At 47.0% G+C, this 120,036-nt stretch overlaps 1 protein-coding gene across 2 annotated transcripts; it reads right to left on the minus strand.

The window, feature by feature from the left end:
* Positions 1 to 29,353: 29,353 nt before the first annotated feature.
* On the minus strand, positions 29,354 to 86,091 carry LOC146205354 (nucleolar protein 9). Of its 2 annotated transcripts, XM_084590011.1 has the most exons (12): positions 85,621 to 86,091; positions 85,455 to 85,564; positions 83,976 to 84,217; positions 81,566 to 81,748; positions 78,010 to 78,181; positions 77,098 to 77,196; positions 76,428 to 76,563; positions 69,349 to 69,541; positions 63,530 to 63,658; positions 38,583 to 38,759; positions 32,965 to 33,108; positions 29,354 to 29,636 (listed from the first exon to the last, which is right to left on the minus strand). In XM_084590011.1, exons 1-12 carry the CDS (start codon positions 85,653 to 85,655, stop codon positions 29,370 to 29,372), a joined length of 1,887 nt encoding a protein of 628 aa, XP_084446137.1. In that variant the 5' UTR covers positions 85,656 to 86,091; the 3' UTR covers positions 29,354 to 29,369. The 2 variants fall into 2 exon arrangements, with proteins under 2 accessions (XP_084446137.1, XP_084446136.1); XM_084590010.1 differs by having other exon boundaries at positions 85,455 to 86,091.
* Between the last annotated feature and the right edge of the window lie 33,945 nt (positions 86,092 to 120,036).

Consider the following 120,036-nt stretch of genomic DNA (forward strand, 5'->3'; position numbering starts at 1 on the left):
GGTACCGTTTGCGTAGCTCCAAAATGAAAGGGAGTGAAATTCCAATTATGCTACTTGAAAATAGTGTTACCTCAGCATCTCAGATAAAAAAAAAAAAATTACCCGTCTCTTATATTCCGCTTTTAGTGTCGCGGCTTCTCGCAGCAGTTCAGAGTTGGAATGCCTTTTTATGTCAGCCTCAGTACAAACACCGCACGTACTACGGAACAACAAATAGGTACCGATATATATCAAGCCAGTATCCAAGCTCAGCATGAATGCGCACATCTATATTATTACTCATGGCAGTCAGCGAAATCGAAGAAATCTATAGGAATATATATAATAACTCTGTCATCAATAAAGGAATGAGTCGCCAGAACTTGCAAAATTTCTTTTGATACACCCATTCAAACATACAACTGAAATATCGTTAAGTTTTGCAGGAGGTCATGTTTAGCTGCGACACCCGGTGCATTAAAAAAAAAAAAAAAAAAGAAACGGCAGCTGTTGTCTTCTTGTCAGCGCGCGCTTCGCGGGGCGCCAAACAGGAGGGCAACCCCCGCTTTTTTTTTTCTCTCTGTGCTCGCGCACCGCCGTCTGCATGCGAGCCCGCGATGGCCGCGCGGCCGCTCCGCCGGCGCTCGCTCGGTCGCGACACGCAAGCCATGACGTTGAGTCACGTGAGAAAAGCGAGCGCGCTCACTGGTCCGTCTTTCGTGGGGCGGAGTCCGCCGCTCGCCGGACCGGCGGCGCCTTGGAGCGAAACCCCACGGCGCCGGCCACCCGATTTCGGGGAGTACTGGCACCATTCACTCCTCTTCTCGGGCGAGCGCCGAGGCGACGGAGGCGACGGAGGAGAGAAAAACCGGCTGTGAGAATGAGGCCTAACACTGCTATCAGATGCAGGGGAATGGTCGCGGAGATTCTCGTTATGGATGTTGCGGTAATACCCACGCGGAGTATTTGGTTGCTGAAAAACGGGGCTGTATTGGCGATTGTTGGGTACTGTTGGAGGCGCCGGGCGGGTATAGCGCGGCGGAAACCTACTGTGGCAGTACCTGGCAATGTGACCTTCGACGCCGCGGCGGTAGTATATCGGTGGGGAAGGTAGAAAATGCTGGTGTGGATAAGAGCCAGGAACAACAGGGCGCGTTGTAGGTCTGGCTGAATGCTCATACTGCTCAGGAATCCTGGTAGATCGAATTGAAGATCTAGGTGCACTTGAGGTGACGTCATACCTTGGGGCGTCAAGCATCGACGTATTCCGGTTGGCGAAATGCATAGGCGGGTAGTCAATAGAAGCTGCGACTTAAGGAGCTTGGGCGAAAAAGGCTGCACTGCAATCGCGTGTGGTGGTGAAGCCGGACGTCTAGATACCCTCTGGACAGAGACCTCAGCAGATTCGTGCAGGGGATGTGGGTTGAGCCGCAAAAGTTCTTTCCGCACGATTTGCCGGATAGTCAACGGAAGACCTAGTTGGGCAGGGTCATCAAGGCTGGCCACGGTAGGCACGTTGGCCAGCCGCCCAAATTTCGGCGCAATACGACGCGTTTTGAGAGCTTGAAAAGCGCGGATGTGTTTATAATAACATCGGAGATGGTGTCAAGAGTGTCTTTGGCGATTAAAAAGTAGTACATATCAGCCGCGATGCCCTTCAAAATGTGGCCGACTCTGTCTTCTTCGGGCATGTTGGAATTGACACATTTGCACAGTATGAGGATCTCTTTTCTGTATACGTGGTACAAGTTTCATCGGGCAATTGAGCTCTTTGAGCAAGGGTCTGCTCAGCCCGCTTTTTGCTCGGAACAGTCACCAAAACGCTGTTTTATCTCCGTGGCAAACCGCGGCTAGCAGGCTTCACCTTGTCCTGCTGCCATATGACTGTAAATAAACACCTCCTTTTTTACTTCACCGTAACAATATACCGGGTGTCCCAGCTAACTTGAACCAAGGGTTACAAAATAATATATTTGAGGTAGGTCAGTGAAACCAATTGCATACAACTGCCAGCCTCCTTGCGCACAACAGGCAATTTTTTGTTTTGCAATTACTTAATTAGCTAATTATGTCAATTTTTCTAATTTATTAAATATCGACTTTAAACCAAAAATGTGAATTGGAAAGTTCTAGAGAACCTTTAGAAACCCCCATTCCATTAATTGCGATAAAGAAAGTCTCACGTGTATCTTTTTTTTTTTCGGGCTCAAAAGAAAGCCCACGAAATACAAATAATACCACGTGACTAGCGCATTTGAGCGCAGCGATTAATTGTGGTGCTCTCAGTCGTGGTTTGAGCGAACGAAATCAGCTGCGGCCGTGACCCGATGGTCCCGTTGCAGCGGCAGGCAGAAATGTTGGCGATGGTTGGAGCGAGCTCGAGCTCGCCCGTCGTCACCGCGATCTTGGCCAGGCCTATGCACTGCAGCAGCTTACATCAGGACAGGCGGATGACGATAAAGAACCGGCAAATGAAGGTGCAGCGCTAATTTTAGTGGAGTCACATGATGTCATCTCGCCCCTTTACGCCTGTATGCGCAGATTCAGTGGCTGATACCTTATCGCTCATCCGTTTGCCGTAAAGTTCGCTGATGGGAGAGAAGGAGGGTTTGTTAGAATCCCGGTGGTGTCGGCTCGCCGCTCTCGCTGCTACTTGCACTGTCACGTGGGCCGGCTGTCTGTCGCGGGCGAAGAAGCCATCGCAGGCATATCGGCCTGCCGCTTTAACGGGGCCAAGGAGACACGGCCGCAGCTAATTTCGTTCGCTCAAAACACGACTGAGAGCACCACAATCGCGGCGCACAAATGCACTAGTCACGTGGTATTATTTGTATTTTGCGAGCTTTCTTTTGAGGCCAGAAAAAAAGATACACGTGTGACTTTCTTTATCGCAATTGATTGAATGGGGGTTTCTGAAGGTGCTCTACAAGTTTCCAATTCACATTATTGGTCTAAAGTCGATATTTAATAAATTAGAAAAATTAACATAATTAGCTAATTAAGTAATTGCAAAACAAAAAATTGCCTGTAGTGCGCAAGGAGGCTGGCAGTTGTATGCAATTGGTTTCACTGACCTACCTCAAATATATTATTTTGTATCCCTTGGTTCAAGTTAGCTGGGACAGCCGGTATATATAAATAAGAGTGAAAATTTCAACTTTTAATAAAAAGTATTGGCCGCTCAATCTTTCTAATTGATTTTATCGTGTCCTCCGCTAGTGCGGGCATAATGAAATAAGGTTAACTCTGGATAATGGAGAAGTGTGACTGCGCCAGCAGGATTGTCCAACGAATGGAGTATAAAGTATCTGCAAAGTGTCCTACATTGAGTCAGTGTTAGTTCCGTGTGTGATGCATGCTTGTCTCTCATTTCTGTAAAAACGTCATTTCAATCCACCTTTATAAAAGTTGGCACTCCCGCATCTCCAAAAAAGGTCGAAATTGAATTTGCGACCTTTTTTTTAAGCTACATGAATTCAAACCATTTGGGCTGATTGGTATGCCATTTGAGTTCAATTGATGAACCATTTGATCTTGATGGGGGATCAATTATTTCCACATGAAAGCATCAATTCATATATCAAATGGGCGGTAAGACACAATTGATTGACCAATTCATTTCAATTGTAAAATTTGCAATTGGACTCATTGTTTGTTTTTTTACTGAGAAGAGGTGGGCCCTGGTTGGCTGCCATTTACGCTCGTTAATAACTGGCTAAAGACGTTCAGCCAACTATCGGCAAATGGTCGGGAACTAGTTTGCACCCAGTTCTCGGTAGTCAAACATGGTCCAAAGTAGGGCCGCGGTTAGTTGCCCACCAGGTTAGCCAAGTACATGTATCAAGGAGACAGAGCGTTCTTAAATAAAAATTATCAACAACATGAGCACGCCCTTTTTTATTTTCTATCTGCCGTCGTGAACTTAAAAATGATTGAAATAGTTTCTCTCGTCTTGTGGGTCACTGGCTTTGAAATGAGTGCTAGCGCCTAATTTGGGGTATACATAAGCTTGATAAAAGTTGCTGTTAGGTGCGTGCTTGTGTGCAGTGCGGTGGTGTTTTGTTTCGTAGTGCTTCTTTGGTGCAGTGTTTTCGTACGATTGACATGATTGACCTGGTCGCCATGGAAATGCTTGTGTTATGTTAAGTGGCAAACATCTGCTCCTTGCAACCTGTTTTGGCCTCCGGCCTTGCCCCAACATTGCTATTCATACATGGTCCTAAGTCCGATAGGCTGCTTGTCTACGTCGGGCCTACATCCGGCCAATGTGGGGACTACCGCGTCTACTGGTGTAACGTCAATAACCAAAAAACTTTGATAGCACTGAAGGGATCTTCATAGGATAAATATGTGAAAGCATGTGCGTTAGCTGCTCTTTAGTAGCTCCTAGTCGTCTTTGGTGCCACTTTAGTGCTTCTATAGCAGCTACTAGTCGTTTTGGGATGTTAAACCCTACAAACCAAAGCAAAGCGCGTGCCAGCATCGCATGCGCAGGGCATGCAAGTCGGTTTTACATAGAACGCCGGTAAAATTTGATGTGTTCAACAGAACACTGGTTCTGTTCAATGCAACGCTAGGTTGCCCACAGCCAAAGCTTTCGCTCCACACTCAGCACTCTGTCATGAATTACCACTTTTGAGTGTACATGGCAGTTTGACTAGTATGACTAAGCACTTTCTAGTGCCATGACTTAGCACTTTTGGGAGTCATCACTAGACTCTAGTCATATACTACACAAGTAATGGGATACATAGTCCTACATATGGAATCTCCGACCTGACTGACTCATGACAAGTTGCTATGACTCATGACTAAACTATAATGACTCACATGACATGACTAGACATGACACATTTATTCATTACATAAAATTGATGACTGCTGATATTATCTTAATGCAACGTCATATTACACGTTACCTTTCCAGGTTTTGCGGACACGTTTTCACAAACATAGCTAAGTAAGGCTTTCACCTTATAACGAGCTTGGTTTGACCTTATTGACCGAGCTTGGGCCCCAAGGTCGGTCGTGTTGCATGTCGGCGCTGGGCTGGGATGATCACGACTGCTATGAAATAAACAAATGTAAGCTATCATAGACCTTCTGCCGCTCGTAAACGTGCTATTACCTTCCCAACTTTATGTGGCACATGCTAACCTTTTTTGAACTTCAGCACAAAATTCGTGAGCGAGTAAAAAAAAGCAACAATAAGGCACTAAAACTTATTTAAAAGATTCGTAACATCGTTTCGCGCGCATTCGCACTCATTATTTACACGAACGCATGCACTGGTCTGGCAGCACTGGCACTGGACATCGCGTTTACACATCCAGTTGTGTGTCTATAAAGCCCATATTTTAACAACACTCAAGTCCAGACATATCGCGTGAGAACCCAATACGTACTATTTCTTCCGAACTAACTTCTCAACCTTGCTTCTAACCTAGCCTATAGCTTCTCAGAGCGTGTTGCAGAGTTGTATTAGGTAACTCTGGATTGCAGGCCCCAACCACTCCAAAGTGGACGAGGAGGAGTCGTACTCTGCAAGATGCCTTCCTCAGTGTTGTGGGCGCCACTGACGACAGCGCCCCAAGCGGCAAGCTAACCAGGCGGACCGCCGGGAGACCTCGGCATGGGCGACCGCGTCAAGCAGAGCGAAAACGGGCGCCATTACCTGATGTATAAATAAATTGCTTTGCTTGTTATACCGGCTACGTCTACCACATAGTGGCAGCAGCGGGATAACCAACGCAGCATGACACCCAGAAGGACAGCGAGCCCAACGTAAGCGGCCGCAGCGTCATGCCAGACACTCGCGGCGCGAACGAAGAGCACGCGAGCGGCACTCCGAGAATGACGTTCAACCCGCTCGCCGTGGAACTGCCGACAAAGCTCGATTTCCGCAAGTCCAAAGATTGGACACGATGACACCGCAGGTGGGAACGCTACCGACTCATCTCCGTCTGACAGGACAGGACGAGACAACGCCAACTCTACGCCATGGGCGAATAAGCGGAGGACGTGCTCGCTGCTTTGAAACTGACAGACGAACAGATGGCATCATACTCCGCCGTGGTGAGTGCTTTTGAAAAGCATTTCCTACCTCGAAAGAATGTCATCTATGAGAGAGCGCGATTTAACTCTCGGAAACAAGAGCAGCATGAAAACGTCGACACATTTGCGACTGAACTGTTCAAGATGGCCGAAAGATGCGATTACGGAACCCTCAAAGACGAACTGATTCGGGACAGGCTCGTGGTCGGCTTGCGAGACGTAAAACTCAGCGAGAGCCTGCAGCTTGACGCAGAACTCACTCTCGAAAAAGCAATCACAGCTGCCCGCAATTCAGAGAGCGTGAAACTTCAACACGGGGAAATTCGCTCCATCGAACAGCCAGCTCTCGACATGGGAGAAGTTCGCGCCCAGACAAACGTCAAAACTCGCCGGAACGAAGCGAAGGTGCCTTTCATTCAAGTCGCGCCCTCAACGTACACACAAGACGGGAGACGAAAGCTGCAAGTGGTGTGGTGGTGTGCGTGACCACACGAAGACACAGTGTCCCGCGATAGTCAAGACGTGCAACCAGTGTGGGAAAAAAGGCCACTACGCCCGCGTCTGCATGTCTAAGCCGAAGGACGAGACCTCGAGTATCCGACAACGACCAAAAGATCGCAGAGACACGGCCGGTCTCGAGGGAGAGAGCGCGCGCTAAGAAGCGCTCTCTCCCTCGAGACCGGCCGTGGCAGTGAGCTATATCTAGGCGAAATCAAAGTGGGAGTGAACACGCCGTGGAGGATTACTGCTACCGTGAACAACTTGCCTTTTACCTTCAAGGTCGGCACCGGCGCGGATGTGACTGCAATCGCACACGACCAGTACGACAGAACCGTCGCATGGGACCCATCAAGTTAACGCAACAGCTGTTGATAGGCCCAGGCCAGACAGCGATAGCCACTGCTGGCTACATCGATGCAACAGTTACCTGGCGCAATGCTGAAGTCCAAGAAGCAGTCTTCATCATCAAAGGATTAAAAGAACTGCTGTTCAGTCGACCAGCTATAGAATCACTTGGGATTCCACAGCGCCTTCTTGAGCTAGACGAAACCCTCGCACAATCAACCGATGTCCCCAACTTCTTGGCGTCATACCCAAAGCTAGCGTCTGAGCTTGGAGTCATGAGGACTGAGTACCGCATCATAGTCAAAAAGGATGCTGAGCCATAAGCAGTCAGTTATCCTAGGCGCGTGCCTCTTCTACTGCTTCCACTTGTGAAGAAATAACTAGAAAGGGTGGAAGACTTGGGAGTCATCCAGAAGTTCGATCGAGCAACCGAGTGGTGTTTTCCAATGGTTGTCGCACGAAAAAAGAACTATGAGCTGCACATCTGGGTGGACTATGGTCAACTCAACCAACAAATAATACGCGAACGTATGCTCATGCCTACGGTGGACGAGTGTCTTGCAAAATTAGCAGGTGCAACAGTTTTCAGCCGCCTAGATGCACGAGCAGGGTACTGGCAGGTGCCACTGTCCAAGGACTCTCGCGAATACACAACCTTCATCACACCAGTTGGCAGGTTCCAGTTCCTGAGGCTTCCCTTCGGAATCTCCACTGCGCCAGAGTTCTGCCAACGAGAAATTCTCCGTGTGCTCGAAGGACTAGATGGTGTGAGTTGTCTACAAGATGACATCATTGTCTCAGGGAAGACAAGTGAGGAATACGACACCAACCTACTGCTGGTGCTAAGGACGCTGGAAGATGCAGGTGTTACCCTCAACATCGACAAGTGCTCCTTTCGACAAACAGAAGTAACATTCTTAGGACTCGTCGTAAACTCAACAGGAGTCAGCGCCGACCCGGAAAAGGTCAGGACCATAGTCCAGCTCGACCCACCATGTGATGTGTCAGAAGTCAGGTCTTTGCTGTGCTCTGCAAACCACCTAGCGAAATTTCTTCCAGGGCTAGCAGACTTCACGGAGCCTCTCAGAGACTTGCTCCACCAAGACGCCAACTGGCACTGGGGCCCAGCTCAGCAGCAGAGTTTTGACAAACTCAAGCAAGCTTTAATAAGGATGCCGATTCTCACTCACTACGATGCTCAGTCGCCTCACACAGTGTCTGTAGATGCTTCCTCATACTGTCTTGGGGCTGTACTTCTACAGCAGTCACACAAAAAGCTCCTACCTCTGGCATATGCATCACGCTCCCTTACGGACACAGAACAAAGATATGCCCAAATCGAAAAGGAGGCACTGGCAATCACATGGGCTTGCGAACATTTCCGCAAATACCTGCTGGGATCAACCTTTCACGTGGAAACGGACCACAAGCCGTTAATACTGTTGCTGACGACTAAACGACTTGACGAGCTGAGTCCTCGCCTTCAACGTTTCAGGATGCGCCTTTTGGAGTACGACTACACCATGTCCCACACTTCCGGCAAAAAGCTGTACACAGCTGACCTGTCCCGGAAGCCACCTGGGAAACCGCAGACAAAGAAAGAACTCTCGAGAGTGCAGTGCGCGAGTTTGAAGAATTAGCACGGGGATCACTCCGAGAGTAGGCCTACCGAGAAACAGGCGGGCAGCGACGGGCGCCAGACGCACGGAGCAGCCCAAGTCAAGCGGGGGAAAGCGCCGGTGTGGAAGAAACGGGGACCGTTTCTGAAGATGCCAGCCAAGGATTTCAAGGTTGTGTGCCGGCCCAAGAATTGGGACTTGAGTATAGTGACGCCGAGGGAGCTCGGATGTGCCTTGAGAGCTGCAGCAGAGCTGACGAACGCGACTGCGGTGGAAGAAGACCTGGTGCGGGTCAATGAGACAAACAACACGATGACGGTGAGCACGCCGTGTATGAATCGTAGTGGGGCATATGCGAATGTAAAGACGCTCAAGCTGGGCGGTCGTGACCTTGAGGTTTCGGCGTACGTGGCGGCGCCGGATAACTCTGTGCGCGGAGTAATTTACAATGCGTACAACGGATGCCCATTGGCAGAAGTTCGCGCAGGATTCTTGAAGAAGAACGAAGACATGGACATTTTGGATGCCAGACCTTTGGGCAAGTCAAAGGCGATTCAGATCACTTTCGGCGGGAAGCGCGTTCCCCGGCAAGTTATTTATTGGAACTGTCTGTACGCTGTGATCCCGTACAGAGAGTTAGTCGAGACCTGCTATAACTGCAGACGAGTGGGACATCGGGCGGACGTTTGCTATCGTCCGAAGACTAATTTGTGTCGCCGTTGCGGGAAGGAACATCCTGCACCACCGGAAGGAGAGTCGCTGACCTGCACGCCGGACTGCATCGTGTGCCATGGGGCGCACAGCACGGGAAGCCGCAACTGCAAGTTTCGTCTAGCCCGTCAGCAGCCGACGGGTCTGCAGCACAGCAACGAGGACAAGAGCCAAACTGGCAAGGAAGAGCGGCGTTCGCAGCACAGCAACGAGATATTTTAATGGCAACAGGAGATGTCTGCCTGGTGGTAAGCCTAGCATGCTACTCCTGATGAGGGTTGAGGGATGAGGGTGACAGAGTGTGGGAGGGGAAGGGGAAATAAATGAGAAAAAAAAAAGAGAATCGTTGTCGCACACTTTCACACGCACATAAGCACACACAGATGAGTTTTAAAGGGTATTGATCAACCCTGTGTCCTTAAGAAAAGTTAACTTTCACACGCACATAATCACACACAGATGAGTTTTAAAGGGTATTAATCAACCCTGTGTCCTTCAGAAAAGTTAGTAAGGCCTTGGTAGCTCGCGCAGCAGACGATCCGTCGCACCAAGGACCCAGGACATGCTCAAGGCGCAAGGTTGTTTCTTTAGGTAAGCTTAAATTATTGCGCAGTGTCCTGCGATGTGCAGTAAATCGTTGACAGGAGGTTACCAAATGTTCAAAATTTTCACACACATCACATGTAGAGCACAGAGACCTGCTCGCTATGCCTATTTTATGTAGGAAGTAGTTTGTGTATGATACATTTAAGCGGATTCTGTGGAGACAGTTTTGATGCCACCTGTTCAAATTGTGAGGAATTCGAAAGACGCAAGTGGGGTCTATTCGGTGTAGAGGTCGATATTGATGGTTCTGGTCACACCACAGAGAGCGTTGCAATCGCCATGATTCAGTTGCTACAAGTCTTGCTGCATCTCTTCGTGAGAATGGTATTGAAATTGTCCTTGTGGAATCTTTTAATTCTTTTGCAGCGGCGTCTGCGAGGTCGTTACCCGCGATGCCGCAGTGAGCAGGTAACCACTGTAGCACAATGCTGTGACTCAGGTCATAGGCCTCTGTGTGTAGCTTATTTATGTCAATGACGAGCTCTTCCTGAATTCTTGATGATTTAAGCAATTGTAGTGCAGCGCGACAATCGCTGAAGATAACCCATGCTGCAGGGCGTTGTTGTAGAATATATATAATTGCTTCTCTCAGAGCTGTTAACTCAGTAGCCACAGCTGAAGTGCGATGACTGAGTGTTGCCGAGATTGTGGTGTGCATTGATGGTATCCACACACCGATGGATGAAGAAATAGCTGTGACAGAGCCATCAGTATAGATGTGGCAATGATGACTGTAGCGTGCACAGATGTGCTCAAGGGCGAAGTATTTAAGTGCGGGTCCTGGAGTGTGGGCTTTTCTTTTGATGCCAGGTATAGTTGTTGAAATTTGCCATGAAGCAAACCTCCATGGTGGGAAAGATGACGGTACTGCGCGTTGATATTGCGCAGGCAGTAGATTGGAGAGTGATGTCATGCTTTGCTCTGAAAACGGGTGGGTAGGTTCACGTGCAAAGCGCAGCTGGGCGCGAAGCAGCTCCTGCGGTATCAGCACGGTTACAGATAGACGTCTGCTCTCCGCCAGAGTGCCCACTGTGGAAGTGTTTTTTGGAAGACCAAGGCACACTCTCAAAGCTTTGGCCTGCATGGCTTCAAGTAGTTTAATGCTTGACTGCGAGAGGCCTTGAAGAACAGGGAGGCTATAACGCAGAAGACCTTCACAAAGTGCTCCATAAAGCCGCAATAAGGAATCGGTAGAGCAGCCTCTTCTGGTCGTTGACAGCATACGGAATATAGATACGTATGAAGAGAGTTTGGTCTTAAGTTGTTGAACGTGTGGTGACCATGAAAGAGACCTATCAAAGGTCACGCCTAGAAATGTTTGATGGTTGACATACGGTACAGGAGTGCCAGCAACTTTCAGTACATAACGGGAGAGATCACGTCGTGAAAATGAAATTGCTGCGCACTTTTCTGGAGATATAACAAGACCTCGCTTGTTTAAAAATAATGCAATGCCAACTATTGCTTTTTGTAGCCGAGCATGCACAATGCGCCTGTTTCTTCCGGAGCACCATATGCAGATGTCATCTGCGTAGAGGGAGATTTGAACAGTAGGTGGCAAGGATCTGTCCAAACCAAGAAGAGATATATTGAAGAGGGTTGGACTTAAAATCCCTCCCTGAGGAACGCCACGAGACACATGATGTAAGGACGTGTCACCTTGATCCGTTGACATGTAAATGGTCCTATCACGTAGATAATCAGAAAGCCAGTTATACATTCGTCCAGCAATGCCAATTGAACGCAAGGCTGAATGAATCGCCTCGTGCGTGACATTATCAAATGCTCCTTTAACGTCAAGAAAAACGGCAATAATTAGAGACCGCTCAGCTTTGCTGCGCCTGACACAGTTGGCAAGAGCAATAACATTATCAATACTGCTTCGGCCTTTTCGGAAGCCAGACATTGATGGAGGGTAAATTCCCCTATTCGTCAAGTCCCAGGTAAGGCGTGAATGAACCATTTTTTCCATCAATTTCCCAACACAGCTTAGCAATGCAATAGGACGATAAGCGTTTAGATCAATTGATGGCTTACCAGGTTTAAGAACGGGTATTACGCGCGCAGTCTTCCAGCTCTCTACAAGGCTGCCAGCTATCCAAGAGTTGTTATAGATGGTAAGCAGCTGAGTTTTGGCTTTTCTTCCAAGACGCGACAACGAAGTGTAGCTAACATGGTCAGGCCCTGGGCAAGATCTTTTGTTGGTAACTGCTAGCGCAGCTTGAAGTTCTTCCATAGTGAACAATTCGTCTAGGAAAGAAGTGTTGAGCGACGGGACAAAGGTGGGGAGCACATTTTGCAGTGAAGGAGCTGCTAATGGAGCAATCATCTTTGAACAGAAAGTCTCTGCTACATGAAGACAAGTAGTATTGGCATTTAGAGCCACGCACTCGAAAGGATGTAGTTGTGAAGGCTGACTTCTTAAGCTTCGTACAATACTCCATACTTTAGATAGTGGCTTTCTAGGATCTAATTTTGCACAAAAAGATGTCCATTTCCTTCTTTCTAGCTTGTCCAAATGGCGTTGAACGTGTTTTTGTGCTCGCCTAGAAGTCCGGATATCGTCTCTAGAAAGTGTCTTGCGCGCTCGTCTTTCTGCTCTGCGACGTATTGCTCGAAGTTTTTCATATTCGGCGTCAACAGCTGAGTACACCTTTGGCAGGTGGAGGACTCTCGTGTGCAATGTTTGAGCATGTGCTACTGCAGCAATGAAGGAGTCATAATTTAAGTTTGACAGATCCTGCTTTTCTACGGCATCAGCGAAAGCTTCCCAGTTCGTGTAGCGAACTTTATGCCGCTGAGAGGCGAGAGAAAAGCCACAAACCTCAATATATGTAGGTAGGTGATCGCTGCCATGAGTCTCAATGTCCACAGACCAGGTTGTTGAAGCTGACAGATCAGCAGAGATCATGGAGATATCAAGAGCACTGGACCGTGCTCCTTGATAGTAAGTTGCTTGGCCGTCGTTGAGAAACAATAAATTGTTGGAAAGTGCGAAGTCGAATAGCTGCCGGCCTCTGGCTGTCGATCTGACGCCTCCCCAAGCAGGATGATGTGCGTTGAAATCTCCCGTTATAATGTGTGGCACAGGGGTACTTCGCATGATATCTTGTAGGCGTTCAATATTGAAATTAGCACGAGGTGGTATGTAGGCAGCAATTACTGTAAACTGCATGTTCATGCACTTTAAAGTGGCTGCAACGTACTCATTATGTGGATCAGTTGGTATGGGATGCTGGATGAAGTTGATGTCTTTCCGGATAGCCAGAAGAACTTTACTGAGGTCTGTACCAGTTGTTGATTGCAGTACTGTGTAGCCTGAGAGACGGATTGTAGTATTAAGCCGAGATTCTGATATAGCAATTATAGGGAAACGATGCTTGAAGACGAAGTGTTGAAAGTCAGAGAGACGGGGGCGGAGGCTGCAGGCATTCCATTGAAAGATGGTGGCCTTATTTCGGATGGCTTGCACGCTGGATGGAGCAGACGACTGATTGTCTGCTACCGCCATTGCGCGAGGAGAGGAGATATGAAATCAAGAATTGTAAGGATGGCTTTCGCCACCGGCGAGGAGAGTGGTATAAGAAAAGCACGAACAGCCTCAACAAGTGAGCACAGTTGGGAACTAGAAATTTCAGAGTTTCTGCGAATAGAGGTTTCGCATGAGCGGTTCCGGGATGCACACCTCGAATGAGGCTGCTGTACAGTAATTTTTTGTGGGCTTGGTACAGATGGTTGTTGAACCTCTGATTGTTGTGGAAGGGGAGGAAATTCAACCACGTCATCAATTCTTGGATGACCAGCATCATCTTTCGGTGACTGTCCTTGTGATTTCTTTCCCGTCAATGGTTTTTTTCTGTGACGACTACTCCTGATTTGATTTTGGTCAATTAAAGCAGCTTTTGCTGACTTGTAGTCGGTATTGTTGGATATCTTGTACTTATAGATTAGTTTCTCCTTTTGGTAGGCAGTGCAGCTGGAAAACGTTGCCTCATGCTGCTTTCCGCAGTTGGGACAAATGGGGATGTCACTTGGGCACGTGGTACGGTCATGATTTCCCCCACAGCGCGGGCAGCGCAAGGCTAGTCGGCAAGCAGTAGTCACATGGCCGAAGCGCTGACATCTACCACATTGTCGTGGTTTTTGGATGTATTCATGCACACGGTATCTTGTATATCCAAGAATAACGTATTCTGGCGCAGATTCTGTCAGAAACACAATGCGGATATTTTCGGAATTTCCCAGACGGCGCACCGATTTTATTGGAACTCTCTGCAGTAGTGCCAAGTAGATATCTTCTTGAGAAAGATCCAGGGGTACACCCTTGATTACTCCTACGCCACAGTTGTTTGGTCGGGGCTCGTATGCTTGCACTGCAATTCCTGCTATTGATCGTATTTGTAAAAGGCGTTCAGTGGCGACCGCGGTTCGGGTGTCAACTGCCAGAAGATTAAGCCGCTCGTTGGGGCGAACTTGAAGGACGGCATCTGGACCCAGAGATTCAAATGCTTGCCTCATTGCCAGCGGATTAAAGCGAGTAATACGATATCCGGTATCTACTGGTTTTATGATTACTGTGAGGTTGCACTTGGGCGCTTTGGAAGCGTTAGTTGCGTCGACGCTGAAATTCGACCGCCTCGAGCTGCGGCGACGCTTCGATGGCACTTGAATAAATTTGTCTGGCTCTTGAGCAGACTTCGCCGCAGCATCTATACAGGTAATGACAGACGAAGTATCTGAGCTATCAGGAAAATCATCCTGACCTGTAGGCATCAGCCGATCCCAGCTTGCGGTAGAAGGACCAGATGCGTGTTGTAGATGAACATCAGAGGGTGAGAGTCCTGAAGTACCTGGTGATGACAGGTGACCGCATGATATACAGGTTGGGATGACGGGTGATGATTGCAGAGCTGGCACAGTCTGCAGAGGTAGGCCTGACGCGATGCCAGAAGAACACTCAGGTGACGATTCAGGGTGCGGCATCGGTGGAGCCGCACCCGCCGCTGATAACATGTCAGGATCTTTCAATATAGGCTATCTGGGACATATATATCGAGTATTAAATGGAAAATCAAACAGATTTCGCAGAGACGAGCAGGCAGCCTGACAGCTCCCTGACTTCTTCGTCTTCCTTTCAGTGATCGCACAGCAACGAGGACGAGAGCCAAACTGGCAAGGAAGAGCGGCGTTCGAGGCCCAGGAAGCGGTCATCTAGCGGTGCGAGAGGCGATAGCAAGAGAAGGGACCGGTCAGCTTCCTTCCCGTCACTGCCCGGACCCGAGCCTGGCAAAGGAGGAGGGCAAGGTTCCGGTCATGGAAGAAGTCCCAGTGCCACAAGGAAAAAGGTGAGCTGGCCAAACGCGGGCTCCCAAAATGAGACTGCTCGAGAGAAGGAGCTACAAAGGCAGGTGTTGCAGCAAGCCGAAACTATCAAAAAGATGGAAGCTAGGATAGCAGAGATGGAACGCGCGCTTAAAACCGGCAGAGTAGAAAGGGTACAGACGCCGCTGGCCCAGGCCCCACAGAAAGCGGCGCAGGCGAACGCTTCTAGCGTGGACGCCCCACAGAAAGCGGCGCAGGCGAACGCTTCTAGCGTGGACGATAACTGTACAGCTATGGAAGTGGAGAATCGGGGGACGGTCAAAAGGCCGCCGCCGGCAGATGAGGGAGCTCATGCAAAGAGAATAGCAGAAACTTCGGCGGCGGACACGCCGCAGCCAGTAGTTAAAGTCACTAGTCTTAGGAGGGACATGCTTACCCTTGCAGAGAGAGTAGGAAAACTGGAAGAAAGACAGGATAGGTTGGAAGGTCGGGTCGACAAGATCGAAGCCAGACTAGGCAAGATTGAGGAGCGTCTTGACGCCTTCACCAATGATTTAAGGGGTTTCCAGACCCAAGTAATGGGTATGTTTAAACACCTAAACGCTATGCTAGAGGCTAGATTGCCTCCCGTAGTCGGCCAGGAGCCAATGTTAGTGAACCTAGTGCCTCACCATGGCCCCTCGCCAGCAAATTGAGGTTTGGCAGTGGAACTGCAGGGGCTTCCGTCGCAAGCGGGGGAACCTGCAGTTGCACATACAAAATCTAGATAGTAAGCCGGACATTATAGCTTTGCAGGAGGCTAGCGGCTCGGTTAAATTACCGGAATTTAAAACATTTACACCACCAGAGATTGATCGAGGGGGCGTATCGAGCGTCTTTACGGCCATGCTAGTCCATCGTAACACCACAGTGATTCAGCATACCATAGATAGCAGCAGGGAGGACTACGTCCTGCTGGAGATTTTACCCAAAAGAAAAGGCGATAAGAGTCTCTTTGCTCTTAATGTATACTCTTCTCCAAAAGATAAGGGGGTGGGCTTGCCAGACCTCCTGATAAAAACGCAACGGCTAGCGGCTAGGTCTCAACTCATCGTGGTGGGGGATTTCAATGCGCCTCATCCGGAGTGGGGCTACATCCGAGTCAGCCCGAAGGGAAATAAACTTTGGCAGGTTGCCCAGGACCTGCGATGGACGATCTTGAACAACCCGCTAGATCATACAAGGATAGGCAACAGCGTGAACATAGACACCTCTCCAGACCTCACATTTGTGAATGGTATCAGGGATGCAAAGTGGGTAAACACGGGACAGCCACTGGGAAGTGATCACTATATCCTTTCCACGATATTTAGTGCTGCTAAGCACAAAGACAAGGTGAAAGGAACTCGAGTGACGGACTGGGACCGATTTCGGGAAGTCAGGAATGATACAGTGACCGGGGAAATCGAGGACTTAGGAGCCTGGGTTGAGGCACTCAAGCAGGCCGTGAAGAGTACCACAAAAGAGGTTCCAGCGGAGGAGGAGGGCTCTACGGCTGATTCCAGATTGTTACACATGTGGGAAGCACATGCGAGTCTCCTTCGGAGGTGGAAGAAACAAAGGCATAATGGTGTGCTCCGTAGAAAGATGGCCAAGTTAGAACGAGAAATCGAAACGTACACATTGGAGTTGCAGTGCAAACAGTGGGGGCAGATTTGTGACCGGATGAATGGGCAATTCGGATGCAAAAAAACATGGCAGTTGTTGAGGCACCTTTTAGACCCGACGGCAACCAAATCTGCGCAGAAGGGGCAAATGGCTAGGTTAGTGCATCGGTATCAAGGCACGACTGGGGAGTTTATACATGAACTCCGAAGACGTTACATAAACGCAGAGGCGGGCAGTTGCTTGCCGGATTACTTGGGAGAGGAAAACCTTGAATTAGATGCAGACTTTACGGTGGCGGAGGTGGAGTTTGCAATGGGTCAGCTTCGTACCACGTCAGCAGCGGGTCCGGACGGGGTTACTAATAAGATGCTGAGGAACCTGGATTTCAAGTCAGTAGGGGCACTCACGAATTTGATGAATAAATTTTGGGTGGCCGGGGAGATTCCGCCAGAGTGGAAGCATGCTAGGATTACATTTATTCCTAAAGCTGGGAAGAAGCTCTGCATTGAGAATCTGCGTCCCATCTCGCTAACGTCGTGTTTAGCCAAATTGATGGAGCATGTGGTCCTGAACAGGCTTCAGGGTTATGTAGAGGACAAGGAGTTGATACCTGAAACAATGATTGGTTTCAGGGCTAATTTATCAACGCAGGACGTCATGATACAGCTAAAAAAAGACGTTGTTGATCCTGGGTACGGCACGGGCACCAAGGCTATCTTGGGGCTCGACCTAACTAAGGCCTTTGACAATGTTACCCATGAGGCAATATTGAGGAACCTATCGGACATAAGACCGGGGGGTAGAACCTTCCGGTACATCAGATCGTTTCTGGAGGGTAGGACTGCGGAGATTTTAGTCGGAGAAATGAAATCGGATCCCTTCCCATTGGGGGGCAGAGGGACACCGCAAGGGTCGGTATTATCGCCGTTCCTATTTAATCTCGCATTGATCAAGATACCACCCAGGCTGCAAGGGATATCGGGACTTAAACATACATTTTATGCGGATGACATTACTCTTTGGGTAACAAGAGGCAGTGACGCACATTTGCAAGAAACTCTACAGCACGCGGTGGATATTGTTGAGGAGCTAGCAGGGGAAGCAGGACTCTCGTGCTCTCAGCCCAAGTCCGAGCTTTTTGTGCTGAGGGACAAGCCAAGAGGGATACATGCGAGGCACTATGTGCCGCCACCGCCTTTAGAGGTCAAAGTGGGGGGCGTACCGGTCGCTGAGGTTCAAACGATCAGGATCCTGGGTATGTATCTGCAGACTAACAGGAAAAAAAGCGAGTCCTTGAAAAGGCTTAAAAATACGGTCAATGCTACCGTGAGGTTAATCAGGAGAATCGCTAATCGTAAGAGAGGTGTTAAGGAAAAGGACTTGTGTAAGCTGGTGCAGGCGTTTGTGCTCAGTAGAATAGTGTATGCGACGCCTTATTTGAAGTTGGACGCGACGGAAAAAGGCAAGGTGGAGGCTATGATTAGGCAGGCATATAAAGCGGCCCTTGGGTTGCCTCACAATGCGTCTACCGAAAGGCTGCTGGGATTAGGGGTGCACAACACCCTAGAAGAACTACGGGAGGCGCACTTGGTGATGCAGCTCGGTAGGCTTTCAAAAACAAAAGCAGGAAGGTACATATTGGAAAGGATCGGCATTGGAGTTGATGCTCCAGCTGGTGACACTAAAATTCAGATTAGGCGGGAAATGCACAAGGGCTTGTACATAAAACCTTTGCCCAAGAACATGCATCCAATACATCACGAGGACCACAGGAAGGCAAGAGCCAAAGCTTTACATGTTAAGTACGGGAAGTACAACGGGGCAGTCTATGTAGATGTCGCCGAGTATAGGGACAAGGACGCATTTGCAATTGCGGTGGTGGACGGGCGGGGACGCTTGATCGCCTCCGGATCAGTCAAAACCCGCTCCCCAGAAACTGCAGAGGAAGCAGCGATAGCACTAGCTATTACTAGTAGTAATGCTGACTTGATCTTCAGCGATTCCAAAACAGCCATCCGAAATTTGGCGAGGGGCAGAATATCTGTCACAGCGGCGCGATTGCTGAATCGGGCCACGGGGCGAGGGACTACGGAGGCGGAAATTGTCTGGGTACCAGCACACTCTGGGAATCCTGGGAACGAGACGGCTCACATGAATGCTCGAGGTTTCGTCAGCCGAGTAGGTGAGCCGGACGTTCCGGGAAGGTCCACGAGAGATGGGCTGGTATTCTTTCATGACATTACTAATCATTTCAAACTTGAGCGGAGGATTTACCCACCCCCGGACAAGCAATTGGTGAAGGCGCATGAATGCGTCTGGCGACGATTGCAGACTAGATGTTTCTTCAACCCATACGTGTTGAGCAAAATCTACCCGGACATTCAGCCGGAGTGCAAATGGTGTCAGGAATTGGCAACCTATGACCACATATTATGGAGCTGTAGCATAGCACCGCCACCGGCGGATATTATGCGTGATCCTTCCCTCGAGCAGTGGGAGGCCGTGTTGGCCAGCTCAGACCCGGTCGTCCAGACCAGGGCCGTGGAGTGGGCCACCCAGGTCGCCGTCAGCCATGGGTTGATGGCCATCTAACACGGAACCATCCATACATGCTCTCTGACGAAAATAAAGTTTTTCCATCCATCCATAGCACTTGCACAGCTCCCTGATTCAAACCAAATGCTGGACAGAATTGGGGCAAGCATCCAGTCAGACGAAACACTTTCCAGGGTGGCTACCTTCTGCACTACATCATGGCCAACAGTGCACAGGCTGTCACCTGACCTGAAAAGGTACGTCGAGGTGGCTAGTACTTTTGGAGTACGACTACACCATGTCCCACACTTCCGGCAAAAAGCTGTATACAGCTGACCTGTCCCGGAAGCCACCTGGGAAACCGCAGACAAAGAAAGAACTCTGGAGAGTGCAGTGCGCGAGTTTGAAGTATGAGCACTTGCACAGCTCCCTGATTCAAACCAAATGCTGGACAGAATTGGGGCAAGCATCCAGTCAGACGAAACACTTTCCAGGTTGGCTACCTTCTGCACTACATCATGGCCAACAGTGCACAGGTTGTCACCTGACCTGAAAAGGTACGTCGAGGTGGCTAGTGAGATTTCGCTCTTTGATGGTCTGCTATTCAAAGGCGGCAAAATAATCATCCCGCCAGACATCAGAGTAAAGGTTCTGGAAAAACTCCATGCAGGCCACTTGGGCACAGCGAGGTGCCGAGCGAGGGCAAGAGAATGCATATGGTGGCCAGGCATAGACAAGCACATTGAAGACTACGTGGAAAAGTGTCCAACTTGCAGAGAGCACAGAAAGCCAGAAACAGAACCCTTGCTTCCAACCACATTGCCAGCACACCCTTGGCACACAGTCGGCATGGATCTGTTCACGCTGGAGGGGAAAGAGTATGTTGTAGTAGTAGACTACTACTCCCGATTTTTCGAGCTAAAACAGCTGCCGAGGACAGCTACAAAAAACATAGCCTTAGTCTTGGAGCCAATGTTTGCACGGTACGGTGTTCCACGGACAGTACGCACAGACAACGGGCCGCAGTTCACTTCCACAGAGTTCAAAGAACTAGTGCATCACTGGGGAGCCACACACACAACCTCAAACCCTTACTACCCGGAGAGCAACGGTATGGCTGAGAGGGCTGTGCAGACAGCAAAGCAGCTTTTGAGGAAGTCTTCCAACATACACGAAGCGCTGCTTGCCTACAGGGCCACACCCAGCGTGGAAGGGTTTTCACCAGGAGAATTCTTAATGGGTCGTCGTCTGAACACCACAGTACCAACCACTTCGAAGCTGCTAGCCCCGAAGTGGGACGACAGCGAAATCAGACAAAATAATGAAGCCTACGGAGCTCGTGCAAAACGATCATACGACACCCGGCACAAGGTACGGAGCCGAGAGTGCTTACCACCAGGCACAGCGGTGCGCATCGTCGCTGGAGCTGCATCACACGGCATGGTAACACAGCCAACATCAGAACCAAGGTCCTACATTGTACCAACCGACAGAGGACAAACAAGACGTACAGTAAGACACCTACAACCGTTGCAGGACACGAGCACCACAATAAGTGGACGTGTTTGTAAGCGACCAGAACGCCTGGACCTGTGAGATCAAACCTTTCAAGAAAGGGGGATGTTGTGGGCGCCACTGACGACAGCGCCCCAAGCGGCAAGCTAACCAGGCGGGCCGCCAGGAGACACCGGCATGGGCGACCGCGCCAAGCAGAGCGAAAACGGGCGTCATTACCTGATGTATAAATAAACAGTTTTGCTTGTTATACCGGCTACGTCTACCACACTCCGGATAAGAAAATAAGCCATAAATACCATTCCCAAACACTGGGAAAACTTCCTCCTGACACCGTATAGGACAGCCAGCATAAGAGTTGGAGATCTGGAAGCCTGCGGTGCTCACGTCCAACAAGCGCACGCCGAATGGCGCTGTATGTATATATAGTCTCCCTAATGTTGTTCAACATCGCAATGCTAAACTTAGCCCAAAAGCACTTTACCCGCAGATGACGACTTCGCCTACGCGGATGTCGTAACCATGTAGGATATGCAAGGATCTTTGACGCAGAAAGAAGAAACTGTAAGCAGCTATTAACCTATAATCCATGAATTCACCGTCTTCAATGCTTCTCGGAGAAATCCGAACTTATCAGAATTCTCAGGAATAATTACAATTAAGAATCCTGGAAAATTTGAATTTTTCCTTGGAGACCACAAAATTCAAGAAAAAGGCAAGATCAGGGGCTGTGGCTTGAAAACAGTTTGAGAGTGGATTATACGATAAAGGCTCTCAAATTCACGCAAGAATGATTAGAAATTTGGCTAACCTGGCATCGGAAAGGTATGAGAGAGGAAAACATCCTCCGCCAAATCGATCGAAGCCCTTGTCGTAAGCGTGATTTCCTACGGGCTCCTATACCAAAAGATTAGAATCTTTAGAAGGGTCATTGAGACCATATCATAAGGGGAGCCCTAAAATGGCTCTAGAACTCCAACACACCAACGGAACTTCTTTTGGCATTCGGAGTACACCTTTGAAGAGCTGAGAGAGGCACTGGAGTGTCCGAAACAACGCCTAACAGCCATGCAGGCACGAATAAGGAAATACTGACCAGACTGGGGTTATGGCAGACAATAGGAACACAAAAAGTCCCAAATACCGACACCTACAACAGAGAAGACCAACGTAAATCCGATACGATGACACATGCATCACGAGCGACAAAAGGGCATGACGCAAAGCCAGATTCCAAGCCCTCGCAAAACTATCCAGACACAAAAGTGGCCTACGTGGATATTGGGGCGCATGCCGATCGAGCCAGCTAGGTAGGTCCAGGCAGCTGCCAGTGACCCTGTGGCAGCACTATCCCTATCCATAGCCATCACCATTAAGATCAACGGGGGAAACCATCGAATGTAGTGTCGGACTCACAACACGCTTGCAGAGACTACCTCGAGGAAAACATCACAGAAGGTCGAACACTCTCTCCCACTTACACAGCACATAATGAACAGTTGGACATGAAGACCTTGAGGAAACGAGATGGTATTTCACATACCGGGAGGTCCCCATACCCATCGCCTCATTGGACCGTATGGCGGTGCAAGGCTGAACATGTTAAAGGAACAGAACACCAGAATTTAGATCTCACATTTTTTTTCGGCGCAATGGGATGTCTAAAGTGTTCGATTCCATAACGGTTTTGGTAGAAATGCTGTAGAAACGTTTTACCGAGAATTTTCCGATCAGTGCATGCGCACGTTTTTATGTAGTCCGATGCTGGAAACCGTGACCATGCGACTGCAATGACAACTGATGGTCAACAAAAAAGACATACCAAAAACAAATATAAATTTCGCTCGCCAGGCAGTGATTCGACATTTTCTAGCTTAGAGTAACGTTCTTTTCAGTTTCACACTGAAGGCTGCTACGGCAGAGTAATGTACGCCTTGGCAACAAGTTTTACTGGGTACTATCATCGCTTCAGTCACGAAATTTAATATCCCAGTCACAAGGTCATTTTCAAAGGCGATTGAGTTGATAGCCTTCGAGATTTTCAATCGCGATCGAACTCGAAGGAGTTGTGCCGCTGCTACACGGCAAAACTCGAAGGCTATTGAAATAGTTCTGGTGTTTGGCGCCAAACTTTTATGGCGCCACTATCGTTGCTTTAGGTTTTTCTTAAAGAACTAAAATATATTTATAAATACAAAATAAAATGTAACTGTTATCTTTTTTTAGTAACTGCAGGTGTTTAGTTGTTATTCAATGACAACTTTTTTTTTAACGCGTGCTTTTCATTGTGTTTGTTTTTCTCGGCGGCGTATGCTACAATAGTCGAGATTACATAAATAATACGCCTAAAAAAAGAGCGATGCTATTTTAAAATTATTACGGGTATTAATATTTTACCGCGTAAATTAAAGATATAAAATAATAACGTTTGGTAACGTTTTTGTACCGTAAAAGGCGCTGTGCAAGTGTGTGCGTGACGCGCCTCGGGTCAACGCTAGCAACCTTGCGCGATGTTTCGAAGGCCTTCGAGATCTCGATAGAGTTCTGAGCTGTTCCGTTGACTCGATAGACTATCGACTCAATGGCCATTGAAAACGCCCGTGTGGCAGCTTTCGAAGGCCTTCGAGTCGATAGGAAGTCAGTTCGAGGGCCTTCGAAATGCCCGTGTGACAGCGGTATAAAACACTCTGGAGCCATCCATTGGATGGATGGATGGATGGATGGATGGATGGATGGATGGATGGATGGATGGATGGATGGATGGATGGATGGATGGATGGATGGATGGATGGATGAAATATAGGAGCGTCCCCTTTGAAACGAGGTGTTAGCATTTGCTATCATGCTCATTTTTTCCTCTATATCTTAATTATTAGTGGCAAAGCCTGAAAGCATGCCTCTCGCGGTGCACACTTCAGCGGTGTGAAAGGAGGGGTGGTTTTTATTTAAGGATGCAGAGAAGAGAACGCAATATATAATGTATTATGACGAGCACTCCTAGAAGAAAAGAGAACAGTGCGCACATGCGAAAATCAGGGCTATTTTGCTGACATGTAGTCACGTGGGGTACCACGCCGAAAATAATAGGCTTTCTCCGCTAGATAGCACCTCAGTTGTTTTTATGTGATTTTCAATGGCAAATTAAAATTGTAAAGCCTCTTTTCTTTGATATTGTAGTGCTTGATCTGTACTATATGAGGCAAGGTCTTTTCATCTTCACCATATTCTCATGACATATTTTGGCTAGTGTTCTGTCCCTCTAAGCTGGAAAGAATAAATTTTTCACGACTCCACAAACAGCTATCCGCCTCGGACACTACGGACTAGGGACTAAATCAGCCCAATGCCATACCCAATTAAACCGATGTTCTTGGCGCAGAGCGAGTGCACACATACCTCTTGGAAATGCCAGGACAAAGATGACAAAACGTTAGTAATGTCACACCCAACACACGAACACTGAAAGGAAGAGGTGGCCTTGACCAACAACAACCTGGAACAAGAAGTCGGGCGGAGCCCTGGAGTCCAGGGGCACCGACCATCTAGCTCCTGCTATACCTTCAATAAAATTTCCCCTCTCTAGAGATGAAATTATTAGTAGCACAAAATTTCTATATCCAAAGGGTAAAATGTTCTTTATATGTAACTTTAAGATTGGTTAGACAGGCCAAACAACAAAACAAAATGCGAAAAACTTTGTTTTGATGCAAATATTGAATTTGGCGGGCTTTTAGACCTCTTGTTGCGGGTTTTCTATATTTGATCTGGCAACACTGGAGCCGGAGCATGAAGCGCGCGCACCCTGCGAGCCCCGAGGGCTGCGCGCATAGAGTTAATACAAAGACTCTAGAGGGAAAGCTGGTCAAGGAAACGAGCTTCCCACTGGTTGGTCGCCATCATCAAATTCGTCATTGTGGCCAGCACAGTTTTTGCCTATGTGATGTTACAGTAGGTACGCGACGCAACATACCACCAGAAATGCTCCAGACGCGACGATTCTGCCGTTGTTTACAGCACCTACTCTACAGTAGCACAGTAGCCGCCAGTTAACTGCACGCCGCCACCTTCCCACGATCTACGTTGCCAGCTTCAACCCATCTTCATGTGCCCGATTTAGCAAGTAAAAATCATCTGGAAACCATTAAACAGTGTGATGGCGGCAATCACGCGGTCACCGCTCGAATGCATTGGCTGAACGGGCAGCTTTCTCTCTAGAGTCTTTGTAATAACTCTATGGCTGCGCGTGTCCGCATTCCATATACGTGTCACTACGTGACGTCATAAAGGCGATAATGGAAGCGGTAGATGGCATAATTGACTTGCCTGAATTCCAAACTATCCGGTGCAGTGGAGGATCGAGTGGCCGGTCATTATGCGGTTCAAGCTATAGTTCAAGCATCCTACAAGTACCAGCAGGTGGACCAATCGAAGAATAAAAATGAGAGAGAACTGCAGAATATGCATTAGGGTAACGTGAAAGCATGGATACTGCTGTTGGTTGCTTACGCTTAATTCACTTCTTATTTGCCCGTTTGTCTTTGGCACTTTCAAATTGCGCGCTAATCCCTTCCTATACCCTTTTTAGGCTCTACTTCCGGTTGCGTGACGCCACATATCTTCTACATCGCATTAATTCACTTGTTTACCCATTTTAGTCTTCGGTACTTTCAAATTGCGTGTCAATCCCTTCCTGTGCCCTTTTTCGGCTCTACTTCCAGTTACGTGATGTCACATTCTTGATGTCACCTTAACTGACTGATTTAATTGACTATTTCAGTATTTGATACATTCAAATGTGGCACCAAGCCATTCACTAAGACCATTCACCTTTACTTTTTAATTTTATGCCTCTAATTAATTACCGAATTAACCTATTGGCCGAATTAGATTTTCGCGCACATTACATCACCCTCTATCAATTGACACCTCTATGACTTCTCACTACTGCTGCGGACACGAGTTTGCAAATTGCGCGCCAATCCCTATTCCCTTTTTCGGCTCTACTTCCGGTTGCGTGACATCACATCCTTGACGTCACCTTAATTGACTGAATTAACTATTTTAGTATTTGACACATTCAAATGTGGCGCCAAGCCATTCGCTAATGAGACCATTTTCGCCTTTTTCATTTTTTGCCTCTAATTAATTACCTCATTAACTTATTGGCCTAATTTATTTTGCGCACATTACGTCACCCTCTATCGATTAACACCATTCATTAATCTCTGCGACTTTTCAATTACTCAACTACTGCAGACACGGTTTTGCGTGTTTTGCCTCTAATTACCTACATAACTTACTTCGGACACATTACGTCACCCTCTATCGATTGACACCACTCATTAACCTCTACTTCTCAATTACTCACAACTGCTGCGGACAACTTTTACATTTTTTGCCTGTAATTACCTATTTAACATATTGGCCTAATTATTCTTCCTGCAGCAACATTAGTCAGCCTCTATCGATTGACACCACTCATTCACCTCTACCACCTCTCCATTGCACGCTACTGCTGCGGACACGATTTTGGGGACGCGGCCGGCGGACAGAAATCTGTGAACATACCGAAGTAACGCTTTCGCGTTAATAAGTGTGATGGGAAATGGCTTTTCCAGTGGTTGCCCGGCAATGCGGCTGCGTCCGCCACACCCTGCTGGGAGCACTACATCCTCCTTGGATGCCCATGGATTGGCGGCTGCGAGCATAGTGCCTCTGTGGCGGCCGGCTGATCCTCCGGGACCACTCTGGCGTGGCGCGTGGTAGAACGGCTCTCCCAGCGGCTCTCCCAGAAAGGCACCCTGTTCAGCTACGTTGCGGTTTCAACCTTCCACACCAGCCAAACTACTGTCTGCTGTACACTCAACATTCGCGAGCTATGCGAGGGACCATTCTCGTGTGCCTATGCCTTGTCCCCATCACCTTCGACGTCCTGGGCCAGATGGTGCTCTTGTCTGAGGTGGCGTTCAACATATAATGCAGAAGGTTGAGCAGCACTCGAAGAAGGAACTATCGACAGCGGAGTGGGCGCTCAACCACATTATGTTCAGCATCGGAGCAGGGAATGTCGTGCTGTTCAGGCGGGCATTAACTTCTTATTGATATACGTTGTGAATAAAATATGCAGTGTAACCTCGCTCTAGCCCCCACTTTGCGTTTCTTAAAGTGATAAGGACATCTTCTTTCGCCCGGCTTCCAGGGCCTATTCCAGGCCCTTTTTCGGGCCGGGCTCTAGGGTCCGACCTACCAAACGCAGGTAAGCGTTACTCCTGCGGACTCCTGGGCTGGTTCCTGCTGCCGGTTTTTCGCCATATTGGGAGCTCCGGAATCTTGGAGTCGCGGCAGCCTTGCTTAGGCCTATCGAGCCATGATGAGGGTTTGAGCTGAAAAGTTTTGGGGTGCGACCTGATACCGGTGAACACCTCCGGCAATGCACTCCCTCACCAGAGCAGGAATTTGCTACCCTGGTGAAGTAATTGGCCACAACCTCCCATGATTAGTCCTGCAAAACCCCGGCCTTCAGTCACCAACGGCAGTCAGACCTGTGACGCAGCGGAGGGTGCTAAGAATCTCTGGCTCCGCTGGACAGGCTGCCATTGAAAACAGACCCTGGCAACTTTTAAAGCTAGAACACTAGCTAGTGAAGCTAGTTTAGCAGTGCTGTTAGAGGAACTAGAGGGTTTGAAATGGGATGTCATAGGGCTTAGTGAGGTTAGGAGGCCAAATGAAGCATTACTATACTGAAGGACGGGCATGTACTGTGTTATCGAGGCTTACCGGAGAAGTGAGAACTAGGGGTAGGTTTCCTGGTCAAGTATACATTCTAATGAAAATCAAGAAGAAATGGGCATGGGCAGGACATGTAGCGCGAGGAAAGGATAACCGATGGTCGCTTAGGGCAACAAACTGGATTACAAGGGAAGGAAAGTGTAGCAGGGGCGGCAGAAAATTAGTTGGGTGGATGAGGTTAAGAAGTTCGCAGGGGTCAAGTGGATGCAGCTCGCACAGGACCGGGTTAATTGGAGGAATATGGGAGAGGCCTTCGCCCTGAAGTGGGTATAGTCAGGCTGAGGATGATGATGACGAACTGCATCACACCATGCAGCGTTAGTACCCATGGCCACTATAGTTTGTTTTGAATGTATATACAGTGCGTTAGCACAGCGCTGACGTCATGAATAAACAGACTTTTTGTCCTCTCGCAGACTTCCTCACCGTAACTCTCGAGCAGCCCAGCGAGTAACCACGTGAAAAAAGAATAGGGAGGACACGGAGGGCACGCACCCTCCTAAATTCAGGGAGGTAGGGGCGCCAAAACCACACAAGAGATGGTGGCACATCATAACATTTGGAAGAGCTGAAGCAGACATACAGGATAGAAGCTGGCGGGTCAAACGCTACTTGCACCTGTACAAGTAGATACTTGCAACTGTGCAAGCAGAGTTTGTCCCGTCCACTTCTCTCGTGTATGTCTGCCTTAGCACTTCAAAAAGTTATGATGCGATACCAACCAGCCCAGCAAACAACCTTGTGAAAAAAGTTGGTGGCGCACTCTCAAAGCCTCGTAATCGAGGAGGCTTTACCTCGCTCTGCCCCACCCCTCCCCTCCCCTGTAGCAGCGGCAGTCGGCTGCCAGAAAGGGGTGCAGACAAAATAAATACGCAACGTACACGTCTCTTCTTGCACCCCTCCTCTTCCACTTGCGGAGCTACGGCAAAAAAAAAAAAAGGACGGCGCACGCGCTCAGCCATTTTTTCGTTGCTAGGCGTGAGGTCACGGCATCCTCACGTCGAAGGAACCAGCACTTTAATGAAGGCGATAGCGATAGTAGCGCATCGCAAATTTCGTGCCACATCGCATTTCTTTCGGTGCTTGGCAAAGGAGGATGAAAGTCGACTTGCACCTCTTAATACAGCCTTGCCTAGTGGCGCTTTCCTAGCACATTACCCTGCTTACATGAATGCGATGCGCTAGTTGTCGTATTGCTGTAAACCGGGCTACATTCACACCAAATGGGTCTAGGTCGGGCACCTGTTGAGCATAAAAAAATGTGTAGAATACTATCGAAGGGCATACAGAGTGAAAAGTATGAATGAGTGCAAAAATGAAGATAGCACTAAAGCACACCATGTGAAACAGGCTACACATCCCCACAGTTGTTTGAATAAGCACAGAATAGCCTTGGAAAGTACACGCGTGCCTGACAACTAGCAATGTATTATGTGAGACCAATGGAAAACAGTGCATCTGTTATAAATAGCTACGCAGTTGGAAGAGCACCAGCATTGACAAGCGGCACAGGTTCAGCAGCAGGCAATAAAGACGACCTGTCTTTACTGCCTTTAAGGAAATTATCCCAGCGGCAGCTCTCCACTGGGACGATCCTTTGCTTAAAGGGCAAGGATGCCTGCCAATTTTTTCAACATGCCATGGTATGTTGCCTTGATGCATGGTAACGGACTGTAAAGGTTCTAATTCATTGCTCTGCAGCTCATAGTTCTTTCAAGCAGACTGTAAAAAACAATGATCAATCCTTTATTTTTCCTTGATTATGTCTTGGAAAAGAAGAGACGTCTTCTTCTTGTTCTTCTGAAGTTCAGCCCAATCATTACGGCGATGAATGAAGTGATGAAGGGCAACCTTCTTGGAAACTAATCTGCCATGTACTGACGTAGCCAGGGCACTTTCCTTATCTGAAAGCTCTTCAGCAATATCCACTTTCTGTGCCATGCTTGCAACATCCCACAAGTTCATGACAAAACAACTGCCATACTTGTCCATTGCAAGAGTTCCATACAGCCCCTGAAATAACACAACCTAGGGTTAAGTACAGCTCAACTCCATTGCTTTTGCACAGTGAAAGTACAAACTTTGCTAATAGCACATGTGGTACATGGCCCAATTGGCTGGCACTGAAGTGGGAGCTACAGCTGGGGCCAGCAAATCAGGGCCACCGTTCACATGTGTTAGAATCGTATGTGATTGGCTGTAATGCTTGCAGTCGTACACCATGCTATTACTACTAGTGAAGAGGGGTGCAAACAAGCCACCAACTGTCCTTGCACGCAAGGTGCTTTGCTAGTTATATCTTCAATTTGCCACTACCAGCAAATTTTGAAGCAAAGCATAGATACTGAGATTAGGCAGTCGCAAGTGCAGTGTGCGCCTTCCTGGCACTTAATGCACACCACTGCCAAATAAATGATGTGCTGTCTATAGTGTTAAATGTTAACATTAAAGGATGATTTAGTCAATTCAGTCATATAGCACTATGGAAGAATATAACTCAATAAATTCACCAGTAATGTGCATGGCCATGACATAGGCGGCCGATTTTTGGAACTCCAATAACTCGGACTTGTGCGGTATTTTGACTTTACTGAAGAACTGTCAAACACCTTACCAGAACATGAAGATGCAGACAAAGTCAAACAAAGATAAATGCAACATGTGACTTGTAATATTTTACACATGCTGCAAAGTTTAAATTACCAGCTATGGTACAGCTGCCCAAATATTTAACTGGTGTACAGGATAGTTGCCTTTTCTGCACGCCTGCACCAAAAGCAGTTAAAACTAACAGGAAGGTCAAGATTAAACAAGGGCTTGGTAAGCACTTCCTTATTAGGACTTTTGGCAGCATTTCCTTATTTGGACTTTTGGAAGCTTGGCTCCTCTGCAGAATAAGAAAATGCAGCCGTCACGCATGCTAGTTAAAGATTGTGTAGAACAGTGCGAAAAAAACAACAGGAACGAAGGAAGACAACAAGACGAACGCTGTCTTGTTGTCTTCGTCCTTGTCGTTTTTTTTTTCGCGCTGTTCTACACAATGAATTACCAACGTGCCCAAGTTTTTGTTTTAACCTAGTTGAAGATTTGGGCGGCTGTACATGCCTGCGGGTAGTGGAACGCTACTGTGCTTTCTTAAGAACTAATAACGTTTTTTTTAATTTCCCAAAAGGAAAGGCGTGATTGCACTTGGAACAGAATATCATGCACCATATAAACCACAATAAAAGTAGAGATTTTTGCATGAAAAAGCAAGCTAAAGTCGCCCCTCGTCTTATATAGAGGTCTTTAGCAGAATGAGAAGCACAGTCTGGCAACATGTGGCATGCCTGCTCATGAACGGACATCCAAAGCTGTATCAACACCCTGCAGTTGTTTGCTTTTTTTTTTTTTTCAGTCCCTGGCGTATTTGCCTTTGACTGTGTTCTTTCGTTTCATTCAACCTATAATAGTGTATAATTCCTGGTTAGCAAATAACCAATCAATAGTGCCATGTGGAGACCGTTTACGACAGCCAAGTTGGCATTCGCTGAAGCAAACGGCAACAAGGCCGCTTGCTCAGTAACAGTTTGGTGTGTTCTCATGCAGCCTTTCATGAATTGTTGCCTAAGCAACATGCTTGATGGAACACTATGACGCACTGGGGGAGGCGGTGAGCGACAGAATCGTCTTCCGATAATGCTGTTAAAAGTTCAAAGTGGGATCGTCGTTCCAGTTATGCAGCAACAAGGCCGACATTGTAAATATATATGCTTTGGCAATTATCTTTTTTTCAGTACAAGGTAAGGGGGTCGACCTGTTTATACGGTACATATAGTAGACTTATGAACTTGAAGGGACCAGAAAAGATTTTCGTCTCGTCGAATGTTCATCTTAAGAGGAGCTCCCCAAAAAAATGAAGCAAGCATGCTGGGTGTGCCCAAATATATGTTAAATGAGAACAATGAATAACAATAGCCTTTCAGGGTAATGGTAATTGCAAATTGCCCATTCATTCTGTTACACATGAAGTGTGCTGAAGACTGAGAACATGAAACACACTCATGTACCCCCGCGGACAAAAGCGGTATATTCCAAGCGCTACGAGAAAACTGCCCACCAGATTTTTGCGACAGAGAAGCAGTTATTTCTGAGATATGCATAACGTACCCTCCTTGACATACTGTCCATCTAGTCCAAGCAATTTTGTGTGGCACATTTTTTATATGAAAAAAATGCAATCATTGCAATTCGCGTGGAGTATACCACTTTTGTCCGCAACTGTACCTCACTTAAAACATAACGCGTCTACATTTCTCCTTTTTCAGTCTATCCTTCTCATTGTATCCTAGTGCCTTCTCAGCACAGCTATTCATAGTAGAGCTTCAGCATAGCTTTTCTGTGCACTGCAGGCAATGCAACCAGCGCCGTTCTGACCATCTCTTCACCGTGAAAATGTGTACATGTTGCAATGCCATGTCTGTTGAAAATGCAGCCCCTGAGCTCAAACTCTACAAGCGGGTCCCCTCTGCACACGCACCTTTTAGCCTGTGGGAGGCAAGACGCGGCAATGTCAAGTCTCTGTGCCAGCACTGGTGCCCTGCCCCAAGAAAAGTACACTCCAGGAAGATAGCTTCCCTGCAGTTCTGCCCGAGAGTGCGCAGAAGCCATCTTGTGGGGGCACACTTTCTTGCATAACAGCATTTTACATATATCAAGTGCCCAGCTAACTCCAGCCAAGGGATAAAAAATAAAATATTTGAGGTAGGTGAAGCAAACCACTTGCATCAGCCGCCAGCCATCTTGTAGACCACAAGTAATTTGCTTTACAATTAATTAGTAATTAAGAATTCATGAATTATTAAACATTTACTCTAGACAATAAATGTATTTTGCAAGCTTTGAAAAGTCCTTCAGAAGTACCATTCTGTTATTTACCTCAATTTTCTATGTGCATCTCTGTTTCTGAGCTTGAAAGTCCACGAAATACAAAAAATCACATGATTAGCACATTCACAGGCCATGATTGTGCTGCTCTTAATCGTGGTTTGAGTGAGCAATATCAGCAAAGCTCTCCTCACATCCACCTGAAGGGATTATGATATTATACTATAACATCACTCCTGTTTCAACAAGCTGGCAAAATCAAATCACTCACGCACCTACCACCATTCTTCTTTGCAAAATACCTGCCTTAGTTGTGCAATGTGCCAGGCTTTATCCTCAGGCTATGAAAAGCTTTTCTTTTATGAATAAGAATTCAAAAAGTTCTGCTCAATTTCCCTCTGTAACCATATGATTGCAGTATGGTAAGTTTTAGTGGTAGTTATTTTTGTTTCCTTTCTTCGTCAGACGTACATACCTTAAGAATCCTGATAAGTTGTTCCTTATTTGCTTTCTTCACTTGGTCACTTTGCACAAATGCATCTAAAACATGGGAACCGCAGGGACAACAAGCAATCGCTTTTAATGTCTCTGTGTTCATATTCAAAAGGCTTTGTGCAACCTAGAAAAAAAAAATATACATATGGTATAAAATCTGTTTTCATGACACAGCAGATATTTTCACCAAAAACGATAACTTCACACTGAAATGCAACACATACTTCAGACATTACTCTTAATTTTACGCAGAGTATTTTGCATACCGTTTGGTTTTCAGCACCTAGCTGAAAAACAGACCATATCTAAATAAAATACACTCTCCTTCCTGAGCTAGGTACTATTTAGCTGTAGCTATTTTGGCTATTTTAGCCCTAAACTGAATGAAAAAGAATATAAGTTATTTGAGCCAATATCAGAATGAAATTTAAAGTGCCATATTTTTAAACTTCACTCCAATTTTAGATACTTGAGCAAAAATTTTCCGAAGTTTTGTCAGTGTGCTGACAATAGCATATTTTATGCAAAGAATTACTGTGCTCCCAGCAGTCAAACCGTTGCTAGGCTAATTGGTTCATTCTTATGGACACAGGGTAGGCTAACAAAGAAAACCTAATTTTTGCTTTTCGCTACATAAAATTTCCTTATGGATGAATATTTAGGGGAAACCCTCAAGGTAAAGTAAATATGTAATAAGGGAGTAATTATCAATGAGTAATTACTCTCTTAAAGTTCCTTGTTTATCTAACAATAATTATCATTTTCCCAGCATTTCTTTCCTGATTACCATAAAGGCCAAATGCAATGAAAATTTAAACTGTTAAGAATACAATTTTACTGTAGTACATCAAGAGAGAGGGCTAAAAACAAAATATGAGCAGCACATTTGAAATGAGTAGGTAAGAATTTGGTTTCTAAAACGGCCATTCTCAAAACTGGAATTGGAAAAAGTCGCCACTACAGGTCACCGGAAGTGATGTAGAACTGGGCGTACTTGTCATTTTTTCCCCCATGCTGTCAATGTAGCAATCAAGAGGCCGCTGTGGTATATAGCATAGAGATTCTTTTGAGTCCTTTCTGCATTTTGCAGTGTGTAACGTGAGCTACACATTCGCTTATATAATGAAACTGCCTGAAGAACAGTGATGAGACGGAGCGTGTTGAACGGGTTCGGCATTGAGAATTCACATGGCGAGATTCTGTCCGACTGATGCGTGGAATTATTCGAAACAAAGAGAGCTATGTGTCTTGATGAAAGCACCGAAAACTGGATTTGCATCAACAATACTGGTACGTCTCAGTTCACTGAACTGTACAAAGAAATGCGACTTTCGAGCGAAAGTATTTTTCGTGAAGTGAAGGCAGCAGGATCATATCATACGGAATCGTAGCAGGAGCACACAGGCCATAAGCGTAGTGCTGGCAAAGATGATGCATTTTATGACTAACATGTCGGTAGAGAGTGGTGTGCAAGACTCTTCGTCCCGTTCAGCACTCGCCATACTTACTCATCTAGTTTTGCTCATCGAAATGTATGTACCTACAGGTAGAAATCAAAAGCTGTAGCCACAGGCAGTGGGGCGGCCTTGCATCAACAATGAAAAGCCTCTCAAAAGGTGCAAAAGGCAGACTTTCGGACAAATTATAATCATGTACGAAGTCTGCGCCTTTGACATGAGCTGAAAAAAGTGTGCTGTGCTTCGCTGAATTCTATTTATCGCGTTTCATTGCCAACATTCACTGCTTTGGCAGCGTGATGTTCTGTGAAAAATGATGAAGCCTTACTCCGGGTATAGCGCTTGTGTTCACACCCAAAGGCTGCAGAATGGCTCGGCATGGTTCGTGCACTTAGGATAATCAGTATCGGTGCGAACAGACGAGGCGCCGACAACAGCAGAGTCCAAAGTCCCCTTCTTTTATTTGCCGCCTTCTCTCATCGAATGTGATCGGCACACAATCGTCGTCTGCTAGTCAGCCCTCCACAAATTGTTCTACACCATAGTAGACAAGCTACCTAATTGTGCGACACGCCGCCAAGTGCACGCGCCGTCTGCTACAGAGCTCTTAAAACTCTTACATAAATCTCTGCTGCATCTTTTCACATAAGCTTACAACTTGGTCACTAAGCTTTCATGACGTAGCAAAAAAGATTTACAGCCACTCTGAGTGAGGTCACATTTTGTTTCAGTTGGCCTTTAATGAGAACTTAGAGAGTCTGGTGGCATTGATGTCATCAGTAGCTAAGAGGGTTATCACACAACTCCCGCCCTCCCCTGTTAGATCTTATCTTGCATGGCACTCGCAATATCACAAGGTATTCCACGTTCGCCGGTATGGCGGAGGGTGGTGCGACGAACACTATCAAGGATAGGTTACAGGTAACATAGAAGATGAAGCAACCATCACCGTAGCACACTGGTAAGCACCGGATGCAACATACGAAGGTTGTAGGCTTGGATCCCACCGGCAGAATGTGGTTGTTTTTCTTCGAATTTCTACTCAGTTATCTCCACAATTAATTATTACTTCACATACATCAACACGTACAAAAAAGAATCCCCATGCATTCCCTTGTGTCAATGGCGGATGGCTCCTTTCTTATGCATCTCATAATGAAGAACCTCATTTTCCCTTCATTCATTTACTGAACAATTCAATGCTACACTTGTGCGCAAACAATTTTTATAACACATATAACACACACACACTCACAAAAAGAAGGAGCTTTTTTCATAACCTTGTGATTACCATCCATGCCGAACTTTACAATTACACGCGATGTGTAGTACCTTGTATTAGAAACAAAAAAAAAAAAAAAGGGTACACCAGAGCTCCACAGGTGCATTCCCGGGTGCTACATTTCCGTGGCTGCTACGTCGTTGGGGTTCAAGTTCCACATAGCTCCCATACGATTCCATGAATTATAATCCCACATGCTAAAGCCATGAATGGGCACCTGAAGGCGGCACGAGCGACAAGTACCGGCGGCCATGCTTACTTTTAAGGCGGCTTATCTTGGCCCAGTCTGGAATGTCTAAAGCTCTACCCATAATCTGCTGTGGGGATGTTGAGCGCTTAATTGGGCTAGACTAACCAGATAAATTTACCCGGTGACTCCATGTTAGGCAGAGGGCATTTGGGCACATAGTGGCATTATAGACAGTAGTGGTTCTTTTTCTTTTTTCTTTTTGCTGCTTTGTTTATCTTTCTTCGTCTGTGTTGCTCACTTCGTCGTCCACTTTGTGCCACATCATGCTTTACTTTGCAATTGGCGCAAGTGAGACTGCGTGCAGTGTAGCACACGATCCATCCTGTTCGTGCAAATCGTGAATGCAATCATGTTTCTTTCCATCGTTTTTACTGTTGACGAGGTTGTGGCCAAGGGTGTCGATGCAAACAACAGGGTCAACGAAAAGGACAGTGAGCTGCTGCCAGAACCAACTTTTATGTCAGCTGCAGCGGCATTAGACTTGCTCAGTAGATATGTTTGTTCAAGTGATAATTGCAGAAACCACACGGCACTGCACATTCTGGAGAAGCGCATTGTGCTCACTGGGCACAAGAAAATGGAGCCGAATATGCTCAATGATTTTCGAAGTGCAGCCCAGCAATCAACAGTATTCAGTTTGCCACTGCTGTCAAGTTTCAATTTGTTGTATTTCCCAGCACTTACATTTTCCTTTTTTTCTGTGCCATGAAAAACATACAAGTGGGGTTCTACAGTACACAGCTGGAAACAAAGAAAGGTTCCCTAGCACTTTGATTTTAGAAAAATGTAGATCTAAACAGTATGCAATTTGCCTGAAGAGCATTGTTTACCATTGTGCTATTTCAGCACAATTTAAATGGAAAGCTTTTTGTTTTTCTTCTGCTCTAGGGACTTGTGTGAGACAGTTACTGGAATGACAAAGAAGTGGTCCTGGAAGCAGTGATTTAGTGCTAGTCAGCCTTAAATCTACCTCATAAAGTGCACTGCTTCTATATAAGGCAGCCATTACCTTCATGAGTTATCATCTTTCAAAACTCCCACTGTCAGAAGACCATACAGACGATCTAACGAAGACCTGACCATGGCTACACATTGGTTAAGAAAAGGAAATGCCTCCATGAGAAGACACGAAATTTTGCAGAGTGCAGATAATACAATAAGCAAAAAATAACAAATTTCTTTCAAACAATAATTCTAGTTTAGACAACAGGGCATAGAAAGCTGATTAAAATGATACTAGAGTAGCAGCTTAACTACAAGCGGATTCTGAGAAAATAATCACAAATATCTGCTAAAAAAGAAAAAAAAATGGTAGTGTTTTAACGTAGTTAAACCAAGTAGGACATGCGAAAGCTTTTACACACAGATACAAGTTGATAACATACAATGCACAGCATTAAACTGCAGTACAGTCGACGTGCCAGGCTGCAGCGATGGCTACGACACTCAGAACTCACCACCACTGAGAAATAAATCCACTCTGTTCTGACATTTCTCTTTTTTTTTTTTTTTTGCCCAAGCATGGCATATGGAAGCAACAACATTCTTGGTTGGGTTTGAGTGTATAAAGTAATGCTTTCGCATTAAAACTATCCAGGGTTTAACTTGATCAGACCGATATGCCATACAAGAACTCGGTTTGTATTATCTGCGCCGAGACACGTGGACTGTGACATTGCAACCTGACGGGCCAAACAAGAGCAAGGCACATTAGATCCAGCATTGTTGCTCGGCTCTGGCGTCCATATGAGCGCCTTTGCACTAATGCATGAGAGTAGGCCTACCCTACACCCTTAAGTGGCTGTCTGGTCCATTGTCTATGAGCGTGTTCACCTTTCTTTAGTGCTGCAGAACTTCACCTTTATTATGAGTGTGACTAGCTTATTTCAATAAACCTCAATATGCTCCACATACTGCCCTCTATGCAAGTGCTTTAGAAATAAAATAAATATGTCTGAAAATGACAGTGCCATGCACTATACCAGGCGGGACGTGCTCAATGCACTTGACACCATCCGATCAATCCTTGGCGCTCAAGACGAAGGTGTTGCCATGGAATGTTTGCTCAGCTGTGACAGCAGAATTTTGTAGCTACTACTACATAAAGGTTGACAACAATGATCAACTTTTTCAAACAAAGTACTTCAGTGGAGTAAGGTTCATGCTTATTCGTCTACACAGTTTTGTTTTCATGATAATGAAATTCTTGTGAAACCGAAAACCGAATAAAACTAACTTGTTCCAGGCGATTTTGTTATTGCGGGATTTAAGTGTATACATAATGGTCGCATTGCCAAAATATACATGAAGACAAAATGCAATATGCCCATATACTATGTAATGCAAGTGCAAGTCGAAGAACCTCAGATGGTTAAAATCAATTCGGAGTCCTCCATTATGGTACACTTCATGGCCCATGTCACTCTGGTATGTCAAACCCCTTGTACCATAGCATACCATATATAAAGCAGAAGTCAAGATGTTACCTCCATATGAAGTACTATAAACATATACTACAAACAAAGGAACAATATGAGAGAAAATAATTATGCAGGCTATGGCAGATAAGCTGGAAAATGTGGAACATGAATTTACAAGCAAAAAAGCACCTTTTGTGTCTTTCCAAAAGTGAATAAATGCTGCAGCAACATGCTCCCCTGGTAGACAACTGCCGTTCCTTGATGTGTCTGGTCATACTCTTCGTATCTCTTCATATAAAGAATAAGCGGTGTCAGAAAGACATGACGCTCTTCAGGTTCAGCACAGTGAAGAGTTCTCATTAAAGCCTGGAAGTAGCATAAAAGATAGAGCAAGCATAACAGACTGTAAGTTGGTACACTTCGTCATGCAGAACAATCAACACAAAGAGCTAACAGCATCTACACGCTACATATTACTAAGGAAGGCAAAAAAAACCAAAGACATGCATCCTACACATAAAGTAGGGGTTCTCGAAATAGGTTCCACAGGCTACTTTTGTAAGTTCTGCAAGCGCACCTGTACTGGACTACCCTTTTCCCCTCACTTTTTCCCCTATCCCACTTCTTGGGATGTGTAAAATGCTGGCGAGAACACAAGTGTTGGGGCATGCATGCGGTGACTGAAAGTGTAGACACAACTGCCAAGTTCGATGAGCCAAGCCAAAACAAAAATATTAGCACATCTCATGATTGGTCGTTTTTCCAGATGTTTCCATGATGTCAGTTGTGCCGAGGTGAGGTTTTGCTGCCCATGAGCCAATTTGCATCAGTACTTACTGGGGTAAAAATAGAAAGACACGGCTATACTGCTTTACCGCAGAAGCAAGATGTAGCAGATAAGCTAATGAAATCCAGGAAAACTGTCACGAGGATCTGAGCACAGCCCAGCCGGCAGAGTACGTGAATGAGATCAAATGCTGGGTTTGTATTAAGAAGCTAATATGAAAGCAAGAAAACAAACATACGCTTAAAAAAAACGGTGCAAAAAGTTTAAAAGGGTCAGAAAACTAACATACGCTTAAAAAAGAAAATGGTGAAAAAAGTTTAAAAGGGTCCATGCAGAAGCAACACATTGTGATGACTTACTGTAATGGAGGCGTGTCATTGGCGGCATGCTTGCACTCCACCCAGCTTAAACAACATACCAACAATTCTCTCTGGTTCAGGTTATGTTAGAAACTTTTCAGTCCGAATTCTCAAATAAATGAGCTTTCCTTTGTTGCCAAAAGCATGCGTGCCCACCAAAGCAACTGAACACGATTAAATTGAAGGAAAGAATGAATTACAACCATCAAGTTAATAAATGTCAGCTGTATATTGCCCTAAAGACACATACACACTGCTCTGCACTTACTGATCGATTCACTGGTCACTAACCATGGTCAAAAACAAATGATTTTTCAGGAGCGCTGCCGCTTCCTTGGTCACAATGAAGCCGTAGCGCTCCCGAAACGTCCTTTGTTTTTGACCGTGGTCCGTGACCAGTGAATTGATCAACCAACCATGATTCCTGACCAGACAGTATGCCGTCGAACCCTAGACTACTCTGCACTTAACAAAAGCGGCCATAACAAACATCTTACTACAGGACAGCCAATCTATGACCAATTCGGTGCACAACTAAAAAAAAAAAAATTGGGGGGGAATGGGGCTTTGAAATGTCTAAAGTACCATATCTGCTCGCATTTAACCAGCACACCTAAGAAAAACCCATGGAATAAAAATCACTGCGTATGACCACCACACTTACCTAAAAGAGGTATGCAAGAACGAGCAGCCACAGCTGTACAAACAGCAAAAATTAAAGAGCACTGCAGAATCTGCATTGGAGTAATGCGAAAGCACGGATGCTGATGTTGGTTGCTTCTGGTTGCTTCTAGTTGCTTAATTCACTTCTTGTTCGTCCATTTTAGTGTTTGGTACTTTCAAATTGCGCACCAATCCCTTCCTATGCCCTTTTTCGGCTCTACTTCCGGTTGCGTGACGTCACATCCACTACGGCACTCAATTTCTCTCTTTCCGCTTTCACTCCCACCTTCCTCCCTTCCCTTACAGCGCGGTTCAGGTGTCCACAAAACAAGTGTGACAGTTACTGCGCCATTTTTGCTGTGAACCAGTTATTATAATTACCTAATTAACTTATTGGCCTAATTATTTTTTTGGACACAACATTATGTCACCCTCTATCGACTGACACCACTCATTAACCACTGCCACTCCTCAATTACTCACAACTGCTGCGGACACGCTCTGCACAGAAATCTGCGAAGATTGTGAAGTAATGCTTTCGCATTATTAATTACATTTACTACAAAAAGATGACCATAACGCTGCCATTACCATCCAGTTATTCAACTACTGCTCTCACTGCCGTCATGCGATGTAGTCATCTTCTGACCCTCCAAGCTATTGCTGATGAAGCATTCCTTGAAACTTTTGCATACCACGTTGGCCAGAATCACATTTCATGCATCTACGATTCATCAGCCCAGCATGGCATTATCTGGCCTCCATGCACACAACACTGGCATGAAGTGTAAAGGCTGTCAGCCATCCACTGTGTGTACAAGCTCCTTATTCGCACCTTGAACACCTTGTTGACGAAGATGTTGTGAAGACGGAGTATGAATGCCATGCTACCAGGTATGATGCGTAAGGTCTGGGCCGTTTTTTACAAAGTGAGCTTTCAGAGCGTCTATGCAATGGCATTGGAAAGAGTCCAAAACCAATACTATCATGACAAAATAGCGCCCGGTCTTTTCTCCCAGGTTATTCTAATCCAATCAGAGACCAGGTCACCATTCACCCAGGAATTCTCATCTGCCCAGACAATCCTGAAGGCAATGGAGCACTTGGCAGCATCTTGCACTTAAGCAAAGCTGCATAAGGGCGCAACCTTGTGCCGTCGGCCGAAGCAGACGTCACACTGCAGACTGCAGTGCAGTTTGGTATTTCTTCCAGTTAGGACCACAAATTTAGAGCCCTTTTTCTCAGGTGTAGTTTTTATCGGCACCTCGAAATATACCGGAGTTTGATTTGCATCTCCTATTTGGGATAACACACAGATGTGTTCCTCCCCGAGGCCAATCACATACCACTGAAAGTTCAGTATACTCCGTTTCATACATCAAGTGCAACACTGCCAGAGCTACAGCTCTTGTTTGCGCTCTCCGCATCCGCGATGAAAAATAATGCCTGTTCTCGAGAGGAAATAATAGTTATTTTGTCTGCAAGCTTAATAAATCTCACATTTGCCGTCAATTTCATAAAGAGCACCTTTTTTTATGGAGAAAGGATCGGATTCAGTGAATTTGTGTTTTGTATGTATTTTTAATTTGTGTCGCGTTTTCGCTGCTCCGCAACCTTGCCAGCTGTGCCACTAGATGGCACTGGCTGTGCCCTCCGCGCTGCGCATCTTTTTGAGAAAATGGTTCTTCGGGGCACATTTTTTCTATAAGATCCGCATTGCGAAGATGTCTAGGCATGCAAAGCAAGCTATTGCAAACGTGTACGCTCGGAATAGAGCCCATTTCCGCATGAACCACTCGGCCACAAAACGAGCACGTAGTGATACGCCTGCTTTTTTCTTGCAGACTACTTGCGTAGCTTTCGCTGCGTTGCACCTGATGTATGAAACGGAGTATAGTTTTTCCTCGTGCGCTTCAGGAAGCCGTTGACACATGGATGTTCGCTTGCTACCAAAAACCTGGCCATAAACCGTGCCAGCCATCCACGGCTTGCTCAAAACTTTTCATGTGGCATGTCCAGTGGTCAGGTCAGCTGGATAGCTTCCACCTGTGTGACCTCTGCAGAAACAGCACGGCTATGACTCCTTTGTTCTTCCATGAATTCGGCAAGCAGCGTCTCGAGCTCAGGGTGCACGTCAGTCTGGCCATGGAATGATCGCCAGTCTGTTTGTTGTCTCGAGAGACTCCTTCTACTGCCAGTCGCGAATGCAGGACTCATCCCCGCCACATATTATTCTTGCGCTAATCTATTGCCGACAGATTTCCGCAACAAATATGATCTGCTCCTTTGCTTTTGCCATGAACAACTGCTGCCGAGAAATATTCACAATGTCTAAGCAAGCTAGCTTTTGTATGTCCGTGAGCCACAAGAAAACCCGTAAAATTGATGGTAGAAAATCGCGATGCAATTGCGGCAATTAGGATGATATCTAACGTTAATAGAACTAAGATGCGTTGCCAAACTCTCCGGGTTCTCCATGCTGCTGAAGCAGCGTGTCACCTTTAACACGAGGTGGCACTGCCATCAAACCAGGCTACAGGTTGCTGCCGAAGCACCAACGCCACGGGCCCAGCCGTCCGGAGGAGCAAGTAGCCTTTCGAAATGTTAACTGGCGTCCCAAATGCCGCACTTGTCGTTATTTATGCTAAAGAAACCAGTCAACTCTGAACCCTGTGTTGCGAGCATGCTACAAAACTGCTGAAGTAACTCGAGTGATGCAGGCGATCGCTGCTGGAAAATGAAACTGGCAGTCATTTTTTTTAAAGAACTTGGTTATATGAGCTTTGTCCCGAAGTGGCATACAAGACATCTACATTAAAGATGGAGATCAGATAATCGCAACTTTCACCCAAGGTCACTAATCAGCTTAGGTCAGTGCAAAGGTATATAACACGTGTCTCTATAGTTTCTACATGCCACCGCATATATATGTTTAAAACGCCAAATTATCAATAACTTCAGAACGCAAATGGCCGAATTTGAGAGAATCAAAGGTTGACCACAAGCAACTACGATATCTGTGGTGTGATTGTTTGGAATAAGCGGATTTTACGAACATCATTAATTTCGTCAATGAGCACGTATAGTGACTTTTATCCACACACAACCTGAGCCGCAAAGTCGACTAACTCCATCAGCTTCATGAGCGTTCTGTTTCTTCCTGCCATAGAAGAGGGAGTTTAGAGAGGAAGACCGACGCAAACAGCTCGAGACACTAACGTCGTCCTTTTTTTTTTTTTTTCGGTATTCACAACTTTCAGTTTTCGTCCCGAACCTATGGCAGCGTCGCAAGCACTTAGTTTCTGATCACTCACGCAGTGCGCTACTGCTAGACACAAATACAGAGATAATTGTGCATTCGTATAGCCTCCTAAATACACAATGATACAAATTATTCACAGCAACTCTCGCACTTACATTTAATTTTTTCTTGCATTCCTAACCTGTTGACTCATTACTCCTCTCGACCAGAAAATTTGCGTAAAAATGCATCCGCTTCACCAAATAAAGCTTTCTCACTCGCACTGTAAACTCTCCAAAAGTGCAGGCTACATCCTATCCATGGTAGCTTCCTGCTCAAAAGCTGATCCACAATCGAACAGAACAGATTTCCAAAGACGTTTTCTGTAGTTTGTCGCTCAACCACTGATGGATTCGATGCCAGTCAGTAGTTCAGTAACGCAGCTTGTAGGGTGCTTGAGAGCTCCAGAAACAATTAAATCAGCGCTTTTCAGTTAGAAGATAAGGACACACTTATTCATACATTTTGCACTTCCTCCATTCTGAGAATAAAATATGCCACAGAGCTGTCTCTGCCGTCACCTTTTGCTATCTTTCGCCAGTGTGTGGTCGATAAACAAAATTGAAGTCCTTTAACGTGGGCCCACCGTCTGTCACAAGCACGTCGAAGTTTAAGGCTGCTTTTTGGAGTGATAGTCCGAATTCACTTTGTTTTTCTTCTCTGTCGGTGCCTTCCCGTCATACTGTTTTTGCTTCCTTGTAGCCGGCTTCAATAGGTAAGAAGACAGGTTAGGAAAAACCTTCGTTACGCATCTTTCAGCGAAGCTTCATTTACACCTCTCGATTTTATCTTCGTAAAAATGACGATCGCACACACGATACTGCCACACCGCTGCCCCTCTTCTAGCGCCACCAAGTGGCCGAATGTCTCGGCGCGTGGGCTGAGCGTTGTCCTCGTCTCTCTCGAGTTTCGCTTCATTAAAAAGGGCAGCTCGGTTGTTCTTCTGTTTGCTACGTGTGCCGGTGACATTTGGTGGAGGTGCTGGGTGAGATCCCATGTACGTTACCCCCGAAGACGTCAGTGACGCTGCCCATCGACGCTCAGACGCCACTCCCGTCCATAAAGCAAGCCGTCGCCTCCAAGGCCTACAACCTGAGTTTGAACCACTGACCACACCGCTGCGAGCCATGACATCTACAACGGGCAGCCAGACAAGTCAGCATTCCAGCAACGCCCCACTGTACGTCCTTCTCGCACCTCGATCACCGCCATCATTCCACGGTGACCGGTTCGAGGATGTCAAAGACTGGTTGGCCAGTTTTGACCGTGTGGCCGCATTCAAGCAATAGGACGATGAGCGGAAGCTAATGAATGTGTACTTTGCGCTGCAAGGCTCGGCTAAGACGTGGTTACGAGGCGTCCTTTGTCAACTGGGCAGCCTTTCGCCGTGAGTTGCTCACAACATTCAGCTCGAGTGCGCGCAAAGAAAACGCAGAGATAGCAATTCGTTCGAGGTCTCGGCAGTCAAATGAGAGTGTGGCCATGTTTGTCGAGGACTACCATGCCCGAAACAACAAAAGTACGGCACCTCCTGCGCAGGGTGAAGAAAGAGTTGCTCGCTGGCCTCATTCGAGACCCTCAAAGAACTGTCGCAGATTTCGGAGAGAACCTACCAGCATAGAATGTTCACTGCAGGAACGTTGTACCCAATACGACCGTCAGGCAAGCGTAGCGGCCACACCCTACTATGTGTCCATGCCAGCAGCCAGGGACGAGGGAGCTTGTGAGGAGCATTGTCCGTGATGAGCTGCAGAACCTCCACTTGGATGCACCACCTGCAGTGAATTACTCTACCAGGGACGACATTCGCGACAAAATCCAGCGAGCGGTGCAGCTACCACCAACACCACAATCAGAGCCATGCATTGTGACGTATAGTGATGTCCTACGTTGATCTGCCCCCGAGCAACATTCATTCCGCCCCGCTGCCAGACCACCTGCGCCCCGTTCAGCAGCAACAAGATATGCTGCCCGTCGAGCGGCAGCAAGACCAGCGTCCCGCTATCAGCAAGGCACACTTGCAACGCACCCCTAACAGACGACCGCTCTGTTATCACTGCGGCGAGCCTGGCCACATTCTTCGCAATTGCCCATACCGGAGAATAGGTTTAAGAGGATTCCTACGAAACGTGCCTCGACCTCGCTATGGCGAAAGACCACAGGAGATTGAGGAATACCTGGCTGTTAACGAGATGCACCCGATGTCACCACAACAGCAGTCACGATCGTCATCCCCGAGGCGTTTTGCGTCACCCAGTCGATACTCCTTCTCTGAGCAATTCAGAGGCACGTCCCCTCGCCAGAAAAACTAAACACGGCGACCTCCGGGGATGAGGCTGCCGCTACGTTTCAGATTAAACAGCCTCCACCCCGACGATCTGATGCGACGGCCCGAGCGGCGACGCCAACGAACTTACCAACGTGCTGCGAACGCATTGTTTCTGGGGAAAGTTTTGTAACCACCGACAGTTGTGATGTGACCGTACTTGTGGATACCGGCGCCGATTTTTCCGTCATGAGCAGCCAGCTAGCCACGACACTCAGTAAGGTTCTGAGGCCTTGGTCTGGGCCAATGATGCGCACTGCCAGTGGCCATGTGATGACGCCGATTGGCATGTGCACTTGCCGCATAGAGATCTGCGGTTTTACTTTCACTGGCACCTTTGCCGTATTACGAGACTGCTGCAAAGATCTGATTCTAGGCATGGATTTTCTTCAAGAGTATGGTGTTGTTATAGACCTTCGGGAGCAGCTCATGGTATTATTTTAAACCAAGCGATCCGTTGATAGCAACACGGACTTTCGAAAAACGATGTTGTGCTTCTCTGACGACCACATAACAATCCCTCTGTGGGCGAGCAAGTTTGTCACAGTCGAATGTATCACAGCACTGGCACGCGTGGCATTGCCGAAGCTAACATGCCACTGCTGCTCACTCTACAAGTTTGTGTAGCTCGGGGCCTTGTCGAACTTGTCCGTGGGCAAGCCGAAGTGCTAGTGACAAACTTCACGTGTGAACCCCAACATTTGACGGAGAACACGACTGTCGCCCATTTTGAAGAACTTGGAGAATGTACAGACCAGTATGCTTTATCCAACTCGTCAGATCTCGACCATGCGACGTCTACAGCCATTCAGACCAATGTGAACCCACACCTCTTGCCCAGTCAGAAACGCTGCATAGAGAATCTTGTCAATTCGTTCCGCGATTGTTTTGCACCAACCTCCAAGGTCCGACAGATGCCACTAACGAAGCACCGAATTATAGTTGCCGACAACCAACGTTCACTATATCAGCGTCCTTACCAGGTGTCTTCAAAAGAATGTGACGCCATCCGCCACCAAGTAACAGAAATGCTCCAGGACGTTATCTGTCGACGAGCCCCTGGGCTTCGCCTGTTCTCCTCGTCGCGAAGAAGGATGGAACCTTGAGGTTCTGCGTGGATTACAGACGCCTCAACAACGTCACAAAAAAAGATGTGTACCCCCTGCCACGCATAGACGACTCCCTTGATCACCTTCGCCATGCCACTTACTTTTCGTCACTTGACCTCCGCAGTGGATATTGGCAAATAGAAGTTGACGAGCGAGACCGTGAGAAGACCGCTTTTATTACGCCGGATAGTTTGTATGAGTTTAAAGTGCTCCCGTTTGGCCTGTGTTCAGCCCCTGCCACATTTCAACGAATGATGGACACCGTACTCTCTGGCCTGAAGTGGCAGTCATGCCTCGTATATCTCAACGACGTTGTGATTTTCTCGGACACGTTCGACGAGCACCTGAAACGTCTGCGCGCTGTGAAACGTCTGCACGCTGCGGCCATCCGATCTGCCGGTCTCTCTCTAAACCCCGAAAAATGCCACTTTGCTTTTAATGAGCTGAAATTTCTTGGCCACACTGTCAGCGCCCGAGGTGTTAGCCCAGACCCAGAAAAGACGGCCGCTGTCGCTTCATGCCCCAAACCAGAAGATAAACGAAGCTTGCGTCGATTTCTCAGCCTCTGCGAGTACTATCGTCGCTTTGTTCACAACTTCTCCAAGATCACTGAGCCTCTGACCCGCCTGACAAAAGACGCCGAACCGTTCGGTTGGGGCCCCGACCAGGAAAAAGCCTTCACGGAACTCAAGTCCCGTCTCCAATGTACGCCTATACTTGACCACTTCTAAAAAGAGAACTGCACACGGATGCCAATAACGTTGGTTTCAGTGCGGTCCTTGTTCAGTGGCAGGACGGTGCAGAATGCGTCACTGCTTACGCCAGTCGCACTTTGTCCCGTTCCGAAGTTAATTATTCAACTACGAAAAAGGAGTGTGTCGCTGTTGTGTGGGCAGTCATGAAATTTCGTCCGTATTTGTATGGTCGTCCGTTTCGTGTCGTGAGCGACCATCACTCCCTGTGTTGGCTGGCAAACCTAAAAGATCCATCGAGTCGGCTTGCTCGATGGAGCCTTCGGTTGCAAGAATTTGATGTTACTATCGTGCACAAGTCCAGCAAGAAACACAGTGATGCTGACTGTCTGTCCCGTGCCCCTACTCCCTGCCACACTGACGGCTCCGACGACGATTCCGCTTTCCTTGGTGTTATCACGACGTCAACCTTAGCCCGAAAGCAGTGGGCCGATTCTGAACTTTTGCCCCTCATCGAATACCTCGAAGGAACAGTGTAATCTCCTCCTCAGCTTTTCAGGCGCGAACTGTCGTCATTTTGCTTGCGCGATGGTGTGCTCGACAAGAAGAACTACGGTCCAACAGAAACTGTTTATTTGCTTGCAGTACCCACCACGCTTCATGACGAAGTTCTTCGTGCGTGCCTTGACGACCTTTCTTCCGGCCAGCTCGGTTTTTCTTGCACATTGGCACGGATACGCCGAAATTACTACTGGTCCAGGATAGCGGCCGTTGTGCACCGCTACGTCCGTACTTCATGTGAGTGCCAGCGGCAGAAGACGCCACCCATTAAGCCAGCTGGGCTCCTGCAGCCTATCGATCCCCCGAAATTCCCATTTCAACAGGTCGGCATGGACTTACTGGGCCCATTCCCCAAGTCCTCCATGGGTAACAGGTATATAGTGGTTGCCACTGACTACCTCAGCCGCTACTGTGAGACCAAGGCCATTCCCCGAGGTACCGCAGAGAAAGTTGCGCACTTCTTCATTCACAACATTGTACTCCGTCACGGTGCCCCTACAGTCGTCTTAACTGACAGGGGAACCTAGTTTACGTCGGCACTCACGAGCGAGGTCCTTTGACTAGTGGCACCACCCACCGCAAGACAACTGCCTATCATCCTCAAACTAATGGACTAACTGAGCGGCTTAACAAGATAATTGCCGATATGATTTCTATGTATGTAGACGACGATCATGGGAACTGGGACCGAATTCTGCCGTATATCGCATTCGCATACAATACTGCGTTCCAGGAAACTACACGCTTCACTCCATTTCATTTGGTCCATGGACGCAAACCTTTGACTATGCTGGATGCCATGCTTCTTCCGGATTCTGCTCCCTCCACTGTCGTGGGGACTGAGCAATTTATTCGTGACGCAGAAGGCGCACGCCAACCTGCCCAACAGCAAATTCGACACCAACAAGTACACGATGCCCAGCGCTACAACCTGCGGCACCGAGAGGTGACTTACACACCTGGCGATCAAGTCTGGGTGTGGAGCACAATACAGTTGCGAGGGCGCTCTGAAAAGCTTCAGCGCCGTTACTTTGGAACCTACGAGGTGCTCCACCACCTCAGCGCGGTGAGCTAAGAGGTGCTACGCCAAGGCGCAGTCCGCTCCTCTCGGCACGCGAAGTCTGAAATATTTCACGTCGCCAGAATGAAGCCATATTACAATCGTTAAACCATTTTAGGGTCCGAACCAGAGCCAGAGACTCCCGTATAACTTGCCCCGCTTTGCGGCATCGGGTCGATGCCTCTTGGAATGGGGGGCAATGCCACACCGCTGCCCATCTTCTAGCGCCACCAAGTGGCCGAATGTCTTGGCGCATGGCTGAGCGTCGTCCTCGTCTCTCTCGAGTTTCGCTTCATTAGAAAGGGCAGCTCGGTTGTTCTTCTGTTTGCTACGTGTGTTGGAGACAATACTTCACAGAAAGCTTCCTGTCAACACTGAAATCACGTGATCCCATATTACACGGAGGCCCGCGTCATGTGGAGCCGAGAGCAAATGCCTCGCAGTCTTGTTGCTCCTGTAACCACTCGCGCAGTCTGAAACGCAGCACGTTGGCATGGTATTTATAGCACCTTCAATTCCGCTTGAAAGCACAGAGAGCATAAACAACAATCAGTGCAGCAACCGCATCACGAGTACACTGCACTCCATATGCTGCACGTGCTGTACGAGTCCAACCACCGATCGGACCAGCCTGGTACAGTCAAACCTCGATATAACGAACACGAATATAACGAATTATTGAATATATCGAACTCTTCCGAAATATTTTTGTCAAACACACGTATTTTTAACTTCCCATAGCGAGCGCGGTTCGGCATAAAACGGATATAACGAACTTCGCGACGCAAAGCACTATCTCATTTTAATAGCAGGAGGTAGGCTTCGTTGCACTACAAGTGTGTTGTGCGGCGCAGCAAACGTTTAGGACTACCTCGCAGGCGCTGACTGCGCAACTTCAGTAACGGCGGCAGTGGCACGATCGAATGTTGCTTTTGCCTTATTGAGTCTTTTGCGTTTTAGTGTTCGCAGCAGCATCGCGGCGTGGCCGTCGTAGTGTGCGTTCGGTGGAGGCTGCGCCGGTGATCGTATCGAGTGTGATGCGTGGGTGTGCATAGTGCTGTGATGGCGGTGAACATAAAAAAATAGAGCAGCACTGACATTAAAGACCAAGCTCGAGATAAAATCAGAGCCTTCAAGACAGTTTACAAGAGGAGACTGACGCTCTTCTCGTGAAGCTTCGTACGAAGCCGGACTTGAAGATCGACCTACTGGGAGCATTAAAGTGGTATAGGACAGCATGAAAGGCGAAACGATTGCCAACTGCTTTCGGCACGCAGGTTTTGTTCCAGCAGAGGTCCGTGCATCAAGTGACGACGGGGACGATCCCGACGAAGCAGAAGCAGAGCTCCGCGAGCTCGATGAGGCCTGGAACAATTTTTCGCGTCTTGTTGGTGATATGCCCGCAACAATGACTGTAGAAGACTTTGTAGGTGGCGACGACATCGCAGCGACCCTGGCTGTACTGACGGACGCTGAAATCGCTGCGGGAGATTTTGAACATCCCGCAGACGAAACTCAGGCTGACCTTGCAGACGATGAAAACATTCCGACTTCACAAGAAGCACTTGCTGCATTGGATTTACTATGCCGCCACTGTAGTGTTATTGAGGGCAGTGGGTTTGCCCTTGAGTGTTAGTAAACTGTAGAACAGGGTGTGATACGAAACGCGATCCACACAAAAATAGCAAGCCGTGATAATGCAGTTCTTTGCACGTAAATAAATGAACATGACCCAAGTTAGCACCCTCCAAGTTAGTGTACCTTTTCTGATTGAATTTTGCTGCTCTTGCATGTATTTTCTACAAAATTTTATGCTATGAATTATGGATACAGCAAACTATTTTCCAATTTTTTAACTGTTCGTTATAACGAGGTTTCACTGTACAACTGCAGCGCCACTCAAAGCAACGAGTAGCTGCAACGCCGCAAAACAGCTCTCAGTTTGGCAACTGACCCTATTTCTATTACTGATGATATCTGCCACAACTATTCGCAATGCACTGCTTTAGTGCGTACCACAGTTTTATTGAATGCCCGACAAGTTTAAACATTTGTTAGTATTGCCGTTTGTTTTTGTAATAATGTTTATTCACGAACATCATAACACTATGGCGATGGTTTTGCTCGACAGCGCGCTAGTCAGAAATGCATCTGCCCTTAGCTGTGGGAAGCTGAACAGACATTTCTTGCCATAAATGGTTTAACGGTGACGCTTTTCACCTGGCTGCAATACTGGCTGTACAGTTTTCATGTGAGAAATAAGTTTTCTAAGTTGGCTCATGTCACATATAACATTAGTGTGGCGAACCTCTGCAGGGAACTTCTGTGGTGTGTTGAGTTTTAACAAGTGTGCCTTTATACACCATTTTACGACCCTTGGAGAAATCGGTTTGACTGGGCTGTTAAGGGGGGAAGTCGTCAACATTTTCCTGTGCTATGAGAGCAGCCCAGCTCCCCAATATGGCAGCACCCTTCACTCCTTTGTAAAATCGTGTATAGGAGCTAAAACGTTTATTTCAGCTACTGTAAATGTATAAATCTAGTATGGCGTGCTCGCCCCACCTTGCCTCTTTTCTCAAAGACCCTTACCCTGAGTTCACATAGAGATGCTCGCCATAAAGCAGCTTATCCAGGAGAGCAGCTGATGAACTAAAAGCTGGAATTAGAACATAAAGCTCACACTATGATGTACTTGTTGTAATATTTAGTTCAACAGAATTAGCGACAGCGCTCTTAGCTCAGCCATTTCTTTTCCATTTGTCGGCAGGTCATTTAGGTGCAACTGCAAATATTCGTGAAAAGATCGAACTTCTCAAATGCGAACAAAATTCATCCTGTGGATTTCACCTGAGTTCAACTGCATGTTGAAGCGTCGCTTCAGAAGTGCAGTTTTGCCTAAATGTGACCGTGATCCTCCATTGCACTTGAGTACCTTTCATTACCTTAAGCAGCACCGTGCGGTAGTGCACTGCCCTATTTTAACTATATTAGAAGGAATTTGGTTAGAGCGTGACCATCTTTAAAAGCAATGTAGTGGGCACTGTTTCCAAACATTTCGTCAAGCCAGACCAAAAATTTAAGAGGGACTGCATACAATGAAGAACTGAAGAATAGCACTGGGTTTCTAGCATCTCATTCAGTGCGACTTCAGGATGATAATGAGCAAACAGTGAGAACTGCATGATACCACACATCCTGCTATACTGAAGTTATGCAAAAAGGTAAAATCCTGCGCTTAACAAGAATTTTTTTTTACGGAATGAGTGAAAAAAAAAGTAACAATAAAAATTAAAGGGTCTCTATGATTTCTCTTAAGAGGAGAATGGTGAACGCCTACCCTTCCTCTCTTATCATTTGTCTCTCATCGTCTGCCTCTTATCGGTGTTCGTTGCAGTACTACATATAATTATAATTGGTGTGCAGGAAAGGAAAGGCGCAGTATCTGTCACACTTTCTCAGGCAAGTGTGCCTGGACGGTAAACCATTGCTCCTGTCACGTGGCGTTCTTTGGCGCACATTCATATGTGGGATTGCAGATGACAGGAACGCTAGACAAGAAAACATCTTGCGGAGCATGACAGACTTCGTGCAGAGATCACGCGCACAACTCTTGCGCACGGGATTTCGTTTCATGAGCCTAGAAAGGCTTTCGCCTTAAAAGGACTCAAGTCCCGAGCCCTGTGTAATAGAACCGGCACGCATGTTAAATGCCACATAAATCTACGCTCATTCCAAACACTGATCTCAGCACCTACTATTAACAGTCACTAAATGATGACAAAAACAGTCTACTACTTTTAGGCACATTTCTATTAAAGCCCTTCTGTTTCAACAGAAAAGAGGCAGCTGAACCATCCTAACTAGCCTGTCACGAACTACGGTAAGAGAGAGCATAGACTAGTTTAGAAGTAAGCTTCTGTCCTAGAAAAAAAAAAGAAAATCCAAGTGTCATCCCCTGCATTCCCATTAACAAGAACTCTCAAAATGCTTGGCTGGCTTAGGACGTCCCTAAACTCGGGTGACATTCACACTAGTGCATGCCAAATTCAATAGCGTTTTTGTAAAACATACAAATCCTGCAGCACATTTCAGTAAAGTATAAAGAATAGTAATGACATCTGAAAATGTGCATATCAAGCACTGCGTGAACTTTCACGCTGCGCTGGCAAGCAGACGCCGTGCGATGTGCTGAAGGCGCCCCTGTCAACAGCACCGCTGGGCAGTGTGCATGTGTGCAGGGGTTTAGAGCCACTCGATAATTTTCAAAGTACTGCAATTCTTTTCCTCGCGCTGCTGCACCATTGACTGGTCAGCATGAGTCACGTGGTGCGTCGCGACCCACTTTCACCATCAAGCTTCCAAACAGTCAGAGCGTGGACGACTTTCACTGCAGTGCATGTGCGGAGGTTGCTGTATTTCGCGTCTGGGTATTGTTACTCGTTTTTTTTTTTCTTGTAAGAAGCATTTAGCGGCAGAATGCCGGGCTACAGCACCTTCAGCTGCAACACATGAGTCCGAAATATTTTCAAGATGAAAGCCTTTCTAAGCTAGCTCGTTTAGCGGAAATGTGTGCGCGTGATTTCTGTGTAGCATCCGTGTGCTTATGTGTCGCTCGCAAACGTGTGAGGAGGATAGTTAGTTATATGGGATTTTTTAAAAAGCGCATAAGCAACACTGGCTATAATGCACCAAACACAAGGTTAGATGACTATGTGAAATGCCTACAGTTATGGTACTCATATTTGGTTTAAAACATTAGCTTTTTTAAGAAATGTACAAAGAGAAAAATTGACGAATGATTGTTCACCTAAAAGCAATGCAGGATGAAATGGAATGTGCTCATAATAAAATACAGTAAAATATCTTTTCCTAAGATCCTCAAGTTGCGGGCCTGAGATTAAAATATGACTGACGGCGAGTTCGTCACCACATATTTCACACACTGGTTTGATTTGCCTTTGTTAAAAAGAAATTATGTGTGATATGAGTATGTCCTACGCGTAGACGATATAAAATAACTTCAAAAAAATCATTCCCGATATCGGCATGATTTCTATTCTCCTACAATTGGTTTTATATAATGTAGCTTGTTGTTTGCTTCATGTTCCCAAGCAGCTTGCCAGCTGGCTTTTAGTTCACTGCGCACTAACTTTACGCAGTCCTTGTGTGGCAAATTCATGCGTTTTATTTTCATGGTTCTTGCTTGTGCAGCACACACATCGGCTCTCTCATTGCCCCTTATCTGAACATGACTGAGAACCCAGTAGAATTTTATATAATGTTTTTGTGATGTGATTTTTAACTGTTGTGTATTATGCTGCCAACCAGCGGCTCACCTGCATTTTTAGAGTTTAATGCAGTGAGGACGCTTAAAGAATCAGTGTAAATAATGCTATTTTTGATGTTCTGATTTCTTATTTTCGCCCCAGCAGGACAAACAGTGTAACGCTCTCCAGTGAAGACTGATGCATAATGAGGTAGTCTTGTTATTGCTTGTGTTTCGTCTTGTACTATTGCACTTCCAACGCAGTCACTCGTTTTTGAACAATCTCTGTAAAATGCAATGTAATTCGTATATTTTTCTTTCAGTGTCAGGAATTCTTGCAGTATGTGCTCATGTGGAGTGTGCATGTTTTGAAATTGTGTTAGTGTGAGGAGAGTATACCACTATGGAAGTGGTTTGTGCCTTGGCGCAATATATTTAGTTTCATTCAGTGCATCCAGATCTCGGCATTTTTCTTCGAAGCGCGAGAGCAACAGCTTAATTGCTTGAGGCTCGTTGAAAATATTTGGGAAGGACATTTTGTGACAATAGAGTAACAGACATGTTTAGGCACAGAATAGATTTTGAAGAGGTATGTGCAAGTTAGTGCAGTTATTCAATCTTCCAAGGCAGGTTCATTCGTTTCCACATAGAGATTGGCTATTGGAGAACCGTAAACCAAGACTATGAACTGGATCTAGCCGTTTTAGGTAGGATGGCCCGGCTGAGCCATATACTATTAACTTAGAGCATATCGGAGAACAATGTGTGAGGAGGAGGTTAAGAATGAAAACGATTGATGGTGATAGGTAATGAATGAAAGTTATAAACAGACATTGATGTAGCTAATGACTAATGCTAATGACTAATAATAAAGATTAATAATGACTTGTATGGACTAGTTTGTCAAACTGCAACTTGTAATGACCGCAACAGGCTGGAAACGAGTAAAAATGCCTTGAGATGAGTGGTAATGACTACAGTGATTAGAAATGACTTGTCATGACTACAAAACGACCAATATGCAAAACGATAACTTGAATGGTCGCAACTGACTGGACATGAGTAAAACTTAGCGATGAGTGATAATAATTATGATTACGGATGACCATCGTGGCTATGAAACGACCAATAAGTCAAATGACTTGAATGACCGCAACAGAGTGGAAACGAGTAACAATGCTTAGAGATGAATGATAATGATTAATGATTTTGATTGCGCCAATAGACATTTAACAAACAAGCCCGAGTGAGCTTGCGTCAAAGTATGCGCGCGCAAGTGCGACGACGTACAGTTGGCATCTGCATCGCCATAAAGATAATCACTCAATGTGATCATTTACGGTGGTGATCGAGAAAGGCAAGAATGTCCAAGTGATTACAATACCACGAAAATCCCAACTGGGTAGCAAGGTGTCGGATTAATCGATATAGCTCTTTGGCAGGACTGGAATCATCTGCATGCAGACCGCTGCTCAGCCTTTCATACAAGCTTACTGTTCACAGTTCGCAAATTCTACTGTTTCTAAAGTAGCTGCGGTACTCTTCAAAGCAATGCACAGGCAAATGCCCATGCTGCTTTCAAAATGTCCTCTGCATTTGACATGAATACTATAGACCTTTTCAAAATTGGCCATTGGGCGCTGCCATATTGGAGACTGGGCTGTGCTCATAACAAAGGAAAAAGCCGCAGATTCTACCCCAACACCTGCTTCACAGCCCAGTCAAACCGGTTTCACTCAGGGTCGTGAAAAGGTCTATAGCCATGCCAGAGGCACGCCTAGAGCAGGTGGAAGCTTCATGGCCGCGCCGGTCATGGCTGCCAGCACGTGATGGGACCTTCGCGGTACTCTAAAAATTATTGAGTGCCTTTAAAGGGGTCTCCGGCGATCCAGTTATCACATTTTCTCTTGCAAGGCAATATAGAACTGGACTGCATTTAGCTATGCCCTTAGCTGGCCTCTCATCAGCTTAATTTGTCAATAACGATGGAGATGGCGGACACTGTACGGGAGCCATGCAATGCAGTGAAGCCAGCCGGCTGCACCCCACCCCCTCCCACCAAACACTCCTGCGTTGCAGATAACTTGCAATCTTACTTTTTAAATATGTTTTTCGATTTTTTATGCATGCTATTAGGTATGTATTTAAAGCAACTGAGCACATCAGCTAACAACTGCCTCTCATTAAAAATTGAATAGTATCTTGTCCACACAAAGACCAATACCTTCCCACGCTGGCAGTTTTTAAGTGTTGACCACCTGCGCTATAAAGCTTCTGACACACTGTAAGGTGTCACAGTTTTTCTCAGGAATCTGCGACATAATAGCTCTCCTATTAAATCTTGCTTCAGTCAAAAAGGGCAGTAATGAAATGAAGGTAACCAGGTGATAGTACTTTTATCTTGGGTTGCTCACACTTACCGTAAAAACCCGAATACAATATGGACCCGCGTATAATACGAGGTGCAATTTGGGGATATCAAATCGGAGAAAAAAAATGTTTTCACCCGCGTATAATGCGAGCGAGGGAAATTTTTCGAAAGCCTTTATTTTCACAGCATTTCACGCTCTTTATTTCATGGTAGGTCATCTATACTTTCAAAATCCTTTGTCAGTCATATCCTCCCATAAGAAGTCGTCTTCCGTCCCGTCGAGTGCATTGGAGATGCTGCATTTCTTAAGAGAGCGGGAAACAAGCTGCTCAAAAATGCTGGCCCAAGCATCCGCGACCCAGCCACAAATGATCGCTGGAGAGGCCCACTTCAGTCGCCCGGAAGCAGTTACTTCGGAGTCTCTCAACCTCAGCCACTCCTGGTAACACCGCTTAACAGCATCCTTAAGTGGTTTGTTAATACAAACGTGTAGCGGCTGTAACAGGGACATCATCCCTCCCGAAATGACGATGAAAACCCTGCTCAACGCATAAAACGACACACTCAAGTTTTGCTTGCTTTAAGGTCACTCCGCGGAATGCCTTTATCCACGGCAATCTCCCTCGCTTTAGCTTGGAGCAGCTCGATGCTTACTGCCAGGTGTGCTGCACGCTGTTCTTGAACGAAGGCAGCGAGATCCTGCTCAATTTCGGGAAACACTCTGTTCTTTCGTCCCCTAAAACTCCTCTTGCCGCTGCACGCAAATCAGGCTTCTTTCTGTTTTCTCCAGCCCCGCAAGCTGACCTCAGTGACGCCGAGCTGCCGCCCAGCCGCACAATTCCAGACGGCCTCGGCAGCGAGGATAACCTTCCTTTCAAAAGGAGATGCAGGTCGAAAAACGCGGGTTTTTTCGAAAATGACCGATTTTTTTGTTTTTACTTGTTTTGTCAAGAATAGTACATTCGAACCCGGATATATCGAATTTTGGTTATATCGAACTCACGGAATATCCCCTTGAAAATCCCATGTAAAAGTATAGGAAAGCCGCGTCATATATCGAACTTAATTTCACCGGCCGTTCACAAACTCCGCACCACGCACTGAAAAGTGTGCATTTCCCAAAGACGATCGCATCACACTTTGGCCGTTTGCCACGTGCCGTTTTCAAGCCATGCGCGGAAGGAATGAGAAGGAACAGTTCGGCGACGGCTGGTCTGGGCAGCGCCGCGCCCATTCCCCAAACGCGCACGCATCTGCAGTTATCGTTTCCCGCGTGCCAACGTATGACATTTGCAAGCCATGTGCGTGGGTGTGCCCATTCTTTTGCGGAGCTATCTCTCTCCTTCAGCACGCGCTACACATGCGCCAAGCCAGCTAAGCCCGTTTTCAGACAGACGTCGGGCGCTTTCTCCAGCGTGTGTTGCGAGCTCTCTGCGCCTCTGTGCGCGGCGGCTGACGTGGCTATGGCGCCTGCGGACGCTAAGAAACGGCAGCTCTCCGTTCTTTTTTTTTTTTTTTTTTTTTGAGAGTTATCCTTTCTTATCGTGCTGTTCGGACGTTAAGCGGCGGCAGATTTTTTTTTTGCAGGAGTCGTTTATCCTGCAATGTATGAATCGACGAAAGCATGCGGTCAGCTGCTGCGATCATGACGCCCGCCCTAAGCGCGGGGTGGCCTGTGCAATCAAGCCATCACAGCTGCCAAGTTCGCTCCCCGCCACCGCAGGAGCTATCAAAAGATAAACGCGCCCGGACGTTATCGCTGCGCAGCATCTTGGCACGCTGCCAAGAAATGAGCTGTTGATGAGACCACCGAAACAGAGTGATGCGCGCCATCGACATGCGAGCAAAAACGCTCGCGATTTCTGCCGCGGCAACACAAACCTTGTTTTGAGCTGCCGCGGTGGCTCGAGCGGCGAGAGGAACGCAGTTCCAACAAGTTTAAAATTTTTCGCTCTGTCGCTGCCGCTCATCGCTGAGATTGCTCAATCATGTGAGCGAGCATGTGTGAGCACGTGAGCGAGCTGGCCTTAACGCATTTTTTTTTTTTTTTTAAATTCTCGGGTGCAAAAGTGGAGGGTGGGTTCATTATGCGAGTGGGTTGATTACGCGACAAATACGGTATCGTTTTTTCGCATTGTAAGTACCGTCACAAGCCGATTTCTGTATATCGAATTATCGATATATCGAACCATTTCGCGATCCCCTTCGACTTCGATATATCCGGGTTCGACTGTATCTCTACCTTCATGAAAATAAAAATCAAAGCTGAGTGTAAACAAGAAATGGGCCGAAATTACATTTAATGAGCACACGGTGGCGGTTAAATGACCGAAAGTATGCTACCTTCGAGCGTCCCGCAGTCGGCATAGCGCAGTTGATCGCCGTTTCGGATCGCGTGAGGAGATCAGCCAAGCCGCATTCTCCCAATCACCACAGTTGCCCGGCGCCTAAAACGCAAGCAATAATAAAAAAAAGCATGCCTATACCGCGTTTTTCGAGCGCTGAGACTGGTTTTTAAATCACGTGGTACGAATCTGGCATCGCCATTGGCCGCCGCGCGTATGCATGTGGCGAAGTCCACTTGCTGGCTCCATGCTACGTCGAGGTGCGTTTCAGAGTGACCATCAGTCGCAACTTTATCTTCGTCATGGATGAAGCACAATCGAACCAGCGCAGTCATCGAGGAGTGAAATACCGTTGTGTTCACAAATATAGAGGATGTCGACGAAAATCGAAGGCAAAGGCTTGTCCAGTAAAAACTCGACCCCAGCAGTTAGGCCTAGCGAACCGACGCTGAAGGATGCCTCCGGGGAATTTGAAGCGGCGTTAGAGTATGCGAGTGCCTCGGAAAAAAAAAAAATTAGGTATTTCTAAGGTGAGTAAAGAGCCTGCGATGAGGCGTCATCTGTCATTACTGATTTGACAACGCTGAAAGTTCTTGCGAGCAGCGCGATTTGCCCAACTTGCCAGCGTTCAGGACTTCCCGTGTCCGGAAACCGGCCACGAAGCGTAGACTCGCTTCGTTCCTTGAACTACTCTGTGAGAACTCTACCTGCCCGCAAAGTGTCCTTTCCACAACATACTCATCGCAGCAAATTGCGGCGTGCAGGGACGCAAGCCGAGATTATGACAGCGGGAGCTCGCATTAAAGCTTCGTCGTCAACGTCAAAGCTGCTGTAGCAGCCCATTCTATAGGAATTGGATACGAGCAGCTAGTGTGATTTTCCTCAATTATTGGACTCCACAAGCCAGTGCATCACAGCTTGGCACATCCGGAGAAATAAAGCAGGAACACATGTACTTGAAGCTGACTGTGGAAGCAAGAGCAAATCGCCGCACACTGAAGAAAAAAAAAAAGCAAGTGTCGAAGTCCACTCGCAAGGGTCGTGAGGGAGCAACATATGCTGCAGGAAGTTTTAGTGCCAGTAGCTGCTTTATGGACAGTTTTCTTCTTTTGTTCCTTATAGGAACTGAAGCCCTCTTTTTTAAATAAACATGTAATTTTAACTTCAAATGCATTTTTCTCAAAATGCAATTTTGAGCAATTTTCAGTTTGCCCTTCTTGTTTTTGGTACTTCTGATGCTCATATCTGAATGAAATTTTGCACACATTTGCTCTGAGGTATGAGGAGTGCCGTTATCTCTTTCAAGAATAAATACTTATCAATTATTTACAAGAAAACAAAATAATTACCACATGGTGGTGTCTTGAATATGTAGACTTGCCAGATTCAAATTTTTCACGTCATTAGCATATTTTATATGTACAGTTGAATCCCGCCACAACGAATACCGCCACAACGAAATTTCCGCGACAACGAATAATTTTTTATTCCCCGCGAGTATCCTATAAGAATTAATGGCCTAAATTTCTCTGCACAACGAACCATTTTTGCAGAGCGTTTCCGCTTCAACGAAATTTTCGCGTTCAAAATCGAAACTGAAACTAGTTTTATTGGCGAGAAGTCCAAGTCAAATCCAAAGCCACATTAAGCATGAAATCACGTGATTGCAGTTCCGCCATTTTGGCTTTGTGTCGTGGTCGCGTTGTTCACTCGCTGCCTTTCTCTTCGACAACGACGAGTTTTCATCCGCAGGACACGATGGCAACGCAAGTGAAAAAACGCAAAACTCTTTCCCTTGAGCAAAAAGCTCAAATAATCGCCCAAGCAGAAAGCGGAAGGAAGAAAGCGGCAATTGCTGAAGACTTCGGAATTCCTGCAAGTTCGCTGTCAACGATTCTAGGCAATAAGGACAGCGTGAGAATGGCACTTGCTTCAGGCACATCCTCGAAGCACAAAAAGGTGACGCGGCCCCTCCATGAAGAGTTGGACAAAGCAGTGCATGCGTGGTTTGTGGAAGCACGAGCCAGCAACGTCCCCCTGTCCGGAAGCATCGTCCAGCAGAAAGCCTTGAACTATGCATGCCTACTTGGCATTGATGATTTTAAAGCCAGCATTGGCTGGCTAAACCGTTTCAAGGCCCGCCATAACATCGTTGGAAAAGTGTTGTGCGGCGAGTCAATGTCAGCAGACGTGGACGGAGCAGCTGCTTGGAAGGCGAGTAACATGGAATTTTAAGCAACTTCGCGCCTGCAGACATTTACAACGCCGACGAGACCGGGCTATTCTACGAGATGTTGCCGGCTAGGACGCTCGACTTCAAGGGGCAGCGCTGTCACGGCGGCAAACACAGCAAAAAACGCATCACAGTGCTGCTTTGCACAAACATGGATGGCTCGGACAAGCGTCCGCCGTTAGTCATAGGCAAAAGTGCCAAGCCGCGCTGTTTTAAGGGAACTCGTAGCCTACCTGTGCAGTACAAGGCGAACAACAAGTCATGGATGACCCGCGCTATTTTCACCGAGTGGATGATGGCATTCGACCGCGACATGAAGCGGCAGGGCCGTAAAGTTTGCTTGCTTTTGGACAATTGTTCAGCGCATCACTCCGACGAAGTCAAGCTCACTAACACGGAGCTGAGGTTTTTCCCTCCCAATTGCACGTCTGTCTTACAGCCTCTCGATCAGGGCGTGATTCTTAGCCTGAAGCGCGCTTACCGCGGGAGGTTAATTCAGCGGCTGCTTTTTAACACTGAAACCGGCCGAGACACGAAGGTGGACTTGTACGTGGCACTGCAGATTATGTCTGCTGCCTGGAGCACACTGGGGCGCTCAGTAATTGTGAACTGTTTCAGGCACGCCGGATTTGCCGAAGGTCGACCCGTACACTCTGCTGGCCTAACACCAGGCGTTACAGACGACGACGAAGAGGCGTCACCGGCTCCGGGGATCGCGGCCGCCTGGAAAACGCTGGGAGAAATAGGAACCGTGCCGCCTAATCTCGAGCTCGACGAATACATCGGCGCTGACGCTTGTGTTGTTGTTCACGAAGATGTGAGTGATGAGCAGATCATAAAAGCTGCCCGGAATGATAAGGACTCTTCCGATGAAGAAGACGACGACGTACAGGAAGCGCCGGCTGCGGCAACCGCCGTACAGGTGATGGAAGCTTTTGATGCCATCAGGAATTTCGTTGCTGTCCGAGACGACGATGTTGCAATGGGTTTGCTGACCGAGTGCGAAAATCGCGTGACGGCGTTGCTCGCCGTGAAGCGTAAGCAAACCAAGCTTACAGATTTTTGGCATTAAACGCCTTTGCTGCTGCTTGGGCAATTCTTTCTGCGTTTCACGTCAAATTTTTGCGATAACGAAGTTCCGCGAGAACGAATTTTTTTTCGTGCACCGTGAATTTCGTTATAGCGGGATTCAACTGTACATTATTATTCGTTTTGGCACTCTACAGTTCATATGGATCAAAATGAGCCATCAATGATGTATGTTCATGGAAGTTTAGTACGACAGAAAGGGGGGGCAAAAGGGTGGGTATTTTGCACATTGTCACTGAACAGAAAGAAAACTATGCACCTTAGAATAAAACTAATTGCAGATTTGAAATCAGCATAAAAAACTGAATTAATAGCCGGGTTTTCATATCTCTAAGTCAAATATTAAAGAAAAAGTGTCTTCGAGTAGCATCTCCCCTTAAAGGCAGCTGAATACTGTCTTCGCACTCCTGACATCGTGGGAAATTCTTCCATTCTTTCAATGCGTTCGCTTCCACAAGTCAAAGTGATCAAAATGGTGGAGCAACAACAAACAAAAAATGAAGGCTACCGATTCCACCACTAGGTGACGCAATCTACAATAAAAAGAGTATTGATGACGATAGTGCTGAGCAATAACGAAACCGGAACTGCGAATTTGAACCGAAAATTGTTTGCATCCATATATAATACGAGGTAGAAATTTGACGCTACAGAATTTCGAAAAAAAGCTCGTATTATATTCAGGCTTTTACGGTACTTCCCATTACTGTCATGCTTAAACGTAGATGTTATATTGCAATTATCTACGCTTCATGAGCTTACACCTGTGTAGCTACAACCACCTGCACGCAAGCATGGCTTCTGAACTCAAGCAACCTTGGTCAGAATTCACATTTCTGTTCCTTGCTCTGCTTCTACACTTTACATAGGCATGGAAACGAGAAATCAGATGCTAAGGCATTCTTGTCCCCTAAAACAAAAAGAGAAAGGGGGGGGGGGGGATCAAAAAATCAACTAATCAACTATGCACTTACCGTAACAAATCTTGCCTGGTTCATAGAGTGAGTTTTGCAGGCAGCAGCTATGCAGACCAGCATTGACACTTGTCCATGGTCCAAGAGTTCATTAAATCCGGGCTCCAATTTTTCATACATTTCTTGAAACTGCAACACAGACGTCATGCAGTTAGGATGTTTCATACTGGCATTTTAACATCCCTCCCTACACTCACATCAATGGGATGGGTGAGAAAAATGCACAATGGGATGAGCAAAAGTACTGAAAAATAAAATGTCCCTGCTTGCGCCACCAGGTACAAGAGGCCTGGGATGAGTGACAGGTTGCGAAGTTGCTTTTATTTCTTTAACGTCAACATAGCAAGAACTACAAATCCAATTTCTTTATTTCTATGGCTACTGCCAGCTGGCAGTGATTAAAGGGGCACAGTTACGTGCGTAAAGCCATTAATTCCAGAAAACCTCTAGGTTCTTTGCACCGTGCTGATGCCAGTAAAAAAAGAATTACAAAAATCGCTGCACGGAAATGAGAATTATTCGGTTTATAAAATTCTAAATACAAGAGAAAAAAAACAGTGCGTCTGAGCTGGTGCGAGAGGGAGCCCCTCTCCCCTTTCGCGCGACTCGGGCGGAACCTATCAGAAACGCAGCTTTCTGCTGACGTATCGGAAGCTATCCACCATAGCTGCCTGCCCAACCCAACCTGCAGCCACGCTTTTTGGCAGCGTCGTTACCATGGTAACGACACTGTGAAGCACAGCTATGAGGACCGGATTCTTCATCTGCTCAAAGTTAGCTAGCCTACCAAATGCTGCTCCAAACCATCTTTGCCATCTAAGTGTAGTGCTCACATATTGTCACGGTTCAATACCGATAACAGATGTTTTCCAACCAGATTGCGGAAGTGTTGACGAGGTGGACCCGAGGGTCAGCAAATCTGCGTCGCCGTTTTGGTGTTCTGCCAGCGTCCATCATACATCACATGTCTGACGACTTTTATGAGTGAAAGAGAAATGAGTACCGATATGCCATTTCACTCTGACTTACCAGTGCCTGGCAATGTCACCTGCCCACTACCCCCTTCCAGAGACATGCTTCTAACCTTTTGAAGATGCAACGCTTCAAAGGACAAGGGTTCTGGTGTTTGTCACCTGCCATATACATATGCTCATAATTTTCCGAGGCTGTGACACTTCAGACAGTCGAAAATTTTTTCGACATAGGATTAGTAATGAACGCCCCAGCGCTAAAAGCCTGACAGAGGCATGCTCATGATTTTTTAGGCCATGAGGCTTCAAACAGTCAATACTAACAACGCCAATGCTGAAGGACAATGTTTTTTTTTTTTTACATGTGAGTACCAACACTTTTGCGTAAAAAAAAAGCAGAGAATAAAAAGCATAACGCAATATCATTTATTGCCACGCTAGTACTGCATTTTGCAGCCTCTAAACAAGGGCTGTCAGCCACAAGCTACAAGTGATGCAGAAAACAGTCATTATCCTTACCTTACAATGGTGGTATACTGCTGCTGTATACAGCGAAATGAGACTGCTTTAGCTAAACTGGTGCTACAGTTAGATTTGAATGGCACAAATTCTTGACCACTACATACCAGTTGAACATCCGAGACCTATCCCAAAGCTTTGAATGAAAAACTAAGTGGTTCAATGTGCAAGCGGTCATCTTTTCTCCTTATTGCACGCGAAGTTCCACAAGAGAGCATCTTAGGACTTTTTATTATTATGTATACAGGGCATCCAAGCTTAATTTAGCCAACGGCTTAAAATAAAACATTTCAGGTAGACCAGAAAAACCACTTGCATACAGCTGCCAGCCATCTGGCACACCACAGGCAATTTCTTATTTTGCAATAAACTAATTAGTCATTAAGATCATTTTTATAATTTACTAATTACTGTCTTTAAACAACAAATATGATTGCAAAGTTAGAGAGCACCTTCTGAAACCCCCCTTCCATTTATTTCCAATAAAGAAAACCTCACGTGTATCTTTCTTCCAAGCTCTAAATAAAGCCCGCAAAATACAAAAAATATCACGTGATTAATGCATTCGTGCGCTACGACTCGAGTGTGGTGCTCTCAATTGTGGTTTGAGTGAACGAAATTGACTGCGCCATGACTCAATAGGCCAGTTCCAGCGGTAGGCTGATATGTTGGCAATGGTTGCAGCGAGCGTGATGAGCTCGCTGCAACTCACGCAGTCACGTGCCCCGACTGTCTGAAGGGGACGAAGGAACCATCGCAGACTTATCGGCCTGCCACTGCAGGCCATGAAGCCACGGCCGCAGGTGATTTTGTTGTATTTTGTTGGCTTTATTTAGAGGTTGGAAAAAGATACATGTGAGGCTTTCTTTATCGAAAGTAAGTGGAATTGCTCACCTCAATTTTTTTATTTTTTAACCTTTGGCTAAAGCCAGCTTGGATACCCTGCATATATCAACGATATAGTAGTTAATAATATTGATAAAACAGCAAAATTTGCCATTCCTGTAAAAATTGTACCATACTTCTAATAATAGCAAGGATGAGTTAATTGAAAATATGAATAAAATATTTTAACAACTCCTTGTCTGGTCCAGCTGAATAAGGCAAATGTTAGTGAAAAAAAAAAAGAAAAACTAAAGCAGCTACATTTCAGGCCAGGAATAAACCACTCAAACTTAATCATGTTATGAACTATGCTGGATAGAAGATAGACATCATGCATGAACACGAGATACCTGGTGTTATTTTTTTCTCACATCTCAGCTTAGATTCACAAGTTTAAAGCCCCTGAAAAAAGCTCTCCATGCCAAATGGAGCCTTATCTTGCTGTCGAACATTGATTCCAACAAAGGTGAAGCTGCAAATTTACCACACCACTATTTTCATCTCACTTAAATTACTGAAGTCTCACTTGGTTTACCACTACAAAAACAAACAAGACAGAATATAAATAGTCATATAAAAGGTTATTCATTAAATTGCCAATGTTCCATTCATCTAAGTGACCCAAAAACAATTCCCCGTGTACAGAATTATTAGGGCTCATAGATAACATGTACAATTTCTTCTTGTAACTAAACCACAACCTTCCATAAGTGCCTAACCAGTCTCAATATGCCAAATAATTTTCATTTAAACAGTTCAAAGAATTCTTCACTAACTTGTAAACTGCACTGCTCGACCATGGAATTTTTTTGTTTTATTATTTACTTCACTTCCACAATCTTATGACCCAGTTGTGATTATATAGCTGCAGTTTCACACTTTCATGTATATATATATATGCATTCTTAATGTCTTCATGCAAGGATCTATTATGTTTGCATAAATGCATGAAAGTTATTTCACTACACTGTATGTTTAATTTTTTTCTTCTTCTATTGTAATGCATTCCTTGTATGTTATGTTGACACTGCCTTGCAGTTACTTTCTGGGCCACGTGAAGCTGCGATTTGTAGCTTTTAGCTCAGAAACCCCTGCAGATATTGTCAGGCAAAATAAAGAATTGAAACTGAAAGCATGTTAAACCTCAGCATGACCTCATCAGACTTGCTCTCTGTTTATGTTGGTCCATTTAATATGCATGGCGTGGCATCTTCTGCATCCACAAAGAAATACTTCCAGTTATACCTAGCATGCAAATTTGGTAAAACGCTGCACTTCCTCACATAGTGGTGAACATAAATACAGTCGAACCCGGATATATCGAACTCGGAGGGGATCGCGAAATAGTTCGATATATCGATAATTCTATATACAGAAATCGGCTTGTGACGGCACTTACGATGCGAAAAAACGATACCGTATTTGTCGCGTAATCAACTCACTTGCATAATGAACCCACCCTCCACTTTTGCACACGAGAATTTGAAAACAAAAAATAAAAAAATGCGTTAAGGCCAGCTCGCTCACATGCAAGCGAATGAGCGATCTCAGCGACGAGCGGCAGCGACAGAGCGAAAATTTTCAAACTTGTTGGAACTGCATCCCTCTCGCCACTCGAGCCACCACGGCCCCTCAAAGCAAGGTTTCTGTGGCGCCGTGGCGGCAGAAATCGCGAGCATATTCGCATGCATGTCGATGGCGCGCGTCAGTCCGTTTCGGTCGTCTCATTCACAGCTCATTGGCAGCGTGCCAAGATGCTGCGCAGCGATAACGTCAGGGCGCATTTATCTTTTGATAGCTCCTGCGGTGCCGGGAACGAACTTGGCAGAGTGCCCGTGATGGCTTGATTGCACAAGCCTGGTTCGATTTATCACGCCGCGCTTGGGGCGGGCGTCATGATCGCAACAGCTGATGCATGCTTTCACTGATTCATACATGCAAGGATAAACGATTAAAAAAAATTAATAAAATAAACATCCCCGCAAAAAAGAAAAAAAAAGAAGAAAAAACCCTGCCGCTTCTTAACATCTGCAGCCGCCATATCTTACGCTACGCCGCGCGTACAGCACAACGATAAGAAAGGATGACTCTCAAAAAAAAAAAAAAACAGAGAGAGCTGCCGCTTGTTAACATCCGCAGGCGCCATAGCCACGTCAGCCGCCGTGCCGCCGCACGCAGAGGGTTCGCAACACGCAACACACTCTGGAGAAAGCGTCCGACGTCTGTCTGAAAACGGGCTGAGCTGGCTTGGCGCATGTGTTGCGCATGCTGAAGGAGAGATAGCTCGGCAAAAGAATGGGCACACCCACGCACATGGCTTGCAAACGTCATGTGTTGGCGCGCGGGAAACGACAACTGCAGATGCGGGCGCCTTTGGGGAATGGGTGGGGCACTGCCCAGATCCGCCGTCGCCGCACTGTCCCCTCTCATTCCTTCCGCGCGTCGCTTGAAAACGTCACGCAGCAAACGGCCAAGGGTGATGCGATCGTCTTTGGGGAAGGCACACTTTCCAATGCGTGGTGCGGAGTTCGATATATCGAACGACCGGTGAAATTGAGTTCGATATATGACGCGGCTTTCCTATACTTTTACATGGGATTTTCAAGGGGATATTTCGTGAGTTCGATATAACCAAAATTCGATATATCCGGGCTCGACTCTACAACCAGAAGCTCACGTTAGTGTTCATTTCTCTATGTGCACCTGAATTCAGACACCAACCACCTAACACACAAGGTGTGTTCAGCCATAACACATGCATTGTTCACAACAAGGGCACCTTGACATTATTTTACTCTTACCTTTTCAGCTTCCTACAAAGAGGAAGAGGAGTAGTTTAATGAAGCCAGCTAGGTGCACACGCATATAGCCAGACAAAGACAGGACTATGCTCTGATGGAGATATGCCACAATGGATAGCCATTCGCGGCTTACTTAATACCACGCCTAAACATTGTTGCACATACTTTTGGAAGGAGGCGATTTTTAGATCTTTTCAAAGAGAAGCTTGAGAATGCACTCTGCAATCAGAGCCAATTTAAAACATCTGAGTGTTACTACTCATGGTTCATGCATCTGCTCAAGGTGGAAGCGAACCTTACACAGCAGCAAGGCATACACCAGGCGGTCGAAGTGGCTTATTGAGTAATCCACATTATAAATAAAAACGAAGATTTTATGTGCCAAACCTACTGAGCTCGAAGCAGAATGACAGTGAACGGCTGTGTAACAACTTCAACAGTGTCCTTTAACATGGACCAATACCTCTGAATATAAGCCCTTTTGAATTTTACTGGGATCAAAATCTGGCAACTGTAGCCAGGATCATGTACATGGCCTTGCACTCAGAACAGAACACCGCAGTCACTCTGCAGCCACAATGGCTAAACTTCGACCTTATCACTACTGTAAGCACGAATAATTTTGCATGCATTTTAGACAAACCTGTTCAGGAGATGTAGCATGCTCAATGACACGCTGCGCACAAAATGTAGACACAGGATGCAGTGACATTTTTAGCAGAATGTCCGAAAGATGGTTATCCCACAATTTAGTAAAGGACTTGGGAGAGCATCGCTTCAGTATCTCTTCCACGGTAAATGATGCACTTGGGTCCAAAAAGGCAGGCGGAAGTCCTCTACAAGTGAAGCAAAGTTTCTTAGTCTCTTTCCCATACACACTGCTTTAATATGTTAATGGCACAACCCTGTATCGCACAATATGACAACTCAATTTTTCCTAAGGCGTTAAAGTGAGAATCTGAGCAGGGTTTTTATAGTAAACTTGTAGCCACGAACACGAATGCTCGCCTCTGGCGCTAGCAGACACCCCTATAGACTAACACCGTGTTTACAAATAAAGGGGGTGCTCGCAGACACTCCTGCAAACTGGGGGTGAAAAATAGGCTTATTGGCCATAGGAATACACGGCAGCAAATGTTTTCAAAGCAGTTTTCTTATTTCACATTGCGTGTATGATGTCACCCTTTGGTGCAGAGCAACCATGAACATAATAGAACAAATTGGGTTGGAATGTGAAATATCATTTTGAACAAGAAATATTTCTAAAATACCATGATACGCATGGAGGTATGAGTTGAAACCTTGGCTCGTAAAGATATGTGTCCGTCTCTTCTAGTCTTTGTCCCATCGTATAGCACTGTTAAGATTTCTTCAAGCCATGAATCGCCACCAAATCACCCAATTTGCCTTTCTTCAGGGGGTGGAAGCAAGCTCTAGCTTTTTGGAGCAGGCATGGGAGAAGCAAAAGCCCGATTTCGGATCAATGCTTGCAACAATTTATCGGCTAATTCGGAGCACTTTGGAGCAGGCTGATGGCTTTAAATGCTACTAAGCGCATTTTTATTCACACCTTTGGTAAGTTCTATTTAATTTGGCCTCCAATAGAGCAGAAAAAATGTTCAAATTAACCTTAAGTTCTAGTTACCGAATGGAATAAAAAAAATTGCCGAAAAATTACAGTAATTTTATATGATGAACACCTGCATAACAGTTGTCTGCATTTGTGATGAAACCCTAGTAAAAAAACAGTTTTTCCCTGTATTGTAAAGCACTTTGCTTTGCGCGCACTGTCGGGAAGGTTGAAGGATTGCTCTAAAATCGCGAAAGCCTTCCTACCCTTTCTCAGGGTTACTCAATAGTATTGATTGATGCCTCTGCCCTAAGCAGACCCCTTGTGTTTTGAGGAAGCTTCACCGCAGAGCACAGTGAGGCATTGCGGCGAACCGCGCAGTGCGGTGAAATCGCGTGACTATACAGCTAGAAGCAGAATATAGATGCATGTGTGGGACATATGAGTATGCGTTAGAACAACATGACGCCCCAAGCACCGTCCGATACGCGCACCTAATTACAGCCACTGAATGGCATTAAGTAAAAGCGAATCCAAAACTATCCGGTTAAGCTTTATTTCGGAAATGGCAAACTTCCTATCATAGTCAGACCTGCCACGGTGTGCACGATGTGTGCGGGAACAACTGTGCCATGCAATTCAAGCTTGGGGAGGCTGTTTTGGTGATTGCTGGCGGAGCGCGATATATCTCAACATGTCGCCGGCTGCCGGTGCGCTTTGCCACACGCGGCCAATCGTTGACATCTACCAATTTAGAAGCAGGCGAAGAGCAGCTATGGCCCTTGCGACGTCGTTCACAATGGCACACTGCAGCTAATCACACTCGCTTTTCACACGTGTCACCTTTAAATGGGCATCAGCCGAGACTGCGCTACTAGTTCAAATTATCCAAAGCTCCAAATAAACGGGGTTCGAAACAAAGAAAATTTACTTTATTCCAAAAACTACATGAAAATTGATTCTGAGTCCCACTGGCCAGAATTATCTAGGAATGCAATGGCTGTAAAGATATTTACTCAAGTTCATGAAAGAAAAATAGACAAACACCAGCTACTTCAAACAGCAGTGGAATCTATTAGCAGCTATTAATTTCAATTCAAAAAGGTTCGTGCCACCAGCCTTCAGGAAAGCCGCGACGATAACAGCTTTATAATAAACACCATGAGTGAACCAAAGCATCAGGCATGTTGATACGGCAGCGTGCTTTTGTAGCAAGCACCCAGTGTTGCTCAATCAATGATAATATTTAAGTAAATTTGGCATTGCATATTTGCGATGGTCAATTACCGTGTAAATTGCCCTTTAGACTCAGCTTCGCGCAACAGGTCAGATTGGCACAGAATGGCGCAATTGACGCAGCACTTCCACCCCTGGTTCTTCTACAGGAAAAATCTAATAATTTGTATCTGTATATATTCAGACCTCCCTTTTTCACAACAGCAACACAAATTGCTTAAAAACAAGTTGAAAGCTAGGGCATGTTTGTTTGTCATTATCACTAAAGTGCAAAAAATGTTTGAGATGAGTACAAAGACACAGCACTGAACTGTCTGTGTACTCCTCTTCTGCACTGTAGCGATAATGCTCAAAAACTTTAGAAACTGACCCATCCAGCACACTTTCTACGCCTGTTAAATCACAACCTTTTCCTGCTATCAAACGCATTTATGACAAAACAATGATTTTTTCTATCAGCCAAAGCTGTTTCCATAATGAAAACTCGGCTACCGTTCCTTCAGTATACCATTCCACCGTGTTAGAGATGAAAGAAGTGACAGCATCAAACAGCACTTCCTGGACACCTCTCCCCTTACGTCGCACAGAACTTTGCAATGCCTATCTTTTGTTTGTTTTCGGCAAATGATTGTTTTCTAGACACAAAATGACTTTGATAGTCTTGCCAGCAGTTAATTAAAGGGACAGAACACTGGCCAAAATATGTCACGAGATATGGTGGAGATGAGAAGACCTTACCTCATATAGTACAGATCAAGCACTACAATATCAAAGAAATGAGGCTTTACAATTTTAATTTGCCATTGAAAATCACATAAAAACAACTGAGGTGCTTTCTAGCGGAAAAACCCTATTACTTTCAGTGCAGTACTCTACGTGACTACATGTCAGCAAAATATTGCCGATTTTCGAAAGCACTCACTGTTCTTTTTTTTTTTTTCTAGGAGTGCGTGTCATAATTCGTTTTATTTTGCGCTCTCTCCACTGCGTCCTTAAGTAAAAACCACCCCTCCTTTCGCACCACGAGAGGCATGTTTTCAGGTTTTTCCACTAGATGACGCCAGAGTATTTGGAAATCCGTGGATAAAGCGATGATAGTACCCAGTAAAACTTTCGTCGACGAGGTGTGCGTTATTGTGTCGTAAAAGCCTTGAGTGTGCAACTGAAAAGGACATTACTCTAAGCAAAATATGTCGAATTACTGCTTGGAGAGTGAAATTTATATTTATTTTCGGTACGTCCTTTTTGTCGACCACCAGTCATCATCGCGTTCGCTGCTCATGGTTTCCAGCATCGGATTAATTAAAAATGGGTGCATGCACTGATCGAAAAATTCTCGGTAAAAATTTTCTACAGCGATTCTACGAAAACCGTTATGGAATCGAACATTTTAAACATCAATCTTCCCACTGCGGCAAAACATTTTGAGGCCTAAATTCCAGTGTTCTGTCCCTTTAAAGTGAAGGTGATAACACAATGACTTCCATGAAAACAGCACCACACGCTTTGACAAAAAAAAAAAAAAACGTAAAGTCACGTGCATTATCGCAGACACAGTTCCAGAACTGGATTGTACCTTAGAGCTACTTTTAAAGCAGTTTCACTGAACATGCAAAGCTCAGCATAAATTTCTATTCAGGAAGCTTTACTTGATCTGGCATGCAACCACATTTGTGCCTCTCAAAGCACAGAGTTGGGAAAAAAGGGTACAGGTTCGAAAAAGTGCAGTGATAACTTATGGATTCCTTGAATCCATAGGTTATCACTGCACAAATCCATCAAGATTATTTAAATAAATGTAATCTTGGAAGAACAATACCATTAATGATATGGCACCGGAAGATGAGCCCCCCAGATTGGAAGGCGTCCCACATGTTACTGGGGATGAACAAAGGGCGATTCCTAGTAGCTCCAGGACGAATGAAGCGGCTGGGCTAAAGCCAAAAGGACGCTCAGTTGTGGATGTGTCGGGAAGCGACCGGAAAGTCCGATGTTGCAAGGAGATATATCACATAGCAACATGGAATGTAAGATCTATGACGCAAGGTAAACTGGATGTCGTCAAGCGAGAAATGGACAGATTGAACATTGATATCTTGGGTATCAGCTAGCTCAAGTGGACCGGAATGGGAGAATTTAACTCCGGCGACCATTATGTCTTTTATTGCGGGCACGAATCCAAGAGAAGGAATGGGGTCGCTCTCATAGTAAACAGAAGAATGGGCAAAGCAGTGCTAGGGTACAACCCCGTAAACGACCGAATGATTTCACTTCGAATCCAAAGTCACCCTTTCAACATAACAGTTATCCAAGTCTATGCACCGACCACTACTGCTGAAGAAGCTGACGTTGAGAGATTTTATGCGGACCTACAATGCCTTTTAGACCGCACCCCATCATCAGACGTCGTTTTTCTCATTGGAGACTGGAATGCTAAGGTCGGGAGTGAAGAAATATCCGGAATTACAGGCAAGTTCGGTCTTGGTGAGCCAAATGAAGCTGGGCAGAGGCTAGTAGAGTTCTGTCAAGAAAACAACCTGACCATAGCGAATACTCATTTTCAACAGCACAAGAGGCGCCTGTACACATGGATTTCACCGGACGGTCTGTACAGGAATCAGATCGATTATATTATTTGCCGGCAGAGATGGAGAAGCGCTATAAAAGCAGTAAAAACAAGGCCTGGGGCCGATTGTGGCACCGATCATCAGCTTCTTGTTGCCAAAATTAAGCTTCGATTGAGGAAAACGCAGAAAACTAGAAGGCCTTTCAGGTATGATCTGGATCAGATTCCATTAGAATATGCTGTGGAAGTGAGGAATCGATTTCAAGAATTAGATCTAGAAGACAAAGAGCCCGAAGAGATGTGGACTGATGTTCGTGATATAATACAAGAAGTTGCTACTAAGGTAGTTCCAAAGCAAAAGAAATGCAAGAAAGCAAACTGGTTATCTGAAGAGGCTTTGCAAATAGCTGAGGAAAGGAGGATGGCAAAAGGTATGGGGGAAAGAGAAAGATACAAGGTTCTCAATGCGGATTTTCAGAAAATAGCAAGGAGAGATAAGAATGCCTTCCTGAACATACAGTGTCAAGCAGTTGAGGACAACAGCCAATTAAGGAACACAAGAGCTCTGTATAAGACAATCAAAGATATCAAAGGAAGCTTCTGTGCTAAGCTGGGCGTGATAAAGAACAAACAAGGCAAGGACCTCTCTGAAGCCTCAGAGATAAAGAAGAGGTGGCAGGAATACACAGAAGAACTGTACAAGATGGACCTGAATGTGCAAACCCAACTTAAGACGGTTATGATTACTGATTTCGAGCCGGGCATCCCGAAGAGTGAAGTTGAATGGGCCTTAGCCAGCCTTGCTAGGAACAAAGCTAGCGGAATTGATGGCATTCCAGCTGAGTTGCTTCAAAACCTCAACCATGACGCTGTTAACATTCTGCATACATTATGTCAGAAGATTTGGACAACCCTGCAGTGGCCACAGGATTGGAGGAGGTCAGTTTACATCCCCATTCCAAAGAAAGGCAGTGCCAAAGATTGTTCCAACTACCGCACGATCGCACTTATTTCGCATGCTAGCAAGGTGATGTTGAAAATCCTCCAAGGTAGGCTTCAGCTGTATGTGGATCGGGAGCTTCCGAACGTGCAAGCTGGGTTTCGCAAGGGCAGAGGAACTAGAGACCAAATTGCCAACCTTCGCTGAATCATGGAAAAAGCAAGAGTTCCAGAAACCCATCTACTTCTGCTTTATTGATTATGCGAAAGCGTTTGACTGTGTAGATCACAGCAGATTGTGGCAAGCTCTCCAAGAGATGGGAGTTCCAATTCACCTCCTCTGTCTCCTCAGGAACCTGTATGAAGGGCAAGAGGCCACAGTCAGAACTGGGCATGGTCTTACTGATTGGTTTCCGATTGAGAAAGGAGTGAGGCTAGGCTGCATACTGTCGCTCTGCCTATTTAACCTATATGCAGATTGCATCATGAGGAAGGCCGGTCTGGACGAGTCTTCAGCTGGAGTGAAGGTTGCTGGAAAACGTATCAACAACCTTAGATATGCGGATGATACCACTTTAATAGCAGAAAGTGAAGTGAAACTCAAGAGACTTCTGATGCGCGTACAAGAAGAGAGAGAAGTTTGGGCTTAAACTGAACATTAAAAAGACAAAGATTGTGGCGTCTTGCCCTATCAAGTCCTGGAGCATCAATGGACAAGATGTGGAAGAGGTGACAGATTTTCTCTTCTTGAGCTCCAAGATTACCTCGGAAGGTGACTGCAGCCATGAAATTAGGAGACGCCTGCTTCTGGGAAAGAGAGCAATGGTTAGCCTTGACCACCTAGTAAAGAGCAGAGACATTAGTCTGCCAACCAAGATCCGTAAACTCGTGCTATGGTCTTTCCAGTTGTGATGTATGGATGCGAGAGTTGGACTGTGAAAAAGGCTGACCGCCAAAGAATTGACGCGTTTGAATTGTGGTGCTGGCGAAGACTCTTGAGAGTTCCTTGGACTGCCAGAAGATCAAATCAGTCGATATTATCGACCATAAACCCTGACTGCTCATTGGAGGGTCAAATTCTAAAGTTAAAGCTCAACTACTTTGGTCATCTGATGAGAAGAGAGGAGTCGCTGGAGAAAGATTTGATGTTGGGAAAGGTTGAGGGTCGCCGGAGAAGGGGTAGGCAGCGAACGCAATGGTTAGATGGCATCCTCGAGGCACTGCAGATGAAGTTATGTGATGTTAGGAAGATGGTGAAAGACCGGAAAGCGTGGCGTGACATGGTCCATAGGATCACGAAGAGTCGGACACGACTGAACGGCTGAACTGAATTGAATCTTGGAAGAGCGAGCATTGAGTACAGAAATTTTCTATTGTATGAAAGAACTAAAAAATATATATATATACATACCTTTCATCACGTGACTGAGCAAAAACAGCCTTAGCAATGTGCTTCACAAGGCTTGACAGCATTTTTGGGTCTTTCAGTTGCAATACCATGATCAATGCTTGCAAAAGCAGTGACGTTACGCTGTTGCTCATGATATCTGTGGAAAATATTGAGTAGCAGAAAGTATAGTGTGTATAAGCAGAAAATATCAAGATTAGGGTTTATTCTTTTTGAACCTAGAGGTGTAAGCTAGCAAATGAGATTCAAAATGCAGCTAGTTGATATGCCTTTCAAAAACACAAATAATTTTACTCTTTCAGTGAGCTGGAGTGAACATCAGGTTTTTTACTCTTTTGGTGAGCTGGAGTGAACATCAGGTTCTGAGAAAGACTGGTTCAATTACAACACGTCATAGAACTACATAATTGTAGGAACCGCAGCAGTACCCGTGCACAAGAGACTCAGCTGCTGTGGACCGGTTAAGATATGACGAAAACCTTAACTAGTTAGTTATATTGGGTTTTGTGGCGCAAAAGCGACGAAGGCTGTGCTGCTCCGAACACAAGGTTAAAACTAATGATGATGAAGGTTAAAACCTAAACTGAAGCCACAGTTGAAACTATAAAACTTCTTAGGCAACTGGTGCACTGAAGAAAACAGAAGCTAATATGACGGTACAAATTGCACTCACCTAACAAGTCAAAGGTTTTTACAGTATTAACATAAGCTCTGAAGAGTTCATCAAATCCATCAGGAACATTAACAACTTCAGGTGGTTCTTTCTGACCTTCTGTGGCAGAAATAAAATATAACACATTGTATCAATGCTCCAGCACTCATGCAATGTCAGATTCCCATCACCTGAGAGTTTTTCGAGTTGACAGTCAAGGTTAATCACTCCTGAAGTGGGCATGGCCAGTGAGCTAAACACCCATCAACCAATAAAACGAGCTACAGGCCCAAATACCGAACTTGTTAGCAACTTTTCTCATGACTAACATATTTTATTACCACTGTAACCAGCAGCCAAAACTAAAGAGCAAGACCAAGAAATGCCAAAAATTTTATACGCACAATTGTTACCCCTTATTAAAATGATGAAACTTGAGGGCAACGCAGGAGTATGACAAGCAAATCGCCTTATCAATGTCCTGATCACATAATGTCAGCTTCAAATTTCCTCAGGTCACTGCATCGGTGTACAAAGCAGGTGCAGAGCATCCCTGCAGTACAGTAATCAGTGGCTCTTGCTGGTTTTAAGATTAAAAGCAGCATGAACCAATTTCACTACAGCAACCAAACTTGCATAGCCAAATTAATGCATCTTGATGGCGCAACAGCGACAAATAGCACTGTGTTACAGATCACTGTACATAGGCGCCTGACATCTCAATCAGACTTCACAAGATTTGACAGATGCCACATGCAATGATGACTGAGATGATGAAAGCATTTATCTGTTGTCTTGTAAGCTATCACGAAACACTTTGCTGCATCGTTTGACCCTACATTTTAGATAGCTTTTTTAAATAAAGATGCACAAGCGAGTCTTAATGGCACTCTCTTTTAGGGAAAAATATGTTAACGAAAAATGTCAGCAGACCTGTTTTCTGTTTCTTCTTAAAAGTCTGAGGTCGTGAAAGATGTCTCTCGACATAGCAGCCTCCCAGTACCTGAACAACACTGCGGAGCACGTGAGTGGGTACCCCGCTGTGTGCAAATTTCTCTATATTTTCTAAGCAGAAGCGCCCCACAGCAAGTACCCAAGAGACCACCTGAAAAAGAGAGAAAAGCCTGCATGACATCTTCCAAAAACGATAGAAGGTTGGACAATTTCTGCATATTCATATGACGATTTACTTGCAGCGTATTCATGCATTATACGCAGCGCTGCTCTAGATTATTTCCCTTTGCTTCTTCCTTTCCATATTCAAGAAAAACATAGACTGTGATGGCTGCCACTGATGCAAAACATCGAAGCCTTCATGCTGTAAAGACATTCAGCATAACCAGCAACATCTCATAACTAGCATTAAAATAGAAAATACAAGTCAGTGAATGCACAGCAGTAGCCAGTTCAGGTTCAGGAAAAAAAAACTTCCTTTCTCTCTTTCCAAGCAAGCGATACATGCTCGAGGAATGAATGGGAGTAAAAAGCCGCATCATGAGGCTTGACAAGCTCCCATCACCTACGCGTGTTCGGCAGGGCAATGCAGGCAACAGTAGTGGTGGAAAACACATACTTAGTGAGCACAGGTTGCAAAGAGAAAATTACAGTGATGATCAAAAGCAAGGAACTTCGAAGAAACACAATCAAGGAAGCTCAGCAAGCACTTCGGGAGGATATCATGGAATGTCCGTACATCAGCCTGAACTCGGAAGAAAATTAGAGAGTACACACATTTTGTAAGGGCAGAGATTGCAGGATCAAGTTTAGTATATAAAACGATGATGAAGCAATTAATCGGTTGGAGAATCCAAATTTATTTAGTGTCGAGGATAGCGCATATGATAACCTTTGGAAGCCACAGCTTGTGCGCAGATGGGTGATGTGCCAGTATTCATGATGTCGTGTCCTATGAAGTTGTGTATTTGCTGCTAACTGAGCAATGCTAAAAAGGAAACAGCTGTTACGGCGTAACTGGGACTTATACAAGATTACAATACGGTACTCATTTACGTCAGTAACTTTCATGATTTTATACCTGGAAAACAAATTACTCGACGGTGATCTTATTTGAATATCTTTTATTACACCTTTCTGTGTATTAGAAGCTTGCTTAAACTGGTAATTGTACTGAACTAGACTAGGCTGCAATAGGTGAGCATTGACAAAAACAAAGCTTGGTAAATGAGAATTTTGCTTCTGGTTGGTAAGGTGCATTGGAATTTCGAAGGATGCCAAGCACTCAAGCTAACTTAGTTTCTATATGAACTACATGATGATCCCAGAGCATAAATTGGTTAAAATAAACACCTAGCGTTGCTACTACATCTATCATTACTTCGTTTCCGCCCAGGGTTAAGCTCCTGTCAAACACATATTTCTTATTTTTTTGCTCGGAACATTACAGCATGTTTTTTACAAATTAATCATTAAAGCATTTCTCCGGGATCATCCATATAGTTTGGATAGTACACTGTTTCCTCTCTGAATTATGAAATTAACGGAAGTTCCGGAAAAACGTGCATACATATACAGTATCCAAAGCAGCATGGACTGGCCCACCACTAATCCACAAAGAAGTGAAAATGTTATTAACAGGTGTTTCAGCAAACACTTAAAAATTCTTGAAAAGAGGAAGTCAAAAAAAAGAAAAAGAAAATATTTTCTGGAACAAAGTTCTATCTGCAGCACACATAATTTACTGCGACTTTTCAAATTACAAAGCTGATTGCCTAAACACACTAATTATATTTTTAATAACCCTGTTGTTTTGTCTGAGCCAACAGGGAGTTTGCAGCCATGGACAAGAAGATGATGCCATATCAGTCTTTGAAATGAAATGAAAAAAAAAAAAAAAAAAAATGTTTCTAAAGCCCTGTAGTGCAACGAAATCAGATGCCTTTTTTCATACAAGACCGAAAAAGCGCATATTAGGCACACAAGAAGCCCAGTGAAAACAGTATGCCTGCTGATGATATATTGCAGTGACCAAGGCACCCAATTCAAACTACCTGCGCTATTGTCCCATGTCAAGAACACTTTTGCTTCGCCACTTGGTGCACACAAAAGGACAGTCATTGTCAACTGTGTGGTTTTTATTTCCAAGAGGTACGGAGCAAGAGGTACGGAGCAAAATATAGTGCATGACAATGCACAGTACACAGGAAGCTGAAGTCTGGTGCTGCAGACGTTCAGCAGAAGATGTTCCGCTTTCACTGAGCTACCAGCGCACCTCATGCACTCAGTTTCAGTATTGCACAGAAAAAAATGCCAGGATCGCAGAAAATACGCCACGGCTTTAGAAAGCGAGTTTTTCTTCATTTCAGAAACAAATATGGCAAATATGGTTTCCTTTGTCCACGGCTTCAACCCCTGCTGACCATAACAAACAAAATGGTTTAATAAGAATTGTAATTAAATATGTAATTAAGATTCTTTGTAATACATTACACATCCACCGCAGCTGATGGCTTTGCATTCTGTTGCGTTTGGTTCAGTTTTATAACACATAAGCAAGTAAGGCAAGCATGCGCCAAGCAGCTCTGAAGTTGTTGCCTGAAAACATTCTAGTGCGCTAATACTAAGACCACCCCTTCTGCATTTCGCCGATTTTGATTGATATCCTGTCCATCTCAAGAGCATGCCTCTAGCAGGTGGCATTTGGCAGATGACATGGCCCACCACTGATTGTACAATAGTTTGTGTGACACCACGAGACATGCCGCGGCTGAAATGGCAGAAACTGCCAACTTGGCCAGCAGTTTTGAGATGGAAATTTAACTCACCAGAAACACTGAGTCAGACACCCTATCCCTAGGCCATGTAGGCACATTCTAACGGCTTGGTTAAAAAAGGGCTTTATATCTATGTTGGGTGGTCTCTCAAGTAATGTGGTAGACTATATGCTAATGAGTAGATGCGACCTAAAACTGAAGTAAAAACGAAGTGCTAACACACCTTCTTCACATTTGGCCTAACCATGCTATATCGTCCATATCTTTTTTTTTTTTTTTCTATTTTGAACTCCCCATTTTAAGGAATCTTCGCAAGTGATCATTGGAACACCAAGTTTAGATTACAAGTACAAAGACAATATTTTTGTCACTGAACCACTGTGAGAGTCCTGTTGCTATAATGTTCAGCAAGCAAGCACAAGGGTGCGGGACCAAATCCTAGCTGCAGCGACCATAATTCAAAGGAGGCAAAATGCAAGACTGCCAGTGTGCTATGCTATATCCGTGCGCATTAAAGTATCTCGGGCGTCTCTCATAGCACAGGTGCTTGCTGTTTCAGGATATTGAACCTTGAAAGAGACAAGACTAAAATAAAAACACACAGGCTTCCTGTGCTATAAAAAAGAATAAGCCTCTTTACGGTACAAAAAAGCAACTTATGACCAGAAAAACTTAAATCAGTAACTTAAGCACAGCTAGCTAGACAATTAATTCTGAAGTTTCGCATATGAAACACACACACGGCAAAACGAGCTCACATTATCATGGCAGCCTGTTTGTCCCTGCATTTGGAAATCTTCATCACGTGATAAGGCATCTGGATGAGTTGCAGAGTTCCTTTTCCTATCCACCAGCTTTTCCTTAGCAGAATAAGAGCCACACATATGCTTTTGGTTGCTACGACTTGGTTCGGCATCTATGCGCTCTTGCTCAGATGTATACTGTCAGGAATAACAAGAAATAAAACATTTAAGTAAAATGGAGCAACTTAATAGTGCCATAAGTTATTTCAATGCAAGCACTAGACACTGAAACCTGGGCCTGGTTTGTAAGCCCAGGTCCAGCCCAGGAAATGAATTGCTTCGCCAGGGACGGTCTTGAATTTGAGAGCCTGGGCCTGGCCCTGGCTTATATGCAGAGGAGCTGTGTGTGACTATTATTATAGACATTCTAAAATCAACACCAATGAAACTACGCTACGGTGTTGGCCGAAAAAAAAAAAGAAGTTAATGCCGATTTCCTTATTCCCGGCGTCTGCTACAGCTGCATTTTTTATGTGAAAAAAACAAATATATATTCTTTCTTTTTTTCTTTTTACCATTGCCTGCAACGAGCATGAAGTAAAGGAATCCTGACCCTAAGATATTGCTGATGGATTGCTAATATACCACCATTATTACTTTTCTCTTGATGCAGAACAATAGAATGCTTATTTGTAGACTGACTTCGATCACCATCAATCAAAGTCCAAGTAATTTTGAACCTGCATGTCTGGGTGTGCTACACGATATGAGAAGTTAAAAACAAAAGCAGGACTACAGCAGCATTCAGAGTGAAGTATTGTAACACCCTGCACCCTACTCATTTACACGAGTGTGTTAATCTATCAAAATACAAGGCGGCGCTGATTTAATGTATATAAGTTATGGGCAAGTGCACACTGTCGATGCCATCAAAGGCGCTCTGAATCTGCTTAGTTTTGTGCTACAATGATTATCTGCATCAAGAACTCCCAAACTGCAGCTTGCAAAAATGCCTGTTTTGCCCTTAATTTGCCAAAGTGCATTGTGAAAAGTTAGGAAACTCTCCTACTGTGTTGTAAAATGACACCCACACCCAGAAGCCCTCATGACAGTGTCTTCTTTGACTTGTCAATTCTAGTAAATGAAATCTAAATATTATATTTGCAGGCCCACTTAGACACGAGAGTGATCCAAAGCACTCAAAGGCCAATTAGGTAGTGGAGCGATACCTTGAGGCTGAGACCTGAAGAGTGCACGAACTGCAAACAACAATTATATTTTACAAAACAAAACAGTCATAGTCGTTGCAAAGTGGTGAAGGTACTGAAGCTATGGACTCTTTGAGCTCTGGCAGTCAGCTTCTCTGCGCAGCAAAACCCCTTCACCATGGCTGCCAAACCTTTTTTGGGGGCAGAAGTTAGGTGCAGCGCAGAATACTTCGGTGTCAAGCCTGATGTCATGCACGAACCTGGCCTGGGGCGCAGAATTCCTTCGCTTTTGAAAACAAAGAGGAAGTAGGGGCCGGAGATGCGATATGAATGGCACTTGCGAGGAACTGGCTGGCTGGCTTCACCGATGGCCTCTTAATACCATAACTGCAGCAGCAACAACAGGCAGAGGGGTGCAGGAAATGGACGTAGCCATTATTGTCTCCTGCACTGCACCAAACTTCGGCCCTCAAAACAGGTTTGGCTATCATGATGAAGGAGTTTTTGCTGTGCAGAGAAGCTTGACTTCCAGAGTTTTGCAAAGGGTCCATTGCAATAATCCAGAAGGTAGAACATGAACCATCATATTTGCTGTTATCCTATATATTTTAAAATAGCTACTCGATACCTAAAGCATGACAACTCTATCCTCTCAGAGGTAAAGAAAGGGAACGCAATTACACATGAAGCCAAGTAACCATGCAAGGTTCTCAAGCCTTAATAACCTAATGACAGCTGTGCATTAGAGACAGCAAAATTGTTGTCTAAAACACCTTAGCTGCATTATGTGGCTGTTTTACAGACTGCATACACATCTAGCAATAATACCTGTGTCAGGAGGAGCTGGATGTGACCATGCGCAGCTACACTTATTGGATGCAAAGTCCTTTGTTACCTTACTGGCCAGCACAACTTTCACAGCTCCTTTTTTGCAGTCAACAACACAGAGATAATGTATTCTAGATGAACGTGTTGCCCTCTGTATATGGTAGGTGCAAATGAAAAGACTCCTGTTAACCAAGCCTTCATGAGGTGGCCAGTTTGCTGTTAATTGATCACCACATCCACAGCAAATTTCCCTCTGTCTTTGGCTCACAAAATGTTCTCCCAGTACATCCACTTTAATGTCCTTTAATATAAAGACAGAAAAAAAGTGAAAGCGCATCTATCCTGAGCAGTATGTATTATTCTTACTGAGACAGAAAAATGTAACTTACCAGTGAAGGGCTCTGCAAATACCTCAATGAAGCTTCAAGGAGAGTTTGCATAACATAAGCTGCTATGTGATGTGTACACATCAAATCAACATGCTCCAAGAATGTGGACATGAAGCGAGTAAGGACGTTCAGGCTTCTCGTATGCAGCAACAACATCTGCATACAGTGGCTTGTAGAATCATCACATGAAAGCTGCAATTCCTTTCCACAAGTCTGGTCTGCTATATTTTCCAAAAAAAGGGCTGGCAACAGAAAAAGAATCAGGGGGAGACAGAGAAAAACACTTTAATGAGAAACTAAGAATCCAGCAGGGCTTCAAACTGTCGCACCAGACCTAATCGGTCAGCCAGATGTACAGTGTCAATCACACTTAGTGAGAAAGCGGCTGTGTATGGCCACGCATGTGGTTAACACCATTACACATAACCCAGTCACAAATGAAAGCAGGGTGGCTTGCGAATACGAGGACCTCAAGTGGTGTTTCTTATCGACTGCCATTTTGCGTGAATTTGCTACTTGCTTGGGCGCAGTGATTTTCCACGCGTGTGCAGCCGCATGGAGCCATGTTCCCACTAAGTGTTACTGACACCGTACCAACTCAAGCTTAGCACCATTGAAATTGTTCTAAGCCATTCGAAACTAATGCTCAAAACTGATAACAGCTTCAAATTGATGGACTATAGTCTATTTTGTTTCCTCAGCAGCCGGCAGAATTCCCCAGCACCCAGCTTTGACTGGCTACCTAAAGCGTCGAAGATCACTAATTCCCTCATTTCTTAGCCCGAATTCTCCTAGCACTATTCATTTTGGGCAGTAGATGAAGTGCCTGCCAGAGCATCACGAGCTTGAGAAATGTTCCCTCTGTGGCTCCTCAAAGCTAGCAACCTGAAGAGATCTCAGTCCACATGGCTAAGCATAGCCAAGAAAGCAAAAACAATGATTGATAGTTCGCATCAAGCATAGCAAAAAGGATAAACTAAACACTGTTCAAATAGCAAAATGGATGATCTAAGCACTGATCAGATAGCTCCATAAAGGTGTGCAGGCCATGCTGAGGAGCTCCAAGCCTTGCTGTGCTTTAATATAACTTGCTGTGGGTAGGCTGCTCAATTTATGTTCACGTCTGAAGTTCCTCGACCCGATTTCATCATGCTGCAAAGCTTGCGTGATAAAATCTTTAAAAATGTCGCCCAGGTACACATCCCTTGCTTGCAGTCACTTGTTGCCCAAACAGGAGCATGCAGCATGGGCCATTAGCAGCACATACTTAGCCGAAATACGGCCATGAGTACGCAATATCATTCACTGCTGTTCCATGGGAAAATATCATCTGCTATAGCCGATCAGAGTCAACTGCCAGAACGATTTCGCTCATGATCATGGTTTACACAGTCCGTCAAAATCGGAATGCGCATGCGAACAAAAAGGCTTGTGCGTACGGCTGCACAAATTTAGATATCAAAATTAGGAAAAAAATACCTTTGTCTTCTTCGTCCTCGAAGTCCTCATGAAACCGTTCACACACCATCACAAAGTACGACTTAGTGTCTTTGTCAACTTGGTGCAGTTGCGAGAACTGTTGGTTGTTGCTGTTGGACAAATGCCAGTTACCGTCTCGAGAATGACCGAAATCACCGCGACTGACCTTTTCAGACAAACCAGCATCATCAGAGCTGCCATTTCGACGCAGTGAAATCATTTTGCCACCGCTGACGTTTCGCGATCTATGCATATTGCGTTTCATGGGTTTCATTTCGCAAGCCTGCGACCACGCTGTGCACGCCTGCCAACCACGCCGTCAGTCCTGGTATTAAATGTTAAACGTCTAGAGGTTCTCCAAGAAAACTTCCAGACAGCAGCACATAATACTCATAGTTTTAAAAGCTACATAACACGTAACGAAAAGCGACAGCTAGTCTTGCGAGCAGAGGCCGTAGAGACATAGGTTTGCAGCTTGAGCATTGACAGCGTCCGAAAACCCGCACGTGCACTCTGCACGATAATAAATCACATTACGGTAAATCCTTGCAAGGACCTTCGCAGTATCGACAACCGTCAACAACCCGACGACATGCAACCACGCTCGCAACGCACGCGGCGACCATGCATGATCAGGGTTGCCAGTAGTTGCCAGGTGTCCACAGCTGTCCACAGCATCCCGCGTGACCCGTGACCCGCCAAACTTTCTGCGCGATGTAGCCTTAAAATAGCCAAACCAGAAAGCTTCATACAATTAGAATACATTAGGGTGCACAATTTGTTTCAAACATTTATTGGCAGTCTTTGTTGAAATTAAAAGAAACAGGCAAACGTGTAGCAGGGCTATAGTGCCTAGCAGGGCGGGTGTGCGACGAATGAGCTGTATACCCATTGTCACCCTCAAGGACACGGTGGACACGGTGTGCTTAAAGTGCTTAAAGCTTAAAGGCCCACTGTCCACCCTCCGGTCGAAAATATTTTCTTCCCCGGTGACTGTGAGACTTCGCCCCTAGAACGCAAGGCCGCAAAATGTTTTTGAAAAGAGTAACTAATAACGCAGTTACAGCCACCGCAATCACCCGATTCTGTCATGCTTCTCTCCTTCCGTTCCCTCGCAAAGGTTTTTCACTCTCCTGCCCAAGGTCGTCTAGCCTCCGCGAGACAAATTCCCCTTCCTCCTCCGCGTTTGGCGGGAGGTGGGGCGTGGCACTCCGCGAGCGCGAAAAAAAAAAGGAAAAAAAACAACAAACAGCCGAGGGAGCGCGCGCCGCTGGATTCAGTCTGGCCGTGGCGAGGGAAAAGCGCGCAGCGAGCGGTAGACACCCATCCTTCTCCCGTCAGTCAGAGAGACGGACCAATGGACGTCGTTCGCGGTACGTACGTCATTACTGTGGCCCGTCGGGCCAACGCAGGAAACGGGGACGCTGGCTTCCCAAAGGAGAGCATGAGAGAGCTTTGAATTGTATTTTCGATACTTTGCGACGCGCGTGTCACTGTAGCATTTTGCACAGACTATCTCCGGTACCTGATCGAAACACTGGGCTCCTTTGCTTAAAAGGGCCTTCCCTGGACAGTGGCCCTTTAAGGACCAACGGGCTGGAAAGTTCCCACACCACTCATCCTTTATTTCACATATAAAGAGGTGGCATTCAAACCATGTTCGAACATTGTACTCTTCCCGCTCTTCTCCCTGAGTCATAATAGGTCTGTTCGATTCAGAACTGGTTCTCGGCACCAATTCTGAAAACGTTCTGCTGGTGCCAGGTGCCGGCAAGGTGCAGTTCCATTTCTGTGGTTCAGGTGCAGCTGGTGCAGCTAAAGCCCCAGCAGCGCCACACATTTCTGGTGCGGCATTTTCAATCGAGCCTTGTCGTCTGCTCGCTTATTTCCGTTGGCCGCGAGCTGTTCGCGCGGTGCGGTTATTTTTGTGCCTCACGAGGCCATGGACAACAACGTCGTCGAAGTCATTTTTAAGGAATTTCTGGAGTCCTCCGATAGTGAGGACAGGGAACCCGATGCCGTGCTCTCCTTCACGGCAACACAGTTATTACATCGTGGTTCAGACCGAGACCGATCGACAGACCGCAATTCACCAAGTTCCCGTACAACTGAAGTGTTGTTGCTAGATATATTTGAGTTTCGAACGAGGCTATTCAGGTTGCCACAAAAGACCTTAGAGGAACTCGCCATTTTCCCGGATAATGACGCCTTATCCGTCGACGACGAGAAAAAAAATGTCCTATAATTAGGTCCTATAGATGTTTACAAACATCTCATCGGCAGTGCGCGTCGTCTGCTAGCGCCGTCAACACGTACACCACTTTTCTGCACCTCCTCCTCGGAGGGTGCCGCGGTTCTTTGCACCAGAGCAGCACCACGAGTGCACCAAAATCATCGCGAACGAAGGTGCCGGGACCGCTGTGAATCGAGCGCTTTGGTGCAGCGCACCGTAAACCGGTTCCGGCGGTGCAGAGAACCACGGCTGAATCTGAAGTAAAACTTGTTGCTGGGCTAGTTGGTTCATGATCGTACGGCGCGTTGCCCTGTCTCCTCTCTTGTGTTTGTCTTTTTTCGCGCTTACTTTTCCACGGCTGAATCGAACGCGCAGCTAATGAAGTCGACTGGATGCATTCTTGAGTTTACTCAGAAATGAGAAATTCCGTCTGCTCGTTTCTTCGAATAATGCGTGAGTGGCATCTTGGAGTGAGACCTTTCGCTTGCAGAGAAGCTGAGTTCCACAAGTTGTCCATTAAGTTGCTAGACCACTCTTCTATGTGAAGCTCAAGCCCGTGGACTCAACAAAGCTAATTCCGTACGCGATCAGCAACGTCGGGAAGCAGAAAAGGGAAGGAAACAAACTTTTGTTCAGGCATCCCAGAGCTTTTGGATCATACCAGATGCGAAATTCCGCTTGAAAAAGTGACCGAGCTTTGTGCGCATTTTTCGGGTGTCTATAAATTGTCGCGCGTTCTGAAAGCGCTCAATACAAGCTTTTTGCTATTGCCGCCATTCCCTTTTGGAAATCAAATTTTTCTCTCCTCTTTTCCATCTTGATTACCTATATGGCTGTTATCCTAATGATTTTTGCTGCTCCAAGTCTTCAACTGATTTTATTTTCTATAATGGTTGTGCATTTATCAACAATCAGAAAGTTTGGAATTTGGACACAGTTTGGACGCAGTCCGAACAATTAACTAACCACAGGCCATGAGTGCAAAGACCCGTCTTAAATTGTCCCACGACTGTGCAAGGCACAATTATGCTCCGTCCCTACGGTGAGGAAGTCTATTTCTGGGTGTTTCAAGCAAACATTCTTTGCCTGGCTACCTTTGGGCTATTATGTAATAGCCAAAAGGTAGCCACCGTAGCCAAATAGCCAACCAACAAGATTTCCCGCCAACCACAACATAAAGTAGCCCAATTTGGCTATTGTATCTAGCTGTAGCAGGAGCACTGTGGCTAGGAGACAAGGTATGCACATTTGGACGTTGTTTTGAATAAAAAGTAGGATATTTTTACTGCAAGTCACTTTTAGCTCAGCTTTTTTAAAATGGCATTTTTGTTGGTTCAGTGGGTACAATAGGTGGTAATTCCGACTTCCGGGTCTAGCGGTCTATCTGCGAGACGCTCTGCGCTGTGCTTGAAACTCGGCATCGACAAGCTTAAATTCGACTTTTCACGTGTTTTATAAACACGATAAGGTCGTAGAAAAGGTCATAATGATCTGCGCACATATTATGACCCTATTTAATGTTTCGTATATGAAAAGACGGGTGAAAAATTGAATTGCAAGTGCAACCATTACAACGTGTGTCATCTGTCCGGGCTGAAGTTTAGCATGCATAATTCACTCGGCGGAAGTTCGTTTGTCGTTCATGTTTTCATGCAGTCGCTACATATGTCTCTAAAAGATACTAGGGTAATCATTTTTAGAGGTATTTCGCTTGCAGAAGCCAGATAATTAGACTGCTGGCACCCGCAGTTTAGCGATACGTAGGAGCGGACTGTCGCGCATGTTGTGGTTGCAACGGCAAAGAGCTGAAAGCATGCAAAACCCAGGAAGACTCTGTGCACTTTTTTTTTTTCAGCTTTTACAAAGAGTTCTCGGTTTATGCTGCAGAGCCCCTAGGGTTTCTTAATTGTGATGCACTGTACTGCAGCTGGTGCAAGCACGGCTGGTACACCGCGTTTTAGTTGCTTAGCTAAAATTGTTACCTGTGATTCTAACAGCGTGTTCTGCTATTCCACAGAATATCTAGATTTACTTACCAGTGCTTCGAAACCTTAGAAGTGTGCACAATCTTCGCTATTTTAGGGTACACGCCCTTGACAGCCTAACTAATTTTGTTCACATATGTGTCGTTTTTTTTTTTTTTTTTTCCTAACAACTTGTGGGGTTACGAGGGGGATGGTCTTCCAACCCGCTCCCACTCCACTCCGCGGATGGGGAACAAAGAGGAAAAAGACGGGAACAACACATCGTTACTACTCGAATGCTATTTATTGCACTTGCAAATAATACCGAGCATGCCGGCTAGCTATAGACCTTTTTAGTTTCGATGCCTGGGTGCAGCCATCATAGTTTGATGGTGGCGCCCCGTATGAGCCAAACTGGGAAAATCCGCTCCGGCTCCTCCTGACGCCATCTTGGGCTGTACTGTTCGTGTTGATGCTGCGGTGCGGTAGTGTAAAAGTGCTGTTTCGCAGTGCTCGTGAAAGCTATCCAACACCTTGGTGCTATTTGTGCTTTGTTTGAGCGCGCGAGCAAACCGTATACCATCCGTTTGGCATGGCGGCAGCTGTTGGAAACATCACTAGCGGCCGGAGTGACTGTGAAGGACTGTGCTTCACTTCCGCAGTGAGGGTGTATCCGTTGTATCTTTCACGATACATGTATTTTCACTTATATTTTATAATCGCAATAGTAACTCAACATACAAACACACAGCGAATGAACCGTACGGGCAGCTACCGAACGCGGAATGCAGATATTACGAAAGACGCTTTCCAATTATCGCCGCATTGATTTAACATTTGAAGTGCGACCCATTTCAATATACGATCGAGCTGCCGTGCTTCAACAACGTATACTTTCAAGTTAAACCACGGTTCAAGACCAGCACATAAAAGAAGTAGTGTCTAAATTACCATCCGTCAACGTTTTTATGCGCCTTAGTGTTCGTCCTGCAGCGCAACAACATCGTATACCCCCGTCCCGTACGTCGTAGCAACATCGTTTGCACGACGTATTGTTGAGCAAAACGTTGAAAAACTTGCACTCTCAGCTGCACCATGAACGAAGACGACAAATTCGCAGCACATACAGCAGCGCTTACGAAAGCGGCGCCGCCCGCTGGCGCGGCGCACTACGGCACTCTCGTCAAGCGCTACTCCCTAGTCGCCTCTAGGCCTAAATTGTTCGCTTCGAAGGCACATCCGACGGCGCTTTGTAATTGCTCAGCGCTAGAGTAAATGGTCTCTCATGGAACTGCCTTACTGCCGATCCCATAGTATCAGTAAAAGAAAAATGTAATTTTTTTTTTTTTTTAGTCGATATTTATTGCCTCAGGGCATCAGTAGGTTATGAGATGAAGGATGAATAAATGATTAAATGAATAGAAAAAGGTTGGCTGATTTTATGAAGTCCAGAAGTGAGCGATGATGAGGTCCCTGCGTCCAAGTGACGTATGAAGCAGGATTGGTTGCTGAAAGGCCAGCTATTCTCAGGTGCCGGAATCGTGTTGGCTTGAGTGCTGGGCAGTCCCACAGCAAGTGGTGGATGTCGGCCTCGACATCTTCGTTGTTACAGATCGGGCATCCTGGGCGAGGATATAAGTGTTGGAAGTATGACCACGTCCTAGTTACAGCTGGTGTAAGGGCAACACCGACCCGGATCCTCCTAAGCGCAACCTCCTCTGCACGGGTGAGACCGCGGGGAAGGGATATCGCACACGGAGGGATAAGTGCACGTGTGCGGCGCCGGAGGTGCTCCTTTCTTGACAAAAGGAGGGTAGCGTCGTCGACTTCGAGAAGCTGTGGGATTGATGCGTCTTGGTTCACGAGGCGGGTTGCAAAATCAGCTTGACTTTGGGAAGGCAGCAGATCCCGTGGGACCCACTCAATGCGTATTGACTGTGGGATGCGCGCCGCAAGCTGGTGGATGTCCTGGCAAATTTTAGGGCAGCGGCTGACACGTCGGAGCAGACGTACTGCTTGAAGTGCGTCAGTGCGGATTACAATGTGGGCTGTAGGGAGCATGGTTATAGAAGTCACGGAGCAGAGTGCCTCTTGAACTGCCACAAGCTCAACGCAGAAAGATGTAAGTGGTTCCGAAAGCTGAAACGTAGTTGTCTGATTCAGGCTAGGCCTCCGTGGACAGTGGATTGCCGTTTTGGCTTCACAGCCTTGCAGGCTTCCATCTACGTACACTACTACGGAATCCTGAGGCAGGTTAGCATCTTGCTCTTCAAATCTCTGGCGTAGCAACGATGCAGAGTTGGCAGACGTCGGTCTGCGGATGTCAGTTGGCTTGTTGTCTCCTAACTGTATAAATTTCCAGGGAGGGAGAACTGGCGTAGGTGGCTGAAGAATAATGTGTGACGTTGCATACGCCCTCAGTGCTTGCGTGGAATGTGACAAAGTGGCCTTGAGTCTGCGAGCATCTCGGCGCTGCTGCACCAATTCATCGATGGTGTTGAGCTGCGCATTCTCCTGTAACGCTACGACCGGTGTGATTCGTGGAAGGCATGTTATGGTCCTCATAGCTTCTCGATTTAAGGCTTCAAGGCGATCCCATTGTGCCCTTGTAAGATGCTGGAACTGGGCCTGATAAACAATACGGGGCTGCAGAACCGCCCTCACTAACTGGCGTGCAACAGACGAGCCAGCGCCACCCGTTTTAGGTGCAATTCTTCTTATTAAACTTATAGTTTGAAGTGCTTGCTTTTTTGCCTGAGAGAGCCAAGCAGTCGCTGATCCTGATTGGTGAATTGTTAAGCCCAGAATTTTCAGGCTCGAACTTTCTTGTATTGGGGTGCCTGATAGAGAGAGACGAATTGGATTTGAGGCAAGTTTACGGCGTCCCCAGCGGTTGGCGACTGACGTGTATGACGTTTTACACACAGAAAGTTGAAGGCCAATGGAGGAGGCGTAATCAGAGGTTACGTCTAATGCTGACTGAAGGGCGGCCTCTTGAGTGAGAAGATCATGGTGAGTGCTCCATACCGTGATATCATCTGCGTACTGCAAAAACTTGATTTCAGGGATACCATGTAAGCGCCACGCCAATGGGATGAAAGTAATATTGAATAACGTCGGAGACAATACTGATCCCTGGGGCACGCCACGTAGTGAAACGAATGAACCAACAGTGTCACCGCTGAGACGTATTGCAAATTTTCGTCCATCCAAAATGATGCGACAAAAGTGCGTACTCTCGGAGGGAGATGGAGCATGTCAATGGCATTCAGGATTGCAGCATGACTGATGTTGTCATATGCCTTTTCAACATCCATTGCTAATATGGTACGTACATCGCGGCTGCGGGTAGATGACAGAACTGCTGAGGCCAAGACAGCCAACCCGTCCTCTGTACCTATGTATGGACGAAATCCAATTTGAGCAGGGTGATAAAAACCGTGCTGTTCAAGCCACCAAGAAAGTCGTGTGGCTAGCATTTTCTCTGCAAGCTTGCAAAGCGTTGATGTTAAGGAGATTGGTCGCAAGTTGGCGAGGTCCGTTGGAGGCTTCCCAGGTTTGGGAATAGGGATCACGACAGCGGTTTTCCAGCTCTCGGGTACGACACCATCAAGCCACACTTTGTTTATGGTGTCTAGTAGTTGAGGAAGTGCAGCAGTACTGAGGTTCTTGTAAACCTCATACTGAATTTTGTCCAGGCCGGGCGCTGTTTTCCGTTTCGCATCGTCAATTGCAGCCAGCAGCTCGCACATCGAAAAGGGGCTCGCAATTCCATCTGCGTCGGCAGCAGATGGTAATTTCCATGCGTCTGCAGGGATACCTGCCAAATTAAGGTTTACAGCTGAAGGAGGCAGTATATCGTATTTTGGGAAAAATTTTCGAGCAGCTTCTTTGGCGAAATCACCCGGCGACAGATTAGCCGCAAAGCATGCTGTTGCTGCTGCGTCAGTAGAACGACGACCATGTTCCATTGCACGAAACGTTCGCCATAGTGAGGCATTCGATGATTTATCAGAAAATTGTTCACACCATGCATGCCACTGGCGTCGCGATAGATCGCGTTCATATCTCCGAGCCTTCGCGGTGAGATAATTCAGTCGTGTACGTGCCTGCCCCGAAGTAGGGTCTCGTGTAGCAGCCAGCTCAGCTTGACGGCGGGCTGCCCACAGGTTAAGCAGGCCGAGATCTGGTGCCGGTCGACCTACATCAATCCAGGTAGTAGTCGTAGCGCTGTTTAGTGCTCTTTGTATACGGTCAACAAGGAGTGACGGCGAATCTGAAGACATACTGTCGAGACATGAGCGAAAGCTGTCCCAGTTTATCACAGAACATTTGCGGCGTAAAGGGCGGAGGCGGGAGGAATGGAGACCGATGAGGATAGGGTGGTGATCACTTCCCCAGCAGTCCGGCTCCATGTGCCATGAGGGAGTTCCTGCGCCCAACCACCACGTCAAGTCTGGAGCATAAGCAGCACTATGTATGTGACGCACAGGCCGTGTTGCTGTCCCAGGGTGATTAAGCAGAACAAACAGGGCATCAGTGAAGGCGTCCCGCACACGCCTACCACGAGGGCTTGCAGTCGGATACCCCCAATCTGGGTGAGGGGCGTTAAAGTCGCCTCCGACTAAAATTGGACACCCGGGGTATTGCTGACGAACACTTAATAACCAGCCAAGATTAATACGGGAAGAGGCGCCTCCAGCTGGTCGAACGTAATAAGAAACAAGAACAACTGTTCCTTTCAGAAATTTCGCAGCAACTGCTACTACCTCTTGGTATGATGTGCACCAGTTTTCGAGAGAAAGGCGTACATGAGGAATACTCGTTTCGACATATATCGCCGCCTTTCCCGGGGGAGAAGCAGTCTGCACGCGACGGTCGGTCATTGAAGGGGACACGTAGCCGCTGAAGCCAGGAATAGATGGCAAGGCGTTCGTTTCCTGAAGTAACATAGCCCACACCCGAAGCTTGTTAAATCGCAGTCGGGTCCTGAGCTCGGCAACCTTCGTGGAAATGCCTCTACAGTTCCACTGTAGTACACCAGGACGACCGGATTTCGCCATTTTTGTGTGCTAGTCCAAGCGCTGTAGTATCACAGATGTCAGGTTGGATAACTGGTTGACCATATAGCGGAGCAGCGATGTTGCAGAGTTATCATTGGGCGTTGTGCTACACTGGGAAGAGGCAGCAAATGGCCCTGTTGCGCGGAATGAAGGCGGTTGTGTTGGGCAATTACTAGATTTGGCGGTTACTTCTGCAACTCGCCGACGTCGAGCAAGCATTTCGCGGTGTTGTCGGAGCTTAGAGACCTCTGCTAAGAGACGATTGATTTGCTCATCCACTACAGCCATATCGTCGTCTGGTAGATCAGTACACTGCTGTATTGGCTGTTGTCGACGGCGTTTCTTGAGCACCGTATCATTAGACTTTGTCTTAGCTGGAGGTGCATTCGAAGCGGGCTCAGGAAGCTCTGGCCACTCGTCATCATTCCACTGAAGAGCTGCAAAGCGATTGGATGTCTGCACCGGCGTCATGTCCTCTATTGGCCAACGCTTAGTGTTCCGAAGACGAGCCTTCTGCGTTGCCTTTTGCTTTGTCGGACAACTTGGAGATGTTATCTCGTGGTCGTCCGATTTGCAGAGGCCGCATCGGTACGTAACTTTTCCTTCAGACGCACCTTCATCGGCAGTAGCAAAGGGGCAAGATTTGCGCATGTGCCCTGCCCGAAAACAGTTATAACAGTAAACCACACTCGGTTTATACGGCCGTGGCCTTAATATGCAGCCGTAGTAGTACAGACAAGCTGGGAGTGTCGGAGGGCCTTGCAAGGTGATCATGCAGGAACGCCCCTTTCCTATGTGTCGGGCCTGTATGACTCGGTGCGTTGGGCAGTACAGCTCACGTTGAAGGGTGGTTTGATCTTCGTTTATGTCGACGTTGTAAACAACGCAACGCTGCAAGTCGGAGCCTTCAACTAGATACACTTGCACAGGCACTGAGATCTCACTTGTGACTGAAATGTAACTAAGCGTTTGGACACGTTCCACCGCAGTAAGTGTCGGGAGCCACACAGCTATAGTGTTTGACTTCTTCCTTGCCGTGAAGCCCCGAAAACCTCTGGTTCCGAGACACGCGTCCAAGTTGGCCTGGATGATCCTGTTTGGTATATCGGTGAGGCTTTTGTTGGCAAGAGATTTAATCGCCACTTTATAAGATGACGATCCCGGTGTAGGTGCAACCTGGTTTTCGATAGTTAAACAGGAGCGCTTTCCTTGATAGCCACCACTTGCCGAGGACGAATTCGGTTGATTATCTTCCGAAGGACGCTTGTGAGGCGCACGGGTGCTCGTTGATACGGATGGTGGAGCCGATAGGTCCATTGAAGAGCTTGTCTCCTCAGGACGCACTGTTGGATGTGCATCTCGTCGTGTTAGCTGAGTGGCCATAGCCGTGCTCCGCCCAGAGAACAGTTCACTTACGGGCTGTTGTCCATTTTGGGAAGGCTGAATGGGCGCTGGTGCTGAAGAACCGGGAGCACCAAGCTGGACTTGAGGCCGATGGTCAGGTTGAGGTGTCGACGGCAGGGCAGGAGTTGCAGCGAGCAACTCCGGCCAAGCTGCCTCTGCCAGCGTGGCAGCAGCAGCACTAGGCCTAGCCTCCGTGCCGACCTGAGCTGCAATCATGCATGAGTAGCATGCGCCGGAGGTCTCGCAACCTGACGCGGAGAGGACGTCTGGAGCTTCCTCGGAAATAGAAGATCTACTTCTTTGGAGACAGGACAGGTGCTTACAGGAACGGCAAGAATTTTCAGAGGAGCGATGAAGCCACCTTAGCAGGAAGATACTTCTTCTTCTCTCGTGCACCTCGTGTTACCAAAATGTAAATTTCGGTGACGCCTTAGCAGCGGAGCCATATAGTGTGCAGACGATGACCCGCGCGCTGCACCAGCCGCGATGTGTTGCGTAATATATTTATCAATAACACGGTATGGGTCAGAAATCCGCAAGATTTTTTATTTATTTATTTTTTTTTTGCTGCTGGCCTATTGTTTAAGTGAAGAACAGATTTTAGCACGCTCTTCTTGCGCTGGCGGAAGAGATCCACCGTATCATTGGCGCGGAGGGCTAGTGGGAGGCACGGCCTGCCCGGTGTGCGTGGTTAATTACTACGGCGTAGGAAGTGAAATGGGCATCATATTCGTGAGTCCGTCATTGGTACTAAGTGTATCTGGCTTACATAAAACGTTCATAGGCGAAATTAATCAGGATAGACTGGAAAGTGGTGAAGCAGAAACATCGCAGCCGAACTCGGACTGTCGATGCATGCTTCCAGCATACGCTCTCGGCAATCATCTTGCGATGTTTTTTCATTGTGCATTCCAGGATCACGCATTGCTGCCCAGATGACATTACCACTAAAATGGGCGCTAATAAAGGTATTTCAAGTCTCTCAAAGGACAATATACAGAGGTGCAAGGCCGCTCTGCTATGCATGAAGCGTGCGAATGCACAGCCCACTCGGTGCTGGCAACAATGGGCCGGCGTAAGGAATCTGGTTAAAGAGTATTTTCTTCCTCTCCTTCTTCTTTTATTTTTTTTTTTGTACGCAAGCTTGCCATAAGGCATATTATATAAACTCATGTAAATGGTTTTCCGTGAGGTCTCGGTAAAACTGTTTTTTTTTCTTGGAAGGGCAAGGCTACGTAAGAAGGACTTCTGACTCACCAGCATGTGGGTGCGACTTCGGCAGCGTACATTTGCACGCGCCGTAAATATGGCGGCTCGAATCTCCAGTGCGCGCCGTATTCTTCGGACAAAGCAATACCACGGCGTCTGCCGCGGGAGGCGGCGAGAGCGTACGGTATTTACCGCTTGCTTCGCTGTTGGGAACCAGAAGACGGGCGGTCGTGCACGACGGGTACTCCTGTGTGCACAGCGTATACTCCGTGCCTGCTATCCCCCGGCGTTTGCCGGGAGAGACGACCGCTCTCGTTGCCGGCTGGATCCAGAAGCTCTCTGTCGTCTTCTCGCGGTTGGTTGGTTGGGGTCTGGGTTATTCTCGGGGGTGGGGGGGGGGGGATACCGGACACGGGTTATGCCGGCCTTAATTCGCGGCGGCACTCTTGGTGTCCGGGGGAAGGGGAGATGGGATGTTGGGAGGGGGGGGGGTCATCATCGTGGAGTCGCTCTCGTCGTCCTCGTCATCGGCTCCGTCGCCAGCGCTGTGGCCAGCAGGTCAGTAGGCCCGGTGGTGGGCTACAGTCTTGCAGCCAGGCCGGACTTCTCCAGGAAGGCCAGCAGGAGCCGGTGGGCTGCCAGGGGGCTCCTGGCCGGGAAGAGCAGGTGGTCCTCGGTGGCAGCAGGAAGTCCGAGGGCCCGGTAGCCTGCCTCCATCTTGCGACGGTGGTGGGCGTGTGCCGGGCACACACAGAGGAGGTGCCCCAGCGTTCCTGCATCACCGCAGGAGGGGCATGCTGGGGAGGGGGCCCGGCCACGGACATACAGCTCCGTGGGCGTCCAGGAACCTCCGGTGCGGAGGCGTAGGAGGAGAGCTCGCTCTCTGCGGGCGAGCTTGTCGGACAGGCGGTGGAATGTCCTCCCCTCGGCGATCCGCCGATCGGGGTGCAGGGCCCTCACGGCCTTCTTGAGGGGGAGCCTGGAAAAGTCAAAGGCAGATACATGATTAGTCATACTTACCTGGTCGGAGTGGGCCGCTTTGGCAAGTGCGTCGGCCTCATCGTTGCCCTGGATGCCCGCATGGCCCGGGATCCAGTGCAGTGAGATGACGAAGCCGGCATCCTCCAGGGCCTGGAGGCGCGCTCGTAGGTGGCAAGTCTTCTCGCGGGAACCCGTGTAGACCTCTCTATGGTGTACCCATCGCTGGGCCTCCTTCCCTTAACAGGAAGTATTTACCTCTTCTCCCACGGCGCTGCCACGACGCTCGCTGCTGTGGTGGTGATCGGGCGCGGCGAAGGGGGAGTGAAGGGGGAGCACCGTGGCTACATCGTGCCCAGTAAGATTTCGACCTACGTCTGCAGTCCGCGCCCACACAGCGGCCATCAAACTTTTGAAGAAGAGCATAAAGGCCAAACAACCCGTGCGTGGCAAGATCATCAAGGACACAGCCCTCCGGGTAGACGCTGCAGAATGCCGACGCGGCCATGCTGCTAGGCCTACTGGGACTCCGCGGAGTCGCAGCTCTGATAATATGGCAAGAATGGGGACGCCAATGGACCCTCCGGTAGTCGCTGTGACTTCTGCAAGCACAACGGCAGGCTGCGGTAACGAGCCTTTACCTGGAGCTAGCACTTGGCCACAGAGCAACGTAGACATTACTTCGAATACGAGGACAACGCTCGGGCCGCTACCCGAGCTAAACGATACACATCAGGCTATGGATGTGCAACAGGAAGTCGTCACTAACGCTTCTCAACGGACACCCCGGCTGGTCAAACTACCTGGGCCACCAGTCAACACACCACCGGCAAAGAAGGTAAGGGCCGCCCCTGATAAGCTAGCATCTGCTTATCCAACACCAGCCTTGCAGAAATCCTTCAGAGTGCATATCAGACCTACAGTGCAGTTTGATATCATTAAGATACCCATCAGAACAATGCAGAGAGTAATAGACGCAGCGCTTGGTACCACAGGTTACCAGGGGTTTGTAAGCCACAGGGCGTCTAATACTGTCACAGTACATTTAGCCACCATTGAGGATGCACGCAAAATGACCACAGTAACACAGATTCCAATCACGACAGAGGAGTATCTTCCTGTCCACACGTATTTTGCGTCAGGTCCAAATACTCAGCGATGTGTCCTCTATGACCTAGACCTACAAGATTCCCCGGAGACGGTGGCCAGAGACCTAATATCAGGAACACATACTGTGTTAGCCGCACGTCGTATGGGGAACAGAGGCACTTTTCTCATCACATTACAGGGACCAGATACTCTTCCGGACAGATTTTACTACAACGGCCGCATAGTGCGACCCAAAACGTACAAACCTAGACCGGTTCACTGTTACAGGTGCTACAGAGAAGGCCATATGCAGAAATTTTGTCCATATGGAGTTAACCCCGAATACATAACTGAATCTGGAGAAGCGAAATTCAAATGCGGCCTATGCAAATCTGACGATCACGATATCACTTCATGTCAGTGTCCGACAAAAAAGCGAAAGCTCGAGTTAGCAAGGGCTGGACGACATAAACAATATGCACCGTTAATGGTTAAAAACAGATTTGCAACTCTGGCCGAAGAGCTGTTTGATGACCCGCTAGAAGAAGAAGAGCCTGTTGAGGTGGTTGCACAGAACAGTGCATCTTTTGCTTCTACGCTAAAACATGGACGACGCACAAAACGGAGCACAGTGGCATTCACTACTGATGATTTTCCGGACGTTAAAGACTGCACAAGCCAGCAGGATGCAATAGAAAAAGAAATTGCGATGCTTTCAGCACAAATTGCACAGCTGCGACAAAAGAAAGCACATATAGCCCAACGACGAAAGGAGAGCTCAGAAAAACAGAAAGAAACGCTTGCAAGCAGTACGACAGCAAGGTTAGTGGATGCTCCGAATTGTAAACCTGCCGATAACATACCTATTTGGAAGGCGGTACTGGACACACTTACGCAACTGACACACCTCATTCAGAGCAGCTTACATCATGGATAGAAGTAGCCGAAACAAGTGGCAACAGATTACACAATGGAACTGCAGAGGGCTCTGTAATAAAGTTCGGGAAATAAATACAAAATTATTGTACGGCAAGCTACATTCATGGGCGTTCTTGATACAGGAGCACAATAGGTTATATTCAATAACAGGATATATAGGGTACCAGTGTCCTTCTATCCCTGATAAACGAGCAAGAGCAGAGGCCGAAACACCAGGAAAAGCTGCCGTTTATATTAGGGCCAACATTCCCCAAACACCACTTGACTTGAGCAAGTGGTGCAACACTCAGCAGGAAGTAGTTGCTGTACTCACGCGTCCGAACAAAACGCCCCTTATATTAGTGTCCGTGTACGCTCGGCCAAGAAACACAGTACTTAATCTTGAATGGGTTAAGCATATTCGCCATTCATACCCTGGAATTGCGATACTAATCGGTGGAGATTTTAACGCTCCGCACACCGTATGGGGATATGATTATGATTCTAAAAGGGGTGATCAAGTTCATACCTTCATACTGCCTTCACAGAAATGGAATTTACACTGCTAAATCATCCAGGAGTCGCAACAATACCTGCAACACAAACACGCTCACCAGACTTGACGTGGTGGAAGGGCCCTGGTGCACCACAATGGCAGGCGGAATTAGATGCGTGGGGTAGTGATCATGTGTCCATTAGTATTGGTCTTAATTTGGGACATATGAAGAAAATTCGAAAGAAAGCGTCTGTTACACATTGGGATGGTGTACGGCAGGATACTCGAACACATTCAGTTAGCCCGAATACTCTCGTTACCACCCTTCAAACGGTACTCAAGGATCACACCATTACTACTACAGTGAACGAAGATCAGCCAACTCCCGACCTGCACCTACTAAAACTTTGGGCACGCCGAAAGCGGGCCGAGATACAGGCTGGTCGCCATCCTGAAGACGTGCAAAGAAGAATTGAGGTAAACAGAGTGACGGCACAGGCACGCCGATATGAAAAACAGCTGGCTCATAGGAGATGGGATGAGTGGTGCAGTCGTTTTGACTCAGGAACGACTAACAAGGCCCTCTGGAGGACTTTCCATGGCATGGAAAAGAGGCGGCAGGTTAAAGATCATGCAGAAAGTATTAGACTCGCATTACAGCTTACACCAGAGGAGTTTGCAGATCAGGCTGCTGCCCTTTTCTTCCCGAACCGCGCACATTATCCGGCGCCTTCACCGACAGTGGATGCGGTTGATAAAACAGGAATAACATTACCATTTACCAAATTGGAGCTATTGGCTGCTATAGAAGAAGCGAATGGTAAAACTGCGCCTGGACATGACGATATTCCTTATGAAGTATTCAAGCATTTAGAAGGAGCCGCAGTTGACGGCTTGTTGGATGTGGTAAATGAGGTATGGCAAGGAGGAGACATTCCACTCGGCTGGAAACACTCGGTGGTGGTAACAATACCAAAGGCTGGGAAACCTCCCACAAGTCTAGAATCTTTGCGGCCTATATCGCTAACACCCACAATTTGCAAAATCTATGAAAAGATGATAGCCACCCGCCTGTCATGGTGGTTGGAAAGTAATAAAAAATACCATGCTCGACAAATTGGGTTCCGAACAAACCTTGGGACAGAAAATGGACTGGCTGTGTGAAGAGGTCATACACGTGTCGCCTTATAGCCACCTAGTGCGCACTGTAGTGGCTACCGACATGGCGAAGGCATACGACAACGCGTACATGCCAAGATTCTTAGCAACATGGAATGTATGGGCATTCCTTTGCAGGTCATAAAAGCAGTACATAATCTGCTTAAGGACAGGACGTTTTCTATCCGGATAAACGGAAAACAAATTGGCAATTACACCTCGAACAGAGGCGTGCCACAAGGGTCAGTGTTAGCACCTTTATTATTTAATATCGCACTAATCCCATTGGCGTGGAAATTAGCTAAAATACCAGAAGTGGGGTTCATGATATACGCAGATGATGTCACGATTTGGTCTGTTCATAAACAAATTGAGAGACAGAATCGGCATCTGCAAGAGGCTTTAAATACCATAGATGAGTACGTGCAAAGTGCAGGCCTGGAATTATCCCCTCAAAAGTCCAGTTACATTCATGTTGCCAACAAGAATGGAAGAAAACAATTGGAAACGCAAAGAGTCTCCCTAAAGATTGGAAATCAGGCATTGGAAGAGGTGGACGAGTTGAGAGTTCTTGGCCTAGAAATTCACAAATCCGGCAAAGGAACACAATGGCTTCATAAGGTGAAAAAAGTAGCTACGACTTCCTTAAACTTGATAAAACGCATTTCGTCTAGGGGAGGAGGAGCTCGAGCGGACATGGCAAGACGTCTTGTACAATCAGTGTTACAGCCGAGGATACTATACCAGGCCCAATTCCAAAGACTCACGAGGCGGCAATGGGCAAAATTGGAAACAATAAATAGAAACGCAATGCGCACTATCACGGCCTTACCAAAACTTACCCCTATCCCTATTCTCCAAGAGTTTGCACAGATAAATACGTTGACAGAATTAATTGAACAACGAGAGGCAACAAGGGATATGAAGCGAAAGTACGTTACGCCCATAACATCCTTGTACAACGAAGTGGCAGTTCGAACACCACCAATGGCTGACCCCCCTCCGTGGGAATTCACTACTATCACGACAAACAAGACCACTCGGCTTCGTCGCAAAGAAAAGCTGGCATCTCGACCTCTGGTTGATGCACTTCCAGGTACCTTAATTGCATATACGGACGCATCAATTATAGAAAATGGCGGTAGAACAGCAGCTACTAGTCCAACACACAGCGAACTAAAGGTACATAAAGAATATCTTTTAGAATACCCGGACCCGCTTGTGATGGAACTCTATGCAATCCGCGATGCTATGGAGGCCATAAATAAAATAGATTCGATAACAGAAGCCCACATCTGTACAGACTCCTTAGCCGCCATAAAACAACTGAAGAAAGTGACGAAGACGCTATGTGTTACCCAAGAAATACACGCACTCAATAAAAAAACAAAGATAAGCATCCAGATACATTGGAAACAAGACAATGCTGAGAACGCTGAGCAGAGAAAAGTTGACCACCTCACACACGAAGTTCCACACACTAATGCGCCCCACACCAGGCTCCCTTTCGATGCCCGCTCCGCTGTTTCCATTTTAGCATCCTCTTTAAGGAAAAGTACACGTGCCCTCATTCCCCCGTGTACATTCCCACTCCCTCGTAACTTAACGAGATTGGAGGAGGTTTCCCTTAGAAGGATAAGAGCTGGGGCGGCCCTTACCCCGTCGGTAAAATGCCGATGGGAATCGCAAGCTGACATCGAACCAACCACATGCCCAAAGTGTTCCACACCAGCTGCAGAAGTGGATGTTCGCCACCTGCTATGGACTTGTGCAGGGACAAGGGAATCAAGGACACAGATTCTGCGCGAAGTGGGTCTAACCACAACAAGGGAAGAGGACTTTTCTAAATGGCTCACCGACAACGCTAAGAGCGGGAGCCTGCTCCGGTTCCTCACGAAAAACCATTTACATGAGTTTATATAATATGCCTTATGGCAAGTTTGCGTACAAAAAAAAAAACTGGTTTTCCACATCACTCTCTCCTTAAATGTTCACCTATGGTTGTCGAGAGCTGCTCCTTGGACGCCATCCGCGGGGTACACACGAGGCTTGCCATGACGACCGAAGGGCGGCTCGAACAGGCAAGACACCAGTGCAATCCAAACGTTGGTGCCATGGGACGAGCAGTAAGGTGAAACGGTCCCCGCTGTCCATCGGCAGGTCCCAGAAGCCAGCGTGACGGCAGGATGTTGTTCCCACTGACGGGCCTTTGTTGGCAGGCAGGGGTTGGCTTCCTCTCCCGTTAAGCCGGATTGGTTCCATGAGGCTCCGATAGCACGGAGAGTCGCGGCCGCGGGCAGCAGGCAGGAACGTAGATAATGGCAGCAGGCCTATGCGGCTTCACTTGATATCTGCATAACCCTCAGATCTCTAGAAGGTTGAATAAATTGCGCAAATTGGCCATTTGGTGTGCCAAACAATTTTATCCGGCACCGCACTGCATTGATCTGAACGAAGCACGGACATCCTTGGTTCGTTTGCCGGCATAATAAACTGGTTCCGCGAAATTTCCAGTTCGCCTTCTCAGCCCGAAAAATACCAAATTCATTCGAACGAAGTTAGCTTTCTCAAGTGAAGCGAGATTTCTAGGCTACAGGGAAGTCCAATGTAAAATAATAAAAAAAAAACATATGCTCATCCTGTATGCCACAGTTCTGTCCGCCAATGTGCGACAGGCAGCTGCCAAAGAGCCTCGTCGCTTTAGGACTAAGGACATTATCTAGAACACAATATCTCGAGGATGTGCATCTCTGCCAAGGAACAGCCCAACTCGCTCGCATTGATCCAAACGTAACTTCTGAACGAACAGCGCCCACCGCGTCCAGCGGTGTCGGAGCGCCCCGGTGCTTTCTGGCAATCATGGCTGCAATACCAGTCAGCAGATTGCGGAACCCGGCTCCCAGAGCCAAAGAGAAAGAAAAGAGACTATATTTAGACAAATAGGGCCACCATCCCGGCTGAGGCACTCACTCGCTTCTTGCTTGCTGTTCTCTAGCTGTGGACAGCTTGGTCTCGCTCCATGTGCGGACCTCGTGGCTGCACCTCCCACAGATCTCGGCACAAAAAAAAAAGAAAAATATGTTCCACACATACACACACAAACACACAAAAAATGCATGCAGGCCCATTTGTTCTCGCTGCTACCTCTCTCACCTCGCCGTCAAGAAAGCATATTAGCCTTGCTAGCACTTCTATGTCGGATCAGACCTAACGCTAAGTCCGGGCAGACACTCCACGCCGCGAACTGACTACCGGCCGTCCTTTGTCCCAAGGGTTTGTCACACTTCGGGCTGCCATTGTGGCGGTGGGAGCAAGTAGCTCAAGTGCTTCTGCACGAGAGAACCACGTTGAGGTGCCAATTGGCGGTATTGTGATCGGGCGAGCTGCGGAGGCCGCCGCGTCGGATCTTAAGAATGGCGACAACGATCGAGACTGGAAGCAGGTGCCACTGACCCCTCCCAAGCCAGAGCGCGGGGGGGGGGGGAGATCGTCTGGCTATGAGCGCCCTACATCGGCCCCGGTGAGGCGCCATTGCACCTGGCACCGACCTGCTGAAGGGTGTAGTTCGTGACACGGTGGCAACTACAAGGGTTCCCGCCAACAAGTCGACGAACGGACAAAGGAGTGAAACGATCAACTTTCGATCCCTTCAAGTGCCGAGCCTCACTACGGAGAGCGGGCGTGCATTCTTCCCTTTCTTCCCGTAGTGAGCCACGGGGACAGCGTTGGCTAAGTGGCCTCGCTGAATGCACACGGCGACGTCAGAACCGATGAGTCAGTCCAGGTGCAAACACGCATGGAGACAAGCGGCTGACCTCATCTACTCCGTCTTGATGACCACCTTTTCACCCTCAAGCCAGAACCTGTCAGAGGGGCGTGATAACGAGTGCAAGCAGTGTTGGTACGTGTGTGTGAGTGCGAGAAAGTGAGGTGAAAGAGACACTCCCTCATAAACTGACCTACCTTTCATCTAGGGAACATAGGGATTCAACCCTACAAAAACTGGCGACAAATGTGTGTCATGGGTCGTAAAACGGAGACTATTCATCTAGTCAGACTCCCCCTAAAAAGCGCTGCCATGTAAATATTATATATAAAGGTTTCCCATCTCACTTCAAAGTCCGATCTCCAGCCGCCTCGTCCTTGTTCCTGTTCTGACAACCAACTGGGCCTACAACACGCAACCTGGGTCACGACAACTGAATGGCAGCTGTGGGATGCTCTGCGTGGTGTCCTGCTTCGGTTTGGTAAGTGTATCGCCTCCTCTCCTTGAGTTTTGTTAGGCTTAACGTAAGGTGTTCTTCCTGGTATAAAAGTTGATTGTAGAATTAAGCCTGTTCACACTTGAACCAACGTACTCCTGAGACTTGTGGTCACAAATACGGGCAGTCATGGACTGGAGAAAGCTGCGGATACCGGAGCTAACTTTGATATGTGAAGAATTGGGGATTGATTATGGAAAATCGAAAAAAATGCAGCAGATTGTCAGCGCGATCGAAAGTAACGGTTATGAAGACCAGGGTATTGTGGAATGCTGAGAGGAGATGAGCCGCATAGCGAAGTGAACTGCATAGGTAGAAGTGGCGAAAGCGGACAGGGCCGCTGTTGGGAGGCGTCAGACATCCAAGCCGCATATAGTATGAAAGACTTGTCAGCTTTCGCAGTGGGTGAGGATATCTGGCTCCTCCTTGTCAACTTCGAGCGCACATGTGAGAAAAACGAAATTACTCGTTCCACCTGGCCCCAGCACCTCTTGACAGTTTGCCGTGCGAGGCGACCGACGTGCTTGCTCGGCTTATCGAAGAGGAGGCGGACGATTACGATGAGGTAAAAGCAACATTGCTTAAGAAGTACCGCCTCACAGCCGAAGTCTTCCATCGGCGGTTCAATAAGCAGTTAAACGGTCTTCTGAATCTTTTTCGGATTATGTTTACAATCTCAAGGCAAATCTTATCGAATGGCTCAAGGCCGCCGAGGTCTATGATGAGCGGGAAAATGACGTCAATGAAATCTGTTTAGAACAGCTTTACAATTGTCTGAATGAGGAGACGCGACTGTGGGTGCAAGATAGGCCCGAAAAGAAAAACTTGGAATGCGCCGCCGAACTCACAGAGGAGTTTCAGGTCAGGCGCGACGCAAGGAGAGAGGGCGAGCGGGCAGTCACAAAGCCTCACAAAGATTTCGTGAGGCATCCATCGCGGAACGACAGCCGAGTACCCCCTACGCGGGGAGAGAAAGGCACAAAAGACAGGTACCGCGAAAACGGCGCAGCCTCGAGAAAATATGTTAAAAAAGAAAGGAGGGAGAAGGATCGTGCTAAAACCTTTGAGGCGAGGAAACCGGCAGTATGCTTTAGGTGTATCGAGCCCGGGCACATCGCGAGCGGCTGTCGAAGGGAAAAGGTAGTTTTTTCACTCACCAGCCTAGGCGAGGAAAACATGCCCTTGCTAGCGCCGTACATTCGTGAAATGACCATCAATGGGAAACATTGTCATGTTCTGCGCGACTCCTCCGCCACAATGGATGTGATGTGCACCCCGCGCTCTCGTTTCCCCACAGGATTTCACCCGCGAGTGAGCGTGGGTCAGACAGGTGGCGCAGGACGACAGCATTTGCCTACCGGTGGTGGTGGTGGTGGTAAAAACATGTAATGCCAATGATATGAATAGTGGGGGCGAAGCCCCCTACATGGCACTTGGGTGCTCCCTCACTGTGAGGAGGGCACCCTTACAAAGCGAAGGATAGCCCTTGGAGCGCTATCCTTCTCATAGCACTGGAGATGATCCGGCGCTGGTCTTGAGCAGAAGTGCTGGACAATAGAGTTTCCCAGTAAGACTCCGCCACGGTCGTTGATGGGGGATGAGGGAAGGTGGGGCATGTGAGGAGGGTGTGTAGGAAATCTCTTAGTTTGCCGCAAAGTTTGCATGAGGAGGGAAGTTGGTCTGGGTATCTGGCATGTGGTACGGGGTATGGAGCAGTGCGAGTTTGTAGTCGTCGCCAGTGTGCGGCCTGCGCTATGGTAAGGGCCGGGGCTGGGGGTGCGTATTCTCTTCGTTTGTCCCGGTAATATAAGAGAATATCGCGGAAGAGAGCAGACGCTCCTCGGTCTGTAGAAGGGGCTCATCTCCTCCTGCCCGGAATGTGAGACCTCGGGCTAGAGAATGAGCCTCCTCGTTGCCAGGGAGGCCGGCATGCGCTGGCATCCATATAAGGGTTACAGGGTGTCGGGGCTGCCAGAAGCGTAGTAAGCGAGCAGCGGTGCGAGATATGTAGCCATTGGCATAGTTGAGAATGGCAGATTTGGAGTCAAAGATAATTATGTTGGCAGATGTAGAGGTCAGAGCAAGCGCGATGGCTGCCTCTTCTGCCTCTATGGCCGAATTGGTGATGATTGAGCTGGAGGTTAGAAGTTTTGCTTGATTGTCGGCTACCGCCAGGGCCATACGGTGGCCTGACGTATATTCCGCTGCGTCCACATAGACCACCTCATGGTCCTCGCTATACTGTTTGTGGAGGGCCCGAGCCCTTGCTATTCTGCGGTTCCCATCTCGCTCAGGGTGCATGTTCTTGGGGAGGGGGGTATATTGAGGTTAGAGCGGAAGATAGAAGAAAGGGGGACACCCTTGGTAGGGTGTGTAATTGGGTTTAGGTTTAATTTGGATAATAGAGCGCGGCCAGCCTCTGAGTTCGATAGACGGTATATTTGTGCCGTAAAGGTGGCTTCTGTAAGTTCCTCAAATGTGTTGTGGACACCGAGTTTGAGAAGCCGATAGTTGGATGTGCTGGGGGGAAGGCGTAAAGCCATCTTCGTCCAACTCCGCAGGAGCGCGTTTACCCGGTGTCTCTCCTTCTGTCGGAGGGGTAGGTATGGAAGGGCATATACGGTGCGGCTTATGATGTAAACCTGGGTGAGGCGAAGGGTGTTTCGCGTAGGCCAGCCCGGCGGTTCGCTATGCGGCGGATCAGTCGGGTGGCCTGTCGAGCGTGTGTTTGGAGAGCCTTTATGACTTCTCTGTGCGCGCCATGGGAGTGGAGCATTAGCCCTAGCACTCGGATTTTGGATACTAGTGGGATGGAATGGGTACCTAGCGTGAGGGAGATGGGAGGATTGACGTTGTCCTGTTGCTTGGGGCGGTAGAGAAAGAGCTCTGATTTTGAAGGGGAGCAGGTCAGGCCACGCTCCCGTACGTATGTGTCGATGGTAGTTAGTGCCAATTGTAGGTGCTCTTCTATTTCGGCGTCACTGCCGTGGTTTGTCCAGACAGTGATGTCGTCGGCGTAGAGGCTGAAATGGATGTCGGGGATTTGAGCTAGTTTTTGGGGTAGGTGAAGAAGTGCTATATTGAATAAAATAGGGGAGAGGACGGCACCCTGGGGCGTACCTCGTGCTCCCAGCGTGATGCTTGGGAGGCGGTGGTCGCCGAAGGTAAGTGTGGCTGTGCGGTGGCTGAGGAAATCTCGGATGTAGTTGTACATCCTGGCGCCGACTCTCAGGGTTCTAAGGTTCTGTAGGATAGCTGAGTGCGTAACGTTATCGAATGCCTTAGTGAGGTCCACACCTAGGATAGCTTTGGTGTCGTAGGTTTGGGAGTCGAGAATGTGCTGTTTTAACTGTAGAAAGACGTCCTGTGTGGAAAGCCCAGAACGAAATCCAAACATACAAGTGGGCATAAGATTGTTGCCTTCTAGGTACTGGCACAGCCTAGTCTGGAGTACATGCTCCATGAGCTTTCCAACAGAAGAAGTGATGGAGATGGGTCTGAGGTTAGAGGTGAGCAGAGGTTTCCCATGTTTGGGTATGAAGACGATTTTGGCCTCTTTCCATTGCGGTGGGAGGGTGCCCGTTTGCCAGCACTCGTTAAAGTATTCAGTAAGGGCGGCAACAGATTGAGCGTCGAGATTCCGGAGTGCCTTGTTATGAACCCCGTCTGGACCGGGGGCTGAGGATGTTTTAAGTTTCTGGAGTTCAGCCTGAACCTCTGCTTCTGTAATGGGTTGGTCGAGGAGGTCGTTAGGGGGGCCTGCATAATCGGGGTGCGTTACAGGAGGGTATGTAGGGAAGTACTGATGTCTAAGTTTTTGGAGAAGTTCCAGTGGAGGTGTATCGGAAGAATGCATGAGTTTGGTGAGGTTATGTCTTTGGGTAGTCTTTGACTGCGTGGAGTCTATTAAGTGTCGAAAGAGGTTCCAGGTCCGAGGTAGACTCATGTTGCCATCTAGCTTGTTGCATAGTGATTCCCAGTTTTGTCGTGAAAGAGTCGCTGCATGCGCCTCTATCTCTTTGTTAAGACGGGCGAGGTGGCGTCTAAGTGTGCAGTTCCAACGCTGCTTTTGCCAGCGTCGTTCTAAGCCTGATTTAGCTTCCCATAAATGTAGGAGGTGGGAGTCAACTGTGTCGCTTGGGAAGTCCTCTTGTAGGGAAAGAGTTACGGATCGGACATCACTTTGTAGTTGTTTGGACCATTCAGTGATGTCCGTGATGGGGGCGAAGGCGCGAGCTGCTCTACGTGATCGGAAAGAGTCCCACTTCGTGAAAGTGGAGCCTCTGGGAGGCCTGCGGGGTAGTTGAATGTGTAAGAGAATTTCGATGATGCAATGGTCGCTACCTAGATTCTCTTGTGCGTTGCACCATGTGGCATGAGGGAGGCGATGTGCGAACGCAAGGTCTGGTGTAGTGTCTCTGCAGACACTGGTTCCCGTGTGCGTAGGAAAGGTAGGGTCGGTGAGCAGAGAGAGACCGGTTTGTTGCGCGGCTAACCACACCCGCCGTCCTTTTGGTGTGTCGTGCGGATAACCCCAGGAACTATGTGGGGCGTTAAAGTCTCCTACGACGAGTAAGGGGCACTTGTTTGCTATGCGCTTCGCAAGTGTAAAGAGGCGTTCGAAGTTGCTTTTGAGGCACTTAGGGTGGCTATATACATTCAGAACGAAGAGGCTGTTCGCTTGAGCGTGTTGCGGAACAAGCTCAATTAAAAGGTGATCAATATCTTGAATTGCTAGGGGATGGGAGATGGTGGTAATTGAGCTACTAACTAGAAACGCTACGCGAGGGGGTGTGGCTGATGTGGGCAGAATAGGAGTATAGCCGGGGAGGGTGAGCGGGTTGGAGGGTTCCTGCAGGGCAAGGATGTCAGGTCCCGCAGCGCAGGACAGCAATTGGTGGACCACATGACGCTTCAGGCCAAAGCCCCGGCAGTTCCACTGCCAGAGTGTAAGGTTACGGTTCGGAGATGCCATCATGAGAGTCGATATGGGGAGAAGCCATAACGGGTGGGTGGGAGTAACGAGCTACGGCAGGGATAGGATTGTCTTGTCCTTCCGGTGCTTTGGGCTCCTTTCGTCTATTTGGGGTGGGGTCCCGCTTTGGGAGGCACGTTGCGTAAGAATTGAGCCGGGATTCAAGATCGTTATAGCGGTCAGAGAATCCTTGCGCTAGCACGTCTAATCGGTGATTAAGAGTAGCATTGTCTTGGGTTATGTGGATTACAGCGTCTTTGAGGGTTGCACATTCCTGGTTGATGTGAGTGATAGCGTCCTGCAATTTTGCCTCAAAGCGTTTAGCAAGGGACTCAAGCAGGGTTGGTATGTCGTCTAGTGAGGTGGGGGTGGAGTGAGGGGGCGTCGTAGACAGAGGTGAATTCGTAGGGGGTTCTGTGTCAGCCTCCATTGCCAGCAAATCAGGAGAAGTAGGGTGGGAGTGGCTCGGCAAGGTGTGGGCGGTGGGTGGGTTTGGGGGTGGTGAAGGTTGGGATGCGGTAGGAGCGGGGGCAGGGGGAATGGGAGAGCCAGTGGCAAGAGCACTTATCTGCCCTATTGCAAAAACCAGCGTCTCCAGTGCGAAACCAGTAAGATTTTCGCGCTGGTTTTGCACTGGATCTGCTGGGCACAGCTGGAGGTCTGCGATATTCACTGGAGCAGTAACAGGAAGACACTGGCTGCACTGGTGCGATGGAAGAAAAACGCTGGGATTAGCCTTTTGACGCTGGGTGAGTCGCTGGCATCCGCGATGCACTGGGAGAAGCGCTGTATGTGCGCTGGGGCCGCACTGGTCCCAGTGCCCCAGTATGGCCGGTGCGGCCTGCGGCGTCAGCCGGAGTAGCATCCCTCAGGGGCCAACACGGCAAGAGCGTACTTTCAATCGACTATCGGGGGGCATATGAAATATATGGTTCAAGCAAGCGCTTTTTGCTGCGAAGTCGTTGCGCATTTGTAAGAAAACAAAGGCGGTATCTTTTTTCTAGAGTTTCCATGTTTCCATAGGTCGTTTCGAGCGTTTCGAGAGACAACGACCGCCGCGCCTCGATCTCATGACACACTGGCGATTAACGCACAACTAAAGTTGGAATTGAATAATGTGGGCTACCATGCATAACCAACTTCACAGCTGATCTTAAGGGCACTCTAACACAATGATTACTGTCAAAATGTTCAATGCGGGCTCGATCGCAGGCGAGCGTAGCCTGCACCACGGTCCAGTATAAACAGCAGAAAGAAAAACTAAAACCAGGAAGAGAGTAGTCTACCGAGCGATGGGCCCATGAGAGAAAAAGCAACAACATACAGCGCTTGTAATACATAATATTTGGCATGTTTCTCAAGCCTTTGCGCTCCTTCTTACTCTGCGTATCAAGCAGCCGAGCCCTCGGTCATCGCAACGCTTCCCGCAATGTTTACATACAAATAAGGTTTAGTTACACGCAAGTAGGGTCATCGCTGCGGCGCTTGCCGGTATTGAAGCTTGGTCGCACTTTTTTCCTTGAAGGCTTCTACTAAATCTCCGTGTTCAGCGAAAATTACGCCCACGGTAGCAGAGCACCACCCAAGAGCCGGCGTTGGTAAATTTGCCAGCAATGTCAAACTGCACATGTTAAAATGACACCAGTGCACAAAATAGCGCGCATAGGCACCCAGAACATTAGTTGCAAGTCGTGAGAGCAGACAGCAAGCTAAAATGATCAAGAAGTTGCAATTGTTAGAGCGGTAGCAATGGCCTGTAGACTGGGAAACACGAAGTCCCAACATTATAAATGCGGGTCATGACATAAAATGCAAAAATGTTTCACCAAAACCCAGTTCTCGGCGTGGTTGATAACAAAATTTTTGCCAAGGTCCTTTGTTCTCGTTTGCAGCTGGTTATCATGGACTTGATAGGTACGCATCAGGTATGTGGTATCAGAGGGCGCAGTATTCAAACACACATCCATATTGCACGTTCAGTAATCGAGACAGTATCAGATGAGACAGGCCAAGTAGCTCTGATTCAAATTGACCTGGCGAAGGCGTTTGATAAAGTTCGGCACAATTTCTTGTTCGCGGTCTTGGAGAATGCAAACATTGGTGTCGTTTTGCTCAAAGGCATAAGGCTGTGCTATATGAACTCGTATATAAGACTAATTGTTAATCAGGAGCTAACGAAACCAATACCACTGGAATCATCTGTTCGTCAAGGATGTCCACTGTCTCCACTGTTGTTTGGCTTATATCTGGAACCCCTCTGTCTCAGTATAATTAACAGTGCCATCCGTGGTTTCTCTCTGGCTCAATGTGAAGTTAAGATTTTAGCTTACGCGGACGATATCGCCCTCTTTTGTTCTGACAAAAAGAGTGTACTTGAGGCTTTACACTTGACTGAACAGTTCTGCGATGTATCAGGCGCGGCCCTTAATTTAGATAAATCCAAAGGTTTTTGGTTGGGACACTGGGGCACTAGACCAAGCCAGTTTGGAGGCATATGCTGGGACTGTAGTCCTCTTCAGTACCTAGGGGTTCCGCTGCACCAAGTTCGTAACAGCGCACCCTACTGGGATTCACAAATCGTACCTATGCGGCGACAAACGCAGGCTTGGATGGGTAGGGAACTCTCTGTGTTTGCTAGGGCACAGGTCTGTAACATATTTTTGTTTGCAAAGCTTGCGTATGTTCTTCAAGTCCTGCATTGTGCGAGGAGCAAAGTACAAGTTATACACAGAATATTTGCAACATTTGTGTGGCGCTCTCAATGGGAGCCCATGCGGCGTGACAACTTGTTTCTTCCCTTAGAGTCTGGTGGAGTGGGCCTTGTTCACTTGTTTGTGCATCAACTTGTCTCCCGTTTTTTCTTTTTCAAATCGGCAAACCATCCGTTTCTTGTAACTGTGCTCATTAGGCGCCTTAGTCCACATTTGCCTTACTTATTCGCACCAACTGGGCAGGCTCGTGAGGGGCGTTTATGGGGATTCCTTAAGGAGGTTGCTGACACTTTCAATTTTCTCACTGTGCGTTTCTCTGTAGATTACCTGTATAGCCTCTCGAGAAAGCAGATGACCCAGGCTCTCACTGAGTCTTTGTTCCCTACACCGTTGTATCGGCAGCCTTATCTGGGGTTTTTGGACACCACTGTTCTAAAGCGTGTTAGGCAAATGTGCATTCAGGCAGCTGCAAAAACGTTCTTTTTCAAATTACATACAGCGACGTTGCCTGTCAAGACATTTCTTCACAATAAGGAGATGTTTGTGCCCTGGTCGGTAAATTGTCGTCTCTGTAACGTGCCTGAGACAATTGATCATTGCTTTATTCTGTGCCATGATGCTATGTTCTTTTGGGACATACTACAAAGAACTCTTAAAAAGGACATTGAAATTACACCTTATACAATTAGATTTTTGCCTCCTGACAAAAACTCTGTCGTGCCTTACGATCTATTTGTGTTGATGGGACTGTTCAGCCTTTGGAAGAGCCGCATGATCGACAGGCATGCAGAGCTACCAAGATCGTCGAAATCCGTGTTTCGGGAGCAGTGTGCTTTGGTGAGAAGTGTATATGCTGCACGTGAAGAACCTCCAAACTGGATGCCGTATCTAGACGCATGTGTATGTCTCCCAGACTTTTGATCTTCTGATGATTGTGCATTGTCGGGTTGAGGATATGACGGGCTCGTATTAAGCAGCCCGGTAACTTTAGACATGGACATGTTTAAGTAAGTGGAGTTGTTCCTTTTTACGGAAGTTTTTCCATGCAATAAGGAAAAAAAAAAAATTCTCGGCGTGGTCGAGTGGTTAGTGTGCATAGCTAGTGGTTGATATGTGCCTACGAAAGGAGTTCGAGGCGCGCTTGGTGCACTATTTTTTTTTTTTTTACTTTTTTAGGGTTTTTTAATGTATCTAACTTGTTTCGTTACTTTTTAATTTTTATCCCACGCCTTTTTTTTTTTTTTTTTTTTTTCGGGCGAACAGTGCCGCCAGCGCGGAGCGTCCCAGTATGACGCGTCCCAGTGCGCCCAGTTTCCAGCGTCATACTGGGACCATAATCAGGTATGGCGCTGGGGCGCTGGCACCCAGTGGCACTGGTTTTTGCAATAGGGTGGGCTTCCAGTTTGGCGATGTGCTGACGAAGGGCGATGGCTTCTGCTCGGGCTGCTGAAGCTTCTGCTTTGGCTGCCGCTGCCTCCTCCTGGGATTTCTCCAAGGCATATTGTAGATTGAGAGTCGCTGTTGCGGGTGTCGTGTGCTGGTGAGAAGAGTTGGGGGTGTCCCAGGCTTGTTTCAGCGGCACTGTCCAGGCTTGCTTATGTTGGCTGGGCTGGGCGCGTCCGGACGACAGCTGGGGAAAATTGTCCCTGGATGCGACCGATTCTTGCAGTTGCGTTTGTAGGTGGCTTGGCTGTTTCCGTGGCTGGTGAAGGTTTTCGCCCCTTGCATGATCCCGTACCGGTAAGGTGAGGGCCCTCGCACAAAATGCACTTGGGCGTACAAGGAGGCTCTTTGCCAGAGCAGTGCCCTTATCTCTTTTCTAACTGCTCAGAGGACCAAATAAAGAAAAGGGGCTTCAGCTGCGGGAATCGTTCCGTGCACGCGCTTACGCGTTCTAAAGCTCGCGAAAGAGAATGCACTCTGCGAGGGAAGTCCTGACGTAGATGCCGCGGCGGTTCCTTTCAAGAATGTGACACCTTCTGCGCCGCCTAGTAAGTTCAGTGAGGAATTTGAAACCTCTATGTTGCCTCCCCAACTGGACGGCTTCTCTGAGCTTATGAGAGTGCACCGAGATGACATAGCGGCTGAACAGGCGAGCGATGACACTCTCGAAAATTTGAAGTGTCAGGTCAGTGAAGGATTGGCAAAAAGGAACATTGTTCAGAAGGAGCGCGCAATAATAATAGCAAGAATAAGGAATATTTGTTAGCCCGGGCAATCAAGATCTACTTTAGAGGCAGCAAGCATGGGTCGCCTCTGAAAACGCAGTGCAGGAACTTGCTGAAATTGTCATGGACTGGAAGAAGCTGCGCAATACGGAGCTGGTTTTAATCTGCTGGGAATTGGGCATTGATTGTGGGTCCCTCCTCAGAAAACCGGAATTGATTACAGCAATTGAGGACATCGGCGCGGACACGGAGGAAATAACAGAGTGTTGGGAACTTATTCAGGAGGAGTTAAAGAAGGCAGAGGAAGAGGAAAAGAAAAGAAGAAGAAAAGCTCGAACTGGAACGAAAACTGGAACAAGCAGAAGTAGAAAAGCGGAAACACGAATGGGAATGAAAGCAAGCGCGTAGATCATGAGAAGTGGGTTCAGAAAGAACTGTTATTACTGGAGGAGATTAAGAGTGAGCAGAACTCCCCTAAGTGTGACAGCGGCCGACCTAAGAGCCCGGCCGGTCGACTGTGGACAATACAATAGCCGAGAAATGTAGCTATAGGGGGTATTTGGCTACGCACAACAGTCCCTCCCAAGAGCCTTCTGCCCAAGAAGGCGAGCCTGAAAAAGTTAAGAGATCGCGATGTAACCATCCGACAGCGGCAGCGTAGGTCCGGACTCTACTTTATACGATGGGCAGGCAAACAAGAGAAATCTTCTCTACTTTTCCATTACCCAAAGAAGAACAGAAGCAATACGAAGTCGTCAAAAAGAAGTTCGACGAGCACTTCGTCGCCGCAAGGAACCTTGTTTATGAGAGCGCGTGCTTTCACCGTCATACTCAAGAACCTGGAGAGTCAGTCGACCAATTCGTTACCGCGTTACACACGATGGCGGACCGGTGCGACTACAAGGAAAAAGAACGCATGATTCGCGACAGGTGCTGTGCCGTGAACGGTCCCACAAGTCTTCAGACTTGCAGTACATGCAAGGGAATGTAGTGTGCCATGCAACATGATGTCGGAGCGTGGTACAAGACGTTCACCAAAAAATGAGAAGGTTTCAACGCTGCTGAACCGAGTAAAATGTTGCGGTAAGTTGTGTTTACATGTGTTTCTATGGGTCGCCCTCCCAACTCGCACCCGCATACGTTTCGCAGTAATTTAAAAATACTTCGCCTCGTTAATGGGATTTCATACTTTCGTGATCTGTTCTAGGATGTTCGTGGTTGCTCTGTATCGAATAACGGGATCATAGGTGCGCCGTGAAATTGGAAAATTGCTTCGAAATTTTTCGGGTCCATGTATTCCTATCGGCGCTAAGCCTAGTTTTCACCCCCAACCGGCCCAGCCTGGCGACAGAAGTGCCACCGCATCGCGCTTACGTCACAGATCGGTGTTGGTCCATAAGGTATCTATGGGCAAAAAGGAAGAGGCCACTACTGCAGAAGAGTCCAAATTCTTCGTTCGGGAACCTAGCAAAAAGCGCAACGCCGCGAGGGTTGGTTTAGGCGCGGAGGCTAGGAGCGAAGAAAGGTTTGGTGTAGCAGTGTCGAGCCCCGCAAAACATGCAGGTTTGGTGAGGAAGGCTGCCCTCAGAGGCCAAGAGGAGAGCTGCAGCCAGAAGCGAAAACCTCAAGGTGTGAACGCCAAAGGAAAAATGGTTCCTAAATCGTTTCACGGAGGTCGTCACAGAACCTCAGATGGGAAGGTCGTGATGACAGTGAAAAGCGAGGTACTAGGACACCGCGACCAAGCTGTGAGTTGCCGCCGCACGGGCAACAAAAAGGAAATCAAGGTGGTTGTTTATAGCCCTAGGGTAGATGCGGATTTGATGAGTGAGGCTTCAGGTGTCTTTGCTCAGAAAGGAAGTAGCGAGCTCGCAGGGAACGAAGAGACAAAAGGGGATCGTCCTGCGGTGCAGTTGGCGAACAGTGCAAGTGGTAGATTTAACCAGGCACTCCGTATAGAAAGCGACCGGACGCTGCTAGATGGCAGCGCTGAAACGCCGGGTGAGAATGCAGAGTTGGATAAAAAGTTGAACCAAGAACAGACTGTTACTGCGAGCAAGAAACAAAAACGAGCAGCGACACTGGAATGCAGACCTCGGCAGGGCGAGCCATTTGACTCTTCCTCAAGTAAACTGCAGTCTGATAATGAATTTCGACGTGCGGCGACTCCCTTGAAGCGCCGGCCAAAAGTTTGGTTTCAATTGGGAAAGGCGGCTCAGGGCAGCTTCAAAGCCGAGAGGCGGTTGCAAGTAACAAGCAGTCACACGATGCCGACGGTCAAAAGACAGACTACGGTGCAGAGTTAGCCGAAAAATGCCTCGGCAATTTTGATGTAGCGGCAGAATGAAAAGGCAAAGCTCAGGAAAACGAGTATCTAAGGACAGTTCGACTCAGGAGCTCAGCTCCGCTTCTGAGTTCCTCTTCCTAACTCGACATGTAAAAAGTGTATTAAACTTATTCGTTGTCAGCTACCCCTGCTGCTCCCAGTCCGATGCCTTGCCCGCCTGATCACGCTGCCCAGAAGTCTTGGCCTCCAAACCCGATCGCATCATGCCATAGTGGAGGGCTCCGGAGTAATTTCGACCACCTGGGAAGCTTTAACGTGCACTGACATCGCGCAGCCCACGGACGCCACTTCGTTTCGGCTAGGGTACTCCGGCACAGTAGTCGGGCGTCTTACCACTGCACCACCGTTTTTAACTTTTTTTTTTTTTTTGGGGGGGGGGGGGGGGGGGGGGGGAAGCGCATTATTTGTCTCACTTTTCGGTGGACACCTGCGCTTAATTAGGTCAGGGTCAGTCGGACTTACCAAGGCAAGATCTGAAGTTGCAGCTTGAGTATAGTATAGAGTTTACGCTCTAGAACAGCGCGCGCGCGCGCACGCACGCACGCACGCACGCACGCACGCACACCCACACACACACACACACACACACACACACACACACACACACACACACACACACACACACACACACACACACACACACACACACACACACACACACACACACACACACACACACACACACACACACACACACACACACACACACACACACACACACACACACACACACACACACACACACACACACACACACACACACACACAAAACAGCAAGATGACAGCCTCGCGCAGGGAAAAGCAGCACAGCGACAGGACAGCGCTGCGTAATACTCTGCAGCCTTGCTCAAAGTGAGCGCTTGGCAGTAGCGGCTATGCAGTTCTCACTTGCTACCGTTGGCAGATGGGAAGGACTTATTGACACCCAAAAGTGCCGCATCTGTTCAACGCCTACGCACTTTCGTATCTGTTCAACGCATCAAAGTTCACCGGCGTTCTATAATTGGTTTACAGGAAAGGAAAGAAGCAGTATCTGTCGCTCGCGGAATCCCGCTACTTCATCCTCAAGGTAGACAAGGAGAATTGTGATGTGCGTTTCACGATCCAGGGCATAGCACATATGGCGGGAACAACATATAGCATTATATCGTTTTCTCTATTACAATTGTATGGGGGCATGATGTATTGAAAAGAGTACATAAAATGCCGATCTCGCCTTGTACTAAAACGTTTTTCTTTAAACTTCCTGCCGAAGTTCTACCTGTTAAAGTATGGCTTAGCAAAAAAAAAAAAAAAATGTTTTTTGTTTCTTCTGTTAATTGCCGGCTGTGTGATATACCTGAAACCATCGAATACTGTTTTATTGCCTGCGAAGATGCGATATTATTTTGAGACATTTTACAAAGAGCACTGAAGAAAGACTATATTTTGAATTCTCACAGTATGCGTTACCTAATGGCCACCCAACATGACCGTGAACCCTTTGACATGATTTTCCTTCTTGGACTGCACAGCCTGTGAAAAACAAAAACGCGCATGTTGGGCCGGAGTGCTGAGCGTTTCCCTCAGTACTCATTTCGACCAGATGGTGCACAAGCTGAGAGACA

This window comes from Amblyomma maculatum, chromosome 1 (assembly GCF_055883805.1).
Source record: "Amblyomma maculatum isolate TAMU_Amacu chromosome 1, ASM5588380v1, whole genome shotgun sequence".
Lineage (NCBI taxonomy): Eukaryota > Metazoa > Arthropoda > Arachnida > Ixodida > Ixodidae > Amblyomma > Amblyomma maculatum.

Bases quoted from the DNA above. Each gene is read 5' to 3' on its own strand.
- LOC146205354 (XM_084590010.1), bottom strand. From the start codon at position 85,728: ATGAAACCCATGAAACGCAATATGCATAGATCGCGAAACGTCAGCGGT. The intron at 76,564-77,097 runs GTGAGTGCAATT...TATTTTCCACAG, and splicing joins AAAAACCTTTGACTTGTTAG to ATATCATGAGCAACAGCGTA. The intron at 63,659-69,348 runs GTTTGTCTAAAA...TCTGTGTTGCAG, and splicing joins ATGCTACATCTCCTGAACAG to TTTCAAGAAATGTATGAAAA.